At 34.5% G+C, this 144179-nt stretch overlaps 6 protein-coding genes across 11 annotated transcripts; 4 read left to right on the top strand and 2 right to left on the bottom strand.

The window, feature by feature from the left end:
* Positions 1-28140: 28140 nt before the first annotated feature.
* Positions 28141-30041, top strand: LOC101900990 (stress-activated protein kinase JNK). The gene has a single exon (XM_005191342.4). The coding sequence runs from the start codon at positions 28857-28859 to the stop codon at positions 29997-29999; it is 1143 nt and encodes a 380-aa protein (XP_005191399.1). The 5' UTR covers positions 28141-28856; the 3' UTR covers positions 30000-30041.
* Positions 30042-32245: 2204 nt separating this feature from the next.
* On the bottom strand, positions 32246-33627 carry LOC105262504 (uncharacterized). The gene is made up of 3 exons (XM_059121502.1): positions 33492-33627; positions 32832-32962; positions 32246-32775 (listed from the first exon to the last, which is right to left on the bottom strand). Exons 1-3 carry the CDS (start codon positions 33567-33569, stop codon positions 32415-32417), a joined length of 570 nt encoding a protein of 189 aa, XP_058977485.1. The 5' UTR covers positions 33570-33627; the 3' UTR covers positions 32246-32414.
* Positions 33628-35458: 1831 nt separating this feature from the next.
* Positions 35459-52605, top strand: LOC101897836 (WW domain-containing adapter protein with coiled-coil homolog). 4 transcript variants are annotated; one of them, XM_059122160.1, is made up of 13 exons: positions 35459-36297; positions 40714-40747; positions 42349-42625; positions 42696-43106; positions 43174-43249; positions 44322-44407; positions 44476-44568; positions 44635-45176; positions 45245-45450; positions 45826-46427; positions 46502-46671; positions 48935-49062; positions 49137-49704. In XM_059122160.1, the coding sequence occupies exons 1-13, from the start codon at positions 36257-36259 to the stop codon at positions 49213-49215; spliced, it is 2745 nt and encodes a 914-aa protein (XP_058978143.1). In that variant the 5' UTR covers positions 35459-36256; the 3' UTR covers positions 49216-49704. The 4 variants fall into 4 exon arrangements, 2 of the variants coding, with proteins under 2 accessions (XP_058978143.1, XP_019895272.2); XR_009342117.1 differs by lacking the exons at positions 35459-36297; positions 40714-40747 and adding exons at positions 41602-41766; positions 52312-52605 and having other exon boundaries at positions 49137-49359; XR_009342118.1 differs by lacking the exons at positions 35459-36297; positions 40714-40747 and adding exons at positions 41602-41766; positions 52293-52605 and having other exon boundaries at positions 49137-49359.
* Positions 52606-55982: 3377 nt separating this feature from the next.
* On the bottom strand, positions 55983-81128 carry LOC101897996 (protein PFC0760c). The gene is made up of 8 exons (XM_059121932.1): positions 77317-81128; positions 75934-76800; positions 70976-73299; positions 64204-64600; positions 61404-61951; positions 56577-56938; positions 56321-56510; positions 55983-56251 (listed from the first exon to the last, which is right to left on the bottom strand). The coding sequence occupies exons 1-8, from the start codon at positions 81096-81098 to the stop codon at positions 56088-56090; spliced, it is 8634 nt and encodes a 2877-aa protein (XP_058977915.1). The 5' UTR covers positions 81099-81128; the 3' UTR covers positions 55983-56087.
* LOC109614302 (uncharacterized) lies at positions 56974-82682 on the top strand. 2 transcript variants are annotated; one of them, XR_009342116.1, is made up of 5 exons: positions 56974-57303; positions 57360-57446; positions 57531-58012; positions 82319-82489; positions 82581-82682. XR_009342116.1 is itself a non-coding variant. In XM_020039712.2 (3 exons), the coding sequence occupies exons 1-3, from the start codon at positions 57056-57058 to the stop codon at positions 58003-58005; spliced, it is 810 nt and encodes a 269-aa protein (XP_019895271.2). In that variant the 5' UTR covers positions 56974-57055; the 3' UTR covers positions 58006-58062. The 2 variants fall into 2 exon arrangements, 1 of the variants encoding a protein (XP_019895271.2); XM_020039712.2 differs by lacking the exons at positions 82319-82489; positions 82581-82682 and having other exon boundaries at positions 57531-58062.
* Positions 82683-96633: 13951 nt separating this feature from the next.
* On the top strand, positions 96634-138852 carry LOC101891684 (proton-coupled amino acid transporter 1). Of its 2 annotated transcripts, none has more exons than XM_059122159.1 (7): positions 96634-97126; positions 134761-134843; positions 134939-135299; positions 135373-135729; positions 137804-137898; positions 137970-138142; positions 138221-138852. In XM_059122159.1, exons 1-7 carry the CDS (start codon positions 97091-97093, stop codon positions 138505-138507), a joined length of 1392 nt encoding a protein of 463 aa, XP_058978142.1. In that variant the 5' UTR covers positions 96634-97090; the 3' UTR covers positions 138508-138852. The 2 variants fall into 2 exon arrangements, with proteins under 2 accessions (XP_058978142.1, XP_005176190.2); XM_005176133.4 differs by lacking the exon at positions 96634-97126 and adding an exon at positions 131309-131476.
* The last annotated feature ends 5327 nt before the right edge of the window (positions 138853-144179 follow it).

Raw genomic sequence — 144179 nt, 5'->3', positions numbered from 1 at the left:
ATAAGTTGTTTATTCTGACGCTTACTGAGGGAGATTTTAGTAAAACCATTGTACAATAGGCCCACAGCAAATTTTTCTGTCCAAAACAGAAAAAAACACCAGTGACCTCAATATGAAATTTTGAAAGAAGGGAAGAGATATATACGCATATCCAAAACAATTTACATCTCTCCATCCTAGACACCACATGTGATCAAAAATTAGTACCATTTAGTAGTTTTTGAACAATTATAGTACGCCTTTGCAAAATCACCACCAGATCTCAATATGCATATCTCAAACCCAGATGCCAACAGTGACCTTAATATCGAATTTCAGGATTTCAGCTCTTTAATTTCCAACATTACCAAATTCGGTATCATATAGTACAATTATAGTAAGCATATTCAAAACCAGTTCCTTCTCTCAACCACAGACACCAACAGTTGCATCCATATTAAATTTCAGGACATCAGCTCTATTCCTTATGCCAATACCAAATATAGTTCCTTTCAGTACTTCTCGTGCAATTATATTATACATATCCGAACAGAGACCCTAATACCAAATTTGAGATTTTAAACGCTATCTGTTCGTCCAATACCATATATAGTACTATATAGTACGTTTCGTGCACTTTAAGTACACATTTCCAAAATCACATCTATATCACAATCCTACTACCAACAGGGATCCCAATACAATTCTTCAAAATTCCACCTTCCACTGCCACCTTCATATTTACTACCATTTAATACACACTTAGTATACATTTTAAACCAACCTCCATCTATCAGTTCCAGATACCAACAGAGACCTTAATATCAATATAGAGGATTCCAATCCTATCCATTCACCCAATACCAAATTTAGTACCATTCAGTACTTTTGCTACACATTTCCAAAAGCACATCTATATCAAATGTCATTATTTCAGATGTATTCCAATTTAGTACCATTTGTACTTTTCGTACAAATATAGAACCCATTTCAAACACAGATACTATCAGTTGTCTAAATATTTAATTTCAGAATTTTATCTGTGCCCCTTCACCCAATACCAAATATAGTACCATCCAGTACTTTTCGTACAATTTTAGTAAATATTTACATGAACAGCGACTCTAATACCAAATTTCAGATTTCAAGCACTATTTGTTCACCCAATACCAATTTGTACCAAATATATAACTATTTAGAAATTTTCGTGCACTTGAAATACACATTTCCAAAATCCCCACTTACTTAGTATACATTTCAAAACCACCACCATCTCTCAATTCCAGATACTAACAAAGACCTCAATATTAAATTCGAGGATTGCAGTCCTATTCCTATACCCAAAACCAAATTTAGAACCATTTAGTAATTTTCGTGTCAATGTAGTACACATTTGCAAAACCACCTCTTTATCACAAAAACCAACCATCCGATCATCCGAAACCATACTGTTCCCAATTTAGTATTATTTAGTACAATTCGCGCACTTAGTACACATTTCCATGCCGTATTTCAAATTTATAGCTCTATCTGTTGACGTTATACCAAATGGTACCATTATAGAACTAAAGTCAAAGTTCCAATTTCCAAAAACCCTTACGTCCATCGCTTACGCTTGAGAGCCAATGGTGGAGAGCAAAATATCTCCACCATTGGCTCTCAAGCCAAATTTCAGAATTTTAGCTCATTCCGTTTGTTTAATACGAAGTATTTAATTTTTAGTACAGTTTAGTACTTTTCGTAACAATTTCCAAAAACCCAGGCTTATCACAGGTCTACGTGCAAAATTTCAAAATTCTATCTTCAGCCATTTCATCTGGGAGTTGAAGTCAGTCAGTCAGTTATTTGTCTACTCTTTTATGTATATAGATAAGAAATTAGGCTTTGGCCAAGAAAATCGATTTTTGAAAGACTGTGCACCCTTCTTGGTAATATTTTGTACATATATTTTTGTACGCATCCTTTTGCTTTCTATAATAAGCTTAATCTCGCCTTATCTCTAATCTCGTTCTTTAAAAAAAATATCAAAATTGTTTAATTTTGCTGACAAACATTTTTTCGCATATTTCAGGGTGAAGCGTTGAATTTAATTTACTTGGCAAATTTTAATAAGGTTTCAGTTCTTTTACCCTGCCGTCATTTATGGAACGAACATTTCTTTATTAGAATTTTTATACTACGGGCAGGCAATCATTAAAATGCTTAAAATTCTTTGAAAAAAATATGCCGACACTCTTTCAAGGCCAGGGGAGTGCAAATTCAATTTGCCCTGCCTGCCAAAGCCGCGTTGGATGAATTGCTATAAAATTTGTGGCAGCTCAGAATGTATTCTACTGTTTTATTATAAGCCTCTTTTATGTTGCTTTCCGGCAATGGAATATGAATAGCGAGTTGGTCTTTTATATATTTTTTGTAATGAATAATTTTATTTGTTCTGTCTTAGCTGGATGGTCACTTTCTAAAAAAGAGCAATGAAAGGGGCTCATTATTTACTTATTTTCAGAACATAAAATAATTTAATTTTAATTAAAAAATCTAAATTTTCCTCATAAATTTAAGGAATTTCATTTATTTATGATAAATGTATTTTCATCCATTCTCCACTGAAATGTCATCAAATGTCTTAAAATAACACTTATTTCTATGTGATTTTCTTGTATCCCCGACGAAGTCATTTATTTTCCTTAGTTTTCATTCACATCCACAACATTTCTCTTCACAACACTTTCTTTCTTTCTTTTTTTCACTTTTCGATTTATATTCTCTGAACAATATTTCATTTTCAATAAATTCTTTGACGCGAAAAAACTCATCTCCTCTATCCTGCTGGGAGACAATATCGTATTCCAACATTCCAACATTATGGCTAACGCCCAGCAACACACATAGCTGGAAGGAATAAATGGGAGGATGGAAGAATGTCGCAATGGGGCATAGACACTTCTCATGGCAGTGGGTGTTCTGTGAGGGAATCTCATAAAAAGTAACTAGGCTATAAAAATTGCAAGGCTATGGTTAAAGGATAAAATAATACATATAAACTGAAATATATTTGTATGAAAAGGATTGAAAAATTATGTGAAATAAGAAAGAAAATAAAAAAAGCAATACATGTGTTTGATGTTGATGAATTAGATGGTGGGATCAAAATAAAAAAATACCTTCAGTAGATGGAAGAGTTTTCATACCGTATCTTACGTAGGATGGAAATCTTTCAAAACTTTTATTATAGACAGAAAAAAATAATTACATCGTTTATATACAGAGTGTTTTTATACCCTACAACACTATGTCTTGAAATTTACATGGAGTTAGAGTTTAGGACTGGGAAGAAGCCTGCCATCGGACAATATTTAACGGGTAAAATATACCCTAACTTTTATGTAAGAAAATAGGAAAATTTCCACTAAACCGCCAATGTTTTTAACCCCAGCCAAATCACAAATACATTAAAAGGTGACTTCTGACCATTAAAGTGATGGTGATAGCCAAGAAATCGGATATATAGAAAAATAGGAAAAATATATATGTTAGGAAATATATATTATTTATTCTGGTCGGCCCGCACGACTATAGCCTTTGCTTACTTGTTTCTAAATGTATTCGATGTGCAGAAACGCCTTCCATTAGGTCTCACATATTAAAGGACGTCTTTCAGAAAAGTCTTCTCACAAATAAAAACGTATAAGTCGATTTGGACTCAACTCTACTTTTGATTGATTAAACTCGATGTCGACTTTAGCCAGTTGTGAAAATCGAATCTTAAAAAAAATCTTAAAAAATATTTTAAATAAAAATATCAGGATTCAAACGAGTTCTAGTTTAATCTGCAAATATCATTGAGATCGGCTGAAGAATGCAGTTACATTTTAAAATACAAACTGAACTATAAATCAAAACTATTTTACAGATTCCATATATGAATCCTAGAAACCAATCAACATCAAATTTCTACCGCTTCATCCAATGCCAATTTTTTATAACCTCCACCTTGAAAAGGAGGGTATATTAACTTTGTCATTCCGTTTGGACCCCATAAAGTATATATATATATATTCATAATCAGCATAAAATTCTAAACGATGTCCGTCTGTCTGTCTGTTGAAATCACGATACAGCCCACATTATTTGACGTAGAGCGCCAATTTGTGTCTAGGATGGTTGGTATTGAAAATGAGATATATCGGTCCACGTTCTGGTATAGTCCCCATATAACGGTACCTCCCGATATTCGGTATTTTGATGATTTATGCCAAATTTTTTCAAAGGATTTGTCTGAAAATTGGTATCTGTAGGTCATAACGGGTCCCTGTGCGTGTGACAAAACATTGCATGTATAGGTCCACGTTTTGGTATTGCCCCCATATAAAGGTACCTCCCGATATTCGGTATTTTATTTTTTTTTTGTCACATTTTTTCACGGATTTGTCTAAAAATTGGTATTTGTTGGTCATAATGGGTTCCAGCTCCGGTTGCGAAACATTGCATGTATGGGTCCATGATTTGGTATAGCCCCCATATAACGGTACCTCCCGATATTTGGTATTTTGATGGTTTTTACCACCTTTTTTCACTGATTTGTCTAAAAATTGGTATTTGTAGGTCTTAATAGGTCTAATTTGTGTGGCGAAACATTGTATGTATAGGTCCACGTTTTGATATAGTTCCCATATAACGGTAACTCCCAATATCCGGTATATTCATGATTTTTGCCACATTTCATTTAACGTTTCCTTTACCCTAAGGTGGAGGGTATTAAAAGTTTTGCCCGGACGAACTTAATGTTTTTTTACTTGTTTAAAATTAAGTACGCATATCCAAAATTAGTACAATTTAGTACTTTTCAAGAATTATGGTACAATTTTTCAAAACCACCAACAGATCCCAACACCAGATATCAACAGAGATCTCAATTACACATGTCGAAATTCCAGCTCTATCCCTTTTCCTTATACCTGATTTAGTACCACTTAGACACCAACAGTGATCCAACTTTTCGTATAATTTTAGTACTCATTAGTACTCAAACCGTTCCTTACCTCAATCCTAGATATCAATAGATATCGCAATATAAGATTTCACGGTTTCAGCTCACCCTATACCAAATCTAGTTCAATTTAGTACTTTTCGAATAACTATAATACGCATCCTCCAAATCTCAAACGCACATACCATCAGTAATATAAATATTAAATTTCAGAATTTTATCGCTATTCCTCCACCCAATACCAAATATAGTACACATTCAGTACTTTTTGTAAAATTATAGTACACATTTCCAAAACCACCTCCATATCTCAATTCCAGATACCAACAGAGACCTCGATATCAAATTTGAGAATTCCAGCCCTAACCCTTCACCCAATATAAAATGTTGTACTATTTTGTACTTTTCAAACAATTATGATACACATTTCTAAAACCACCTCCATATCTTAACCACAGACACCAAAAGTGACATCTATTCAAAATTTCAGAATTTCTATTTCACCCAATATCAAATCTAGTACCATTCACAACTTTTCGTACAATTATAGTAGACATTTCCAAAATCACCTCCAGATACCAACAGAGACCTGAATATCAAATTTGCTACCATTTAGTAATTTTCATATAATTATGGTATATATTTCCAAAATCACCTCCATATCACAATACCAGATACCAAAAGAGATCTCAGTATCAAATTTCAGGATTTTAGCTCTTTTCTGCCACCCAATACCAAATATAGTACCATTTAGTATTTTTCGTGCAAATATTGGACTCATTTCCATACCACCACCAAATCTCAAACACAGATACCCTCGTTTATCCAAATATCAAAATTCAGGAATTCAGCTCTATTCTTTTACCTAATGCCAAACTTAGTACTATTTAGTACTTTTCATCCAAAACCATCTCAATATTTCAATTCTAGATACCAATTTTGTGGATGCCAGCCCTTTCCCTACACCCAATATCAAATATAATACATTTAGTACTTTTCCTACAATTATAGTACATATTTCCAAAATCACCTCCATTTTTAGCTCTATTCCTGCACCCAATCCCGAATTTAGTACTATTTAGTAATTTTTGTACAATTATAGTACACATTTCTAAAATCACCTCCATATCTCAATCTCAGATACCGAAAGAGGTCTCAGTATCAAATTTCAGGATTTTAGCTCTTTTCTTCCATCCAATACCAAATATAGTACCATTTTGTACTTTTCGTACAAATGTAGGGCGGATTTCTAAACCACCGGCAAATCTCAAACTCAGATACCAAAAGTTGTCTAAATAGCAAATTTCAGAACTTTATCTTTTTATATTAAAGATACCAAATTTAGTACAATTCAGTACTTTTCGTACACATATGGTCATATGGAGGTGCCGAAACCGCCTTCTTATGTCCAGGCTATACATGAACAGTATCCTAAATACCAAATTGCAGATTTCAAACACTATCTGTTTACCCAATACCAGATTGTACAAAAAATAGTACCACTTAGTAATTTTTGTGTACTTGTAGTACACGTTTCCAAAACCACCTGATTATCCTAAAAACCTACTGTTAACAGGCACTCCAATACAAAATTTCAAAATTCCAGCTTCATCCGTTCACCCTTAACCACACTGTTTTAAATTTGATACAATTTAGTACAATTCACACACTTAGTACACATTTTCAAAACCCCCTTCATATATCAAACTTACTTTTCAACCATGATTCTCATACAAAAATTTTCCAGCTCTACCTAATACCAAATAGTACCATTTTAAAACTTTCCGTAACCTAAATGTTCGAATTTCCAAAACCACTTCGGTACATTTATCCTGCACTCTATCAGTGATTCTCATTCTAAATATCAAAATTCTAGCTCATGTCCAATCATTGAATTTTTAGTTCATTTTAGTACTTTTCGTACCCTCTTTTGACGAATTTCCCAAAACGCAGCCTTATCACACGCCTAAGCACCAGCACTGACCCTCAAGCAAAATTTCAAGATTCTACCTTCAGCCGTTTCGCCTGGGCATTGATTTTCAGTCAGTCAGTTCACTACTCTTTTATATATATAGAAGATGGATGACTACTATATGCAAAAACTTTTAGAAGGTCTTCCAAAGAATATATTCGTAATGATCTTCTTTCAACAAGTGCTCTCGCCTCTTTCTCTCTCTCTCTATCTTTCATAGAAAGATTATCTATTTATTTAAAATTATAGAAAGATAATCTAAACTTTCAAACTATGTCCCTACGCCTTTTAAAAATTATCTATATATAAAATGCCTCTCACCCCACCATATCTCTGTGTCTCTTAGAAAGCAAAATCTTTCAAAACGTATTTATAAAAAGACCAATGGATGGAAAACTCTTCCATTTAAGGGAAACCAGTTCAATAGGCCTTCAATAGCCAAGTGGTCTCTCAATATTCATTGCTCTCTCTGTCTCTCTCTTTCTTTTATATACAGGTCTCAGAGGACTTTAAAAATGCGTTCTACAGTTAGAATACTTCTCGTGTCATTGTAAAAAATAATATATATTTAAAGATCTCTCTGTCAGACTCTCTCTCTCATTCTCTATTCATTTTATAGGCAAGTCTTCCATGCTAATATAACTTTAAAATGTATGTCTGCAAATAGAATACTTCTAAACTATTCTGCAGACAAATGGTATATCTAAAGGTTTCGAGAAATAAGGAACCAAACGCTTTCTAAAAACAGTAATAAATTGGTAATAATTTCTGGTAATTATATCCACTACAATGTAAACTACTATTCCATTTCATCTGCCTTTTCCCTTGTCCTCCATCTTGTTTCCATTTTATAGCCTTTTCACAATCTAGTTTCCTGTTCTACTCAATTTCCTTCCTTATGATGGCTAATATTTTAAATGTGGCAGCAACAATAACTACTTAGCCATAAATCACGCCATTCTTTCATTCATTACAGAATTATTTTCGGTTTATTGATACTTTATGGCCACGCTAACACAATGGTTTGACACTAACGATGATGCTGGTGCTGACAATATTGCCCATGGCCAATGTTGTGTTTAATTTTCACTTTGGAAAAGTTTCAAATGGCCAAGTCGTCGTCGATGTCGTCGTTAAGCTAAATTTAATGGTGCTCCAAGGAAAATGTTACTCCTTTGTTTGATGATTGCCTGGCAAAGGAAATTGGAATGGGAGAAAAGTGTTCGAATAAATTGCGATAAACACAATAGTTTGTGGGGGAAAATTGACATTAATTTTGAGGATATTTAATGACAATGGTTAAAAAATTAAGGACATTCAAATCATGATCGTGGATTTAAAATCGTATTTTCTGAAGTACTGTCAAACTATGTAAACACGGATTTTTATTGAGCTATATCGTTGAACTTTAAATTAGATGTTTTGAAGCTATAATCATGGATTTTAGACTAGTTTTTTAAAGACTAGCAGAGGTGTAATCTTGGACTTTTAACTAAATTTTTGAAAGGACTATCAGAGCTATAATCCCGGATTTTTAAATTAAATGTCTTAAAGTGCTATCAGTTCTATAATCATGGATTTCTAGGACCGATCTTTTTACTGTCAGTCCTAATTTTGTTTAGGACTGCCAAAGGCATTTTTTTTTGAAGGACTATACGAGCTATAGTCGAGGATTTTTAAACTAGATTTTTTATAGACTAACACAACTGTAGTCTTGGATTTTTAACTAGATTTTTGGAAGGACTATCAGAGCCATAATCGAGGATTTTTAATTCAATTTCTTGAAGTACTATCAGGTCTATAATCATGCCTTTCTAGGCTCGCTCTTTTAAGGACTTTCAGGGCCATAATCGTGGATTTTAACTATTTTTTAAGACTGCCAAAGGAAAATTTTGGATTATTTTGAAGAACAATCCGAGCTATAATCGAGGATTTTTAGACTAGAACTTTTTTTTAAAACAGAGTTGTAATCTTGGATTTATAACTAGATTTTTGGAAGGACTATCAGAGCCACAATCGAGGATTTTTAAATTCATTTTCTTGAAGTACTATCAGGTCTATAATCATGGCTTTCTAGGCTCGCTCTTTTTAAGGACTTTCAGGGCCATAATCGTGGATTTTTTAACTAAACATTTTATTACTGCCAAAGGTAAATTGTGGATTTTAAAACCAAAATTGTTTTAGAACGATAATTGTGGACTCTTAATACTTTTTTAAGAATCATCATAACTATAGTCGAGGATTTTTTTTAAAAAATAATTCTGACATACACCCAGTTGTGCGTGAATTTTTAAAGGACCAAGAGAACTATAAACTTGAACAACAGAGTTTTAAACGTAGATTTTTAAAGAACTAAGAGGACTATAAACATGAACAACAGAGCTTCAAACGTGGATTTTTTAGGGACCAACAGAGCTAAAAGTATGCCATTTTAAAGGACATTTTTAAGGATCAACAGAGCTATAAGCATGGATGTTTAAATGACATTTTTGAAGGATCAACAGAGCTATAAACGTGGATTTTTAAAGACCATCAGAGCTATAAGCATGGATGTTTAAAGGAAATTTTTGAAGGATCAACAGAGCTATAAACGTGGATTTTTAAAGACCAACAAAGCTATAAGCATGTATTTGTAAAGGATCCACAGATCTATAGGTTTTGATTTTTAAAGGGCCAACAGAGCTATAAGCATGGATTTGTGAGGAATCAACTGAGCTATAGCGTGGATTTTTCAAGGACCAACAGTGCTATAAGCATGGATTTTTAAAGAATAAATGGAGCTATAAGCGTGGATTTTTCAAGGACCAAGAGAGGTATTAGCAAGAATTTGTAAAGAATAAACGTGGAAGCGTGGATTTTTCAAGGACCAACAGAGCTATGAGGACATTTTTTAAGGATCAACAGGGCTATTAACGTGGATTTTTAAAGGGCCAAAAGAGTTAACAGCATGGATTTTAAAGGGACATTTCTGAAGGATCAATAGAGCTATAAACGTGAATTTTAAAGACCTTTAGAGCTATAAGCATGGATTTTTAAAGGAAAATTTTTTAGGATCTGCAGACTTTTATATCCATAATCATGGATTTTTATGAATATTGTTTCTAAACATATTATTTTCGAACTGATATAAGAATACTAGCAAATGCCCTCTACTTCATCAGCGGAAACAGTTGGTGTTAGGCCATTTTAGTATTCAAAAATGCACCGTATATTCTGTTTGACAAAGTTTATTTAAGTTTTTTCTTTTTCGGAAGGAATAGTAGGAAAATCTGTACCTTTTACACCAGAAAGAATTCGAAATCTTTCAATCGAAGTTAGAAAAAAATTCTGTGAAAATCCATTTTAACGTCTCCCTAGAAAGCAACAGTGACCTTTATATCAGCTCAACTCTATCCCTTCACCCAATACCCAATTTAGTACTTTTCGAGAAATTATATCTTTACATTTCCAAAACCACCACCAGATCTCAATTCCAGATACACACAGAGACCTCAATATCAAATTTAGGTTTCCATTCCTTCACCCAATACCAAATTTAGTATTTTTCGTACAATTACAATACTCACTTCCAAAATCATCTCCCTAATGCAAAATTTCAAACTGCAAGCACTATCGGTTCACGCAATACCAAATTGAACCAAATTTAGTACCTTTTAGTAATTTTCGTACACATTTCCTAAACCAAATTTTATTCCCAAACCTTCCATCAAATACCAAATCTTCGAAATTTCAGCATCATCCGTTTACCCTAAACCAACTGTTCCAAATGGAGAATCATTTAGTACAGTTCGCACACTTAGTACGCGTTTCCAACCTTGATTCTCGCACACATTTCCAAATAGTGTAATTTTAGAAGTTTAGTACCATTTCTCTTTGGACCAAATCCGTTTCAGGATATTTGGAGTGGATCTAGCGATGTCCGTCCGCCCGTCTGTCTATCTGGCTGGTGCGCACGATAACTCTCGAAGGGAGTATCCGATTTGATCCAAACTTGCTACATCGTAATATTATTGTCAAACTTAGATCGAGTTCGGAGATGGGCAATATCGCTCCAATCCTTCTGGTACCTCCCACGCAAAATGTCAAAATTTTTCAAAGAAAATAATTTACTGCTCAGAGAGAGAAAGGATAATCCGATTTTGCTCCAACTTTGTGAATCCTAATATTTCCATAAGTACTAGGTCAGGTGTGAAAATGGTCCACTCCATCAGGTACCTTTGTGAGGTTCAAACTTTTGAATAATTACATCTCTTATAAAATGTGATGTAAGCATCCGATTGTCTTAAAATTTCACACATTCCAATATTTTTATGAACCCAAGATCTTGTGTTAAGATGGTATATTTCGGTCCACACCTTCTGATACCTCCCCCACAAAATGACAACATTTTGAATATCCATTGATCTCATGAAACGCGAAATTAATATCTGATTCCGTTTAGACTTGACACATCTGAATATTTCTATTTTTTTTTCTATTTCTATTTTTTTTTTCTATTTCTGTTATAAAAACGGTAGAGATCGGACCACTTCTTCTGGTACCTTCCCCACAAAGGGTCAAAGTTGTGAATATATAGGAACGTTTATAAAATCCGAAATAAGCATCAGATTCTCTTTATATTTCACATATGCAATTATTTCCACTAACAAAAGATCTGTTGTAAAGATGGGATATATCGGTCCACTCCTTCTATCGACTATATCTGGTATCTCACGGACATGTTAAATTATCGTACATTGCTTGAGGGTATACATCTGTCGCCAAAACCGACAGATACTTTTTAACTTGTCTTTGTTAAATTTGAGCTAGATTTTCACATCTTCTAAAAATGTCCCTCTTTTTTCTTGGTTCCAACAATAACGAAACAAATATCGCACAAATCAACGACGCCACTTCACATTTGAAGCAATTAAATTTTTTCATGTTCCTTTTATTGGAATTTTTTGTAGAAAAGGAAAAAACACGAGAAAAATGTCATTAAAATACATGACAGACGTTGGATGAATCAAAAGATGTCAAGATTAACAAGTGTGTTTTGAATTTTTAATGTCCCTCTCACCAAAAGAGCATCAACAGTTCTTTTTTAATAAATCTACGAACATGAGACACATCCAAAAAAAAAGCAATGAAAAATAACAAGGCATTTTCCACGAAAGTTTAGAAAAATTTACCGACACTTTAATTAAACTGAACTTCCGTCTTTGTTATTGTTACATCGCTATGCTGTTGCATGTCCTGTGAAGAGCAAAAATGGAAAAAAAAAACACAATTTACGCTGACTGGAGGCAAAATACACAAATCCAATTTTATGCTATGGCCAGTATGAGAGAAACAACGTAGAAGAGAGTGTTCTTTATTGTTTTCTCAAAATTACATATAAAAGAGACAACATCTGCAAGTCATCATCTGCCAAGAGTCAAAGTGAGGCATACCACTTTCTTAAAAAGAGAGGAGAGATAAAACCAAAGTAGGCATATGTGAGATTATTACAGGATATCGAGTAACAGTGAGATATGTAAACATTCGGAACAATTTCGTTGAATTGTTGTTTGGAATGGAAGAGAATTCTCTTAACAAAAATGAAATATTTTCCAACATACATTTTGGGACAACGAAACCAGCTATAGGGAAACAGAGATAATATATTTCATTTTAAAAATTGAAATGTTAACTTATCTGGACTTAGTTTTGTGAATATGTAATATATAGATGGCATTAAAATCAGTTGGTTTTGGGGGTTCTTTATTTTTGACGTCTACCGTATTCATAGACTAATGAATTTATAGACGAAGGGATGCTCCGACCTTTATGTCTCCTATGTCACTCAATTCTAAAATGTGAAGAATATCAACAACTGAAGAATATTTGAGAGCTGAAAACTATTCCATAATAAGATTTAGATATGACATCGAAAAATTAGGTAGTAATCAATTGAAGTTCTTCAACAAAATGTATTTTAAATTTTGTTATGATTATTCAAATGCTTGACCCTCCAACATAATATTGCGACGTGCCAGGTTTGGACTATATGGGTTAATTTCTTCGCATTTTATGAGATATGTGATAATTTTTAAGAAAAATGTTAAAATGTGCGTAAGGTACCAGATATAGCAGACCGAAGTATCCAATTTCCATACTTCATCTAATATTGATAAAAAATATTAATATAAATTTTATTCGAAATCATAAATTCCATATTCATCTCAGGTTTCTGGTTGAGATAATTATTAAGATACACCAGTTTTAAAGAATCGCTGACTTGTTTAGCAAGTTACGACAAATAAAAGTATTGAAAATTGTGAAAAATGGGTGAGCAAATACACAGGATGAGATGAAAAAACTGCAGCCAACTTCAGACTGCTGTCATTTCTAAGCCACTTGTCCGACAGCTGTTAAAATTATTCCAGTTACATCTCGTTATATAGTTTACAAGCGTACAAAAGCATTTTGGTGAGAATTTTCCAGAAAAAAATCATACGTGATGGAATTCAATGGTGATAGTGTGATTTCTTTATATTTGGCTGGAAAACCACAAGTGGCTATCGTTAGAGCACTGCAGCATTTAAATGTAAATAAATCTTTTATGTCTCGTACCATAGCTCGTTACTGTGATACTGGTAGCATAGCCCTGCGTCAAAGAAGTGGACGGAAGAAAACAGCAGAAATGGTTCGAAAAGTAAAGAAGCGACTTGATCGAAAGTCGCGTAGAAGTGGCCGAAAAATGACTCATGAGCTGAATATATCGCAGTACTCCATTCGGCAAATATTAAAAAAATGGGCTCAGGTTAAAGCCACTGAAATTCCAAAAAGTCCATGAACTTACACCGCAACAGAAAGAAAATAGACTCAAAAGAGCTAAGAGTTGCTTCGCTTGATCGAAAGTGGTGAACTGCCGAATTTGGTTTTCTCTTTGTCCAGCAGTTTGTAGACAAATAAAATGATCGTGTTACTTACCAAAGAGGTCAGCTGAAAATGTGCACCTTCGGTTGGCCACCAGAACTCAAGCGCCGGCCATGGTCGCTCTCCGCTCATATTAATCGACCTTGGCACCAGAATAAATGCCGAATATTGTCGCAAAAATATTGTAGAGGGTGTATAGAAGCCTTGAGCACGCAAACATATTGGCCGCAGACCTTGGACATTCCAACAGGACTCAGCACGCGCCACCCAAGAATGGTTACAAAATGAGGTTCCTCGTTTCATTTTCAGCGCACAATGGCCACCAAAATCTCCGGATACCAATCCGTTGGAGTATTGTGTCTGGAGTATTTTGGAAAGCAAGGTTGATACTAAAAAATACCAAAGTGTCGATCACCTCAAGAAAGCGCTTCGTCGGGAATGGGCCAAAATACCGCAGCGTGTTGGATGCTTATTTCAGTTTTTTAATCGTATTGACCCTTTGTAGGGGGAGGTACCAAACATCATTATAACACATATTATGCTGATAGAAATATTGAGAGGTGCCAAATCTGAATGGAATCGGATGTTAATTTCGCGTTTTCTGAACTTCATGGATATTCAAAAAGTGGACCGATATATTTCATCTTCACACCAGACCTTGGGTTTATAAAAATACAGTGATGTGTGTAATTTGAAGACAATCGGGCTCTTACATCATATTTTATAAGATATAGAATTATTCCAAATGTTGACCCTTTGATGGGGAAGTATTTAATGGAGAGGACAAATAGTGCCAATTTTATCAAGTTCGAGCAAAATCGGATAAATCTTTCTCTTTCTGTGCAGTAAATTATTTCCTTTGAAAATGTTGACATTTTGTATGGGAGGTACCAGAAGGAGTGGACCGATATTGCCCATCTCCGATGTCAAGCAATAATATTACGATGTACCAAGTTTGAATAAACTTCCTTCGAGAGTTATCGTGAGCACCAGCCAACCAAACAGAGAGACGGACGGACATCGCTAGATCGACTCCAAATGTCCTGAAACGGATTTGGTCCAAAGAGACCTAGGGTCAAAAATCGTTATTTCGATGAGGCACATTTTGGGCGTATCAAATGAAGTCGAGTAGTTCGACTGGTTCGACTCAATCAGCTTTTTGACAATGCAAAAGCTTACCGAGAGCCATCTGGATAAAAAGACATATGAACTTCAAATCAAATGAACCTTAATATTTATTCGGTGTGCCGAATAATATCAGTGCAAAATTATGACGTTAACTTTGGATGGAAACACACATTTTAAATTAATGTATCATAACATAATATGACATTTTTAAACTAAAACCTGGAGATTTTTTGCTCTATATATGTTTTATAATTAAAACTTGTAGAATATATCAGCCGTTTCGTCGACATAAATACTCAAAGAATATGGTGCGACCTTAGTTTCCTTTCTGTCAGTCACCTGTTGCTTATTCTGTTATCAAACTATGAAACACAAATACACACACACCAACAAGTTCTTGTAATTTTTAGATGATTATCTTTGCAGAACAAAACAGAGCTCACATTCAATGTCTGCAAACTATATCTCTTATACTGTGTTAAATAACTAAAAAAACATTTTCTTTCTATTTTAGGTCCATAAATATAAACTGACATCGAAAAACGGCTTTTGGTCGACTGGTATGTACACTATACCGAGATGCAACCACAAAATGAAATAATTTGTTTTCTATGGTAAATTCCTTGTTATTTCTTTTTGATGACATATATATCCCATATATATCTCCAGAAAATATATTAAACGTATAACGGTATTATAAATATAACTGTCGAACATTTTGAATAGTCCAGCCATCGAGGACTATTCAAAATGTTCGACTTTTTTGTGCTTTATTTCGGGTAAGTAGACTTTATTCGCTTTGTATAAGATTTCAGAATTTTTCAAAGTAGTAAGAAAATAGTATCAACCGGTTTTGCCGACAGATGTATACCCCTAGCCTTGAGTTATGATTATTCAAGCTCATGACCCTTTTATAGGGGAGGTTTCGTAGTTCCGAGGTTGATCAATATTGACCAATTCGTATTTATACTATATCGACTACTTCCTACACTTTATATGAGATATGTGCAAATTTTTTATAGTCGATCGAAGTATGTCATTTTCATTCTTCATCTAATACATATCAAACAAGTAAGCAAAGGCTATAGCCGTGCGGGGCGACCATGTGATACCCTACAACACTACAATATGTTAGAGGCCCCTTATGTCCAAATCCATTTTGGAAGATTTCGCTTTGAAATTATGTCCCGGAGCACTGCCTAGATATTAGCCTTAGCTTTTTGACCGTTGTGCTGTTAGTTTCCATTTTACAGTTAAATATAATCCAATGGTCATCAAAAATGCTAGAATTCTTCCCTGTCCCTAATTCTCTTCTCAGGCGTGTCGATTGGCTTCAATTGTGGGATCAGGAAATTTTGTCTGTTTTTTGTTCATTTGAACACTCTGTATCTCTAAATTTAGACTAATCTATATGGTTTGCTTGTCTACGATATTTGGCTATATTCGTCAACGAAATCAGCATAAAAAGCCAGAAGTTCGCCTTTGGTGTATTTCGAATATCGCCTGTAAGTAATGTTGGTATTTTTTCACACAAAAGTAGTGGTCCATTCTACCCGCTGTCATAAACTCTAACTTTATGCGAGATTTTGGGTCCTTGGTTTCTATTTGTGACCTTTATGAGGCTGCAAATTCATGAAGATTTTTAGTACTTGGTCCATTTCAACCCCCAATTATATTACGGACATCTTTGAAAACAATAGACCTAGCCCTTCTGGTCCTAACCCTACCCTTGTGAAAATTTTCGTGATGATCGTACGATAATTGCAATCTGTATATAATAACCCCAACCTGTGTTGTAAGGTGAAAAAATATTACAAAATATACACTTCAATATTAAGTCGAATTGAAAAAAAAACCGAATGCGATAAAAAAGATGAAAAAATAAAAAATGTCACAAAATACTACAAAAACTATATTAACACTATTATTGGCATTTTTTATGCGATTTTTTTAGATTTTATACTTTTATGCCAAGAGGGCATTCTGAATTGACAAAAATTGTCAAAATCTTTCCAGCCATTCTTGAGACATAAGCATTCTAGCTAACAGCCCCTTCCTTTGTATATATACATTGTATATATCTCGCTATATATATTCGATATGTTTACTATCGGCATCTAGGTAACGGTCAGAATTTACCTGGTCGTCTATTTGTGATTTCGCCGGGATTAAAAATATTCGCGATTTGATGGAAAATTTTATCTTTATTTAACACAAATGTTATGGTCTATTTCACCCAATAAATATTACCCGATGGCCACCAAAATCGGAAGGCTTCTGCCCACCCCTAAGCTCTAGTCCCATGCTAACTTCCGCTTCGATTCAGAAAATTTCAAAATGAGGAAATTTTTCAGTTTTCGGTCCATTTCAACTAAATATTGTGCAATCATCTGCAAAAGAAATAGGCTTCTATTCTGGCCCTAGCCCCACCTCCATTCTAAATTTCGTGAAGATCGGGCCATAATTGCGACCTGTAGAGTGATAACAAATTACAATGGACAGACGGACGGACATACATAACTAGATCGCCTCAGCTCGGCGAGATAGGAAGATCCATATATACTTTCCTATGTCGGAAACCAATATTTCGAGGTGTTACATAATTTTTGGCCCAACCAAACTTATAATACTCCCAACACATGGTGTTGTAGGGTATAAATATTGGTATGTGCAAAATTTAAAGGAAATCGAACATTTATATCCAATTTTATGTGAAATCATAATTTTCGATAAATTACATATTCATATCAGATTTCTGCTTAGAAGAAATATTTAGATATAGCAAGTTATAAAGAATCGCTGAATTGTGACTCTTTATGGGTTCGCAGATATATATCATCTTTACAACAGATCCTGCATTAGCAAAATTATTTGGATGTGTGAAATTTGAAGAGAGTTGGATGTTTATTTCGCTTTCTTTGAGCGTTTTGTTTTTCAAAATCTTGAACCCTATGTGGGGGCGGTACCAAAAGAAATGGTTCTATCTCTACCATCTTTACCTTGCGTTGACTAAAATATTGAAATGCACCAACTCTGAATGGAATCGGATTTTAATTTCCCGTTTCATGAGCTTCATGGATACTCAAAATGTGGACCCTTTTTGGGGGAGGTACCAGAAGGGGTGGACCGATATAACCCATCTTCACACCAGATCTTGGGTTAAGAAAGGTTTTGTGATGTATGAAATATGAAAAGAATTTGATGCTTATTTTGGATTTTATGATCGCTTTTGTTATTCAAAACCTTGACCCTTTGTGGGGGAGGTACCAGATGGAATAGTCCGATTTCTACCATCTTTATAACAGATCTTGTGTTGATAGAAATATTGAGATGTGCCAAGTCTGAAACGGATGTTAATTTCATGTTTTATTAGCTTCATGACTAATCAATATTTTGACCCTTTGTGGGGGAGGTACCAAAAGGAGTGGATCGATATATTCCATGTTCACATTAGACCTTGGGTTTATAAAAATATTGTGATGTGTGTAATTTGAAGGCAATCAGACACTTACATCACATTTTGTAAGAGTTATAATTATTCAAAATTTCTGCGAACTCGATCTTAGTTTGACAATAATATTACAATGTACAAAGTTTGGATAAAATCGGATACTCCCTTCGAAAGTTATCGTGCGCACCATGCAGCCGGACAGACGGACGGACGAAGATCGTTAGATCGACTCCAAATGTCCTGAAACGGATTTGGTCCAAAGAAACCTAGGGTCTAAAGGCGCTATTTCGATGAAGCACGTTTTGGCCGTATCAAATGATATATGCCCTCTCTTGCCATTTGGCTGAGGGTACAAAAATTGATGTTTAAAATTATACCAATTTTTACTTATTTTCGAAATTTTAACATCAAGTTTTATCCTTTAATGCCCAGACGCTTTTCTTTGCCCAAATTCAAAGACAACTACTTTTAAGAATAGACGTGTTTTTCTGTCATTAAACATTTCGATTTTCCTCCCCAAATGTTTCAATATGGGTTTCTATGTCGACGCAATCCAAGACCGTTTTTAGAATTAAAGCCGCATTAACCATCGAAATGACCGGAAGTAGAAAGCTTCCCATTAAAGACCAAATAAGTCTTAATAAAGCCATAAAGACATTCTATAAAAATAACAAGATAATAACTATCAGATCTTTTTGTCATTTAATTTGCCCATCATGACCATATTATCATTACCTTTCACCTCAAGACAAAAGAAAATATATTAAAATAGTTCCTATCCATGATCCGATACTAATTACATTAAGTCTACTTCCAACCCCATGCTCTTTGTGAGGATTATTTCCTTATTCTCTCTTTCTCGAGTACTTGCCGGCCTGCCTGGCCATTCAATGTAAATTTCTTGTAATTCCGTTGTTGCTGCTTTTGTTTGTAAATCTATGTGTGTCGTAGTGTTTGTTCGGCCATACCATGTAAGTTATCATGCTAAGTAGTTCGGTCGGTATCATGAAAATCCATAGATTATAATGTTCTTACATTACCATGGCCCATTTGATTGATAGGCAAAGTCATCACTGTGACATGGTTAATACGGTTGCAATGGATAAAGTCAACTTGTGGCATCCTGGTGGGGTGGGAGGAAGGGTGATATTTCCAGTGGTTTGGTTGTATGAGAGCCTCAACATTTTAAAGTGTTTAATTTAATTGAAAAATATCGAGGACTAAGGTCGAAGATAGACAGTGGACTTGGTATATGGCCACTAGCTATTGTTTAATATTATGTTATCCTTCTGACTTGATTGTAATCAGATACTTGGAGTTTGTAATGTCATGTAAGTTGAAAAGTTATTCATTTTGAGTGATTTTTACGAGAAAAGATTATTTAATTTTGTACAATATAACGACATTTGAGAAGTTAGATGGAAAAGGAGCAACATGAAGTTGTATGACAAACTGATAGTATCATAAAAATCCTTGCCTGTTTTACAATAATTTAATTTAAAAGACATGTATCTACAATGTTCGAAATTTCATCCAAATGGGAAACTCGCTGAAAATCGATAGAAGTGTAATAGGTCTTCACATATAGGTTCTCATATAGAATGCCATGTACATCTCTTGATGGACTAAAGGACCTGCAACTATTTTTTTTTTTTTTTTTTTTTTTTTTTTTGTCTAATATTTGTTGATAACAATAAAGAGATAGAAAAGCTTCGAATTTGTCCACTCTATTTGGGTTACTTTGCGGTGTAAACTTTAACAAGTAAAAAAACCGGCCGGGCCGAACTTTGATTACCCTCCACCATTTGGAACGAATTTTGCAATTTTCAAAAAAAAAATGCCATTTAAAATTCTGTTAGGGTCTATACGACGACGTGGACCTGCATAGACAACTTTTGTCATAAGCCATTGCAATATTCAAATATAAAACTTGGAAAAAAATCGGTGAATAATGAGAATGCCGAATATAGCAGATACCATTATATGGGGGCTACACCAAAACGTGGACATGCAGACAATTTTCTGTCATAGGCTGTAGTATCCACTACGAACATCAAATATCAAATTTAAAAGAATTCCGGTGAATAATGTCGCTAAAATCAACAAAGTACCGAGTATCGGGAGAAACAGTTATATGGGGGCTATACCAAAACATGGACCTGCGCAGATAATTTTCTGCGATAGGCTGTAGTATTCATTAGCAATTTAAAATATCAAATTTGAACAATTTCGGTGAATAATATCGCTAAAATCAAAATACCAAATATCGGGAGGTACAATTATATGGGGGCTATACGAAGACGTAGACCTTCACAAACAATTTTTTGTCTTAGACTGTAGTATCCATTACGAACTTCAAATGCCATATTTCAAAAAATTCCGGTGAATAAAATCATCAAAAATTCGATGTGGCTCTACTTTCTACTGTTTAGCTCTACTTTCATAATCTGCTGGATTATTTTCAACATTTTTTATACCCTATATCATCATTTGATACGACGAAAACGTGCCTCATCGACATAACGGATTTAGACATTAGGTTTTTTGGACCAAATCTATTTTAGAACATTTGGAGTAGATCTAGCGATGTCCGTCGCTGGTAGGTGTGCACGATAACTCTCGAAGGGAGTATCCGATTTGGTGGAAACTTGGTACATTTTCAATACTATCCTCTAACTTAGATCGAGTTCGAAGATGGACAACATCGGTCCACTCCTTTTTTCAAAGAAAATATTTTACTGCACAAAGATAGAAAGGATAATCCGATTTTGCTTCAACTTTTGCAAATCCTAATATTTGCATCAGTGCTAGATCAGTTGCGAAAATGGACAATATCGGTCCACTCCATCAAGTACCTCCCCCACAAAGGGTCAAAATTTGGAATAATTATAACTCTTATAAAATGTGATGTGAGAGTTCGATTGTCTTCAAATTTCACACATCCCAATTTTTTTATAAACTCAAGATCTGGTGTTGGGATGGAATATATTGGTCCACTCCTTCTGGTATCTCCCCCACAAAAGGTCAAAATTTTGAATACCAATTAAGCCGACAAAACGCGAAATTAACACCCGATTCCATTTAGACTTTGTACATCTGAATATTTCCATCAACATAGGATCTGTTATAAAAACGGTAGAGGTCGGACCATTCCTTCTGGTACCTTCCCTACCAAGGGTCAAAATTTTTAATATCCATGAAGGTCATAAAACGCGAAATAAGCATCAGGTTCTATTTATATTTCACACATCCTATTATTTCTACTAATACAAGATGTGTTCTGAAAATGGGATATATCGGTCGACTCCTTCTGGTACCTCCCCACAAAGGGTCAACATTTTGAATATTCACGAAGTTCGACGCGAAATTAACATCCGATTCCATTCAGACATGGCACATCTCAATATTTCCATCAACACAAGAGCTGTTATAAAAATGGTAGAGATCGGACCATTCCTTCTGGACCTCCTCTACAAAGGGTCAAAATTTTCAATATCTTCTCTTTATATTTCACACATCCCACTATTTCTACTAACACAAGATCTGTTCAGAAAATGGGATATATCGGTCCACTCCTTCTGGTACATCCCCGCAAAGGAGCTCATAAAAAGCGAAATTAACATCCGATTGTATTCCAGACTTTATACATCTCAATATTTCAATCGACTCAAGATATGTGGTAAAGATGGTAGAGATCGATCCATCTCTTCTGGTACCTCCTCCACATAGGGTTCAAGATTTTGAAAAACAAAATGTTCAATGAAAGCGAAATAAGCATCTAACTCTCTTCAAATGTCAAACATACTAACCAAAGATCTGTTGTTAAGATGATATGTATCTGCGAACCCCTTCAGGTACCTCTCCCACAAAGGATCACAGTTTCCAATACTTTTATCTGTCATAGCTTGTCAGCGAAACATGTCAGCGATTCTTTACAACTTGCTACTAAATATTTCTCTCAACCAGAAACCTGAGATGAATATGGAATTTATGATTTCGCATAAAATTGGGATATAAATGTTTGATTTTCTTGTAATTTTGCCAATACCAATATTTTTACCTGTATTAGATGAAGTATAGAAATGGAATACTTGCTCGACTATATTTGTAACTCACACACATTTTTTAAAAATTATCACATATCTTATACAAAGTGAAGAAGGTAACGAAACCTGCTACCTCGCAATATTATATCATATTTATTTAGGTCCGATACGAAATGGACAATATTGACCCACTTTTTCAGAACCAACGCCATAGAGGGTTAACAATTTGATAAATCATAAGAGAAGTCAAAATATATACATGTATATATAAATAATCGAACATTGGCAGGTATACATCTGTTGGCTAAACCGATTGAGATTTTTTAACTTGTTATAATTTTTATAACTTTATGCAGGTGATTTTTAAAAATATATTATGATGAATATATTATCGTAAATTTTTCCAATATTTTTCCCTATTTCAGTCATTTTTTTTAACCAGCTTTTTTAACTTACCCTAGATTTTTGGATGGTTCTTTTTTAATGGATTTTTTTTTTTTTTTTTTGATTAAAATATAATTTTTCAGAAGACCATATTTAATATATTTTAAATGGCTGTTTGATCTTCTACTGATATTTTGTGTAGGGAGCCTTCTTCTTTGAGGACAACATGGTGGTCTTGTCATACAGAACCAAAAAGGAAAACATGCGAGGTATTTATAAAAAAAGGATGATTTCCTCTTTAAGATATTGTTTGTGTTTTGGAAAACCCAGACAATTTTTAATTGAAATATTTATTTAATTTTTTTTGTTTCTAAAGATTTCTCTCAATTATCTCTGAATCCTTTTCAAAATAATTGGTTTTAAATTTAAAAAAATAACAAACAAAAAAATTCCCCGACCGCACTTTCCCCTTCCATTTCATGAGCATACATTGTTCCATCGATTGCAAATCTTTCCATCAGTCCATTTGCCGGACATGTACAAACAACAGCATCTGTAATCACATCGGAACATGATTACAAACATTGCTCTCCGTGCAAAAACTATTAATAATTTACATGGAACGCAAAAAAAATCCTATCCTTTCATCCGAAACATTTTTCACCATAATTCCATTTTGTATTTTATGCAAATTTTCCAATTACACAAAGGTAGCGGTTTAGTGGTTGTGGCAACTATCTCCTGCACTGTACTCTCGTTCTCTCTCTCCTTCTTCGTGTCCCTTTTAAACTCCTGGACTCCTAGTATTGTAAATGGCATGCTTGTCGGTAGAGTGGAGGTCAAAGAGCAATGTGCCAATACCCCCCATCGACATCAACACGTTCGTAACACGTGATGCAATTCACTCGAACGCTGCCAACGTTGTGGTTCAATATGGCCCACAAGTTCTCACGTAGCATTGGCAACTATCGATCTATGTCGAAACAATGGTTTTTCCAATAATATCTACAGCACGTACATTTTAAGTAAATCCATTTGCCTGGCAGTTACACCTTAGTTTGTCATAATAACACTGATGCTTGGCGAGGAGTAGATTATCATCAACACTTGGTTAGTGCAAGGAGTAAGGATATTATTAAGATAAGTGAAAGTTAACACACAAAAAATCAGAATAAAAGTGAACGGTTGTTGATTTGATAATCCTCTAAAGGATACTTAATATCACACAAGTATAACTCAGTAGGTCTTTCAATTTTTTTTTTTCTAAATTCACGCTTTTAGCTCAGTTGGTCCTTAAAAAAATATAATTTTAAAAATCCACGGATGGTACCTCAAAAAATATTCTTTAAAAATCAAAGCTTATGATTCGGATGGTACCTCAAAAAATTTTCTTTAAATATCAAAGCTTATAATTCGGATGGTACCTCAAAAAATATTCTTTAAAAATCAAAGCTTATAATTCGGATGGTACCTCAAAAAATATTCTTTAAATATCAAAGCTTATAATTCGGATGGTACCTCAAAAAATATTCTTTAAAAATCAAAGCTTATAATTCGGATGGTCCCTCAAAAAATATTCTTTAAATATTAAAGCTTATAATTCGGATGGTACCTCACAAAATATTCTTTAAAAATCAAAGCTTTTAATTCGGATCGTACCTCCAAAAATATTCTTTAAAAATCCACGCTTATAATTCGGATGGTACCTCAAAAATATATTTTTTAAAAATCCACGCTTATAATTCGAAACATGCGAACAAAAAATATTTTTTAAAATCCACGCTTATAATTCCGACCATCCGAACAAAAAATATTCTTTAAAAATCCACACTTATAATTCGGATTGTTTGTATTGTTTTAAAATCCACGCTTATAGCTCAGTTGGTCCTTCAGTTATTCCTTCAAAAATTATTGTTTTAAAATCCACGCTTATAGCTCAGTTGGTCTTTCAAATGTTATTGTTTAAAAATCCACGCTTATAGCTCACTTGGTCCTTTAAAAATTATTGTTTTAAAATCCCCGCTTATAGCTCATTTGGTCCTTTAAAAATTGTAGTTTAAAAATCCACGCTTATAGCTCAGTTATTCCTTCAAAAAATATAGTTTAAAAAATCCACACTTATAGCTCAGTTGGTCTTTCAAATGTTATTGTTTAAAAATCCACGCTTATAGCTCAGTTATTCCTTTAAAAATTATTGTTTTAAAATCCACGCTTATAGCTCAGTTATTCCTTCAAAAATTATAGTATAAAAATCCTCGCTTATAGCTCAGTTATTCTTTCAAAAATTATTGTTTTAAAATCCCCGCTTATAGCTCAGTTGGTCCTTTAAAAATTATAGTTTAAAAAATCCACGCTTATAGCTCAGTTGGTCCTTCAAAATTATTGTTTAAAAATCCAAGCTTATAGCTCAGTTGGTCCTTCAAAAATTATAGTTTAAAAATCCACGCTTATAGCTCAGTTATTCCTTCAAAATTATTGTTTTAAAATCCATGCTTATAGCTCAGATGGTCCTTCAAAAATATTTTTTAAAAATCCGCACTTTTAGCTCAGTTCAAAAATTTTTTTTTAATCCACGCTTTTAGCTCAGTTGGTCCTTCAAAAATATTTTTTAAAAATCCACGGATGGTCCTTCAAAAAATATTCTTTAAAAATCCATGCTTATAGTTCAAATGATCCTTCAAAAATTAGTCTTTAAAAATCCACCCTTGGTTGGTTCTTCGAAAAATTAATAAATTTAATATTTTAAAAATCTACGCTTATAGCTCAGTTGGTCCTTCAAAATTATTGTTTAAAAATCCAAGCTTATAGCTCAGTTGGTCCTTCAAAAATTATAGTTTAAAAATCCACGCTTATAGCTCAGTTATTCCTTCAAAATTATTGTTTTAAAATCCATGCTTATAGCTCAGATGGTCCTTCAAAAATATTTTTTTAAAAATCCGCACTTTTAGCTCAGTTCAAAAATTTTTTTTAATCCACGCTTTTAGCTCAGTTGGTCCTTCAAAAATATTTTTTAAAAATCCACGGATGGTCCTTCAAAAAATATTCTTTAAAAATCCATGCTTATAGTTCAAATGATCCTTCAAAAATTAGTCTTTAAAAATCCACCCTTGGTTGGTTCTTCGAAAAATTAATAAATTTAATATTTTAAAAATCTACTGGTCTGATCGAAAAATATTCCAAAAAATAAAATTTTTTTTATTATAAATGTTAAACATTTATTTTATTTTTAATTTTAAAAACAAGCATTCCTTTTTTCTCTCATTTGCTATGTAACTGCATTCTAAACAATTATCCATTTTAAACAATTCTTACTGCACCACCCTCGATTATAGCTTCTCACTCACTCTCTCTCTATCTATCTGCAGGTAGAGAGTATACTATAAACGTTTTACGTAAAACAACAAAAACGTTTAGTACACTGCCTTTGTACATATATATTTTAGCACTAAATACATAAGAGTTTTAACGATTTAGTACAACTTTTTGCCACACAAATAATATGTAAACAATATGTAATGGTCATACAACCCCTATTTCCTGTTACAGTATTGTTATTTGTAACATCAGTGTGGCCACATTGTTTTCCTACTATAACTTCCCCAGTTATGATTGCCACATTATATTTCAATGAATGTGGAATATTAATTAACCCGTTAGGGTTAGATTATTAATATATTTATTTTTCAGATTTTCTCAGACTTTAGTTTTTACTTGGTGGACGACAAAATATAAGTATGATACATATTGGTGCCGGAATTACATAGATAGCGATATGATGTAGAAAACAATATATGATGTATTGATGATTTTTTAAAATATCCGCCAAAAATATATTCTGTAAAGTTTGTATTAAAATCCATTTAATTTGGGTCTATATTTAATATTTGATGCACAATAAACTTCAAATCGGATAAAGATATATATGGAAGCTATATCCAAATCTGAACCGATCTCGATAAAATTTGACAAAGGTATTTCGGAGCTGTATCTGATACATTTGCCTGAATATCGTTGTTATGGAGTCCATATTACAAATTGGATGAACAATATATGTGGGAGATATAACTATATCTGAACCGATTTTCAACAACATATTTGACATATTTGATTTTAACTTGATTCTCACATATTTGACTTAACTCAAATCCCATCCTTTTTGGACTATATTTTGACCGATTATCTCCAATTTCAATAAGGTTGGTCCTAGAGTCAAACAAATAACCAGAGTAAAATTTTATTTTATTTTTTTTTTTTTTTCAAAAAAATACATGGACAGATAGACGGACGTCCATAAATCCTCAAAAGTTTACGAAATACGTTTTCTTCTGCATGCACAAAGAAATGATAGCCTGCACCCCACTGTGGTGTAGAGTATACAAATGCAAATTTGTCCATAAATCCTCAAAAGTTTACGAAATACGTTTTCTTCTGCATGCACAAAGAAATGATAGCCTGCACCCCACTGTGGTGTAGAGTATACAAATGAAAATTTGTTTCCGATTCTATTCAAACTTCACACATATTCACTTCTTCCCCACAAAAATGGTACAAAATTTTAGTCCAGCCCGTCTAGTATTAATCCAAGTATGCCGGTACTCAAATTTAAATTTACCTCCTAATTTTCGGTGTTTAGGCCGAAATTTCCATGAAATTAGCCTTTCTTGGGTTTCGCCTGATTTTCAGCATTTTTGTAAGCTAGATGACATTTTGACGTTTAATTTACTTTAAGAGTGTTTATTTGAAGTATAAGTAATGAACATGACAATTTTAATCAAAACTCCGTGGGTTAACCCAATTATATGTGAACGTACTTTAATTTCATATTCCGGGTCATCAGTTATTTGACATATAATTAAAGAAATCTAAATAACGAGATTGAAATAATGCAATTTCGTTAATTATTTTCATCTACTTTTCATTCAAAAAAAAAATGTTTTTTCCAAATACCAAGCTCATAATTTTCCATTTTAATTTTTCATATATATTCAAGTATAATTATTGTTGCTGGTTTTTATAACTACATACTATTCCTTAAAGTCTTTCAATATCATTCCACCCTTCCCCTTTATATAATTATAAATCTCATAAAGAACCCCAACGCAAACAACAAACTTCTAGCGGGTTAATGTTTATAAAATACCCACAATCCAATCTTATAATTCCCTCATAAAACTCAACAAATGGGCAACACTACAAATCTTAAGTGCTACCACATTTTATACTAAAACATAATAATATAGCGGTCATGCGCCGTTACATTTTTGCAAATATATACTAAATTTTCACCACAAAGTTTTGGTTTCCATTGCACAGCACAAACGTAACGAAGTGTTATATCCGTGTCCGAAGATTTCAAGCAGAAACAATGAAAAATTCAATAAAATAATTGCAAATCCCTAAAGAAATCCAAGGGGATCTGGCATCATTGCCACCACCGTTTCTTTTTTGTGTATTTGTGCAAGCAAATCAGTTGGTAAAGTGGCGCTGAGTGTCTGCTGCATAAAACAAGAACAAGAATAACAACAAGAAGAAGCAAAGCAGTCGCAGTAGCAGCAGCAGCCGCAGTAGTTCCGAGTTACTTTTTTATCGGCTTCTTCTCGTACTCTGGCTCTGAAGTATTTCTCTAGTTTTTCGTTCGCTCGTTGGTGTACTAATAAAATATCGATTGATTCTGTGTGGATTGTGGTGTGGAAAAACAAAATTTGAGACTTTTTGCAAACGCCTTGCAAGGACTGATATAATATAAAGGGCGTTTATGGCAGAAAACACCTTGCGTCATCGAAAATACAATTAAAAGTTGCAGAAAATCAATTCTCACACACAAAAATTACACGAGCAAAAAAATATACAATGTCAATGTAATAGAGAAGAAAAATAAAAATATCTGTCGTTGTTGTTGTCGTCGTCGCCGCAGTCGTTGTTGTCCCCACTAATCTGCTGAGGCAATATAGCGTTGAAAGGAGGTGAAGCAGATACCAACCAACTTACCAAAAAACAAACACCAACAAAATGAGTTCCCATCCTTCCCGTCGCGACTTCTATACGGTTGAAGTGGGTGACACCAATTTTACAATACTCACCCGTTACCAGAATCTACGGCCCATTGGTTCCGGAGCGCAGGGAATTGTTTGTGCTGCCTATGACACTGTGACCGAACAGAATGTTGCCATAAAAAAGTTGTCTCGTCCATTCCAAAATGTAACACATACCAAAAGAGCTTATCGCGAGTTTAAGCTCATGAAATTAGTAAATCATAAGAATATCATTGGATTACTTAATGCATTTACGCCCCAGCGCAGCTTGGAAGAGTTCCAAGATGTCTATCTGGTCATGGAGCTGATGGATGCGAATCTGTGTCAGGTCATTCAAATGGATTTGGATCATGACCGTATGTCCTATCTGCTGTATCAAATGCTGTGCGGCATCAAGCATTTGCATTCGGCCGGTATCATACACAGGGATCTGAAGCCGTCAAACATTGTCGTCAAGGCAGATTGTACATTGAAGATATTGGATTTTGGTTTGGCAAGAACAGCGGGCACAACATTCATGATGACCCCATATGTTGTGACGCGCTACTATCGTGCACCCGAAGTCATTTTGGGCATGGGCTACAAAGAGAATGTCGATATATGGTCTGTTGGCTGCATCATGGGCGAGATGATACGTGGTGGTGTCTTGTTCCCCGGTACCGATCACATTGATCAGTGGAATAAGATCATTGAGCAGCTGGGTACACCATCGACCAGTTTTATGCAGCGTTTGCAACCAACTGTGCGCAACTATGTCGAGAACAGGCCACGATATTCAGGATATTCATTTGACCGTCTATTTCCGGATGTATTGTTTCCTAGCGACAACAATGAACAGAGTCGACGAAAGGCAGCTGAGGCCCGTGATTTGCTAAGCAAGATGTTGGTAATTGATCCGGAGCAACGTATATCGGTGGAGAAGGCTTTGCTACACAGCTACATTCATGTTTGGTATGACAATGAGGAGGTGAATGCCCCAGCACCCGAACCCTATGATCACAGCGTCGATGAGAGGGAACACAATGTTGAGCAATGGAAGGAACTGATCTATGAAGAAGTCATGGACTACGAGGCCCATACAAGTAATAATACCAATGCTGGTTCCAATAATACCCGGTAGAAATATTAATTATAATAAACAAAATAAGAATAAAAAACAAAACAACCACAATAATAATAATAATAAACAAAATAATAATTACAATATCTCATTCAATTTAATTCAAAAAAGCTTTTAATATACGATAATGTATATAAAATATTAAATAACTAATAAAAATAAATAAAACAAAATATCATCGTAACCCGAAGTAAGGTACGTGATTTAGTAAAGCCCCTTAAACAAAAAGAAAAAACACCAACAACACGCATTTTCATTTCGGCACTTTATCGTGATGGTTGGCTGGTTGGTTGGTGGTAGTGTTCGAAAGGAAGAAGGTCGTTCGGCGGTCGCTCGGTCGTTTGTTTATTTGATGGAAAGGTGGTTGGTTGTGTGTTTGGGCGGTGTGAGTGTGTGTGCCTCAGGTGTAGTTAGTGGGGTCCTGGGATGAAAGAGGTTGGAGGATAAAATTAAATTTCTTAAATTAAAAACTATTTTGTATTTTTAGTAAAGGAGAGTAAAATATTGTTACAAAAAGGGAAAAGACCGCATACAAGGTTTTAAAATGGACAATTTACTAGAACATTGTTATAATGAAATTTGTATCTCGGCTCACATACCCCCTAACACTTCCTGCCGGCCTGCCTGCCCACACAATGTATGCTGCTGTTTCATTTGTCAAGGTTTTCTAAACAACACCTTACCGTACTGTGTTACTTTATTTTCGTTTCGTTTGCATTGCAGAATGTGCTGTGCTAAAGCTATTTACCAAAACAAATGTATACCACCATTTCATGCCCCCTCTTTTTCATTTCTCACCCTCATTTCGGGGTGGTTTGTTATGTGAACACTTTTTTTTAGAAAAAACCCCAATAGCATTGTTAGTTAAAAGTGTTGTTGGTAAGGAAGCTGGCACTTGTGTGCCAATGTAATTTCCGAAAAAAAGTTTTAATGACCATTGTAGTTGGGGAAATGTTGTTAACGTTGAAAAAGCTCTGCTGCTTTTGCAGCGAATTATTTTAAGAAGTGATATGGCATAGCAATGGTGTTTAATCGATGATTTGCCGGTTACCAGATAAAATCGTTTATTAATTGAAAGCAGAAAAATCGGAAATATCATCAAATTTTAGAATAAGTTTAGATTTGTTCGAATTGGTCATCTTTGGCAAGAAATAGGGCCTTCAAAGGGCCAATGAAACTGTCACACACTGTCTGAATGTTGCTCTGCTGTATTTTGGCCCATTCCAGGGGAAGCGCTTGCTTGAGGTGATCGACACTTTGTTATTTTTTAGTGCCAACCTTTCTTTCCCAATTCCTCCAGACACAATTGCCCAACGGATTGGTATCCGGAGATTTTGGTGGCCATTGTGCGCTGGAAATGAAGCGAGGAACATCATTTTGTAACCATTCTTGGGTGGCGTGTGCTAAGTGCGGTGGTACTGAGTTCTGTTGGAATGTCCAAAGTCTGCGGCCAAAATGTTTGCGTGCCCAAGGCTTGAATGCACCCTCCAAAATATTTTCGCGATAATATTCGGTGTTTATTCTGGTGCCACGGTAGATTAATATTTACGTTTTCTCATCGGAGAAAACCAAGTTCGGCAGTTCACCACTTTGAGTCCATTTTCTTTCTGTTGCGGTGTAAGTTCTTACACTTTTTGGAATTTCATTGGCTTTACCCCGAGCTCATTTTTCAATATTTGCCGAATGGAATATTGCGATATGTTCAGCTCACGTTCCACTGCGACGCGGCTTTTTGAACCATGTGATGTTGCTGTTTTCTTCCGTCCACTTCCTTGACGTCGTGCTACGCTACCAGTATCAAAGTAACGAGCGATGGTACCAGACACAAAAGATTTATTCACATTAAAATGCTGGAGTGCTCTAACGATAGCCACTTCTGGTTTTCCAGCTAAATATAATAGAAATATTACTATGTGCTAGATTTAAAATGCATCGATCGTTTTCAAAATGTAGACATTTTTGGGGAAGGTACTACTAGAAGTAGTGGATATTCCATACCCTCTACGAAGAAAAAATATGCTTATACAATTTTGAATTTTGTGGAGGAGGTCCCTTCTTTTAACTCCTCCTGAGTTTGATAAAAAAATATTGCGGATATTGCATTGGAGAATTATGCCGCGCCTCAGCCGGCGGTAATATAAGAAATATTTATAATTAGGAGGCTAATATGGTCCATTTTGCACCGGTACTACAATGATATTTTCGTTATTAATACAGTATATATAGTGTTTTATTTGGTATTTTTTTAAGCTGCAAGGAATCAGTATATGTTTAACACTACAATAGAAAGAATCTAGAATTACATCAATACTAATATTAAAAAATAAATAATAATTATTAACTTAAACTTAATATTACTTCATGTAGTTTGTGTTGCTTATTCGAAATGTACATTCGAATCCCTATACATTCAATCTAAATTTCACTCCCTAGAAAATCTTCAATATCTAAAATACTCTCCACCACAACATCTCGATAAAAATATAGACTTCTTAACATTTCCAAATGCAATTCATTGAAATATTCCTTTTCTTTTCTCACTATAAAAATGCCATATACAGGTAAGGTGAATGTAATATTTTTGCATCTGTTTTCTCTTTGTATTACAATCGAATGCAAGTAATCCCAAAATGAAGCTGCACAAAGGGAAATGGTTTTTAAATGCATTGTGGATGCTAAGGCACCAGCTAAGTCGACCACAACTAAGGCGGGTAACAGCGACCATTCGTGTAAATCTAATAACTTTTGTGTTATTTCATCAATGGATTTATAATATCTATAAGATGAAAAATTGTTATAAAAATGTTTTCTTACTATACACAGCATACGTACATTACTATTAAACTCTTCATTTGTTCTTTCGATATTCGCATTTCCTTTATTGGCGACAGACGAGAAATATCGAATTTTTGGCATGTTAATATTACTACCAATGAGCCAGTTTGCACTTTCCTCAAGCAAATCTAAAAAATAAAGAATATTATTTATAAATTTGCATTATATAATAGTTATTAAGGAAATAAAACAAAACAAATGAACCCGGTTTCTGCGTCAAAAGTCCACACTTCCAGTTTATTTCGCCCGATTACGTTACCCACAAAGGTATCTTTTGAATCCCAAGTGTTTTGCCCAACATGGTATTCTAATCTCTAAAAGAGAGATGATCACTCCTAAACTAGGGAGAATTTTGGATAGATAGCTTTGAAATTTTTTGTTCGAATCCTGTTTTTTAACTTTGCAGATCATTTATTAAGCTAATTTGCAATTCCCAAAATATACTCAAACAGCTATATGAGCAGAAGAATATAATATTCTAATACGCTGATCAGTTTGATTTCGGCTATTCACTATTTTGATTACAAATGTAATGTAGTTCGTCGAATATCATAACCGTGTTCCACTGTACTACATAGCTAAAAGGACTTTTTAATATTCTGGAAGAAACAAAGTGACGCCGGAATTATCGTAATCGTATTAAATTATTTAGCCTACCTTATACAGATCCGCCAAATATGCATCAGGTTCAACAATAGTGAGTATTTTTTTAATATTTTCATTTATACAATTCATTTTTTGTTTTTGTATGACTATCCCCCGCTTTTAAATTCCAGTTAGTGGAAATAGTATCGTAAGAAACATGAATAATCTCGTAGTTAGTGGAGTATGTATAGTAGGTAACGTTACGTATGGTGCACATTAACGTTGGCAATTTGAGGCTGACAACATTACGTGCTATGTCACATAAATTTATTTTAGATATATATTAAATAATCCCTGTTTATATCCTTGCAAACTTTTCAATATTTTAAAATGCTGCCTTACCTTTTGTTTACAAGGGAAAAATTGTCTTGAATCAAATTTTTACTACTTCAATTTAAAAATGTTAATATTCTATTCATTCCTTGTGTATTTTCCCCAATTTAAAAAATGTAAAATATTCAAAGCCAATTGTCAAAGGCTTTACACATGGTTGAAGAATATAGGTAGATGCATCGACACAGCTGCTGGGACAATGAACTGTCAAAACAATTTTGGAATTGAAAATGTGGAATGAAAAATTATTTAAATTTGTAAAAATTGATTAAATACGCGAATTATAATAACCTCCGAATGACGTCGTATAAGAAAACATTTAAAAATCTACTTATATTTGAAAAAAACATTTATTTGTTTTTTTGACATATCATTGCTCCCAAGCGTTGATGCATCTACCTGTATTCTTCTGCCATGTCTTTACAACTTTACCCAAAATTCGACATACTTAGACGACGTATTTCACCACACAAGTAAAACACATGTATTTATATGAGAGTTGACCAAATTCGTCGGACGTAAAAATTTAAGAGTCGGAGGTTTTTACCTTTGAGGACTGAAAAATTCCTTTTTTTGTGTGTTGAAAATAGGAATAAAACAAAGAGAAATGCTCCGTTCCAGTACCTTCAAGTACCTACTAGTTTTGCAATTTTTTAAATATTATAAAGGGAAAATCGGCTATCGTAGTCAAAACTTCAAAATTCTTGCAGCTCTGGAACAGTTCAAAAACGTTAATGTTTGTAAGTCTTTTCCAGAACTGCAAGAATGTAAAAATGTTTACTACGATAACCGATTGAATGAATGTTAAATATATAACAATTGAATGAATGTTAAAAACTATAAATATTTATTTAATTTAAAGATATGGTCCTGGTGTATTTGCGTAATACAGACGTTTCAAACATTTTATTATCATGGGGATGTTGAATATTTGTGTACGCTACGTTGAATATTAGGCAACGCTGGTAAAAGTTGATGGATTAGAATTGGACGCTGTTACAGAGTTGCATTTTTCATATTTCTTTCGAAGTTAAACTACCTTTCTGGTTTTATCACGGAAATAAATTCGTTTACAATCTGTAAACAATTTTTAAAATATCCTTGTTAAGGCTAAAAAAATATACATTTGGCATGTCATTGTCAAAATGTATATTCATAAATCTTGTTTTCTATGCTACCAAACTTGACAAGGTAAATTACATCGTTTGATATATGTATTTAACCTAGAAATGGTTTAACCATTAGCAAAATCCCACCAGATTTGACAATACCATAATATTATTGTCAAATTCGATGTGATTTTGTGTTTTAATGTTATATTTTGATTTATATTAAAAAAACGATACATTTTCATACACGTCCACTGAAAAAAAAAACAATTTTGCCTCTCATAACTTTAGTATGTTTTACATAATTCTGCTTAAAATATTTGCAATTTAATTTTCATTTGAAAAGCGAATTTTCCAAATTTTTATTTTTTAAAATTGACAAAATATACGCCGCGTAATGTCAGCAATTGTCATACTATTTAGATACACTCCCTTTGCAGTTAAGTTGGCTGCAGTTGCGACGCAACAGTTATCGATTACCAATTACATATAACTCACTGATTGGCAGTGTAGGAACCATTTTCCCGAGTAACCGCATAATTTTTTTCAGTCAAGTGAGTTGTAGAGGAACCAAAAAATAAAAGGAAATAAAATCTATTTAATTCTTAAACAATTTTTTACACAATTTTTTCACAATAATTTGGTAAAAATTACGTATACTCTATAACGCAAATTCATTGCAATTCGTTGCGTTTATTATTTGCCTGTTTTTGGCCACTTAATTTGGGTTAAAGAAGATATGGCCAGCTACTGCTAGAAGTGATAGACGTCGTCGTTGTCGTCGTCTCTACGTACTAAAATCTCTCAATTGACGTGAAAATTCAGTACAGCGCTTTGAAAGTAGAGAAAACACGTTCCAGAGTATTGGGGGCCCAAAATAATAATTCCTATATTAGAACTACACAACAGACGTTGTTGGTGTAGTGCAGTCGTCGGCAATAGATTCTATGAATGATCTTTTTTAATTACAATTGAGATTGTTTAGAATTTCGTGCGGACGTGCGGCGGGGAATGATTTATAAGGTGTAACCTCTTTTTACGCTGCAAAGAAGAAGAAAACTTACAAATATTATAACATTTGCAAAATTTCCGGGCCTCAAGGAAACTCGCAGAGAAAAAGGGCGGCACTAAGATATCTTGTCGCAACACGGCCTCTAGAGAAATTTTGCATTGAAAAGTCGGAGGAAAAAAATCTTATTGAATTGAAATTGGAGAAAAAAAAGGCCCAGCAGAAACAGCAGCAGCCGCAGCAACACAGAACAATTTTTCGGTCCGCAGCATTGATCGTGAGACGTCGTTAGTCGGAAAAAGGAAACTGGCGTAAACTTTGCATTGATGGTAATGCATGCTAGAAAACCGCAACGCATGAACGATGGGTAAATAATCTATTTTTCTAAACATTTTCTTTACATATTTTTCTTATTTCCATTAGCGAAGCGAGCAGCAGCATAATCGGCATTTTCCCCATTAACTAGCGTTTTTATTTTGCTTTGTTCTTCTTATTTCACCTCGAACTACTGCTGCTTCTGCTGTCATTTCTTTTCAGTTTTTTTCGTATACACCATCACATTTGGGCAGCTCGGCTGCTGAGCTGCCAGCTGAGTGGAAAATACGAAAAAGAAGAAGACAAATAATAGCAGTTGTAGCAGCAGCAACAGCAGGTATTAATATTAGGCAGAAGGAGGAAATATGCAAGAAATGTAACAAATTAAACGTTTTTAAGTGATTTTCCACTGAAGAAAAGTGAATTTCAATGAAAATTGTCGTGTCACAGATTGTGCTGCATCGGCATCCACAAGAGCGAAGAAAAAGGCAAAACTTCTTCAGCCAAACGCAGTTGCTGCGGTTAGTGTGGGGTTTCCTTCGTTTTGCCCCCACCAACAGTGCAAAAGAAGCAGTAGAACATATATTTTGTATCTTTTGCTGGTCGAGTGCCGTCGTCTGTCTCCCCCCACTCACCTTATTTTTTTGCTTCATGTTTTTTTTTTTTTTTTTTAAATTCTCCGTTCATCACATACAATTCGACGACTACGACGTCGACGTCGTTATACGTATAGAAAGTCTGTGTGTGGAGTCTGTGTATATCTATAATAATTTTGATTACTTCTTCCTTTGTGCTCCCGTGCTGTAATTTAAGTTATCTTTAAAGACGGCCAACAATGTACGACGTGTGAGTTTGTTAATGTGCTGCGTGCGGTTCGAAATAATAATAATAATGCAGAAAAAAGGAACAAACTCTGCTGCCACATACGTGACATCGTCGTTGACGCTTCTGTCTCTGACTTTTCGTAGTGCGTCCGTCCGTCCATCAATTGATTCTTTTGCTATTACAAGTGAAATAGTTTGGATTTGGTGTTGAAATTGATTCTTACATCTGTATGTTAATATTCTGAAAGGTTTTTTTTGAAGAAGCTTGTGAAATGTATAGAAACTGGAGATATACGTTAGGATTCATCGGCAAACATTTTGCAAAATTTAATTGAGTGTTGGCACATTGACTTTAGCAGCATAATTGGATAGTGGAATCTTGGAATCTGGCTCCATGTTTCCATGTATATCGTGTCTATTGGTTTGTAGTACATTGTAATCGGCCTCTAAAGGAAAATTCTATAAATTAAAGAACGAAAAAAGGCGTTTGTAGTTTAGTAATGCAGATGTGTCGGAGGCATTAGAAGCAGTTTTCCAGGAAATCAAAGTTTTACTTCGGTGTCCTTACCAGTAAACCACTTGAATGTATAATAGCGGGATTAATGTTATAGGAAGTGTTTTCCTCATTCTCACGCAGCCTGGTGTAATCGACATTTGTCCCATTTGTTAAACTCTTCATAATCGAACGGTGGAATTTCTTATTCCCAGTCTTGATTTGTACCATGTTTGTGGATGTCCAAATTAATTCTAATATGGTGTACCTTTGTTCACGTTGTACCGATGTGTATTGGATCCTTATACTTCGAATCTTCTCTTCCCTTAGAAAACAGGTCTGTGGCTCAAAAGAAGTGGTAGAAATTTGTGTGAAGACAGAAATTTTTTCTCGGATGCGGTGTGTTATTTTCACGGGTTATTCTGTTCCTCCTCAGATTCACTTTTAATTGCTAGTTGTTTGGGTATAATTAATTTTTATTTGTACATTTTTGTCCATATTTTCCAATGATTTTGGATGTTTCGACAAATGTAACAGCCTCTGTAGCGATTTCGATATCCAGATTTCTAATCTTTTTAGCTGTTTTATCAAGTGACAAGTGTAAAGTTTTTAATCCCTTAAACCGATTACTTTTCGATTGAAATTATTTTTGTATTTCTTGCCTTCTGCGCGGAAATATATCTTTAAGGATTTAGACTTCATTGCAGCTAATAATTACTTTTATTATTGATGTATAGGTCAATTCTGATTGTTTTCTATTTCTTCATGTCTTCCAACCTGACTTAAATATATTTCCGAACCCCTTTTTTATTTAAGTATTAAGCATTGGGTTCTATTTATATACGCATTTGGTATGTTTCGAGTTAAGGAGTCCCTTTACTCTACACTTAGATTGTCATCGGTTCAATGATCTCAAGCATATGGTTTATTCACCCAAATTTGGTCCTTTTCGACTAAATAACTCGATGACATAATTGAATGGCATTTGGTTAAACCATTTTCGATTCAACGCTGGTTCAGCGGCCTAAGAATACTAAATTCTAACATAAGGTGGCCACAACAACGTTTAAATATACCTACAATCCAACTATGGACTACCAAATCCTCATGTATATTCTACTATTTAGACTTGGCGTAGTATCCGTACTCTGTACGTTAGCTTTTCAAAGTTTTATCTATGTATATTCGAAAAATAGAACACTGAATAGGTTGAAGAAGTACTTATCATGTTTCCGATGGCCGATCCTGTGCTCTCTTCTGTCCCGTGGAATTGTTTTCAATATATTTTGTGGCGTTTCTTTCATATTGGTTCAAAAGGATTTTAGATTTACTTAAGTGTAGAGTTAATCAAGTGTTTTAAATGAATAATACATCATCAATTCACGATTAAAAACTTTGGCACAAACATGGGATACCCAATAGATACCTAATAGAGAAAGAAACTTGTCCTGCGATCAAACAGTTTGTAGAGATGGAATGGAGGAAATCAGTTGTCCGGGAATCCATTGCGAAAATACACTAGATTAGGAGTTATTCAGACAGATCTTCCAGCTATCAGGATTCGTGGTCTTTTCTTGAAATATATGGCATACATTAAACTATGTTGGGTTTCTTAAAATTAATTCGAAAGAAATATCACATACTAGCATATTTTTGTTCTCCAGACATTGGTCTTGTATATCTCATGGCACTCAGTATCGTATAAGTGATAGTCCTGTCAGTTTCAGAGTTTTCATACCACCTTTACTATTAGGCGTTAGTTATCCATGGTGCTAGGACGTGAAAAAGTATACAAACCAACCAGAATGCCGCCCTGAGAACAACTAATCCTCATGACATGGATAGAACTTTCCCACATGGGCTTGTCAGGAAAGACCAAGTTGAAAAGCAAAAAAGACAGAACATCCGAATGAAGAAGCCTATCCGGCAGGTGTGAGTAGTATTCATATTGATGAGTTCACGGATTTTATCAACACCGCCCTTAGAACCGCAAAAGGTTGGCCTTCATTACACCTGTCGACCATCGGAGTGACAGCAGAATTAAATATTGCCGATGCAATACTTGCAATACTGCCATCCTAATCACCTTGGATAGGTAATCTTCACCCAGACATGCCTATCAACAGGCCTTTTAAGGCTAGCCCTAGTAGTATTGTCTCAATACGTTTTGGGCGAAAATTGAGGAATGTCTGCCAAGAGTGGTATACCGTCTCGTATACTACTAAAGGCTACAGCCTTTAAAGTAGCTGAATTTTTGAATCTGGTGTTAGAAGTGCAATCTGATTAGCAGAGTATGGAACATCAATTGTATAACTGGAATAAGCTAAATGTCCTTTAGTATGGAGTCCCTCTTGGTACTAGTTTCCTATTAGCAAGAGGAGCCGTGTTTCAATAGCTCCGGTGTTACCTAGCCCTATATCGAGGCTTCAGTAAAAACTTGGTTGTATGTGAAACATCGAGACAGGAATATCATCTGCCTTGGTGCTGTCTGAGCAGTGGAGCTTTTTCAAAAAGATTGTCGGAGTTCTCTTTTTGTCTAAATTGATTTGCTCCAATACGACTTAACACACTTCCCCTTCGATTTGCAACTATAGTTCTATTTTCTAAACAAAACACCTCTTCCTTGTTATAAAGATCGTTCGAACAATTGCAAAGCTTCATGTGATCTAGTCAATTCCTCTGTTAACATAAATGACAGGTCTTTGAGCAGGATTAGAGACAATGCCGAGTACATGCCCAGCGTCTGGGGTTTCTCACCCAAAAGCTGTCTCAAAATCAATGGCTTTTATGAACGTCTTCGGCACATTTATCCCTTTTTGGTTGCCAATAGCATGGTCTTTTTTTAAATAATAAAGAGGAAAAATCTTCAGGATAGACACAAGGACGATTATATGTCTAGATGTTTTTTTTTATTAATAGTCGCATTTAAATTATTGGTGTTTATAACCGCTTTTGTAATGTATTTTTTTGTTTTTTGGGACGATCGTAATGCTTGTAAATAGACCTCTTAAATAATCTACAATAGATTCCGTTTTTTTATTTCAATTCATACCTCTTGGTCTATTGTGGTCTTCTGCTGCTCCCTTCGCATAATTTTTCTTTTCATTGACTATTAATTATTAACATCTATTCTCTCCTTTTTTAATTCCAGCTACTTTGAGAAGCATCAATCTCATTCGTATCAGGTGAGTTTACATTTTGATTTATAATTTTAGCTTGCTTAATTTTTATGTTATACCCAGAAAGCTATAATTATGTTGTAATTCGATATCATTTACATTAATTGGATCATACATATACTGTTTCTTTCATTATTATATATTTAGATTAAAAAAGAAGCAATTTGAAAAGCAATCATGTGTTTAGAACAGCAAGACTCTGCTGACAGAACATTTGAAGATATTTTAAATAACCCATGAAGATTTTCAAAATTTATTATTTTCCCATATTGATGGGAAATTATAAATATTTTAAATTTCAAACTTTAAAAATATCAGTATTTTTAACGAAAAAATTAATTAAAAAAAATTCTTCAGGATATGACCCAAAACGCCTTTTCAAATATTTCTTTTTTTCTAACCCTCTTTAATATATTCTTTCATAATTTCATCACAAAAAGATACATTTAGAAAATTTGCAATGTTTTGTTCTTATGTTATCTGTAAATATCCACTATTTTATCCTGAGTCATTAATAATTTCAATATATTTCTTTCTAATCATTCATGTCATTTGTTTATTTTTTCTTTCACCTTTCTCTGTGATGATATGGCATCATCGAAAGAAGTTGTTTTTGTTACATATAAAATGTATACGAATTTCAAAATAAATAGATATAGAAATATCCAATATTTTACTCTTTTACTCACTCATTTATGTTAGTCATCAAAAAACATTTTCATTTGAGTCAAAACGCGCGATAAGAAACCGATAAAGCCAGCAAATTGAAAGTCAAAGTCAAATTGATCATCCCAAAAAAAAAAAAAAAGAATATTCACCATATTGTGCAGCTGAAAAGTAAAACAAAAAAGATCTCATACAAAACTTCAAAATAATCAAGGAGGGGATTTGAAACTCCTCTTTTACTCTGCCACACACAGTTGTTTATGTCTGCCACAAATAGTATTGCACTCGATATCACAACAACACTGGCAGCTGAATGTAATAAAAATGCTGCTGCTGTCGGACTGTGTCGCATCGTAGATGTAAGTAGTAGTGGTCATTCTTGCAGGATAACAGATTGAACCTTACACTGCTTACAACACATTTGTTTATACTTTCAAACTATCTTTTTTTTTTCTCTCTCTCTCCTAATTTATCCCCATTTTGTGTTGCTTTATTTTCTGTTTATTTTAGCCTGCGAAAAAATTCTTTGATATAATTTTGTAGAAAACAAAATTCTCAGTTTTCAATTACATTCGAACAAGGGTCTAGCAGTTATTTGCCCGAAATATCTATTTATATGTTTGCGACATTGTTCGTTTTGAACCCTAGCTATTGTTTGTTCGATTGTAAAGGATTTTTTCATTTGGATTCATTTAGATTTAATTATGTTGTCTTCACTAGTTTTCAAATTACACCATACTCAGCCCACCAATCACCCTCACTTAGACATATTTGAAATCATTTGAAAATATTGGCGCCTCTTTTTTGTCTTTCATTTCGTTAATCTCACCCAAAACTGAAAATGTGATATAATATTAGAATCATTTTCAAACTCTATAAAAAATTTAATGATAACTGATTTATACGTTTTTTCCGCCCTTTCGTTTTCTATATCATTTCAGAGTTCCAAATACAGTTCAAAACGAGACTATGAACGCGATCGCTCCTCAAACTATCGCGATCGCGACCTTTCCCCGGCTGGAGGTGGACCATTAAACAATGGCAATAGTTCATCGTATCGGTCACAATCACCTGAAATAGATTCGCCATCATCGAGGGGACACGGTGGTTCACACGATATACGTGATCGTGGCGACCATCGACGTAGCGATCCTTTCAGTTATATGCAAAAGATGAGAGATCGGGATCGTGATATCTATAAAAAGGATAAATATTCAGGTTAGTTGTCACATAATCTGATTGAGTTGAATTTTTTAATACTTTTATATCTTTCCTTTACTTTTTGCAGATAAACGTGACCGTCGAGGTGATCGAGATTCTGAGTCGCATCGCACCAATCATGATAGGCTTGATCGTCGTGGTGGCGGAAGTGTAAGTGGAGCCAAGCTCTGTTCTTCCGGCGACAAACGTTCGGGTTCAGACGATCGTGATCGGGATCGTGGTGACCGAGATCGCGATCGTGACAGAGATCGTGATTTAAGAGACAGTAAACGTGACCGAGATTCTCTGAGGGATCGTGAACGTGACCGTGATCGCGATCGGGACAGAGATCGTGATCGCGATCGCAGTGCACGAGGCGGTGATGATCGTGACCGCGATCGAGGTGGCGGTGGTGGAGGCGGCGGCAGTGGCGATCGTAATGATCGTGGTGAACGTATCGCCCGATGCGGTGATTGGAGTGAACATGTTAGTTCTTCGGGTATGTTCTTGGTGGAATTCATGGAATATTTTTGTTTGTAATATATTTTCAAATTTTCGCATTTTAGGAAAAATGTATTATTATAATTGTAAAACAGAAGTCTCACAATGGGAAAAACCAAAGGAATGGATTGAACGTGAGCGGTAAGTTGAAGTCGTAATCGATTTCGTATTTCATTTAGAGATAATATGGAGAAGTAAAACATGTAGGGCAAGACTGAAGATAGGTACGGAATGTACATTCTTTATTGGAAAATGCGATGATAAAGTCTTTTGAATGATACCAACTTCTATCGGCTGATTAAGTACTCTTTGACATCAGTAACTTATTTTAAACCTACTTAAGTACACCTTATTTCATGATGAACTAGAAAGAGTATCATCCATGAATAAAATCATGAAAGTGTTTCTTCTTCATTGTTATCTGATATCATGGATAAAACGGTCTAGAAATGATAAAAATAACGCTAGAAATGTTTGACGAGATTACCCGGGACTTCATTACTAAGTGCCACCCAGTGAAGAAATGTGCAAACCTCGTAAACTAATGCAACCGGTTGAGCTCAAATGACCAGTTTTGATCACTTCCATGGGGAGAACAGGATGATGTCCACCAGGCAGCGTAATTTGTTGTTGACTAGACACTTCCTGGTGGTAAAGGTATCTGCCGTGTCATTTCAGTCATCACACAGTGATGGAAGATCCACCTTCGTGACACATCTATCACGGAAGGCATCCAAGACGTCAATCAAGTTACATTCTAGCACAACTTTCGTCAGGGTGTTGTTGCATTCATACAAAGAACTAATTGTGTCATTTTCTTGTCCTTTTCTAACTTTATTAGACCAATTCTAAGTTATTTAAATGTCAAGTAATTAATATGAAAAAAATACCTTCAGTGCCGTATGGTACTCCCATAATACAAATATTTGTCCAAACTTATTCTAATCCTAGGATATTTTCTATATTTTACTCTTGGCAAAATATCCTTGATAATTCAACTTGAATGGGCAAGAGATATATACATTACACTATATACTTTTGGTCATTTTGGGTTTCAACCATCATACAGCACTGACTTCAGATCCTTGCCCTACATTTAATTTATTTTTTTTTTGTCCAAATAGGTCCGATTCTCACCTTATAATAAAAGACTATATACAAGAAATAAGTATTTTAAAAATTTAAATAAATTTTGTTCCCATTTGTCTTTTAGTAATCTGGCGCGAGACCAACATCGCGAAAAGGACTATCGCGATAAGGAACGCGATAGGGATCGTGAAGAACGTTTTTCTAGATCATGTATGTACAACACAAACTTTGCTTACCGCATACATTGTTAATTATGATTTTCTTTTTTTTTTGGACAGCATATAAACATTCCAGTTCTCGAGGCAATTCCCGACTGAGGTGGAACTATGATAATGATAGTGGGCCACCGAATCATCGAAGACGCATTGATGGTATGGCAACAATTTTCCAAATTCATCAATATTTTTAAATAATTCATTTTTAATTCTTATTTTCAGGGCGCATGGCTGACAATCCAGACATGGATATTAGTCCCGGTGACTCGACACCGACTTCGGAAGCTAGTTATTCATTAACGGGTACTCCAACAATATATGTCGGTGGCAATCAACACAACGACGAAGCATTGCCATCAACGACGGTGGTATTACCAAATGCATTGCCTCGTTTAGCTTCACATCCCAATGCCTCTAGTAGTAATATGACATCTTCCTCTGTTAATGCCAGCAGTTTAGCATCATCTTCAGGTGGCGCTGCCGCATCAATGCATTATCCGGCCACATGTCCGAGTACAGCAACAGGTGCTGGATCTGTCGGCGGCAGCGGCGGCGGAGGAGGCAGCGGCAGTTCTGGCATTGTGGTTGGTGGAGCTACTATGTTACCCGCAACTGGTCTTGCTACAACAAATGTAGCGGGCACGATACCATCGGCCGCCAATACATTGTCTAGTAGTGGCAATAGCAACAACAGCAATCATAGAAAATTGGATGCTGTAACAGCATTACATCAATCACATATGGGAGCTGTTGGATCACCTAATGTAAGTACTTGGAATTTATTCGTATATGTTGGAATCTAACCAAAATTGTTGGCTATTTTGTTTTGCAGACCCCTGTTCCATCATCTTCGAGTCAAGTGGATCATCATTTGAACTCAAATGCTCCGGGCCCACCAAAGCTAGGCTCCAAGGATCCGGCTTTACTAATGCGTCAACAACAGATTCATCATCATATAAATAACCCTGACGGTCATCTCATATCGCCTAGTCCGGGTGATAATAACCATGCATCAGCACAGCAGGTTATGAATTTAAGGTAGGTTTTTGGGAAAAAAATTCATATAATGCAATTCTTTCGAGCTATTTTCAATATATTTGCTGTTGCAAAATGATCAGGCTTAATCCCGTTGTTATTGCTTTAAAAAAAAACAAAGTTTGTTTATTAGTGGAGAACGATGGTGATGTTTACCAGGGGATAATCTAGGTATTCCCTGCCTTAACCCCTGGTAAACATTACCATCGTTCTCCACTAATAAACAAAGGTTGTTTTTTATAAAAAACAACAATAATGGGATTAAGCCTGACCATTTTGCAACAACAAAATACTATGGTATCCCAAACAAACATGCCAAACATTGTCCTATTTTTAATAATAATTTTTATAATAATATTGTTCATTTTTATTTTGCAGGGAGAACGCTTTAAATTCACCCTTATACAATTTAACACATCCCCATGGTATGTCACCCATGGGCTATAGTAAAAGTCCTATAACATCGTCAACATCTGCAGTTTCGGGCAGTGCGGTGCCCACGGCTGTGGGTCCCGGTTCCCTGCATACAACAGCGTCTGTGGCACATGCGAATAATGTGAATAGTGGCGGAATGCCCATAACAAGCCTTGCTGCTGCCACCTCATCATATTCCTGCACTAATCCCTATGGACTAAAGACTGTTGATGGCAACGTCGTTTTAAATAGTAATAACGTTGTTGGCATGAATCCACTGAGTGTTGCCACAAATGTGGCCGTAGGAGTGGCAGGCGGCGCTGTTAATGTTGGCAACAACAATACACTGTGTTCCACATCAATGTTATCAGCTAATCCCAATATGGCCGGTGCAATTGTTGGTGGCGGTGGTAGTGGTGGCGTAGGCGTTATGTGTGCAGGTGTTAGTGGAGTTGGCAGTAGCAATGTTGTTAATATGAATGTTATACCGGGTGAGGGACCACCGACACCAACACAGGAATTAGATTTAAGTGGTAGTTCGTCAATAGATCCACAACAAAGAAAGTGTAAGTAATTAATTGACAGAGTTTTGCAATTAAAAATACTCTAATGTTTTTCAATTCTCTATGTGTGTTTACAGTGGATGGTACGACATCAGCTTCTTTAAGTACTTTACAAAGTTGTGTTTCCAATTCAATACAGGCTGGTCGTTCACAAGGACCTGAAATCTCGACAAAGCTAAGCAAATACTTCAGAGCCGATCTAATAACACATGTTACCAATTGGGCAGCAGATCAATTAGAAAAACAGGTGAGTGAATTGGCATTATCTAAATACGGTTTTATTTTTTCTTTGGTTTGCCTTTTGAAACTGCTAATTAAAATTAGCACAAAATCTGTAATTGTTGGCTATTCAATATCCTTGACATATGTTCTGATATTTCGAAGACAAATTTGGATTAGTTGACATATCTGGCTTGCAATAGCTGCTCTAGAATATGTTCACCTAATTTGCTGATAAAAGGGTCAAACCTTCGAATTTAAAATATTATTAATTGGTTAATTAGTTGATTGGTGTTTCTTCATATATTTTGTAATTTAATAGAATTACATATACCCCATAAAACACGAACACTCCTGCTGTCAAAAGAGATCTATGAAGAACTTTTCTGTTCTTAATGAGACTGCTGCTATGCATGGTCTTTTCATGGCGATGTGATTGTACAATATTAACTCAAAATGCGTGGATAGAATATTTTCGAATTTTACCTTATGAAGCTCACATTTTCCATATTTTGATCTTAATCGATGATTTTAGCGACATTCTTTACCGGAATTTTTTCAAATTTCGTATTTAAAGTTCGTAATAGTACTACAGCCTATGAGAAAAAATCGCATATGCAGGTCCACGTCTTCGTATAGACCCCATATAACGATACCTCCCTATATTCGGTATTTTGATTATTTTAGCGACACTTTTTTGCGGAATTGTTTCAAATTTCGTAGTTGAAGTTCGTAATGGATGTTATTACCGTATGGCGAAAAAATTATTTTTTAAATTTCGTATTTGAAGTTCGCAATGGATAACACAGCCTATGACAGAAAATTGCCTATGAGGGTCCACGTTTTCGTATAGCCCCATATAATGGTACCTCCCGATATTCGGTATTTTGGTGATTTTAGCGGCATTACCGAAATTGTTTCAAAATTCGTATTCGTAATCGGAATCGGCAAAACAAAAATTACTTATAATAGACTACGTCTTCGTATAGTCTCCATAAAAAAGGTTTCTTTTGGGAGGTCCTTTTCTACGAGTTTTTTTACCCTACAGGGTATTATGTCTTTGTGAATTAGTTTGTAACATGGAGAAGGAACCGAGATAGACCCATAGTTACTTTTAAGTAGGTCGCATTTATTATCCGATTGTGATGAAATTTTGCAAACAATTTTTGTTTGGCCCAAAGACGAACCCTATTGAAATTGATGATAATCGGATCAGATTTAGATAGAGCTTCCACATATATCCGACCGATTTCGAGCTAATTGTGCACCAAAGGGCCAACATAAATCCAAATAACCTGACTTTTGGCACATCCAACCGAATTTAGTCTAGAAGCAAGTAGATCAAATTTGGTGAAAATCGGTCCGATTTGGTTTTTAAGTCCCCACATTCGTAATATGCAGCCCACACTAATGATGTTTGGCATCAGATATCAGACATAGCCCAGAAATACCTCTGCCAGATCGTACCAAGATCGATTCAGATTTGGATATAGTTTCCACATATATATCTTCAACTGATTTCGGGTTACTTGTGCACCAAGTGGCCAATATCAATCCAAATGACCTGAATTTTGGCACATCCGATGAATTTAGTCTAGAAGTAAGTACATACAATTTGGTGAAAATCGGTTCAGATATAGCTATAGCTCCCGTATATATGTTTCATCCAAATTGCTGTTTAAGTCCCTCGCATTCGTAATATGCATTCGACAACAATGATATATGGTACCATATATATGTCTTATAGAGCTCGAAAATACATTTGCCAAATTTTATGGAGATCGGCTTAGATTTGGATGTAGCTTCCATATATATCCTAAAACCGATTTCAGGTTTATTGTGCCATTATTTGGCTAATGGAGTAAATTTCGGGACGTTTGTTTCCATGTTTCGGCTCCGATATATGAATTTTTTAGTATAATCCTTCTTGAATGATATCATGCACTCTTTAGCAATGTTATTTGGTATAAAAGATTTAAATGCTTCCTTCCAATTTAGTGAAAATTGATTCAGAATTAGATATGCCTCTCACATATACGTTCCCTCTGGAACTAAATTATAACCGGTCTAAAGCCAAAGGTTTATAGGATTTATGATCTACTTCAAATGAATCCTTTTGTTATGGGAGCTCTATTAAATATGCATACTGATGCAGGGTATCATATAGTCGCTCCAGCCCAACTATTGCTGTTTTACTTCTTTATAATTAATAATACCTTAATTAAATATTTATAATTTTAATATTTGAAAAAAATGTTACTGACATACGAATCTTACATTTTATGTTACAGGCGCAAAAATGTTCAGAGGAAGCACATTTATATGGAGATTTGCAGTGTACAAAGGTATCGGCCGAGTTGAAATGTGCGAGAAGTTTAGTTAGAATAACTGAAATTACAGCCACATTGCAAGAACAAAAGTAAGTTGAACATATTCAATAAGGCAAACCCCAAATGGAGATTTAATAAATCTTCTTTTATATGCTTTTCCTAGGATTATGTATTTACGCCAGCAAATACGTCGAATAGAAGAATCAAAATCACAAAATTCATTTATGTCCGATGATCTATAGCCAATTTTCAAACTGGATAAATAAGTCAGAGCTGAGAATAGCAACTATTCGCCGCCAGCAGACACTACAGAGACTTCAAAATTTTTAAAACAACCACAATAATAACAACAAACACTGTTCGGTAAATGAATCATGATGAGGAAGGTAATCTAACAAAATAAAATAATGAAAACAAAACAAAAAAAAAAATAGTTAAACAAAAAAATAAAAGAAATTAAACTCCGCATATTTTGAATGATGAATGAAAATGCATTAAACAAAATAAGTAAAAAAACCAACAACAACAACTGCAACAAGAAAAAGGAAAATAAATATAATATAATAAAAAAACACAACACAACAAACAAGAATAAATAAAATTGATGAATAATTATAGTACTATTATTATAATTCGTAATTATAAAAGAAACTATAAAAAAAAACAACAAAACAAAAATAAAATAATAAAATAAAAACAAAAAATCGTAAAATTACTAAAATTAAAAAACATGGCAAAACCAATTTGTTTGAGTTCGGAAACAGTTTTCGTTGGATACGCAGACACGACTATAAGGGAGTGTTTTTCTCTAAAGCCGTTAACTTTAAATGAAAACAATTTTAAATGTAAATGAATAAATTTCATCAAACGCAGTCTTCATGGAAGAAACGATTTGGGATTCTTTGCTTGAATGAAAAGTTGAAAGGCCGATGAAATAGTGGAAAGTTTCTCGTTTCTACCTCTGTTATTTGCTGGATGCTATCAAGAAGAGTGTTTTGTCTTCCCCAACTATTTAGTGAGTAAGTGTTTGGTATGATATTTTAACTCAAGTCAAATTTGAAAATAATGGGCACTGCTATGGGAAAATATGATCCATGTTTTAACAGTAAAAGTTCCAATTATATGGCAAGGAATTTAGAACACAAGCTATTCGAAGACGAAATTAATTCAAGTCCACATTTTAATAACAATAATTAAAGTGAAATGTCTATAAAAATGTGATTTAAATTATCCGTGGGAGAAAAACTTCGATTGGAAATTACTTAATTGAGATAGAAGCCTATGTGTCTTTCCCAGTTAGGTATGAAAACCGGCCCTTTATTTTACAAAAAAAAAAAAAAAAAAAAAAAATTGTATTGGTTTGTTAAATTAAAAATATTCTTCATTGGAAAAACATCCCAGTCTCATAACCATAAATGAACTTTGAAAAACTTTAGGTTTAGGTCTGCATAGACGAATACAATTTTATGACTGTACGTAACTAGATCCTCAAATGAAAACATCTTTATTTTGTAAATTTATTGGCAATTGCTGAAATGATTCGTCGTCATATGTTCAACTAAGTTCTGTGCTACTTCTTCAAATCAAAAACCTGATTATCTTTCGGAACAGTTTCTTGAAGAACCACTTCAATATATTTGAAAATTATTGAAAATGTTGAAAGAACTGCAGATTTTCAGTTGTAATTTTACTATTTGGTTTTTGGTAGAAAACTTTTCTTTATTCCCTACACCACATACAAGGTTGTCAGTGTATAATGTCTTTGTGCATTTGTTTGTAACAGGTAAAATGAAACGAGATAGACCCATAGTTCCTTTTGATGATCTGCATAGAATCACATGCTGAGTCGATTTATGCATATCGGCCCGTCCGTCTGTCCATTTATTTCTGTAAACAAAGTACAGGCTGCATTTACTGCCCGATTCAGATGAAATTTTGCAAAAGTCATTTGTTTGACCCAAGGACGAACCCTACTGAAACTGGAGATAATCGGTCATAATTTAGATGCAGCTCCCATACACCAAATGTTATATCAGCCCAAATAGGCAATTGGATATAGCTCCCATATATATCTTCGTCCGATTTGCCTTTTATTATTAGCCCAAATGGGATGGAATTTGGGACTTATCATCAAATTGAGCATAGAAACAAGTATGTAAAACGAAAATGAAAATCGGTTCAGATATACCCATAGCTCCCATTTATATTGTTCATCCGATTTGTAATATTTTTTATTTGTTTTATTATGAAGCTCTTCTAGATATGCTCTTCTACATATGCAAAGACTTTTAACTGGTTTACATTTAAAATATCAAAATCGAAGTCGTCTAGGCATCAAAATATTTCGGAGAAGTGTTCTGAAGTAAAGTAAAGTGCTTAAGGGTTTTCTTTATGTACAAAACTTTTGAGAAGCCTGTGGAGAAGTCTTTTATACACAGAATTTTACTAACCAAAAATTATCAATGGAATAATTCGAAATCCAAGTGAGGCTCTAAAATTACAAATTTATATATTTGGATTTCTATTCGTATTTTTCGATTTCAATTCTTTATCGCTTGTATAAATAAAGGGAGTCAAAAGTAAAAAAGGTATTTGTATAAAACGCACAGCAAAATTTCAATAACATCTTGGTTTTTAAAGATAATAAGTCATATAACATTTAAAATATGTAATTCAAATCCCTGCAATATCAAAGAAGCTCTTCGATTAAAATAGCGATATGAATTCCATGTAGAATAGTTCTTTGTATGGAATAAATCATAAAGTCTTCTATGCATATCTGATTTTCTATGAGACCTATAGATCAGCGGGCCATTATTTATCCTTCAATAATAAAAAAATCATTTTTTCGATCTTATTGAAAAGAATTTAATTTAATAAATTGGTGGAGATTAGCCATCTCGTCGGTTTCAATTATTGCTATATAATATTATGAGGTTCATTCGGGCAAGCATTATTCGTGTTAAATCATTGATGGCTCCAGATGTTAAAGGACACTTTAATTTGATTTAGGATTCCATGATGTTGAATCGATAGCATTCAGTCATTAAGAATCGACTTTAAACAATCTCGTCACTTCAAGTTTTCATCATTATGTTGCTCTTTTTTTATGATTTTTGTACATTTAATTCTCATGCTAATAAATTTAAGAAATATGAACTACTATTTATTTTCCTTTTTTAAGCAGTTTTTTTATTTTATTTCCAACTTTTTTTGTTATTTTATTTTTTCTTTTTTTTTAACTAAGTTTCTTTTATTTTTTAAATTAGTTAGAATTCTTCATTTTAATTTTGTTTTAATTACAAATTTATTATGTTAGATTTTTACACATTTTGTAGATACAGCAACAACAGCATAATACGTATACAAAAATAAGTAAAAACCGATACAAGAACACATAAACAAAAAATGAAAATAGCATTGTAAGTAAACACACATTTATTTACATAATATACTAATTTTATTATCATTGTATGCTAAGTAAGTGTTACTACTATACTATATATAATAACATTAAAAAATATATATAGATATATGATTTTTTTATATATAATAACTATATATATCAAAAATTAATGCAAAAGAAAATCAAAAATTATAAAACAAATTCAATAGAAACCTGTGTAAACATACATATATTTTATTTGTTGTTTTTATTTTTCATTTTATTTTGTGATGATTTACTAATGTTTCTTTTATTAACCTTCATTTTATATACATATTTCTTTCATTTAGAGGCTGCACTTTTGTTACTTCTCAAGTTCGGAATACTCGTTTGTGTTTATTAAACAAATTTTGTTAATATGATTGTTTGACTTTTCTGGAAGTTGTTTTAATTATGTGCTATGCTATGTGGCATAATAAAATTAAAAATTCTGTGGTAATTTCCCTCAAGTTTCGATCTTCTATTTCTATTTAAACATATGTAAGAATAGGTCGTCAGAGTGAAAACATTTCGAAATTTAATTTTAGAAAATTATTCTATAGAAAAATTCGTATGGGTTTCTAAGTTGGCGATGATTCGTGATATGCTTGATTAGTATTGTGTGTTACGTTTTTACGGTAAGTATGTGGGTAGAATTAAGAAAAAAGTAATAACAAAATCAAGATTTTTGTTTCGATTTCTACTTGTGTTAAAACAAGTGTGTATTATCACCATCGCAATTCATCATAATTCTGGACTGGGTAATGGAAGAAACAAATTCACAAGTACCTGATGGTATACGATGGATCTTAACAAATGTTCTTGGTGATATTGTTTACGCGGATGTCATCTGTCTATTGGCACAACAACTTCTCCGTTATGTATGTAAAACTTATGAAATTTATACGAATACGCAAATAAGGTCGGATTACGAAAAATTTCAACAAAACTATCTCAAGACCAATGAAAATCAATGGAACAACTATTGAAGATATAACATCGTACAATTACCTTGCATGCACAATATCTAAAAATGGTTCAGCGAACGACATAAATGATCATGCCACTAAGGCGTGGTCAGCCTTTTATGAAGTTATATAAATATGATTGCTTAAGTCTGCAGTGTTAATCGATTGGCTTATCTTCGTATTACTCTCTATTAAAGGGAGCAATGTTTTTCAAATCAAATTTGACAGCTTTGTAATATTTCCTTATTCCAAGATTTCATATCCAATTCCAAGATCTCATCTCCAATTCCAATTGGAGTCGATATACCGATGTCCACTTGTCTGTCTGTGTGGCATTCTGGTGCGCACGATAACTGTCGAAGGGAGTATCCGATTTGGTACATCGTAATAATATTATCCAACTTAGATCGAGTCCGAGTTTGCTCCAACTTTGCAAATTCTAATATTTACATCATTGCTAGGTCAGTTGGGAAATGGAAAATATCAAATAATCAAATGTCAAAGTTTTGAATAACCAAAACGGTTATAAAATCATTAAATCCCATTATTTCTACTAACACAAGATCTGCTGTGTAAATGAATTATATCGGACCACTCCTTCTGGTACCTCTTCCACAAAGGGTCAAAATTTTGAATGTCCATTCAGATTTATTTCCATCAACACAAGATCTGTTATGAAGATGGTAGAGATCGGAATATTTCTTCTGGTACCTCCCCCATATTGGGTTCAAGATTTTGGAAAGCTCTTTTCAGATTTCACACATACAACCATTTTTGCTAAAACAAAATCTGTTGTGAAGATGATCCTGCGAACCCTTTCTAGTACCTCACCCACAAAGGGTCTCAATTTTCAACAACTTTATATGTCATAACTTGCGAAATAAGTCAGCGATTCTTTACAAGTTGATATATCTTAATATTTCTCTCAACCAGAAATCTAAGATTAATGTGGAATTTATGATTTCGCATAAATTTGTATATAAATGTTCGATTTTCTTGTACTTTGCCCATACCAATATTTTGTCTGTATTAGATGAAGTGTGAAAATGGAATACTTAGGTCGACTATTATCACATAGCTCATATAAAGTGAAGCAAGTAACCAATATAGTCAAAACCTGGCACGTTGCAATATTTATATCATATTTATTTATATCCGATACGAAATGGATAATATTGGCCATATTATAATAATATAATATATTCCTCCGGAACCTACCCCACACATTGTCAATGATTTGAATAATCAATACAGAAGTCAAAATATTTTTAAATAATCGAAAATTGGCTGAGGGTATACGTCTGTCGGCAAAACCGACTGATACTTTTTAACTTGTATATTTGTATGTTCGACGAGTTGACAACGCACAGACATAAACATATATTTTCGGTTGCTCATTCGGCTAAAACGAAAGTCAGAGCTATTACTTATTATGTGTGCTGAATTGTTGCTTCATTGCCGGTTAGGCCGAAACACTATAAGGCCAGGTGTAGTTTCAATGGGTTCTGGCTTTTAAACCTTGCATATAAGCCTATGAAGTTAAATTGAAAAATATAAAGCATTTTACAAACAGCGCCTTAAAGTATGCTTTATTTACTGTGTCAAAAGATCATGTTTCACATCGTATAACTTTTTAATTGTACGCCCCAAAAGGATGATAATGTATCCTAGGAAATCTACAACGGGCCTCTGTAAACTGAACAAAAAATATGAAATATAAGAGCAAATATAATGTTATCTGTTTGAAATAAATATAATATACATTATTTACCACATCTTGGCTTTTAATTTTTTATTTACCCGAATTTTCTGCTTTCATATAAAATAATACCGTTCAAACATATGTCAATTTCGAGAATGATGTTATACTTATTTATCACCAAACTTTTTTCCTTTCATTTTTTTCATAAACTAATGAATATACAGATAACGTCGTAGAGTTTATTTCAGTCAGTTTAAAACTTGGTCTATGTGTTGTTACGTTAATGAATGTATATATAGAAAGTTAGTTTTGCCTTTTATGCAGGTGGCTCTCAGCAACCTCTTGTATGGTCAACGGGCTGATTGAGAAATTCGATCTGAGCGTCTCCGAAAACACATTTCATCGTATTTCCAGAAATTTCACTTGATGGTTCCTGTGTGTTTTTTTCGATGTCATCACGTAATGTGGACTTATATTTAATTATGGAACATTTTTTAAATATCAAATAACCACAGTTGTTTATATTTTTTAATATTTTATATTTGAATGACTTAATATTTTCACCCATTAGTCTATGATTTTATATTTAATATTACCATTTATTCTCGATGTAGATTGATTGATTTATGGTATATTTATTTCATATTACAATTTAATACATACGGTCATTAAATTCTATATTTTATGTTTCAATAAATAATTTAATAAATATTTCTAAACCCTAAGACTAAAACTAATTTAAAATATATCAAAACTATTTTTATCTTTTTCCCCAAACATCCTGTGAATAGTTAAAAGCGAGGTTTTTGAAGAATATTATGAAGGAAAAAAAACGAAAAATGTTCGAAATTCCATCCAAGACCATATAACGTCCGTTTGAAAAAAAAAAATATATATTAAGTACTAAATACAGTTTCTTAAAAATACCATTGACTAACTATAAATAAAAAAATAAATAAATTACATAATAAAATAAATAGAAATAAATTAAACACAATAAATTATGAGTAAGAATATATTTTATATATAATCCAACATTGCCAATATAATTTCAAAGGCATCCCGCGATGTGGACTCTATAGCAGCACTGGGTAACAAATAACCATGTACACCATTATCGGCCAATTGCATTGTATAGCTAAATGGTATTCCCACATCATAGGCCACAAAAGCATCGGAACAACCTGTAGAATTATAAATTATTTTTTGAATAATACGAGATAAAAATTTTCTCAATTTATAAAGAAATATACCTGATCGATTCTCCACCAAATCATTGGTAGAATCAATTTTATATCGCGTCTTACTGCCTTTTTTTCGCAGGCCATCTGTGCCCACCATTGCCACATCCAAAAAGTCATCCAAACGCTCAGCATCATAGGTGGTATTCGCCTTATAGGGATAACTGATTATTTGCCCATATGCTTGCATAGATATGTAGAGCTAAAAAAGATATAGATATATAAAAGTTTGGTTACAACAAAGAAAGAATAGCGAAGGCTATCTTACCTTTATATGTGATCGATAGTCCATTAAAAATTCCGATAAGGCTTTTGTTTCCGGCTCTGAAAATGGTCCAGGGCCAGCAAAGAATTCACTGCATGGCGAACGTGAGCTACCACGCTTCCCCCATTGATAATTCCAATTACGATCCAAATCGACACCATAGCACACCCTGTCGCGAACCCGTTTCTTTTGCAGCCATGTCATGGCGGAATTGATGAGACCCGATGGCCGTGATATATGACGTGAACGTGACTTTTTCCAAAAACGATCATACTCATGGCTATAGACATAGCCATCGGGATTCAGTACCGGCATTATATACCACGTTGTGTTGCGTATGAGACTCTGTTCATCGGATATGGATTCTGAAAAATAATAACAAAAACGATTTAATAAAGAAATGAAATAAATGTCAAAAAAAAAATTTTAAAAAATTAATAATTTTTTAAAATTCGATTTCAATAGCAAAATTTCCAGTTAAAATGTATTCAAATACAGCTCCTTGCAGACCATCATTATTACTACGTTGCAAGTCGCCTCCGTGCAGTTGTGAAAAGTGCCAGGATATTCGCAGAAGAAAAACCAATGATATTTGTTTAGAAAACTGTATAAGCTGTCCCGATCTCTTGGATTCTGAGTCGAGTTGTGACAGTTTGGGAGCTAGATCGGCTTCTAAATCTCCTCCAGTCAATATCTATTCAGCCTTATTTGATGTTTTTGGAATAACTGCGTAGGTGCAAGGTATGGAAAATGTTTTCCAAATTATTAAGAAATTTCCCTTTGCAGATTTGTTATAATGACGGCCCTGACATTTTGGGCAACGGTCTGCTATTATTTGTGGAACTTTGCGGTGTATATTTATCAATCGGGAAGGTAATACCACGGGCATGAAAAATCAATAGCCCGAAAATTTGAAAAATCAAAATCCAGGATTTTTATTAGAAATTCTTTTTCCAGAAAGGCCCAAATAATCACCCTGGCTCTACTATCGATTATTCTCATTGGCATTGTATACCATGGCATTAAGGGTCATAATAAGCGAGTAACTCATCTGGAAATACCAAACAATGCGACCACCGACATAAACTCTTCCGAAAGCTTTGTGAGTTTTATGGGTCAAGAAAATCCCAGGCAAAAAGGTGGCGCCGAATTGCCACTCTGTAAACATGGCAAGAAATCTCCAACGGATTGTGGCAGTAACAAATCATCCACTTCCTTGTGTGACCTCTGCTCAAAATATTACAAAAAATCTTCGGTGGAGAAGAAAAGTTCAATGTCCGATGCACAAGCTCGTCAAATGTTTGAGAAATTCAAATTTTATAGCATTCCAAGTGAATGGAAATCCCCACCAGCATTTGTGGTTTTCCTTGTGGACTATTTGGCCAGTCTGTTTGGCAATCCTTCTGGGGGAAGTGATAATCATGTGAATTGAAATTTTTGTGAGTAAAAATTCTGCTGAACAAATTAAATAATGTTTATTATGGGTTTAACAAGTCGGTGCCTGTAGAGCGTGGGAGCGTTCTTCGAATATTGTTTTGATTGTTGGACATTTTCTTATATGACTTAAGACTCGATTACACATGATGTTATAGTCATATGTAAAGTGGCTTTTCTCACAACTATCAGTATAATTTTTATAGCATACTTTTAGACGCTCCCCAGATTTTTTAATCTTGAAAAAACGCTTTATAGTATAAATTAATATAACTATACTAGCAAGTGCGGTCACTTCGCACTACTTCGTCAGTGAAAAGTCCACCTTAGATTCGTCCCAACAGTTCGTGTTTAGGCCTTTTTTTGTACTCAAAATACAAAATTTGTTCAGTTTGACAAAATTTGTTAATCAAAACTTCAAATGTAGTACTAAATTTCCAGACTTTCTACATTTTTCCTTTTTTTCGGAAAAAAATAATAGGTAAATATGTACCATTTACGCCAAAAAGTTTTCAAAATCTTTAATTTTGTAGTTGACCAAGGAGGATATTTGTAAAACTATTACACAATGGACCCACATTCAATTTTTCGGTCGAAAAATATTTCAAAGTCTCCATATTTTGACTCCAGAAACCAAAAATGACATATCTCCTTCCTGGACACCAACAATTATCCATGATCAGTACCACTTAGTATTTTTCGAACAAAAGTATGTACTATCATTTCCAAAATCACCTCCATATCTCAATCCCAGATACCAACCAGCAGACCTCGATATCAAATCTAGAATTCCTGCACTACCGTTCACCCAATACCAAATTTGGTACCATTTAGTACTTTTTGTACAAATGTAGTGTACACATTTCCAAAACTACCAAATTTAATACCTTACTTTTCGTGCAAACATAGGACGCATTTCTAAAATCCCGCCAAATCTCAAACAAAGATACCATCAGTGATCTAAATATCGAATTTCAGAATTTTAACTCTATCCCCTCACCCAATACCAAGTGTAGTACCATTCTGTACTTTTCGTATAATTAAAGCACACATATCCGTTATCACTTCCATATGTCGAGGCTATACATGAACAACGACCTCAATGCGAAATTTCTGATTTCAAGCACTATCTTTTCATTCAATACCAAATTGTACCAAATTTAGTACTATTTGGCACTTTTCGTACGTTCATAGTACCCTTTCCCCACCACCACCAAATCTCAATCTCAGATACAAGCAGAGACCTCAATATCAAATTTCGGGGTTCCAGATCCATCACTTCACCCAATACCAAATTTAGTACTTTTCGTACAATTGTAGTGCACAATTCCAAAACCTCCTCCATATCCTAACCAGAGGCACCAACTGTGACAACTCTATCAAATTTAAGGATTTTAGCCCTATACCAAATTTAGTACACCAACAGAGCTCTGTCCCTTCATTCAATACCAAATCTGGTACCATTTTGTAAAAATATATAACGCATTTCAAACACATATGCCATCAGTAATCTAAATATTAAATTTCAGAATTTTATATCTATTCCCTTACCCAATAGCAATTATAGTAACATTTAGTACGTCTGTACAATTATAGTACACATAAACCAAACCGTATGTCCAGGCTAAACATGCAGAAAGTCTACACTACATTTTCAGATTTCAAGCGCTATATATTTACCCAATTCCAAATTTTTCCAAATATAGTACTATTTAGTACTTTTCGTCGCTAATAGTATTCATTTCCAAAACCACCTCTTAATCACAAGTCTACTACCAGCAGGAACCCCAATACAAAATTTCCCACATGATACCAAATGGTACCGTTTTAAAAGTTTAGTAAAATTTTAGAACATTTCCTAAATTTAAAGTTCGAATTTCCAATAACCCTCTGGTGCATCTATCCGGCACTCCATCTCCGGCACAGTGCCTCTCATTACAAATTTCAGAATTCCATCTCCATTACAATTCCAATTTGTACCAAATTTAGTATCATTTACTGCACATAAGTACGAATTTTCAAAGCTTCTTATATACCCCAATTCTTTTCTCCTACAGTAATCCCAATTCCAATTTTTTTTAGTTTCCACCCCTGTTGGTTTGCCGAAATACAAATTGTACCAAATTTGGTACATTTAAGTTCAAATTTCCAAACCTACCTACTTATCCTAATCCTACACTCCGACAATAATCTTATTTCCAATTTTTAGGATGCCAGCTTCAATGGATCACCCAAATCTAAAATGTACCAAATTTACTACCATTTAGTACATTTAAGTACATAATTTCATAACTACATACATCATACTGTCCAATAGAAACCTTATTTTATATTTTCAGGATTCAAATTCTATTGATTATCCCAAAAATTAAATTGTACCAAACTAAGTACCATTTATTACACATAAGTACGGATTTTCAACACTACCTACATTCCTCAGTCCTAGAATGCAATAGTAATCTTATTTTCAAATTTCAGGATTCCAACTCTACCGGTTCACCCAAAATTTTAAATTGTACCAAATTTAGTGTCATTCAGTACACATAAGTACGAATTTTCAAAACTACCTACATTATACAGTTCAATAGATATTTTATTTTTAAATTTCAGAATTCCAGCTCTATCGGTTCACCCAAATTGTACCAAATTTAGTACCATTTAGTATACATAAGTACGAATCTCAAAACTATCTGCATCATTCAGTCCAATAAAAATCTTATATCCAAACTTCAGAATTCTAACACTACCGGTTTTCATAAAGTTTAAATTGTACCAAATTTATGTACCATTTAGTACACATAAGTACAAATTTCCAAAACATCCAACCAAGCCTACATTCCTCAGTCCTAAAAAGCAATAGTAATCTTATTGCTAAATTTCAGAATTCCAGCTCTATCGGTTCACCGAAATTGTGCCAAATTTATTACAATTTAATATTTTTCGTGCACATAAGTACGAATTTCGAAAACCTACAATGTTAAGTGTTAATTTCAAATTTCTGAATTCCTATTGCAAAACTGCCTCCTTAAATCGACTCTACTCCCCAACCTTGATTTCCATTCCAAATTTCAAGTTTTAAGCTCTAATTGTTCACATGATATGAAATGGTATCAAATGTAGTACTTTTCGTACACTTATAGTACGAATTTAAAAAAAAAAAAACATTTATTACATCTATCATACACTCCATCAGTGACCCTCATTCCAAATTTTCTAGCTCTACTGCTTCCTCAAATACAATGGGTACCATATAGTACCACTTAAAACTACACCCAAAATTTCAAGAGTCTAGTTTCAGCCGTTTCGCCTGGGCGTCGATGAATCGTTAAGTCAGTCATTCAGTCAAATAGTCAGTAAATTCCACTTCAACAACTTTCATCGACTTTTAATACTCACTATTCGTTTTCATGGTCTTCAATAGTTCATTGATAATCCAAGTCGCCGTGGCCGGTGCAATCCATTCGGCCCCGTGTGTTCCGCCCTCAATAAACACCGCATTGGCAATTCCGATTTTCTTCTTATTCCTCAACTTGGCCTTTTCGTGCGTTTGAAGATTTGCCGAATTCGCCGCGGCGGCTTCTTTACTTTCAATTTTCATAACAATCAGGGGCCGACCTTCATACGAACGACCAATGTGTATCAGCTCGACCAGCTGCGGGTAACGCATTCGCATATTTTCCAAATATGTAACAATATCATCGAATTCATAGTAACGCATCCAGGTCATGGCCAATGGTTTGTTGTTGTTGTTGGCAAAACGATTGGTATTATGGCGCTTCTTGGGACTCTGTGTCGTCGTAAGGAGATAATCTTCTTTGGACTTCTCATAGGCAATGGCTTTGCCAACATCAAAAATTAAAACTTCATGATCTATCGATTCGAAGGAGAGGGAAGTCTGGAAATCGTTTAGCATGCGGGGTGGAACCAAAACGTCGGTGAGGCCTCTGGAAATAGAAATCAAATATTATTTTTTAAAAATTGAATAAATTATTAACATTTATGAGGTGCCTAAAGTGGTGCCGTGTCATAATCCCTACGGACATAATACCCATTACTATTATGACGATCATGAATTATGTCGTGGAAAATCGATCATAATCGAAAAGAAAGTAGCGGACATAAACCCCATTATGAGGAGGTATTTTTAACCTGATTAAAGCAAAGTAATTTTTTCTTGGGGAAATTCCTGGTTAACCGGTTATTCGACCCGAAGGTTTTGATGCAAAATCTGGGTTCTATCCGGGTACAAAATGGGTATCATTTGGAAGCATATGGGAATACCTGTCCAAAAAAGAAGCGAACATAAATCCCATACTGGGATAGGTATTTTTAACCTGATTAAAGCAAAGTAATTTTTTCTTGGGGAAAATACCTGGTTACCCGGTTATTCGACCCGAACGTTCGGATACAAAATCATATGAAAGCATATGGGAATACCTGTCCAATAAGTTGTCATATGATGGATGTTTGAACCGGTTCCGGAGTAATACAAGAAAATTGGTAATTTTGTAGCGGAACTTTTTGAAAAATCCCTCGAAAATGTATCCATTTAAAAACAACATTATAGCTTCTTGCCCTTCCAAAATGTTGGCAAATGGGCTGCGATCTCCTGTAGTTCCGAATATATTAGTAATAACAAATTAAGAAGCACCTAAGATCGGCCGGGCCGAAATTTTAATACCCACCACCAATTTGAAGGATCTTGAAAAATTTCATAAAAATTTCGTCGACAAATACCGCTTAAAGGGAAATCGTAATATGGAGGCTATATTATCATAGGCTAAAGGAATCCATTACGAACTTTAAATACGAAGTTTGAAAGAATTCTGGTAGATAATATCCCTAAAATCGTCAACATACCGAATATCGGGAGGTACCGTTATATGGGGCTATAAGAGTACGTGGAGCTGCATAGACAATTTTCAGTCGTAGGTTGTAGTTCCCCTTTCCAACATCGGAAAGAATTCCGATGAATAATATGGCTAAAATCATTAAAAACTTGAATACAGGAAGGTACCGATATATGGGGGTTATGCGAAGACCTGGACCTGTATAGACAATTTTCTGTCACAGACTGTAGTACCTAATAGGAACTTCAAATACGAAATATGAAACAATTCCGATGAATAGTGTCGCTAAAATTATCAAAATACCGAATATAGGACGGTGCCGATATATGGGGACTATACGAGAACGTGGACCTGCACAGACAATTTTCTGGCATAGGCTGAAGTATTCAGCCTAAAATCACCAAAATACCGAATATCGGGAGGTACCGTTATATGGGGGCTATACGAAGACCTGGACCTGCATTGACAATTTTGTGTCATAGACTGAAGTACCCATTAGGAATACGAAATATGAAATAATTCCAATGAATAATGTCGCTAAAATCCTCAAAATACCGAATATCGGGAGGTACCGTTATATGGGGGCCATACGAAGGCCATACGAAGACATGGACCTAAATAGCTAATTTTCTGTCACATGATGTAATACCCATTACGAACTATCAGTAAGAAATTTGAAATGAATCTGGTAAACAGTGTCGCTAAAATCATAAAAATACCGAATATATGGAGGTACAGTTATGTGGGGACTGTAACTAAACGTAGACCTATATAGCCCATTTTCAATACCGAAAGTCCTGCCGACAAAACACACATTTGAGTAACATTTCATCAACCTACTTTAATTCGTTCGGAAGTTAGAGTGATTTCCACAGAAAGACGGATGGACAGACAGGTAGGCGTACGGTCATCGTTAATTCGACATAGAATTTTATGCTGATCAAAGGGGTATAAAATGTATATTTCGAGGTGTTACAAGGGTATATTAATCATGATTTTCTACACTTAAATGTATCTAAACTCCAGAGTATTTCTAAGTTCGCCCGTGGCTTGAGATTTTCTCCTCTGGAGTATGCCCAACACTGGCTACGCGATCCATAGTTTTTCTAAACTATGACATTTCTAAGTTGTTGGCTTTTTGCCGGGGCTTGAGCTTTTCTGCTCTGGGGTATGTCTAACGCCGTCTACGTTTTTCTAAGCTTTATAATTTTTGAGAGCATACTCCCCATGGTGGTTATGGCCAAAAAATCTGACATAATCTCCATTACAATTATGGGGAATATGCCCGGGGCACCGCATAAATTATCTATAAATTTATTTTCAACATCAATTATCATCCCACTCACCTCAAACTCGGTCCCTTCAGCCATTGCAGTTTATTGCCCTCATCGCTATTCTTGTAATCCTCCAGGGCCTGGACCTGTGAATCATCCTGAGGCTTGAGACGCCATATTTGATATTTATTATAGGATATTTTCCTTGGAATATCAGGATTTTCAGTTGTTGTTGTGGTTGCGGGAGATGTTACCCTCGACCAAATCTCTTTCAAGGGACTCTGGGTTGTGGTCGAAGTTTGATTGATGATATGATGGGCCAAAATACCAATCCAATTTTGGGGATTTCTCATCGGATCGACAATTGTCAGTATGGGTACCTGTGGCAGCTGTGTCGTTGTGGTGGTTGTAGTCGTTGTCCGCTTGCGAGCTTTTGGTTTGATGTCACCAAACCAACTGGAAAACCATTCTAATTGTTGGAAAATTAAAAAAAAAAAACAAAAATAATAAAAAACCAGTAAAGAAAGTCTTAAAGTCGGGCGGGCCGACTTTATGATACTCTACACCACTTTGCTAATTTAGTAGAGCTCCACATAACATATGGGAGAATTCAATCATACACGCTATGATTTAATTATAATTTATAGTTCAAAGGACTAAATATGCCGAAGCATTTGTATCTTTTAAATTCGGAATTGTATTGCCCATTTGGTGCACAATTAATTTGAAATCGGATAAAGATATATATGGGAGCTATATCCAAATCTGAACCGATCTCGATAAAATCTTACAAAGATATTTCTGAACTGTATTTGATATATTTCCCTGAATATCGTTGTTACGGAGTGCATATTACGGTTGTGGGTAACAAATATAACAAATCGGATGAATAATATATATGGAAGCTATATCTATATCTGAACCGATCTTCACCAAATTTGACATACTAGCTTCTAGATTCAATTCGGTCGTAAGTGCCAAATTCCATCCCATTTGGACAAATATTAGAAGTTTGGTGCACAATAAAAGGTAAATCGGACGAAGTTATATATGGGAGCTATATCCAAATCTGAACCGATCTCGATTAAATTTAGCAAATGTATTTCTGAGCTGTATTTGATATATTTCCCCAAATATTGTTGTTGAAGAGTGCATATTACGGCGGCGGTGGACAAAAAATCAAATCTGATGAACAATATATATGGGAGCTATATCTGAACCGATTTCGATCAAATTTGGCATACATATTTCCAGGCCTAATTTGGGTGTATATGCAAAATTCCATACAATTCGAGCTGATATTACACGTTTGGTGCACAATAAAAGGCAAATCGGAAGAAGATATATATGGGAGCTATATCTAAATTTTGACCGATTATCTCCAATTTCAATAGGGTTCGTCCTTGGGCCAAACAAATGATCTGTGCAAAATTTCAACTGGATCGGGCAATAAGTGCGACCTGTACTTTGTTTACAAAAATACATGGGCAGACGGACGGACATGCATAAATCGACTCAGAAAGTGATTCTATGCAGATCATCAAAAGGAACTATGGGTCTATCTCGTTTCCCTCTGCCTGTTACAAACAAATGCACAAAGACATAATACCCTGACCCCCCTGACCTTGTGGTGTAGGGTATAATCATAAGTTGTTGTTAAACAAGCCAGAACATTAAATATTTAAGCGTTTGGAGAAAGCGTAACCTTTGTAACCCAAAACCCGAGAATCTAAGTGCGCTCTGGAGTGGAGTGCTTGTAAATTTTATTGGTGTGTGACCAAGTTCTATGATGTCTTCGCCATTAAGCGTTTATTTTATGCTTGACATGCCATCACAGCTACTGTCAATGGTTGAAAAGGAGGAGCAGGGGCAGGGGATGGTATTTAGCTACCAGTTTGGATATGCATACTACTTGTTGCTTCTCAAAAAAAAAAAAAAAAAAAAAAGTGGTTCTAGCCCAATTCAGGCTAACAACTTTACACTGTGGCCAAATCGCGACTTGTTAGCACCGTCGTGTGGCATACATGTTATAATAAATAATTATATAAGACGACTCGTGTTGTCATAGAATTTTCAACCAAGTCTCGCCCAAATGGAAAGTGAGAGAATCGTAACTGTTATTTACACAAAAAGAATAAGGTAAACTATGTCACTTCTTGGAGTTCCACTAAAAAATGCAATTAGAATAATTTAAACTGTCTAGGGATAAGAAACAATTATGTTAGGCTAAGTAGAATGTTGTTAGTATTAAAATTAACGCTGTACGACAAAATTAATTTTTTTATGATTACTGGAAAGTGGAGCTAAAAATAGAAGACACGTGTAACGGCGTATTGAAATATTACAACGCAAATTAACCAAAATAGAGGGGGCAAGTTCTTCTCTCTTCTCACACTTTTGGATTTTGCGGATTAAGATACCTCCGGATAGGTTTAATTTTAAGTATATAGTGTATTTTGGAATATTACAGATAATAATACGAGGATTATTTTGGGTCAACTATGGTAACTCCCAAGCGAGTCAACAAAAGGGGCCTTTTTGGTACGTCAAAATTTGGTTAGAACTCCCTATAAACAAGGACGTACGCAGCCTGTCAAAATATTCTACAAAATTATTTTCATAAAATTCTACTATGGCTTCCAGAAGACAGGACAAAAGTCTAAAACTTATCTAAGCTCAAGGAATCCATATACTCTGCCAGTAAAGAAGGCCAAATGTTGGGCGGAGTCGATTTTATGACCCCTTTTGTATATTTAGTAGTGCTGCCCATAACAAATAAACATTGTTACCAACATTGATTATAGTTATAATTTATATTAGAAAGAAACTAATATATCGGAGGCAATCCTCTTCTGAATCGATTTCTACTAAATTTGCGGAGTCATTTTTATCGAAACCTGATATTAATAAAAATCCATTCTATTTGAGCTAATATTTCACTTTTTAGGCACCATAAACATGAAATCGAATGAAGAAGATATATACGGAAGCTATATCTAAATTTGAATCGATCTCTGTAAAATTTAGCATAGGTATTTCTGTGCTGTATCTGATAGCTGACATCAAATATCGTTGATGTGGAGAGCATTTTACAGGTGTGAAGGACTTAAATACAAAAACGGATGAAACATATATATGGGACATATGCCTATGTCTTAACCGATTTTCACCAAATTTGATACACTTTCTTCTAGGCCGAATTGGTTCGTATGTGTAAAAATTCATTCCATTCCGACTTGCATTAACCACAAAAACTTGAAATCGTTTAAAGATATAAATGGTAGCTGCATCCAAACCTGAATCGATTTGGATAAAATTTGGCAAAGGTATCTCTGAGCTGTATTTCTCCGAATATCTTTGTTACAGAGTGCATATTACGGCTGTGAAAAAGAAAAATAACAAATCGGATGAACAATATATATGAGAGATATAGCTATATCTGAACCGATTTCGATTTTACATATTCTATGCTCAATTTGGTCGTATGTGCCAAATTCCATCCTATTGGGACTATATATGGGAGCTATATCTAATTTTTGACCGATTATCTGCAATGTCAATGGCTTTCGTCCTTGGGCCCAACAAATGATTTGTGAAAAAATTAATCTCGATCGGGCAATTAATGCGACCTGTACTTTGCTTACAAAAACACCTGGGCAGACGGACGAAATTAGTGGTCATTTTTAGACAAGGGTTGTACCAAAACGGGGACCAATATTGATATCTTTTCTAGTAGCGTGCTGACATAATAAGAACATAATTTACCAAAATTTAGAAAATATGATGAAAACGTAAAAAAATGAAATTGGAGTTAACCTTAAATAGGGACTAAGGCAAAAAGTCGACCGACTTGACACATTTTTTTAGCCAATGATTCTTGATGTTATCCAAAGTTCTCTATGTTCAAGGCTTTATCATAAATAATGCAAAACATATCTCAAAATATTGGGATTTGTAAATGGTCAAGGCTTTATAAAAAACCTTATAAATTTTTGCCCTTAGGACCTCAAACTTTATTGGCATTTAGATCTACAAACCGAGCACTATCAAACCTACCACCAAAGTTTGTTATAAAGAGATGATTTTGGAAATGTGTACATATGTAGGTAGTTTCGGAAATGTATACTATAATTGTAGCGAAAGTACGAAATAGTACTAGTATTTGGTATAGGGTGAAGGAATGGATATAAAATTCTGAAATTTGATATTTAGATTACTGATGGTATGGTTTCGTTTGAAATTTGGTGGTGGCGGGAGTTTGGAAACGCATCCTATATTTATACGAAAAGTACTAAACGGTACTAAATTTGGTATTGGTTGAAGGATTAGGGCTGGAACCTTGAAATTTGATATTGTGGTCTATGTTGTGTCTGAAATTGAGATGTGATGTCTGGAGGTGATTTTGGAAATGCTATAATAACTTAAAAAGTACTAATTGGTACTAAATTGGGTATCGGATAAAGATATAAAGCTGGTATCCCGAAATTTGACATTTAGGTCTCTGTTGGTGTCTGTGGTTGAGAAAAGGAGCTGGTTTTGGAAATGTGTACTACAATAGTACGAAAACAATTTAATAGTACTAAATTTAGTATTGGATGAAGGGATATAAACAAAATTCTGAAATTTGACATTTAGTTTACTGATGGTATTTGTGTTTGAGGTTTGGCGGTGGTTTGGAAATGCATCCTATATTTGTACGGAAAGTACTAAATAGTACTAAATTTGAAACACTGTTGGTGACTAGGATGGAGATATAGATGTATATTGTTTTGAATATCAGTTCTAAATGTTAATAAATTTGGCATTGCGTAAAGGGAAATGTTGGTTTCTGAGTTTACATATGGAGACGTTGAAAAAGTTTTGTATAGAAAAATTGGATATTGTTCCGAAGGAGTTGCCCAATATCTTACATAAGGCTGGTACGAATATTACAACGTGTCACCTTTGTGCTATATCGATTACTTTCTTCAGATTTTATGAGATGTGTGATAGTTTTTTTTATAGGGAACCGAAGTATTTCACTCCATCTGATACTGAAAATCGAACATTTATATTCAATTTTATGCAGGTAAATGGTAATCAAAATGTTGAACTTTTGTGGGAAAGTAATATTGGAATGTGTGAAGTTTAGCATGTCTCTTTGGATCAAATCCGTTTCAGGACATTTAGAGTCGATCTAGCGACGTCCGTCCGTTCGTCTGTCTGGCTGGTGTGCTCGAAAACTCTCGAAGAGAGTATCCGATTTGGTCGAAACTTGGTACATCGTAATATTATTATCAAATTCAATCGAGTTCGGAGATGGGCAATCTCGGACCACTCCTTCTGGTACCTCTCCTACAAAAGGTCGAAATTTTCAAAAACAAAAAATCGAAAATTTAAATAATTACAACTCTTATAAAATATGATGTAAAAGTCCGATTGTTTTTAAATTACACACAATATTTTTATTAATCCAAGGTCTCATGTAAGATAGATGTATATACCTCCCTCATAAATGGGAAAGATTTTGAATAACCATGAATCTCATAAAACCCCAAATTAATATCCGATTACATTCAGACTTGGCACATCTCAATATTTCTATCAACACAAGATCTGTTATAAAGATGGTAGAGATCGGACCATTCCTTCTGGTACCTCTCCCACAAAGGGTCAAAATTTTGAATAACCTAAACGATCAAAAATCCGAAATAAGCATCCGGTTCTCTTGAAATTTCACATAACCAAACGCAAGATCTGTTGTGAAGATGATAGATATCTTCCAACTCTCAACCACAAAGGGTCACAAATTATGTTTGGAATTTCACGCATATTTTAACATTTTCTAAAAATGATAAAATAAAAACCAAAATAGTCGAAAACTGGCATGTCGCAGTACGAAGTGGACAATATTGGTCAATTTCTTCGGAACATATTTAAATAATCGTAGCAGAAGTCAAAATATAGTTAAATAATCGATCATTGGCTGAGGGTATATATCTGTCGGCCAAACCGACGGATACTTTTTAACTTGTTTTTTGAACAACTTTCCTAAAGCTCTTAAAAAATCACCCTTTATAAAAGGATTCACAAATTTTCTAAAAACGATATGAAAATTGTCATTAAATGACGATCTATAGATCTTCTATAAAAAGGTTTAGACATTTGATATGAGAAGATCTATAGAACGACTTTAAGTGGATATATGGGTTTTCTAAAAGATGGTCTTTCGACGTTCTACAGAAATTCATATTTACAGATCTTCTTTAAAAAGTTAAAATTAATTATTGATCCTCTATTCTTGATATATGGTCATGTCCAGGTCAACTATAAATTCAAGAGTATAAACTCGATGAAATGTTTGAATTTTTTAATGTGACACACATTGTGCTTCTATAAATAAAAGCGACGTTTAAGCCATTAAACTCTGCTCCAGTTTTGCGGACCAGAATTTTCTTTGTCACATCAATAAAGCGAGAGTGTTTTAATTTTTCCTTCAGCGATTTCCTGTCACCGAGAGAGTCAATGCAATGTAACTCATGCATCCATACCAGTATGGGGCAATACCAAACAGGTTCCAGCCGTATCCAGTTGATTGGCTGGAAACTATTTCCCCATTCAATAAAAATGAAAACAATCCAATAACTTGATATTTAATGCGACACACGTTCAATAAACTAAATGGCTAAATCTGACAATGACAACTAACTGGAAATGGGGAATTAGTGTCACTTTGAGGCAAGATATGGAAAAAAACTGTGACAACTTTGATGTGCAATATTATTATGACTGGGCAATTATTTAGATACAATGTTGGGTGCCACAGGATGTATTAGGAACGAAAACAACAACAACAAATACTTACTATCATATTCACTCTCATCTTCATAGACAATGGAATCGGTTTTATCCACACCATCAGAATTGCCAAAACCAAACCACGACTGAAACCAGTTGCCTGATGTCTTGCCGGGTTTATTATGTGAAGATGCAGCAGCAGCAGCCGGCGAAATTGTGGTACTGGTAATTTTCTTGTTGCGTCTATTGAAACCAAACAGAGAACTAAACCAACCGGTAAGTGAGGATTCACCGGAGTCACCGTCATAGTCATCGATGTCATCATCTTCATCATCGTAGACATAATCATCATTGGAATGTTGTTTCAAAGTGTTATGATATGAGGTGTATTGGGGATATGGGTAGGCAGAACCGATGGCTGGTTTTCGGTTATCTAAATCACTGCCACCTGCACCAAATGTGTCCATGATGCTGGAAAACACCATTTGCACGGGATAGAAGATCATGCGAAAAAATCCACCCAAATTACTGCTCAAACCGGAAACACCATCATCATCATCTCCCTCCTCATCGTCGTCCTCGTAATCATTGTCCGAGGGTCGTTTGGTGCCGGGACGTCTTCGTATGCGTTTCCGAAAATCCACTTTGGGTGGATCATATTTGGTTTGACTTGTGGACTCTTCATAGGAATTTGTAATGGGTTTTAGTTCAGGTTCATAGCTAGTAGTTTGCTGCTGCTCCGCTTCTTCAGGTAGGGCGCCAAAATCAGCTTCCGGTTCAGCGGAGCTAACATTTTCCTCTATGGGGGTTGTTTCCTCCAGGGACTCATAGGAATCTCCATAATCATCCTCATCGTCGTCATCCTCTTCTTCACTATCATCCTCCTCCTCATCGTCGTCATCATCATCAGCTGGTACTCCTCCTCCGGCATCGAAAAAATCATAATCCTCATCTTCATCCTTGCTGAGTTTACTTCTCTTGCCACCCGTCTCTTTTGTGGACCTCGATGTTGTGGTTTCAGTCTGAGTTGTATTCGAATTAGTAGAGTTGTTGATTTTTAGGTTAGGTATCTTCGAGGGTTTTGGTTTTTGAGATTTACGTTTTTTTTTGGATTTTGTTGCGGATTTTCTCCGTTTGGAAGTGGAATTTGATTTTCGATTTTTATGGTCCTTTATTTTGGTGATATTCAATGGGGTTTTGAATTTACTGCGTTTGGCATTGGCTGTGGATCTGTTATTTGCGGTTATGGGAAGTTTGTTAGTTGAGTAATTTGGATTTTGAGTTGAATTGTTGAGAGAATTTCCAGGGATCGCTGTTGAATTTTGAATTCCAGTTGAATTCATCGAGGATTTTTTAACAAATTTCGGTAAACTGGCATTGGGTTTGAGGTTGCTTGCATTGGGTTTGAGGTGGTTTGCATTGGGTTTGAGGTTGCTTGCACTTGGTTTGAGCTTACTTGCATTGGGTTTAAGGGTGTTTGAGTTGGGCTTTGCTTGAAGGCTGCTAGAGTTGGGGTAACTTGCCGATCTCTTATGCAAGTAACGAACACTCTTTTGGCTATCTTTATTCGAAATTATGATTTCATTTCGATTTTGATTCAATTTCTTTAAAACTGGATAATTTTCACTTTGGATACGTTTTGGTAAATTTGAATACATTTTATTTTCAATTTTATTTTTCAGCAAATTTTTCCTTAAATTCAAAATATTTTTCCCAAGCAGTAACTTGAGTTTTTCCTTCAGTTCACTTTGAAAATCCGGATTTAAACTTCTTTCAATGGAGACTTTTAATATTTCACTTGGATTTATTTTCAATTTTGGGTTCAATTCGGAAAGGGTCTTCTTTAAATTTGTTATTATTTGAGCCATTAAGGGTTTATTTCTTTCGAAATTCTTAAAATTTTTGCATTCAAATTTTGGCGTTTTAAAAATGTTATTTGAATTTTCTTGTCTTGATTTTATACTGGACCGCACTTCATTATTTGGAGCTTTGTTTTCATGGGGAGAAGTAATTTGGAAGTTTTCAATACTTTTCAAAATTTTGTCTGGTTTCCTTAAATTTTCCGTTTTGTTCGCCTTTTCCAATTTGTTATTCGTTTCACTATCAAAACCTTGGATCTTCCGATTTTTATTTTCCAATTTATTTTGAAAAACAATTGAAAATTCGTTTTTAGTACTCGACTTAGGATCGATTTCCGATTCCATCCCAACTGATTGCTTGAAATTTGTTTCCACTCCATTTTTATTTTCTCCAATTTCATCATTCACATTTGTCATTTTTAAATTTTTAGTACTCGATTTGAACTTAAATTTATTTTTCAATTCTTTACCTTGGCTATCGTCTTCAGCATTTAAACTTATTAAAAAATCTTTGCCTATTGGGCTCTCCAAACTTGTTTCCATTTCATTATGGAAAAGTTCGAAATTTTTATTTTTAGTACTTGGTTCTAAAATTTTAGTACTTGATTTAATTTGCATTTTATCTTCATTTCTTTTTAAATTATTTAATTTGACGGGCGTTTTTACTGAATTTTCAATACCACTTTTCTTTTTTCCCGTTGCCATATTTTTAGTATCTGCCATAGGCATTTTAATACTGGGTTCTAAAATCAATATATTCTCTCTAACACCCATATTTTCGATATTAGATAGCATTGTGAGAGGTTTTTCTATTTCACTTGTATCTCTTAACGAATTTTCATTTTTAGTACTTGGTTCTAAAATTTTACTACTGGGTTCCAAATATACCCCACTCTTTTTCGAGACACCATTTTGCAATTTTTGTTCCATGTTTTGAAGAAAGAATTCTAAATTTTTATTTTTAGTACCATATTTGGGGATTTTAGTACCAAACACATCCAGAGTTATAGAAACATCGTTGAACGGAATATTATTCTTTAAGTTTTTATATTTTGTACTAAGTATTAGATTTTCAGTATTTGGTGTAAAATGTATTAAATTTTCATTTTTAGTACTAAATTTGATCTTTTTAGTACTTGACTTCATATGCCTTTCACTTTCACTTGTTCTTTCATTTTTTAAATTCTTATTAATATTCCATGACTCATTTTTTATATTTGGAGAATTAGGATTTTTAGTACTTGGTATCGAGCTTTTAGTACTAGGTTCTAAAAACCATACATTTTCTTTAGAAACCACATTTTCGGAATAAAGCAATGGATTGAAGATGTTTTCTATGTAATTTATTTCCTTCGGAGATTTTTGATTTTTAGTACTTGGTACTACAATTTTAGTACTCGGCTCCAAAAATACAGCAGACTTTTCGATGATGATATCATTCAATTTTTGGTCGATGTTTCCGGTGGAAACCACATTTTTGGTATTGAATAACGGATTGCCGAAAATCACTGAATTTTCATAGTTCGCATTTTTAGTACTTGGAATTAATATATTTGGTAAGGAATCCGCCAGATAGATAGTCTTCTGCAAATTTTCATTTTCTAAATTTTTGAAAATTTCCGAATTTTCTTTTTTAGTACTTGGCTGAAAGTCCATGTCCACAGTCATTAATATTTCACTTTCAGTAGGTTTGTAAAAATTAGTTTTGATTTGCTTTTGGTGTAGTTTTAAATTTTTAGTTTTAGTACTCGCTGCTTGTATTTTAGTACTTGGTTGGAAACTCTCCAAATTGTACAAATTTGTATTTTCAGGTATTATAACCAATATTTCATTAGATTGTGAATTGAAATTGTTGTTACGAGCCTTTAGATTTTTTGCTCCAAAACTGGGTTCGACTTCCAAAACGTCAATATTTTCAAATATTCTGTTTTCCTTGGGAAGTTTTAAGTTTATTTTTTCTTTCTCTGGGTCGAAATTATTGTAACGAGTTTCCGGACTTTTGGTTCTATAACTTGGTTCGAATTTTACTGTATCAATGTTTTCAAAAATTCCAGTTTCATAAGGAAGTTTTAAATTTATTTCCACTTTACTGGCTCTCTCAAGATTAAAAAGTTCTTTTAGAACAATATTTTCAGTATTAACTTTTGGTACTAAATTTGCATTTTCACTAAATATTTTTAGTGAATTTGAATTAATTGGGTAAGAGTATTCATATTCAGTGACTGTTTTAATATTATCGTCGTTTTCATTTACTTTAGAATTGGCCGATTCCACATTTGCATTTTGTACTAAATTTTCGGTTCGTACGAATTCTTTGTTTTTCAAAATTTTATTAAAGTTATTTTGATTTAAATTGGTTATTGAATCGGAATATACACTTAGGAAGTTTGAATTACTTTTTGGTATTACATTTTCATGATTATTCACATGACGAAAATGCTTTTTCCGTTCTGTACTTGGAAACGAATTTTGTGATTTTATAACATTTTGTGAATTGGCAGGATTTTCAATAAATATTTTGAAATTGTTATCATTTTTGTGTTCCCAAGAATTTAATTCACTTTTAGTACTCTCCGTTTCACTAACATCGTTCTGTACTAAATTATTTATCTGATTTATTAAATTTGAATTTAATTGAAAATTTCTTATTTCTGGGGGTTGATTTAATTTATTGAACATTTGGGATTTTATATTTTTAGTACTCTCTTGATGTTGTACTAAATTGTCATTATTGTATGAATCGGGCCGCAAATTGAGGGATGTGTCACTGAAATAATAATTTTCTAGATTTTCTTGGGGGAAACTTTTACCGATATCCTCATACATTATACCTTTGGTCTTCTCAACATTTTTAGTACTAAAAACTGAGTCTTTATTTTTATTATTTTTCGGAAATTGTTTTTGATTTGTCACTTCACTTTGAGAATTATTTTTGTTGAGGAACGTTTTAAAAATTATTTCATTGTCTGATTTTGCCTTGTTATCGATATTTATTTTATTGGTAATGAAATTGGGAATTTTTAAATTTTTAGTACTTTTAAAATTTTCACCGCTTCTCTGATATGGGTTACTATTATATTCCAAATAAAATTGGTTGTTTTTATTTTTATTCAAAAAATATTTATTTAGATTTTCACTATTGTCAATTATTTCGTTTTCACTAAACTTTTTCTCAAATTCACTTTCGCGTCCAATACCATTTTCACTTTCACCCAAATCATATTCTCCATTTCCCATTGCGTTTCTACTTTCTTTTGAAAACGAAAGCCTCGAAAATTCTTGCTGAGATAATTTATCATCAATTCGTTGTTGATTATTTGCTCTCAGAGAACGTTTTTGTCTCGAAAATTCTTGCTGAGATAATTTATCATCGATTCCTTGTTGGTTATTTACTCTCAGAGAACGTTTTTGTCTCGGAACTGTATTATCCATGCCAACACTTTCAATTTCATTTTTAGTTGTTTCTTTACTATTTTTATTAGAACCGAGTACGTTGTCACTAAAAATTGGTTCACTGGATATATCGATATCGATTAATTGATTATCGATTAATTTTTGGTTTCTAATATTCATCTTAGATTGCAGGTTTTTTATCTCGTTTATAATTTTTTCCCCCGTGTCCACATTTGACTTAGCATCGAAATCGTAGGAGTTAATTGTACTATCACCATATTTATTATCGATAACATATTTTAGATCCACTAATTTCTTATTACTAGTTGGCTTATATTTGCCGAATATCATTTGTTCACTATCGTATGCAGTTCTACTCAAGGATTGTACATTATTCTTGACTTCTTCATTGTTTACCAATTCAGATTTTCCTTCTGTACTAGCACTTTTACTTTTTATGTTATCGATAATTTCACTTTCCATCAAGAGACGGCCGTCGTTTTTCTCCATTTCAGTTTTTTCACTTTCACTGGCAATATTTGCTGTCATTTTTAGATTATCAATGATTTTTTGATTATCGGAAAATGTATGTTCTTCTCTTAAGTTTTCGATATCAGCTCCTCCATTATCGATTATTGTACTTTTTTCCAAAAAATATACGTTATTTTTAATTCGTTCATTTTCGTTTTCTTCATTATAAAAATGTTGTTCTTTTTCGATAATTTTTTCTTCATTGGATATTTCATATTTTTTGTTATCGATAACTGAAACTTTTTCCGAAAATGGTTCCAAAATTGAAATATTGTCACTTTTGGCGTTTCCATGTTTCACGGTGTTTCCGTCATTGTTGTTATTTTGATTATCGAAGATATTAAGTTGTTTATAGAGGTCGTCGATATTATTTTTTTCTTTATCGATAACTGTATTTGTTTTTAAAAATCTTTCAAGTTTTCTGTCTAAAGCACTTTCATTTTGGCTATATAGTACATTTTGTTTAGAGTCGATAAAGTTTTTATCATTTGGCAATTCAGATTTTCCTGGCATGTTATCGAAATCTTTTTCTTCTTTATCGATATTTTTCTTATCGATTTTCACTAAAAACAATTTGTAATTTTTCTCTGTCAAATGTTGTTCATGTTGAAAGTTTTTCATATACGGCCCATTAACATTGAATTGTTGATTTTGAATATCTGGAAGTTTAGACTTTAGACCCACAATATTATCGATATCAGTTTTTTCTTTGTCGATATCGGTATTTTTCACTAAAAAATGTTCATCATTTTGGTATTGTTCAGCTCTTTCTTTAATGTTTCTAACGGTGCGTCCATTTCTATGGGTTTGCCGATTATTTAAAGGGCCAGAATATTCATTCTTGTTATCGTTTTCCCATTTCTTTTTATCGATTATTGTGTTTTTCACTAAAACGGCTGCATTATTTCCCTTCAGCTCACTTTCATGTGGATAATTATTCACACTTTCATCCAAATCGTAAAGTTTTTGATTAACATGGTCTCCAGATTGTTCTTGCATGCCATCGATATCACCACCTACTTTATTATGGACTTCAGATTGTCCTTGCATGTTATCGATTACACCACTTTCTTTATCGATATTTATATTTGCCAGTAAAAACTGCCTTGTCTCAGGTTCATTTTCATGTTGAATTTTCTTCACATGATGTTCATCGATTTTTTGATTATATGAGGGATCCGAATGTCCTTTGTTATTATCGATATCAGGTTCTTCTTTATCGATAATTTTGTCTTTCACTAAAAAACTTTCGAATTTTTCTTCTAACCCAATTTCATTTAGGTTATTTTTCACATTTAGTTCAGAAGCGATTTCATTTTGGATCTTAGAGATTCCTGATGGGATTTGCATGTTATCGATATCTGCTTCTTCTTTATTGGTATTTATATATTTTACCAACAAATTGTCGTAACTAGCCTCTGACTCCCTTCCATGTGTATTATTTTTCATATTTTCCTCAGAATTGATTATTTTTTGTTTATCTGGGAGAGCAGATTTTAATTTCATGTTATCGGTATCTGATTTATCGTTATCGATAGACATATTTTTCACAATAAAACGCACGTTTGTGGATTCTTTTCCAATAGTTCTCATATGCTTTCCGCTATCGTAATTTTTTTCATTATCAGAGCTCCTAGGCTGCCCTTGCGATTTATGGCTTCCAGAGCTTTCTTTCATTGGGCCTGTATCGATTTTATTTTCCAAATACATTGAGTGTCCTTTTAGATCAGGTTGTAACGATTCTTTTGGAAATTCATCATTCTCAGATTTTTCTTCTCGTTTGTCACTAGTTTCCAAATATTTTGAATGTCCTTTCGCATCATCGCCTTCTAATTTCTGTATATCCTGGTCTGAGTGTATCGATTCTCCTGACAACTTATCGTTATCGTTTTTAGGTTCCCTGGGAGTTTTTAATTCCAAGTCTTTTGAATGTGCTTTTAAGTCCTCGTCATCCATTGCATTCCACATATCCTTGCGGATTTTCTCCACTTGCTGTATATTATTATAGATTATTCCCTGTTCCCCATGAATTTTATTATCGAGGTAATTGATTTTATTACCATCTTTGTTGACTTCATATGTATCCTTCCTCTCTCCACTTGTTTCATAATCATCTCCATCGGTGGCATGTCCCTCCCAAGGTTCCTCATCGACTTCATCGCTATCTAAACTAAGAGTTCTTCGTTTCCGCCAAACTGGAAATGCTTCCAAGGAATCCTTGACAATATCCCCTCCTATGTAATCTCCATAAATGTCCTTTTCTTTGAAATCATGTTCCTCTTTGGAATTGTTATCGATATTCTTGATTTCCTCCATTTCCATATTAAAATTGTTGGAATTACTGTCGTCAGAATTGTTATCGACATCTTTGCGTTTAATATTATCGATTGCGTCTTCTTCGATTCTATCTTTGAAAATTTTATGTTTCGAATTTTTATTGTTGCTCTTGCTTTCAATATTATCGGTTGCGTTTCTTTTCATTTCGTCATTAGAATTGATGTCTTTAGAATAAGATTGGTTATCGATATCCTTGCTTTCAATATTATCGATTTCATTATCTTCCATTCTTAGAATCTCTTCCGAATTCCTTTCGTTTCCACTATCCTTTTCACTTTCGTTATAGTTCCAAATCTTATCTTCACTTTTAAATCCCTGATTCAGTTGGGCGCCATTTTCTCCTTCAGAGAATATCAGGGTTTTATTTTCTTCTCCCGGTAAAGTTTTTCGATGCCTTTTAAATTCCATTACCTCCCGTATTTTCTTATTGATTTCTTTTTCTCTATTATTTATAGTTCTCCGATTCCTCTTGGGTTGGTTTTCATCTTTAAAATTAATCCCAATTTCCATCTCATTATTAATATCATTGCCGCCTTCAGTTTCAACATTCATTTGAATTTCATGAACCGATCTCCCTCTTTCCTCCTCATATCCCTGTTTATTCGCTGATCTACGTTTCCTATCCAAATTAATAAATTCCAGTTGTCCTTTTGTTCCTTCTCCTCCTGCTGCCTCCCCCTTACTGGTGGCGGTGGCAGTTATGGGAGCGGTGGAAAAAATCGTAGTACCAAAATTAGGTTTTTCCAATTGGGTTGCCAATTTGTATATGCCCTCATAGGGACGTCTTGTGGTGGTACGTTTACCCACCAGGATGGGCGGACCACCTCCGGGAGCCAACAGACCCTGGGTGGGCCTAGGTTTTGCTGTACTCGATATTCTATGTCCTGGCGGCTTGGATTTTTTATTTTTACGTTTATTTTTCAATTTCAGTCGATGATTTAGTGAAGGCCTTGCTGTGGTGGTGGAAATGCCGGGAGCAATTTTATCCTTTACCGTTAATTCGGTTCTAACAATAACTGGAGAGGGTTTCTTGAGGGGTGTAATTAATTTAGATACCGAAGGTGCTGCTGAGGTATTGGGTTTGGAATTTAATCGTATAATTTGTGGTCTCATGGTGGTCACCGAGGTTTGATTATTTTTCTGAGGCCTGGAGAACGAGGAGGGTATTTGAAATTTGGTATTGATTTTATTCGTATCCTTATCATCCGCGGGGGGTGTTTTACATTGTTGTTCATATTCCTGTTTGAGCTGTTGGATATCGCGTTCATATTGTTCTTTGGTTATGAAAATGGGTATGCTACCATTCGTCCGCGGCAGGGTATTGTTGGGCGATTTACCCATTTCGGTAATGGCATAGACAATGCCCGTCGAGGGATTGGTAAAATATATGGGGAAATGGGCCCGGGTATTATTTTTATAGAGATTATTGAGTGAATATTTTTCCAATTCATTGGGGTGTATGGGTTTCAAATTGATTTCGGGGAAATTTGCAGGTTTCGTTTGAAATGGCACCACCGCATTGTCCTTCATGTCCACCTCACCTTCGTAGATTTGATTTCCCACCTCGTCGTCGTCGTCATTATTGCCATTATTCCCAAAGATATTGTCGTTCAAATGGAAATCCATATTGGAGGCAAAGTGATAACGATTATTGTTGGCGGATTCTTGTAGATCCTGATAACGATTATTGGTGGCAGATTCTTGAAGATCTTGGCTAAAAATGTGGGGTTTGGGCCTACTCGTCGTTGTTGATGTTGGTGTGGTAGTGGGAATATTATTAAAATTATTGAAATATTTATTCAAATGATGATTTTCATATTGAAATTTTGGCACAAAGGTATTGACTTGATTCTCCGCTTGGTGGCGATATAATTCTCTGTCGGATTGCTTTTTCAAAATATCATGGGTCCAGGTTCGATGGGTTTCTCTTAGGAGATTATCAAATTCCTCGGCACTAGGATGATAACCATATTCATAATTTGGGCTGGCCCCGACCTCACTTAGACCGGATATGCTGGCCAGTAGTAGCTTTAACATTAACACTTTTATGACAATGAAAAACCAACACATTTTGTTTCTTTTTTCAGATTTTTCCAAATTTTCTTTGATTTTCAGATTTTTCAAAATTTCCTTTGATTTTCAGTTTTTTTAAATTTTCTTTGAATTTCAGATTTTTTCAAAATTTACTTTGATTTTCAGATTTTTCAAAAATTTCCTTTGATTTTCAGTTTTTTTTTTAAATTTTCTTTGATTTTCAGATTTTTTTAATTTTTTTTTTTGAATTTTCAAATTTTTCCAAATTTCCTTTGATTTTCAGATTTTTCCAAATTTTCTTTGATTTTCAGGTTTTTTCAAACTTTTTTTTTTATTTTCAGATTTTTTAAAATTTTATTTGATTTTCAGATTTTTTTTTGATTTTCAGATTTTTCCAATTTTTCTTTGATTTTCAAATTTTTTTATTCGAACACTAAAATTAACTTTTTTCTCTCTTTATTTTTCTTTGCGTTTTTCTAACACCGTTTATCTCTAATCCTTAGACGACCGGCATATTTCCAAACATTCGCGCTTCACAATACAACAACCAACCGTTGCGTTTAACAGTTCCGACACAAATGATTTTAATAGATTTGAGTGAAATTTTCATATCTCTTGGAACGTCGGTATGGTTTTCTTTCATGGCTCGGCTGCGTTAGTGTTTCAATTGTTGGCTCAGCTACACACTTGGACCTCATTCTCCTCTGGGTCATATGCCAGGCAAGAAGTCAATTCATTCAACAAAAATCCAAAGAAAAACAAATAAAACTCCACCTCTTGCCATGAAAACGCCAGGTTCTTGTGCGGTACTTTAATGGTTCGGTGAGAATATGTCACAATTTCGGTTATAACTACATATGCCACAATTGACACAGATAAATAACATCGTTGTTGTTGTTGTCGTTACTATTTGTTTCTTCCACTCGCTATCACAAATATCCATCGAAGCGTAGCCGAGCTTTAAAACATTATTTATCTGGACTAATCAAAAGGTATCTATTATCGTTTTGATGATCGAGAAAAAAACGCACAGCACCACAGAGAGAGTTAGTTACTTGGCTAGGGTTCAACCCCTTTTATTTGCTTTTCCTTGGCAAACTTTTACTTTTTTCCCCAATGCTTTTCTTTCATATATTTATATATTTCACAACGAAAACAATTTCTTTCTTTCGCGCTCTAAATATTCAAAATTGTTAATATTTTTCTGATGCTGATCTATTTTTAAGCTTCTCTTTATTTGTTTATATTTTTTCTAGTAATTTCCCGTTGTTGCTTGGCTTTTTTTCGAATCTAACGTTGTGTTCACATCCAGCTCCATTGTCTAACTGACCATATTTTCCACAAAACAGCAACTAACTCTCAATTAGCCACTAACCGTTATGTTGCATGCAACATGCTTCTTCCTCTTTGGTGAAATTCAAGTTTCTGTAAGTTTGTTGCAAGACGCCAGGAAAAGTATCAAAACACTCCAAAGAACAGGAATCTGATCTTTTGTTTTTTTTTTTGTTTTAATTACAGGTGGCTAATCTTGTTCTTGGTGGCCGTATATAAAATTAGATGTGATTTTCCCATAGAGAATACTCTATAATGGGTAATAGAAGACTAAGAGAAAAATTAAACTTAAATTCGGAAAAAATATTCCAAATTTTCAATAACTCGAGATTACAATAGATCTGTGTAATTCTTGAAAAAATGTGACAAAAATCACTATTTTTGCTTAAATTTTGATAGGAAGTCATAAAAAAATTATTATAAAATCCACAATTTGTATTAAAAACAAGTGAGAAAACATTAAGTTCGGCCGGGCCAAACTTTAATACCCTCCACCTTAGGGTAAAGGAAACATTAGAGCCCATTATGACCCACATATACCAATTTTCAGACATATTCATGGGAAAATGTGCCAAAAATCATGAAAATTCCGAATATCGGGAAATACGGCTATATGAGGTTATACCAAAACGTGGACCTATACATACAGTGTTTCGCCAAAAGAGCTAGAAACCATTAAGACCAACAAATACCAATTTTCAGACAAATCCGTGAAAAAAATGTGACAAAAATCAAAAAAATACCGAATATCGGGAGGTACCGTTATATGGGGACTATACCAAAACGTGGACCTATACATACAATGTTTTGACACACGAACTAGGACCCATTATGACCTACAAATACCAATTTTCAAACAAATCCGTGAAAAAAATGTGGCATAAATCATCAAAATACCGAATATCGGGAGGTACCATTATATGCGGACTATACCAAAACGTGAACCGATATCCTTGACACAATACAAATTGCTCTGCTAAGTTTTGGCGCTCTACGTCAAATAATGTGGGCTGTATCGTAATTTCAACAGACAGACATACAGACGGACAGACAGACAGAAAGACGGACAGACAGACGGACATAGTTAAATCGACTTAGAATTTTATGCTGATTATAAATATATTTACTTTATGGGGTCTACGACGAATATTTAAGGATGTTACAAACGTAATTACAAAGTTAATATACCCTCGTTTCCAAGGTGGAGGGTATAAAAATACAAATATTTTTTAAAACCCTAATTTTTGTCAGAAAGCTTTTGTAAAAAGTGCTAATAAAAAATCTACGATTTCCGGCTGGAAATTTTAAAAATATGATTCTAGATAGAAGTGCTTAAAATTTCTCTACAAAACTTTATTAAATTTAACCGCGAAATCCTTGAAGATTTTAAACAAAAATCATGATTTTCGATTTTATTGGGTCAGGAGATGTCAAAAAAAAGTTGTTAAGAATCCAAAAACTTCATCCAGCACGAACTCGTAAAGATATTAAAATATCATCGATTCTTGGCAAGAAAGTTTTGTCAAATAGTCTTAAAGAATTATTGGTTTTAGTCCGAAAAATCCGAGAAAAACTTATTTACAAAATATTAGAATCTGGTCAGATAATTTTTCCAAATTTTGCATATTTTACGGATGCAGAAACAAAATAAATGGCCGAAGCAAAAGACCTTCTTCCTTATTATACAACAGAAGTTTCGAGTTCGAGTCCGGTAAAATTGGACCTTAATTTTTAAAAAACAAATGTTTTTAAATACCTGTCGATTTTTAACAGAGCACAAATTTGCCCGATTTCACTCGGAAGCCAAACTTACTCGCGAGCAGGATTGCTCGAAGAGTGTAAGTTTTTAACGGAGTCTACTCTTCACTCTCTTTTTTTTGGGAGCACTCCCGAGTCACTTCTGTGTAGGTGAAAGCAGAGTCGCTCAAAATAGAGTAAGAGTCTTCTCGATTTTGAACAAATTTTGCTCCCACTCAAAAACGAGGAAAATTTACTCACTCTTATTCGAGTGAAATCGAAAAATTGGGATAGATCGATTTGTTTTTCTGTTCCCAGGAGCGCTCCCTCTTTCTGATGGCTATACGAAGATGTGAACATGTATAGGCAATTTCCTATAATAGCAGGCAATATCCATTACGAACTCTAAATACCAAAATTGAAACAATTCCGATGAAAAGTGTTTCATAAATTACCAAAGCATCAAATATCTGGAGGTGCAGTTCAAAACTTGGATATATATAAAAACAGCTATTTGCAAGGATATATCCGACATACTGCGAACTCAAACTGCTAATTGACAGCAAATTCGGGTTGAAATTGTGAGTAGGACATCGAAAAGACTTTAAATCCACCGTTGCTATGCCAGAACGTAAACCTATATAAACCTATATTATCAAAAATTTTGCAGATCTAATATGAGCAACATTTTATCTACCTACTTTGTTTCGTTCCGAAGCTAAATCGATTTCTACAGACGGACGGACTTTGACATAGCATATTACGCTTATCAATTATATATATACTTTATAGGTTCTATAATGTATTATAATGAAAACATTGTTCTCATTGCCTTTGTATTTTTTATACTCTCAGCCATGTGGTTCCAGAGGTCCACTGCATCAAGTACCTCTCCCACAATGGGTCAAAATTTTGAATAATTATAACTCTTATAAAATGTAATGTAAGAGTCCGATTGTCTTCCAATAACACACCACAATATTTTTATTAACCCAAGTTCTGGTGTCAATATGGAATATATCGTCCACTCCTTCTGGCACCTTCCATACAAATGGTAAAAATTTTGAATATTCACGAAGCTCATAAAACGCGAAATTAATATGCGATTCCTTTCAGACTTGGCACATCTCAGTATTTCCACCAACGCAAGATATGTTATAGAGATGGTATAGATCGGACCACACCTTCTGGTATCCCCGCCACAAATGGCCAAAGTTTTAAATAACCAAAATAATTATAAAAATCGAAATAAGCATCCGGTTTTCTTTATATTTCACACATTACATTATTTCTACTAACACAAGATCTCCTATGAAGGTGGGATGCATCGGTCCTCTCCTTCTGGTACCTCCCCGACAAGGGGTCAAAATTATTACTATCCATGAAGCTCATAAAACGCAAAATAATCATCCGATTCCTTTCGCTCGTAGTACATCTCAATATTTCCAACAACACAAGATTTGTTATAAAGATGGTAGAGATCAGAACACACCTTCTGGTACCTCTCCCCCACTACGGGTCAAAATCTTGAACAATTATATGAAGATCTGGTGTGAAGATGAGGTATATCGATCTACTTCCGCTGGTACCTCCACCACAGAGGGATAACATTTTTAATAACAAAACGCCCTAATAATGCAAAATTATCGTCCGATAATTTTCAAGCTTTACACATCTCAATATTTTGACTAACAAAAGATATGGTGTGTAGATGTTAGATATCGGCCTACCCCTTGTCGTACCTCCCCCTCTCATAACTAGCGAAACAAGTCAGCGATTCCATTCGAATCTGGTATATCTTTATATTTCCCTGAACTTTTCGTAACCTTAAAGTTCCAAAAACGCTTTGGTACATCTATCCTCCATTCCATACATAAATGACTCTCATTCCAAATTTCACCCTCATTACACGACTACGTATCAAGACTGACGGACAAGTTTTCAAGATTCTAGGTTCAGCCGTTTCGTCTGGGCGTTGATTCTTAGTCAGTCAGTTATTTCAATACTCTTTTATGTATAGATTGCTCAGTGGTAACTTCAAATATGAAATTGTCTATTCACATCACATTTTATAGTAATTCCAATACGAACTGCGCAGTCTTAAAATAAAACCCCGATTAAAGAAGTAAAAAAACATTAAGTTCGGTCGGGGCGAACTTATAATACCCTCTATCTTTGGGTAAACAAAATATTTTTATATAAAAGTATCTGAATTCAAACGTCTCACTTTAAACTATAAATACCAGTAAGACCGTTTGAATAATGCTAATAAGTGGGTGAGGCCCTTAAATGGGGCCATACAAGGATTGTCAACTACCAAACCTTTTTAAATACCAAATTTGAAACAATTTCGTATGTAAATTTGACTAGGATTTTTAAAATACAGAGTATCGGTGGGTATCGTTATATTTGCGCTATAGAAAAACATGGACCTACATTTTCAATGCTATGCCGCCGGAGCTAGAACCCATTATGAACTACAATTACCAGTTTTTAGACAAATCCATGGAAAAATATGGCAAAAATTGTCAAAATACTGAATATCCGAAGGTACCATTATTTGGGGGCTATACAAAAACGTGGACCTATACATACTATGTTCCGACACAGGAGCTAGAATCCACTACGAACTATGAATGCCAATTTTTCGAAAAATCCGTAGAAAAAAGTGGCAAAAGTCATCAAAACACCGACTATTGGAAGGTACCGTTATATGGGGACTATACAAAAACGTGGATCTATACATACAATGTTTCCCCAACGGAGCTGGAACCCATTACGAACTACAAATACCAATATTTTTGACAAATCCGTGGAAAAATTCGGCAAAAATCATCAAAATACTAAAAATCCAGAGCTACTATTATGTAGGGGCTATAGGAAAACGTACACCTATATATACTATGTTCCACCACCGAATTTAGAACCCATTGCGAAGTACAAATACCAATTTTTGGACTAATCCGTGGAAAAATGTTGCAAAAATCATCACAATACCGATTATCGGGAGGTTCTGTTACATGGGAGCTATGCAAAAACGTGGACCAATACATACAATATTTTGCCACCAGAGCTAGAACACATTATGACCTACAAATACCAATTTTTAGACAAATCGGCGAAAAAAATTTGGCAAAAGTCATCAAAATACCGAATATCGGGAGATACCGTTATATGGGTACTATATCAAAACGTGGACGGATACCACGTCCAATACCAACCATCCTAGATGCAATACAAATTATTCTGCTAAATTCTGAAGCTTTACGTCAAATAATGTAGGCTGTATCTTGATTTCAACAAACAGACAGACGGACGGACAGACAGACGAACAGACAGACGGACACCTTTAAATCGACTTAGAATTTTAAAATTATTATGAATATATATACTTTATGGGGTCTACGACAAATATTTAGCGATGTTACAAACGGAATGACAAAGTTAATATACCCTCCTTTTCAAGGTGGAGAGTATAAAAATTCCACTATAAGTGGAAAATTTCAAGCATTCCTATGAATAAGATAAATAATTCCAATTTAGAGTCACCACTTTTATTATTATTGCTTCCCCATAAAAGGAATATACATTTCCTTTATCATGGAAACCCCCATATTCCCCCCACAATTTCAATGAAATATTAGTTTTATTTTTTTCTTCGCGACAAGTTATCACTGGTGTAACAATTTCTTGCAAAAAATAAAAAAAAAAACTATTTGACTTAAGAGAGTGCAACATGTTTCTTGTGCTATGCAACTTGTGAAATTGGCGCAACAGGTTGTCTGCCATAAGCTAAGAGAAGAAGGAGGGAATTGGTTTGCGATTGTGCTCGTTTGGATTGGATAGATTGGCTGGCTGGCTGGCTGCAAAAAAAGCTAGGCCAAATGAAATGAAAAGTGGTTTTTGACTCGCTTTTGATTGGCAAGCGTTGTGAAGATGCCCACCGTAAGAGTAATGATGCATCTAACGGTTTGTTGATCACAACAACTGCAGCAGCAGAAGCAAACTAATAAATCAACAGCGAATATAATAACAATATTGAATTTGTCCGTTCAGTGACAAAATACTGCTGTTGCATCTGATTTGATGTGCCTCAATGTGAATATTATTAAAAGATCGTTAAACTCGATGCTTGAAAGGTGGCAGACTTATAGGGTTGTCAGTTGAGATTTTATTCTTTATTTATAAATGTAAAAGAAATTTAAGTACATCAAGTGTTGTGGAGCATTGGCCAACATCAAAGGGTAGGGGTAAAGTAAGCATATTGTTGGTATTGAACCAATTTTTACTATATGAGATATTTTTATTATTTTTTTAAACACTTTCAGAATTTTCTATCAATTTTGTGATATCTGTTTAATTTTTTTTTTCATTTATACGTATATACACTAAATTTACAAAATTTTCGAATTATTAAACGAATAGTTTTTTTTTTCAAATCCTAAAAAATACATTCAAATTTAGTACATCCCAATTTTTCTACCAACTCTAGGTCTGGTAGGAAGATTGGATAGAATGGATTGAAACAGAACGAAAAGGGTCAACATATTGAAAAGCAATAACACTCATAAAATGCGAATCGAGCATCTGAATCTTTTTATAGACTCCACCATTGTATGGAGGGTATATTAAGTTTGTCATTCCGTTTGTAACACCTCGAAATATACATTTTAGACCCCACAAAGTATATATGTTCTTAATCAGCATAAAATTCTATGTCGATTTAGCGATGTCCTTCAGTCTATCTGTCTGCCTATCTGCCCGTCTGTGGAAATCACTCTAGCTGCCGAACAAATTGAAGTACATTGATAAAATTTTACTCAAATGTATATTATGTCTGCAGAACTTTTGTTATTGAAAATGGGCTATGTAGGTCCACACTTTGGTATAGCCCCCCTATATAACAGTACCTCCCGATATTCGGTATTTTGATGACTTTAGCGACATTGTTCATCGGAATTTTTCCAATTTTGCTATTTGAAGTTCGCAATGGATACTACAGCCTAAGACAGAAAATTGTCTGTGCAGGTCCACGTCTTCGTATAGCCCCCATATAACGGTACCTCCCGATATTCGGTATTTTGATGATTCTAGCTTCATTATTCACCGATTTTTTTAAGTTTCGCATTTGAATATTATAATGGCTTATGACAAAAGTCGGTCCATGTCGTCGTATAGACCCTAATATAAAAGCTACATTCGGTATTTTTAAGATTTTTGAGAATTGCCAAATTCATTCCAAATGGTGGAGGGTATTCAAAGTGCAGCACATCATAATAATTCTACTAACCATAGATGTAATGTAAAATATGGGATATATCGATCCACTCCTTCTGGTACCTCACCCACAAAGAGTCAAAATTTTGAATAATTATAACCCTTATAAAATACGAAATAAGTCAGCGATTCTCTTCAAACTAATATGAATATTTGATTTTTCGGCCCACTTCTTCTGAAACTTCTCCCATAAGACCCTAAGGGGTCAAATTTATAAGCAATTATAGAACCATTGCTTAAAAATTTGACTGACTGACTAAGTGAGAATCAACGCCAGAGGAAAGGACTGAAGCTAGAATCTTTAAATTTTGCACGAAAGTCAGTCAGTCAATTCGTACTAAAAAGGTACGGAAAATATTAAAAATATAATAATTTATATTGGGCGAACGTAATGAACTAGAATTCTTATGTGTGGAATGAGAGTAACTGATGGATTGCAGGATAGATGTACCAGAGGGTTTTTGGAAATTCGAGTTTTAAGATTACAAAAAGTTTTAAAATTGTACCCTTTGGTATTATTTGAACAGATAGAGCTAAAAACTTGAAATTTGCTATGAGAATCATGGTTGGAAAGAATTTTTGTTTTGATATATGAAGGTTCTTTTGAAAATGTATACTGTATGTATGTATAATGTATGTGTGTGGTACTATGTACCATTCAATTTGGAACAGTTTGGTTAAGGTGAAGCTAATATTTTGTATTGGGGTCCCTGTTGGTGATGGGTTTGTGATAAAGAGTATAATACGAAAAGTTTTGAAATTCATACCATATTTGTACGAAAAGTACTAAATGGTACTAAATTTGGTATTGGGTGAAGGGATAGCGCTGGAATCTTCAAATTTGGCATGGAGGTTTCTGTTGGTATCTGAAATTGAGATATTGGGTGGTTTCGGAAATGTGTGCTATAATTGTACGAAAAGGTCTAAATCGTACCGAATTTGGTATTGGGTGAAGGGAGAGAGCTTAAATCATGATTTGGTTTCTATGGTTAAAATATGGAGGCGGCTTAGGAGATGTGAACTATAATTGTTCAAAAATTACTGTATGGTACTCATTTTGGAGAGAGAGAGAGATGTAGACTTTTTGAGGACAATAAACACAATTTTTAAACGACTTTGGGTTAAGTTTTCATTTCAGCATCGCAGGTGATAGAAAATCGTTTTAATCTATTAAAGTGGACCCAGTCTGGTAAATATGTTGGCTACACACCATCGAAAATAAAGTTTATTCTTAAATTGTAAGTCTAACTAAGTTTTCTGCAATATATTTTTGTGGTTCACTCCAAACTCTTGATATTTTAAGCCGGTTTAACTTCTACTCAATAATCCAAAAAAAAAAAAAAAAAAAAATAAATAAATAAATAAATAAAATAAAAGATCGTTTCTTGTACCAGAAATTAGCTATGTAACACAAATACGCTGTAGTCAAGGCCATACAAACCTGTCTTCTATTAAAATTTGTTCATACTCCCAAAGTGTTTTTGACCAGCCAACCAAATTATACTTAACACCGAGCAGATGGATCAAATTCACTACCAATTCACGTACAAATAAATGTCTTAATGTACGTCACAATACCCTGTACAATTAAAATGTTTAAATCAACTGCAAATTATATGTACTCTCTCTCTCTCTGTCTCTATTTTTCACATATGCCGGCCGATCTCTTAACAGAATTATCAAAAAACACAGAGGTGATTCTCTCTCTTAATTTGTAATTAAACTTTAATTATTCTCTTTGAATAAACAAAACACAAAAAAAAAAAAAACAACCGTATAAACAATGACATGCCAATTGCGAATATTAACAACACCACCGAGAGCAGCGATGGAATGCAGTTGTTTGATGACGTTCGCGTCAAAGTCCACTTCGACAGCGATGCCAGCGCTGACACATGATTCAATTTGTTGAAGAAACGTGAATAAGTGAATGAATTACACTTGATTTATTGAACAATTAAAATGGTATTCCTTTAATTTGTTTTATTTTTTTTTTTTCAATATTTTTATGTGACCACAAAAAAGTTATTTCCATTATTGGTGCGATGGTATATGTAACAATCTTTGTAAAATCACATGGTTGAAAAAGAGTGTGAGTGTTTTTTTAATTTGAACTTTTAAATAAAACAACTGCCGAGATCGATTGTGTCGAATAATGATGCACTCTACCACCAGGAAATCTCAATAATATATAATATGAAATAAAATGGCTGTCGAAAGTGATAATATACCTATATATAGATCGGTACAATGTAAATTAATAACGGAGTAAAGTAGTTGAATGATTGACTTGAGCTAGAACTTTGAAATTTTGGGTGAGGGTCTTGGTTCGAAGGTGTCAGATTAGGCTGAGGTTATTGCAATTCGTACTAGAACGGTACGAAAAGTGCTACAAGGTACTAACTAAGGTACCTTTTGTATTTGACGAAGAAATCTTAAATTTGGAATGACGGTCACGGATGAAGTGTATAAATGTTTTTTTGAAATTCGCACTATATGTGTACGAAAAGTACTTATTTGGTACAATTTCGTATCTTGATAAAGGTTAGAGCTAAAAACTTTAAATTTGAAATGGGAGTCAGGGTCGATGTATGGAGGTATTTTTTGGAGTGCTTACTAATGTATACGAAACCCTGAAATTTGAAATTAGCATGGCTGGCGGAGTGTGGGATCGGTATATGGAGGTAATTTTCGAAATTTGTTCTTATGTGTATGAAAAGTACTAAATTTGGTACAATTTCGATTTGGGTGAACCGATAAAGCTGGAATTCAGAAATAAGATTACTATTGCATTGTAGGGCTGAGAAATGTAAATATTTATCGCAATTTGTACTTACGTGTACTAAACGGTACTAAATTTGGCACAATTTGAATTTGGGTGAACCAATAGGGCTCGTATCCTGAATGAGCTGGAATTTTGATTTTGAATGAGAGTCACTGATGATGTGCAGGACAGGTCTTTTTGAAAATCCAAAATTAAAAGTTACGAAAAGTTCTAAAATAGTACTTAACGTCTAAAATGTTACCATTTGGTATTATGTGAACGGATATAGCTATAAACTTGAATTTTGGTATGGTTGATTGAATTGGTTGGAAAGAAAGTTGAAGTAAGTTTGAAGTTGGTTTTAAAAATATGTACTAAGTTTGCGAACTGTACTAAATGGTATTAAATTTGGAACAGTTTGGTTTAGCGTGAACGGATGGAGCTGAACATTTTAAACTTTGTATTGGGATCCCTGTTGGTGGTAGATTTGTGCTAAAGAGCTGATTTTGGAAATGTGTAATGCAAGTGTACGAGAGTACTAAATAGTACTATATTTATTACAATTTATTATTGGGAGAACAGATAGTGATTAAAATCTACAATTTGACATTAGGGTTTATGTGTAGCCTTGACATATGGAAGTGGTTTCGAAAATGTGTGCTAGAGGGTCAAGCGATATATATAAAATTCTGAAATTTGTTATTTAGATCACTGATGGTATCTTTGTGTGAGATTTGGCGCCGGATTGGAAATGTGTCCTATATTAACACTAAATGGTACTACCTCTGGTATTGGGTAAAGGGATAGAGATGAAATCACGAAAATTGATATTTGGGTTACTAATGGTAACTGTGTTTGAGATTTGTCGGTGGTTTGACAATTCATTCCATATTTGTACGAAAATTACTAAATTGTACTAAATTTGGTATTGGATGAAGAAATAGAGCTGAAATCCTCAAATTTGACATGTTGGTATCTGAAATTGAGATATGGAGGTGGTTTTTGGAAATGTGTACTATAGTTTTGGAAATGTGTACTATAATTGTACGAAAAGTACTAAATTGTACTAAATTTGGTATTGGGTGAAGAAATAGAGCTGATATTCCGAAACTCAATATTTAGATTACTGATTGTATCTCTGTTTGAGATTTGGCAATTTACCCAATATTTGTACGAAAATTACTAAATGGTACTAAATTTGGTATTGGGTGAAGGTATAGCGCTGGAATCCTCAAATTTGACATAAAGATCTCTGTTGGTATCTGGAATTGTGATATGCAGGTGGTTTCGGAAATGTGTACTACAATTGTACGAAAAGTACAAAATTGAACTCAGTTTGGTATGGGATGAAGGAATAGAGCTGAAGTCCCTAAAATTGGCATTAATGTCACTGTTGGTATCTGTGATTGAGGGAAGTAGCTTTAGATATGCGTACTATACTTGTACTCAATGTTACTGAATTTGGTACTGGGTGAAGGGATAGCGCTGGAATCCCGAAATTTGGCATAGAGGTTGGTATCTAGTGGCGTTTTGCAAATGCGCCGTACTACATTTACATTTTTTCGACCACTAAATAATTATACCCTCAGCCACATGGCTACATTTGTTACGGAAAAACTCCTCATCGAAACCCTTCGAACGGTTTTGGATCTTTAAACCAAACCTGTTTTTTAAGACATTTGGAGTCGATCTAAGGTGTCCGTCCGTCCGTCTGTCTGGCTGGAGCGCGTGATAACTCTCGAAGATAGTATCCAAATTCATTCAAACTTGGTTCATGGTAAAATTATTGTCAAATCTCCCCCACAAAATATGAAAAATCTCGATTTTTAATTAATTCCACAAAACTGGAAATAAGGAATTATTGCAAAATCTCAATATTATCGGTATTTCTATTATCTGTATATATAGGTCCACCATTTTCCTAACTCCTTCACAAAACCTCAACATTTTTCCTCCTCCTCCTTCACAAAACCTCAACCTGGCACGTCGCAACCATTATATCAATGAATAATAAAATCAAAATATATTTTATTATCAGAGGGCATATTATAAGTTGAGGGTATATATCTGTCGATAAAACCGACTGATAATTTTTTGTGAATAATAATGAATGGGAAATTTATGTCCGATTTTCTTGAAAATTTCTCGTGGTCAAACTCTGAGCATATATAACTATAGGAACCACAAACTGCAGCTTTAGAACTTATTCAATTGATTGGTCAGAAGCAATAGGTCTCTTACCACCTTCACAAAACCTCAATATGTACAATTATCCCAAATAAAAGGGAGGATGTAGTCGATATAGTCCAAACCTGGCACGTCGCTGGCGTGAGCTGAGGGTATATATCTGCCGAGAAACCCGATTGATAATTTTATATTTGTGAATAATAATGAATTATAACTCCCTGGGAAATTTATGTTAGATTTTCTTAAAATTTTCTCGTGGTCAAACTCTGAGCATTTATAACTGTAAGAACACAAACTTCAGGTTTCGAACTTCTTTAATGGATTGGTCGGAAGCAATAGGTCTACCTTTCTCTTACCTCCTTCACAAAACCTCAACGTTTTTCCTCCTCCTCCTCCTTCAAAACCTCAATATGTACAACTATCTCAAATAAAGGGAAGGATATAGTCGATATAGTCCAAACCTGGCACGTCGCAACCATTATATCAATGAATAATCAAATCAAAATATATTTTATTATCAGATAAAAGCTGAGGGTATATATCTGTCGATAAAACCGAGTGATAATTTTTATTTGTGAATAATAATAAATTATAACTCCCTGGAAAATTGGTATCTTCCCCACAAAATATAAAAAGTATCGATTTTTAATTAATTCCACAAAACTGGAAATAAGGAATTTTTCTCAATATTTTTTATCACTACTAGTATTATCTGTATATATAGGTCCACCATTTTCCTACCTCCTTCACAAAACCTCAACATTTTTCCAAAAAATACGTACAAATATTTCAAATAAAGGTGAGGAAGGAGTCGATATAGTCCAAACCTGGCACGTCGCAATCAATGAATAATCAAATCAAAATATATTTTATTATCAGATATAAGCTGAGGGTATATATCTGTCGATAAAACCGGGTGTTATTTTTTTGTGAATAATAATGAATTATAGCTCCCTGGGAAATTTATGTCCGATTTTCTTAAAAATTTCTCGTGGTCAAATTTTGAGGATCTATAATTGTTCGAACACCAACTACAGCTTTAGAACTTATTCAATTGATTGGTCGGAAGCAATAGGTCTACCTTTCTCTTACCTCCTTCACAAAACCTCAACATTTTTACTCTTCCTCCTCCTTCAAAACCTCAATATGTACAATTATCCCAAATAAAAGGGAGGATGTCTCTATAAGGCATAAATGTCATGTAAATATTGAATATGTCGGTCCACTCCTTCTGGTAAGTAAGTAATTCCACAAAACTGGAAATAAGGAATTATTGCAAATCTCAATGTTTTTTTTATCGGTACTTATATTATCTTTATGTTTAGGTCCACCATTTTCCTACCTCCTTCACAAAACCTCAACATTTTTCCAAAAAATATGTACAAATATTTCAAATAAAGGGGAGGAGGTAGTCGATATAGTCCAAACCTGGCACGTCGCAATCAATGAATAATCAAATCAAAATATATTTTATTATCAGATATAAGCTGAGGGTATATACCTGCCAAGCAAATCGACTAATATTTTTTATTTGTGAATAATAATGAGCTATAGCTCCCTGGGAAATTTATGTCCGATTTTCTTAAAATTTTCTCTTGGTCAAATTTTGAGGATCTATAATTGTTCGAACAGCTTTTGAACTTATTCAATTGTTTGGTCGGAAGCATAACTATATTTTTAGCTGAACAATGGCCAGCATATGACGGTCATATCTATGGATCTTGATAAATCTTTCAATGGGTTACCTATTTAAATGTTTAATCAGTCAAAAGTATGTCTGAGTGCATCAACAGTCAAAATTAGGACATCTGCCCGATAACATCGTCTGATAGCTTAAAAAAAAAATAATAACGCATGCCATGCTCCATAAACAATCAAAGTTCAATTACATTTAATTGCCTTCTATTTACCGGTTTGGTTTTTGTTGTTGTATTTCTTTCTAACACCTTTATTGCCAATTTTGATTAAAACGATAAAATGAACCCAATAAACCTGTTTCAAGATTATAGTGGAATGTATCATACAAACAAAACCATTTAAAGTTAAACAAATCGGGCGCACCGAGCAGCGCTCACTAGCTGGATGGCTGCCTGTTCGGTGTTGACGTTGCGGTGCCATGCCATGGCGTTCGCTGGCTGGCTCACCGCTCGGCCGCGGCGAACAGAGCTACATGCCTGAAAGCAAATATATGTTCACACACAATTTCGATATTTTTGTGCCACTTGGACGTCCGTCGACTCTTTGAGAGACAATCAGTCTTGAAGATGTCGTTAAGCGATTAACACCCAACAGGAAAGCAAAAAAAAAAAGAAGCAAATTTTGAAAAAAATTCACACGCGGAATTTAAAATATAAATAAACCAAAAAGTCAATAAAAAAAAGTGACAACAACCACACAACACCTACATGGTTTAATAAACAAATTACGATAAAATAGCAACAATAAACATAAACAATTAAAAAAAGAATAAAATAAAGAAATAACACAGAGTGAAAAATTGTTTGCTGGGCAATAAAATAACAAAAATCGAAAGAAGAAAACAACGCACAACGGAAACGCGGGTCTCCATAAGTGACGTATTTGAAAATACCAAAAAAAAAAAAAAAAAAAAAATTAAAAAAATAATTTAAATTGTGGAAACACTTTTTAAGGAATTAAATATTTTAATTAATTAGAACACCTGAAACAAAAGATACAAAAATAAATTGATTGCGAAATTCTGGTGGCAATCATGAAAACCTCCTACAACTTGTCATCAAATGCAGAGGTGTGTAAAAAATGAAAAAAAAAAATTAAAATTTCAAAATATTTTTTTGGTAACGATTTCAGCTAATTTATATGTAAAAAAATTTTAAGCAAAAAAAAATCTCAAAAATGTTGTTCATTGACCCACATCCAAAATTCGAATACATAATAAATTTATAAACAATCAGTGGTGGATTCCTTTTAAAAATTCTTTTACAAAAACAACAACAAAAAAACATTCCATAAATATAAATTTGATCCCCGATATCAAGCAAACCGAAAGAAAAAAAAATCTGCCAACCAACCAAGTTCTTTTTCGGCATCCAAACGAAAGCCAGGCAAAAACGAAACAAGAAGAAGCAGAATAAAAGGAGAATCGAGTGGAAAATTCCCACAACTATAAATAATGTAAAAAAAATGCATACGCACCAAACACTTGTTGACTGACCGTCATCCGCGTCGTGTCTCAATTGTTTGTTTGCCAGTTTGTTTTGTCCCGTCCGTTCGGAAAGATCTAACTCCATATGTTGGGATAAATGAAAACTATTTATGTGTACAAGCAAGGCAGGCCATGAATGGGTTACACACCAGAGGGCTGCAACGAGTATGCAAAAATTCAAGCATACTCGGTTTCTTACATGATTTTTGTTGATGCAGTCGTTTAGTTTGATCTGAATGAAATGATCGTTTTCGTTTCTGATCGAATCGAACGCTCAGTTTGAATCACTTCACTCACAATCAAACATGACCGTTCGAGACGGTTTGATGTGTTCAGCAGCATGAGTTGATCGAACACATGAATGTAAATGAGCAATCACAACCGTAATTGTCTTCTTTGAATCGAGTTCGCTCAGCGTCATTGTTTATTCAACCATTTAATCAAGTTGGGACAGTTTATTTTGACTTTTTTTGATATTTGAAATGGAAGAATATTATGATAGTGCGACCGAAATTGTTGCAAGTAGAAACTACACAGGTGTAGGTAAACGAAAAGGTCGAAGTTTGTGAAAAATCTTGACCAATATTGTAAAATAAAATAAAAATATTTAAACATTTTTAGTTTTCTAAATACCACTGATGTGTTTCTTTATTAAAAAATTTAATTTTTTTTTTCAAATAAGTCACTGAAGTCTAACATACCAAAAACCCAAATAAAATGAAAACATTGTCTGTTTATTAAATATAATTTGCACCAATTTTTTATGGGGACAGCTTTTAGTTATGAAATCCTTTGTAAAATTACAATCATGATTTCGCTCAGTTTCGAACATTTGTGTTTTAATCAAATCAAATCACTCACTTAACTGGGATGAATCAAACCGACAAGACTCCTCATAGATGATCGACCCGTTATGAACAATTCAACACAAGTTCGTAAACAAATAACTCATGTGAGCTGTTTGATTGCGTTCACAAAACTTCGATCAATACATGTTTGATCACAAGTTTTTCGTTTGGCTTGAGTAACTCGAATGAACATGTTGCATCTGACCGACTGATTGAGTTTGATTGTATTTCCACTGTGTGTGATCAAGCCTACTCAATCATACTCATTGCAGCCCTCTGTTACACACACATTGGATATATTGCGAATGGTTTGTCAGATTCTTTAGTTTTTCATTTGCATTTTACCACACATGGACTTAGTCCATTTTATCTTGCATCGCCAAGGATTTTATGTAATTTGTTTGGGGTAAATATTTGGCAAATGCAGTTTCGATTTTACTCGTTCGGATTTTTCTTCACGATATCTCTGTTTTGTAGCAACAATGAAAACAAATGGCACTTAAATGATTTTCGCCAACAGAAAAAAGAAAAATGTTTTGCGCGAAAGTGAGAGTGAAAGAGAAATGCAATTATGAATGGATGGGATTGAATCGAAATGATCGTAGTATTTGAATTTTAATTATCATTAAAATGAGAAATATTTTGGATCCTTTAAAATACCTTTATATATTTTGAGGAAAATTTGGAATATTCCAATGGAAATGTATCCTCAGAAAAAATCTTGTCAACTGTATGAGCCGAATAACCCATTAAAAGGTAATGTGACCATTTTACCTTCTGCATTACCAGTAGGTTGAAAATAATAGGTTATTCTTAAAGATATTTAATACAAAAAAAAAAAAACAACTCATGTAATGAGAAACACTGGTGCAGAAAGTGCCCTTCCAAATAAAAAACCGAAGATTGGGAGTTTAAAACACGAAGATATATAAAAAATTACACGAAAATTAATAAATTTTGACTTTAAACGAATTTTATGGTCTCTCAACACATTGCAGGGTAATGTAAACAAACTAATTTTCGCATTACCGATAGATTACAAGGCGAGATATGTTATTTGACTCATTGTAGAGTAATGAGTAACAGCTGCTCAGAGTGTGAAACTACAAAACAAAAGGTTGATAGTTGGAGACTTGACAATAGCCAATGTTCGATTATATTTAAATATATTTCGACTTCTCTTATGATTATTCAAACTGTTGACCCGAAGGAGTAGGCCAATATTGTCCTTTTCGTATCAGAACTAAATAAATATAATATAAATATTGAGATGGGCCAGATTTGGACTATATCGACAAGTTAAATAGTATCAGTCGGTTTTGTCGACAGATGTATACCCCCAGCCTGGACTTATGATAATTCAAATTTTTTATGGTGGAAGTTCCGAAGCAGTTACCCGATATTGACCAATTCATATCTGAGACTGATATAAATATTACAAAGTGATTGGGGCTATATCTACTACTTCCTGTACTTCATATGAGATATCTGCAAATTCTTAGAAAATGTGGAAAGTATTCCATTTTCATACTTCATAGTTTAAAATATTGGTTTGTGCAAAATTTGAAGGAAATCGAATATTTATATTCAATATATTTAGAAATATTTATATATATGGCAAGTTGTAAAGAATCGCCGACATGTTTCGCAAGTTATGACAGCTATAAGTATTGGAAATAGTGACTCCTTGTGGGTGAGGTACTAGAAGGAGTTCGCAGATATATATCATCTTCACAACACATCTTGTGTTAGCAAAAATGTTTGTGTGTGTGAAATTTGAAGAGAGTTGGATGCTTATTTTGCTTTCTTTTAGCGTTTTGTTTTTACCAGAAGGAATGGCCCGATCTCTACCATCTTTAACAAATCTTGTGTTTATGGAAATATTGAGATGTACGAAGTCGGAATGGAATCGGATGTTAATTCCGCGTTTTATATGATTCTTGGATACTCAAAATGTTGACTCTTTTTTTTTGTGGTGGGGGGAGGGGTTTGGCTGGTGTGATGTACCAGAAGGAGAAGACCGATATATCCCATCTTCATAGCAGATCTTGCGTTAGTAGAAATAATGGGACGTGCGGAATAAGAAGAGAACCGGATGTTTATTTCGGATTTAATGATCGTTTTGGTTATTCAAAACTGTGTCCCTTTGTGGGGAATGTACAAGAAGGAATGGTCGAATCTCTACCATATTTATAACAGATCTTGTGTTGATGGAAATATTGAGATGTGCCAAGTCTGAATGTTTTTCACACCAGACCATGGGCTAACAAAAATATTGTGATGTGTGTAATTTGAAGATAATCGGGCATCTACATCGCATTTTATAAGTGTTATAATTGTTCAAAATTTTGATCGTTTGTGGGGGAGGTACTTGATGGAGTGAACCGATATTGTCCATTTTCGCACCTGACCTAGCACTGATGGAAATATTAGGATTTGCAAAGTTGGTGCAAAATTGGATCATCCTTTCTCTTTCGGTGCAATAAAATTTTTTCTTTGAAAATTACAACATTTTGTGGGGGAGGTACCAGAAGGAGTGGACCAATATTTCCCATCTCCGAACTCGATCTAAGTTTGACAAAAATATTACGATGTACCAAGTTTGAACCAAATCGGATACTTCCTTCGAGAGTTATCGTGCGCACCAGACAGACGGACGGACGGACATCGCTAGATCGACTCCAAATGTTCTGAAACGGATTTGGTCCAAAGAGACTTAGGGTCTAAAACCGTTATTTCCGTTATGGCTACAGAGGGTATATGGCTAAGGGTATAAAAATGGCGTCCTAGTTGGGACGCCCTTTAATATTCGATATTCGGTGGCCAATTTCGGGAAGAGGCCAACCCAATGTTCGCATTTGACCTAAGTTTGGACTTGGTTATTGATTCCGGTCGCTTTTTATGAGATTCATGATTTTAAAAAATTTTCACTGTTAATGAAAGTTGTATCAGAATTATTAATAATTAAAAAAAAATAATATTGAATGTACGAAGCTTGAAGATAACCGGACACCTATTGTTTGTTTCCTTAAATTTTAAACGGGTTAACACATGCACACCAAAGAAAAAGAAAAAACCTGAGAGAAAGTTTTAAAAAAGAGAATTTTAAAATTTTTTACTTATTTTTATATTTTACTTTAAAATCCGCTTAAATGTATTTTTGCAGATGGTTTTTTTTTTCGAATTCCTATGCATTCTGTAGAACAAAACCCCAAAAAAAAAAATATATATATATATATAAAAAGTCGACTTTGATTTTTTTGAAGATGGAGTTTATATTTCAGCGATACTTTTTTTTTGTAAGATCTACAACTTAACTTACGATTTCTTAACGATTTCGAAGTTATGAGCCCGGCAAAAGGATCCCTTTAGACATTTATATTTGTATGCCCTCCGTCTCTATAAAGAAAGATATATTACATTTATCAATCCATTTGTAACACCTCTAAATATTGGTGATAGAATTTTAGAATTTGTTATATTCCTCGGAGCTCCAAAAATTATATATACTCATGATCAGCATAACATTTTAAGTCAATGTAACGATTTCCGTCTATCTGTTAAAACCATGGTACAGTCCGCATTATTTAAAGCAGAGTTTTCAAATTTGGCACAATAGTTGTCAAATCGGTCCACATCTTTGCATAGCCTATAACGGCACTTACCGATATTCGGTATTTTGATGATTTTAGCAAAATTTTCCACGGAATTGTTCCAAATTTTGTATATTGTCTGTAGTGTCCAGATACATTTATTTCAAAATGCTCATTTACCTAATGCTAGAGGGTATTAAACGTTCGGACCGGCCGAACTTTTGGATATTGTAAAATTTATGTTATGACCAAATTTAAAGCTCAATTATTTATTTAGAAAAAATGCTTCACTTACAGTCATTAAAAAATTCTAATATGTTTTTCATATTTTTTCCAACACTTTGCAATTTATTCAATCCAATTACATACTTTTAATTTCCAAGTATATAATTCTTGTAATTCCATGGTGTCAAGTTCATGTTTCCTGGCATTACTTCAAACGAATGTAAACAATTCTCTTGACAACTATAATGGCAAATACATATGTGTGCGTGCAAATGTATGTGCACGTGTTGTGGAATGTAAACACTTCAATGTAAAGCCAATAAGCTAGTATTTATGCATTTCCTATTTTGGTATCAAATTTCAAATAAATTTCTTGCTAAGTGAAATTATTATTAAATATTGGTTTTTGAACAAACGGTATTTGCATTCTAAAAATATTTTTGTTTTGAAATAATAACAGTGGAATAAACATTAGTCAAGAAATACAGGGTGAGTTCAAAAAACTGCAACCAACTTTAGATTATTGTCATTTCTAAGCCACTCGTCCGACAGCTGTTAAAATTATTCCAGTGACAGCTCATTTTATTTTGTTTACAAGCTTACAAAAGCATTTGGGTGAGAATATTTCAGAAGAAAAGTTAATCGTAATGGAATTCGAGCGAGATAGTGTGATTTCTTTATATTTGGCTGGAAAACCACAAGTGGCTATCGTTAGAGCACTGCAGCATTTAAATGTGAATAAATCTTTTGTGTCTCGTACCATCGCTCGTTACCGTGATACTGGTAGCATAGCCCGACGTCAAGGAAGTGGACGGAAGAAAACAGTAACATCGGCAGAAATGGTTCAAAAAGTAAGGAAGCGACTTGATCGAAACCCGCGTTGCAGTGGCCGAAAAATGGCTCGTGAGCTGAACATATCGCAATATTCCATTCGGCAAATATTGAAAAATGAGCACGGGGCAAAACCATTGAAATTCCAAAAAGGGCAAGAACTTACACCGCAACAGAAAGAAAATAGACTCAAAAAAGCTAAATAATTGCTTCGAAAGTGGTGAACTGCCGAATATGGTTTTCTCCGATGAGAAAACATTCGTCGTCCAGCGGTTTGTAAACAAACAAAATGATCGCGTTTACTTGCCAAAGAGGTCAGCTGAAAATGTGCACCTTCCGTTAGCCACCAGAACTCAAGCGCCGGCCATGGTGATGGTGTGAGCCGCTATAACAGCCGATGGTTGCTCACCGCTCGTATTAATCGACTGTGGCATCAGAATAAATGTCGAATATTATCGCGAAAATATTCTGGAGGGTGTATTAAAGCCTTGTACACGCAAACATTTTGGCCGCAGACCTTGGACATTCCAACAGGACTCAGCACCATCGCACTCAGCACGCGCGACCCATGAATGGTAACAAAATAAGGTACCTCACATAACATTTCCAGCGAACAATGGCCACCAAAATCTCCAGATACCAATCCGTTGGACTATTTTGGAAAGCAAGGTTGGCACTAAAAAATACCAAAGTGTCGATCACCTCAAGCAAGCGCTTCGCCGGGAATTGGCCAAAATACCACAGAGCAACATTCGGGCAGCGTGTGACAATTTAATTTGCCGTTTGAAGGCCATAATTCGTGACAAATTCGAACAAATCTAAACTTATTCTAAAATTTGATGCTATTTCCGACATGTTTTGCTTTCATTCAAAAAAAATTTAAAAAAAAATATATAACAATTTATAAAAATTATAGATATTGTAGGGTCTAAAAATGTCGCCAAGTTGCCCGCAGTTGTATAAAATGTAAAAATTATGGCATTTGACTTTGTTGCAGTTTTTTTCATCTCACCCTGTATATATTTGTATGCCTTCAATATACATGTACGTATACCGGAAAATTTTGGATTTTTCTTAAAACGAACTGAAAATACATATTTTTTCGGTCGTTTTAAATTACCTACATGCAGTAATAATCTCGTAAAGTCGTTCAAAACAGAAATATTTTCACATTTACTGTTGATATATTTTAAAGGTTTTCTTGCCCCTGTTTTTGCTTCCGAATTCAAGATTTCCTTTAGTTTGAAAAAATATGGCGTTTGTCTTTGTTGAATTTTTTTGTTATCACCCTGTACCTACATGCTACATGGTAAATATTGTAGGGTATAAAAATGTCGTCAAGTGGCCCACAGTTCACAATTATATAATTAGCAAGGTGTATCTAGTATTTAAAAAAGATTTAAAAAAATATTTAATTAACCCAAACATATTTGTTCACAACACTCATGCTTTATAAACAATAAAAACTGTCAATAACCTTATTTTTTTCTTTCATTCTTTTGGTCTAATCTTATGCGATAACATTTATTCTTTTATGCGGCGATTAAGTGAGAAACTTAATCTGAACAGAGAAAAAAATAATAAACAAATAATAAAAGTGTAATGATAAAAAGGTAAATAACCACAACCTATCCCAGACTATGTATTTTGTCCGTCCGTCCGTCCACCGTGCATTTATTTTTATTAAGAAATAAAATTAGAACATTAAGAAATAAAAACTACGAAACATTTCATTAGACAATATTAATTGTGTAAAGTGCAATTAACAACAAATGCCAGACCATAGATAAGTGTTAGGTTTTAGTTGTTGAAAAAAAAATATTTCAAAAACCCCAAAGAACCCTTCTATCCGTTTACATATCACTCAGTATGCATCTACTGCTTGAAATGTCGACCACTTACTAATAAAAAAACACATTTGGGAAACCTGAGTTTTCACAACAAAAAGCATTTTGTCAACAACAATATCGAATTTTTGTTTTGTTTTTTATTGTCCCTCCCCTTCCTCAAACCCCAGCCGGAAACCAAGTAAATAGCAGCTCCCCACAAATAAGTTTGAGGCCATATTGCCAATAAGTCAAAGACATAGGAAAGAAAAATAAAATCACAACAAAAAGTGTGAAGGTGTTTTGATTCTGTTCTGTTGGTTCAATTCCAAAAATTTGTTGGTAGTCTATCAACTAATTGTTGTTGTTTTGTTATTTTTTGTTGTTTTACAGCCACTTTTATAAAGGGTTTAAATCATACGCGTTGGGTGTGATAGGAAACGTCAATATGTAGGTCATTAGCATATGGTATAAAACTACAGTCTATAGCCATAATATTATGACGTCATGGAAAAAATCAAAGACATGTTTGGGCGATCTCTGTTGTTTTTTGGGGGTAATTTTAAATGACCGGGACATTTTAATACAGTGGAAAGAAAATATAAATTGAATATTTGAATTCGATCATCTATTCATGAAGAAATGTTATAAATCGTATGTATAATCCGATGGCATCCTAAAAACATTTAAAGATATCAATTTGTCATGAAAGGTTTAAGGGTTTTCTATTTAGAACAGTGTTGGCTTGTTTGTTCGGGATACCATAGTATTTTGTTGTTGCAAAATGGTCAAGCTTAATCCCTTTATTGTTGTTTTTATAAAAACAACTTTTTAAGCCGGGAATACCTAGGTTTCGGTAAGAGCCACCAATCCTCATCAGTTCCCTTGTTTTTGTCTGGGATATTCTCCCCAGACGTTATTTTAAAAACCAGTAAAGAAAGTCTTAAAGTCGGGCGGGCCGACTTTATGATACCCTACACCACTTTGCTAATTAAGTAGAGCTCCACATAACAATTAAAAATTTTTATGGGAGAATTTAATCATACACTCTATGATTAGAATTATAATTTAAAGTTCAAAGGACTAAATATGCCGAAGCATTTGTATCTTTTAAATTAGGAATTGTATTGCCCATTTGGTGCACAATTAATTTGAAATCGGATAAAGATATATATGGGAGCTATATCCAAATCTGAACCGATCTCGATAAAATTTGGCAAAGATATTTCTGAGCTGTATTTGATATATTTCCCTGAATATCGTTGTTACGGAGTGCATATTACGGAGTGGGTAATAAATATAAAAATCGGATGAACAATATATATGGGAGCTATAGCTATATCTGAACCGATCTTCACCAAATTTGACATACTAGCTTCAATTCGGTCGTAAGTGCTAAATTTCATCCCATTTGGGCAAATATTAGACGTATGGTGCACAATAAAAGGTAAATCGGACGAAGTTATATATGGGACCTATATCCAAATCTGAACCGATCTCGATAAAATTTAGCAAATGTATTTCTGAGCTGTATTTGATATATTTCCCTGAATATCGTTGTTGCAGAGTGCATATTACGGCGGCGGTGGACAAAAATAACAAATCGGATGAACAATATATATGGGAGCTATAGCTATATCTGAACCGATTTCGATCAAATTTGGCATACATATTTTCAGGCCTAATTTGGGTGTATGTGCAAAATTCCATACAATTCGGGCAGATATTACACGTTTGGTGCACAATAAAATGCAAATCGGATGAAGATATATATGGGAGCTATATCTAAATTTTGACCGATTATCTCCAATTTCAATAGGGTTCGTCCTTGGGTCAAACAAAAGATCTGTGCAAAATTTCAACTGGATCGGGCAATAAATGCGACCTGTACTTTGTTTACAAAAATACATGGACAGACGGACGGACGGACGGACATGCATAAATCGATTCAGAATGTGATTCTATGCAGATCATCAAAAGGAACTATGGGTCTATCTCGTTTCCTTCTGCCTGTTACAAACAAATGCACAAAGACATAATACCCTGACCACCTTGTGGTGTAGGGTATAAAAATACAGGAAACCCCAGTTGATTATGAGAGTCCAGCTAAAACAAGTAAAAAAGTAGTTAAGAGGGCAGAGCTCCACCATTGTAAAGGAACTTCTAAAAAATTCCATCTAAAAATACCGTCTAAATTGAGCCCGTTATGTGAGGCCTATTAGAAGACGTGCATCTGCATAAGTAATTTTTGTCATAGGTTGTAGTATCGATTCTGAACTTAAAACACTAAATTTAAAATAATTCTGGATCAGGAGGTACCGTTATATGGGAGCTATACCAAGACGTGGACCTGCATACACAATTTTTTGTCATAGGCTCTAGAAACAATTCCGGTCTATAATGTCTCTAAAACCATAAAAATGCCGAATATTGGAAGGTCCCGTTATATTGGGAATGTACGAAAACGTGGACCGACATGGCCCATTTACGATTTTTTTGGGTCTGATAGCCTGGTGGAGGGTTTGAAAAAGAAGATAAGCGTATCGGTGTTTTAAAAGTTTACATCGAACATCAACCTAAATAGAGGGGACAAGTACCCCTCTCTTCACCATTTTATGAAATTTTCATATCAAGATTCCTTGGAATCAGTGCATTGCAGACCTATAGTGTATTCAGCAATATTATAACCTCCAATGCGATGGAAATTTTTAACCCTCGAACGAGGCGCCAAATTTATTTTTTTTTGGTCCCTTTTTACAAAATACGGTTAAAACTCGTAGCGTGTCAAAATATTCCACAAAAATCCCTGGATATATCAAAAGTGTAAACTTTACCTAAACCAGAAACACGTTTTTGGGCTAGAGACATGAAGTAGGTCGGGGTGGGTGAATCTATTCAAAATTCTTCAACAACACACCACTTTTGACGATGATATTAGGGACAAAAATATTTTTCATAACCTCAGCCATATGGCTAGAAAGGGTACATATCAGTGGTACGGCCAACACGTGCCTCATAAAAACGGTGTTAGACCCTAGGTCTCTTTTGACCAATTCCGTCTCAGGGCATTTGGAGTCGATCTAGCGAAGTCCATCCGTCCGTCTGTCTGGCTGGCTGGTGCGCACGATAACTCTCGAAGGGAGCATCCGATTTGGTCCAAACTTGATTCATCGTAATATTATTATCAAACTTCGATCGAGTTCGGAGATGGGCAATATCGGTCCACTCCTTCTGGTACCTCCCCCACAAAGGGTCGAACTTTTTTCCAACAAATATTTTACTTCACAGAAAGAGAAAGGATAATCCGATTTTACTCCAACTTTGCAAATACTAACATTTGCATCAGTGCTAGGTGCGAAAGTGGACAATATCGGTCCACTACATCAAGTACCTCACCCAGCAAAGAGTCAAAATTTTGAATAATTATAACTCTTACAAAACGTGGAATACCATTCCGATTGTCTTCATATTTCACACATCACAATATTTTAATTAATCCAAGGGGTGGTGTGAAAGTGGTCCACTCGTTCTAGTACCTCCCCGACAAAGGGTCAAATATCCATGAAGCTCATAAAATACGAATTTAATATCCAATTCCATTTAGACTTGGCACATGTCAATATTTCCATCAATACATAATCTGTTTTAAAGAAGGTAGAAATCGGACCATTCATTCTGGCATCTCCCCCACAAAGTGTCAAAGTTTTGAGTAATCATAACGATCATAAAACCCGAAATAAGCATTCGGTTTACTTCATATTTAACACATTCTATTAACTCTACTTAAACAAGATCTGCTGTGAAGATGGAATATATCGGTCCATTCCTTCCGGTACTTCCTCCACAAAGGGTCAACATTTTGAATATTCATGAAGCTCATAAAACACAAAATTAACATCCAATTCCATTCAGACTTGGTAAATCTTAATATTTCCGTCAACACAATATCTGTTTTTTAAAGATGGTAGAGAGCGGACCATTTCTTCTGGTACCTTCCACACAAAGGGTCAAAGTTTTGAATAACAAAAACGATCATAAAATCCGAAATAAGCATCCGTTTCTCTTTAAATTGCACATATCACAACATTTTTATTAACCTAAGGTGTGGTGAGAAATTTGGATATATCGGTCCACTCCTTCTGGTTCTCTTCACATTTCGAACATTCCATTATTTCTATATACAGACGATCTGCTGTTAAGATGAGTTATATCGGTCCACTCTTTCTGGTATCTCCACCACATAGGATTCAAGATTTTGAAAAGAAAATATTCAACATCCAAATCTCTACAAATTTCACACACACAAACATTTTTGCTATCACAATATCTGTTGTGTAAATGATATATAACTGCGAACCCCTTCTGGTACCTCCCCCACATAGGGTTATGATCTTCAATTCTTTTATCTGTCATAACATCCGAAGCGAGGAATTCATGATTTCGCATAAAATTGTATAAAAATGTTCGATTTGTTTACAATTTTGCCCTTGGCAATATATTCATGTATTACATGAAGTATGTAAATGAAATACTTCGGTCGAATATATCTGGTATCTCACGCACATGTTAACATTTTCTAACAATTATAACAAATCTCATATAAAGTGAAGGAAGCAACCAATAGAGTTCAAATCTGGCACGTCGAAATTTTTTATATTATATTTATATAGGTCCGATACGAAATGGACAATATTGGCCCATTCCTTCGAAACCTACTCCATAGAGGATCAACAATTTAAATAATCATAACAGAAGTCAAAATATATTTAATTAAACGAACATTGGCTGAAGGTATACATCCGTTGGCAAAACTGACTGATACCTTTTAACTTGTTTTTCTGGTAGATCGCTTTATGAGAGATTTGCCATGTTGGCATTTAAAGTGTTTGCAATTCCTCAGTTTTACTTCCCAAATAATTACCATTCTCCGATTATTCTCCTTTCAAGCCACTTCCATATGTTTTGGCATTAATGTAAAACATTTCCCAATCACTCAATTCTTGTGTATCTTAAATGTTTGTTTTGATAAAACAAATACTAATTAGAATGTTTAAAATGATTAAAGAAACCGAATTTATTGTTTTGTTTGTTGTGGATTTGGCGATAAAATGAGAGACGGCAGCACTGGGGGAGGGTGTGATATGTATTTTCTATAAGAATTTAAAATTCCATAGCATAGTTGCGTAAAATAAATAAATAAATAAATGAACGGCTGCCAAGAAAAATGAATGAAATTTATTTTTTCGGTCCATGAAGACGTATTTCCAAATGTCAAATGGAAAATCATAAAAACGAAGATAATTTCGATGACGATATTGGGGCAAGTGTGCTCTAATGGCGTTGACGTTGTGATTTAAACATGTGTCCGATAATATGGGAAAATTTTCCACTTGCGAAAAAGTAAAAAAATAAAATATGTATTTTCAAATCTATGTATATGTTCTTTACATTATGAAAAAATTAAAAATAAACCAATACATTTTCTCATAAAAAAAAAAAAAAAAAATAATTCGAAACTAAAAACAACCAAGGCTTTTTACATACCCTATTTCTAAAAATATCATTAACAAGTTAAGAAGCATCAGTCGGTATTGCCAACATATGTATACCCTCCGCAAATGTTCGGTTATTTAGATATGTTTTGAATCCTGTTATGATTACTCAAATTGTTGGTCCTCTCTGGAGTAGGTTCCGAAGGAATGGATCATTTTTGTCCATTTCGTATCGAACCTATATTGGATGGGAAAAATTACAAAAAAAAAAAAAAAAAACAAGTAAAAAAGCAGTAAGTTCGACCGGGCCGAACTTTGAATACCCTCCACCATTTAGAACGAATTTGAAAATGTTCGAAAAAAATAACATTCGCCAAAAATTAATTTTAAAAATTCCAAATATAACCGTTATATTAGGGCCTGTACGACGTGCACCTACATAGGTGAATAATGTAGCCAAAATCATCAAAATATCGTATGTATGGAGGTACCGTTATATCGAAGCTATACGAAGACCTGGACCTGTATAAACAATTTTCTGTACCGGCTGTAGCTTTCATTGCGAACTTCAAATACGATATCTCAAACAATTTCGGTGAGTATTGTAGCTAAAATCGTCAAAATACCGAATATAAGGAGGTACGTATATATGGGGCCTATACAAAGACCTGGACCTGCATAGGCAATTTTCTGTCTCAGGCTGTAGTATCCATTTCGAACTTCAAATGCCAAATATGAAACAATTCGGGTGAATAATGTCGCTAAAATCATCAAAATACCGAATATCGGGAGGTACCGTTATATGGGGGCTATACGAAGACGTGGACTTGCACAGACAATTTTCTGGCATAGGCTGTAGTATCCATTTCGAACTTCAAATGCCAAATATGAAACAATTCCTGTGAATAATGTCGCTAAAATCATCAAAATACCGAATATCGGGAGGTACCGTTATATGGGGGCCATATGAAAACGTGGACCCACATGGCCCATTCACGAACTTAATCTGTCTACTGGCAAAATAAACATGTGTGCAAAATTTTAGCCTTGATAAAAATATTGAGTTGTACCAAGTCTAAATGGAATCGGATCTTGATTTCGCGTTTTATGAGCTTCATGGCTATTCAAAATTTTGACCCTTTGTGGGGGCCCCAAATCTTGTGTTAGTAGAAATAATGAGATGTGTCAAATATGAAGAGAATCGAATGCTTATTTCAGATTTCATAATCGTTTTGGTTCTTCAAAACTTTGACCCTTTGTGGGGGAATGGAACGATCTCTAACATCTTTATAACAGATCTTGTGTTGATAGAAATATTGAGATGTGCCAAGTTTGAATGGAATCGGATGTTATTAGCTCATTTTATGAGCTTCATAAATATTCAACATTTTGACCCATTGTGGGGAGGTACCAGAAAGAGTGGGCCGATATACCCCATCTTCACACCAGATCTTGTGTTAGTATAAATAATGAGATGTGCCAAATATGAAGAGAATCGAATGCTTATTTCAGATTTTATAGATCGTTTTGGTTATTCAAAACTTTGACCCATTGTGTGGGAGGTACCAGAAGGAATGGTTCGATCTTTACCAACTTTATAACAGATCTTGAGTTGTGAAAATATTGAGATGTGCCAAGTCCGAATGGAATAGGGTGTTAATTTCGAGTTTTCTGGCCTTCAGGGGTATTCAAAATTTTGACCCTTTGTGGGGGAGGTACCAGAAGGAGTGAAGCAATATATCCCATCTTCACAGCAGATCTTGTGTTAATAGAAATATTGTCATGTGTGAAATTTTAAGAGAATCAGGAGCTGATTTCACTTTCCATGAGATATAGAATTATTCAAAATTTTGACCCGGTGTGTGTGAGGTACAAGAACGGGTGGGTGGTTCGATATATATCATCTTCGTACCAGATCTTGTGATGGATAAAAAAAATATTGAGGTGCGGAAAAATTGAAAACAGTGGAATGCTTATTTCAGATTTTATAGGAGTTATAATTATTTAATATTTTGAGTTTTCGTGGGGGAGGTACTTGATAGAGTGGGCCTATATATTCCTTCTTCACAGCAGACCTTAATAAAAATATTGTGATTTGTGTATTTTGAAGACAATCGGACACTAACATAACATTTTATACGAGTTATAATTATTCAAAATTTTGACCCTTTGTGGGGGACCGGCACAGAGCGTTTTTAGGTGCGAACAATAACTCGTGAAGGGTTTAAACTCAATCTGCTTAAATCGTAATATTTCTATCAAAAATATTGAGGTACGCAAAAGTTGAAAACAATGGAATCCTTATTTCAGATTTTATAGGAGTTAAAATTATTTAATTTTTTGAGCCTTTGTGGGTGAGGTACTTGATGGGGTGAACCGACATATTCCGTCTTCGCACCAGACCTTGGGTTAATAAAAACATTGTGATTTGTGTATTTAAAAGACAACCGGTGTATTTAAAAGACACATTTTATAAGAGTTATAATTATTCAAAATTTTGACCCTTTGTGGGGGAGGTGCTTGATGGGCTGGACCGATACTGACCTAGCACCGATGTAAATATTAGGATTTTCAAAGTTAAAGCAAAATCGAATGATCTTGGAAAATGTTGATATTGTGTTAGGGAAGGTACCAGAAGGAGTGGACCTATATTGCCCATCTCCGAACCCAATCTAAGTTTGACAATAATATTACAATGTACCAAGTTTGGATCAAATTAGACACTCCCTTCGAGAGTTATCATGCGCACAAGCCAGACAGGCGGATGGACGGACGGACATCGTTAGATCGACTCCAAATGTACTGGAACGAATTTGGTCCAAAGAGATCTAGGGTCTGAAACCGTTATTTCGATGAGGCACGTTTTGGCCGCATGTAGTGATATATACTCTCTCTAGCCATATGGCTGAGGGTATTAATATTAAAACTTTTAAAAATGTTAATAAAAATAAAGATAATTAAACAAAGCATTTTCCAGATCATAAATCTGAAAAGATATAACAAAAAATTAAAAAAAATAACATAACAATGAAGACCTTACAATTTAGAAAAAAAAAACTATCACCAATATTACTTCCTCCTTTTTTTTTGTATCGTTTTTTTTTTCGCCAATAAAAAATTGCTTTTCCTCTTTTTTTGTCTATTTTCAAAATTCATTGTTCAGAAAGTATTAAAAATATCTCGGAGGCAATATTCACAAACTAGACGATTTTGGCATCAAACAGAGTTTCAATGTTAATGAAATGAACAGAAAAAAAAACTACGCAATGTCTGGCAATGACATTGACTATGTCAAAATAAAGAAAAAAAAAAAAAAAACAAAAAAAAAAACAGAGAAAAACTTTTTGTTCTGTAAACACTTTCACCCACCAACTACAATGAGGAATTTTTCTTTCAATCGAAAGGAAATCTTGAATTCGGAAAAAAAATCAGAGGCAAAAATAAAAACCTTAAAATCAAAAGTAGGGTAAGTGTACCAGTGGTCGGCACTCTTAGGATTTTCGCGTTTTTAATAGCTCACCATTCTGAGTGGAACTTTTCAATTATTACAAAGTTAATTTATTCAGATTCGAAATTTTGTATAGTTTTTACAATAATAAATAAAGTTTTAATAACATTTTATTAAATTTCATAAATTTGTAGTTTTATTAAAACAATGCCTTTTTGCCAGTAGTCGGCACCACTTGCCAGTTGTCGGTATGGCATGTTCCAACAGTCGGCATACCAATTTTTTTTTGTAAGATTAATTAATAATGATAATAAATTAATTCATTAAAATATAATATTTTTGCTTAGTTAAACTGATTCGACGTCTTTATTGTACTTTTCTTAAGAATATGGATAGTTGAGGACCTTCACAGACAAACATTTAATTTTTATTAGAATAAATCATCTTTTCTTAGCGAAATTTTACGCAAAGATAGCTGACAATATATTTGAAGTAAACAAAATACATTTAGTTATAATAGTTTAATTTATTTGGACTTAAAAATAAAAAGTGCCGACTACTGGGACATGCCGAACTTAGGCACTCTTACCCTATATGTGTAAACATTTCTGTTTTGAACGACAGATTATTACTGCATGTAGGTCATTTCGAAAAAAATATGTATATATTTATATATATTTTTAGTGGTATCCAAAAATTTTCCATTGTGCGGTTTATTTTCAAAATATGTATTTTTCCACAATCTTGGTTAAGGGGGCCACCATGGTTCACAATACAGTTCTTTATTTTTAAAAACAAAACTTGAAAAATTATATTGCATTTAATAATTGTTACAATATTGGGTTTTAAAATTATCTCAGATTAATAACGTTTTTATGTAGCGTCCAGATATTGGATTGTCCACGTCTTCGTATAGCCCCAATATAACGGTAACTCCCGATATTCGGTATTTTGATGATTTTAGCGACATTATTCACCGGAATGGTTTCAAATTTCGTATTGAAGTTCGAAAGGGATACTACAGCCTAAGACAGAAAATTGTCTGTGCAGGTCCACGTCTTCAGCCCCCATATAACGGTACCTCCCGATATTCGGTATTTTGATGAATTTAGCGACATTATTCACCGGAATTGTTTCAAATTTGGTATTTGAAGTTCGAAATAGATACTACAGCCTTAGACAGAAAATTGTCTATGCAGGTCCACGTCTTCGTATAGCCCCAATATAACGGTACCTCCCGATATTCGGTATTTTGATGATTTTATCGTCATTGTTCACCGGAATTGTTTAAAATTTGGTATTTGAAGTTCGAAAGGGATACTACAGCCTAAGACAGAAAATTGTCTGTGCAGGTCTACGTCTTCATATAGCCCCTATATAACGGTACCTCCAGATATTTGATGATTTTAGCGACATTATACACCGGAATTGTTTCAAATTTGCTATTAGAAGTTCCAAAGGGATATTACAGCCTAAGACAGAAAATTGTCTGTGCAGGTCCATGTCTTCGTATAGCCCCAATATAACGGTACCTCCCGATATTCAGTATTTTAATGATTTTAGCGACATTATTCACCGGAATTGTTTCAAATTTGGTATTTGAAGTTCGAAAGGGATACTACAGCCTAAGACAGAAAATTTACTGTGCAGGTCCACGTCTTCGTATAGCCCCTATATAACGGTACCACCCTATATTCGCTATTTTGATGATTTTACCGACATTATTAATCGGAATCGTTTCAACTTTGGTATTTAGATTTCGTAATGGGATCTACAGTCTGTGACAGAAAATTGTCTATGCCAGGTCCAGGTTCGGTATTTTGACGAGTTTAGGTACAATACCCACAGAAATTGTTTGAGATGTCGTAGTTGAGCTTCGTAATTGATGCCGCAGCCTATGACAGAAAATTGTCTATGCTGGTCCAGGTCTTCGCACAGCTCCGATATTACGGTACCTCCCTATATACGATATTTTGATGATTTTAGCTATATTATTCACCGTTTATTTCAAGTTTCGAATTTGAATATCGCAATGGCTAATGGCAAACAATGCCTATGTAGGTCCACGTCGTATAGACCCCAATAAAACGGTTATATTCGGTATTTTTAAAATTTAAACAGAATTTTTTAAGGATTTTATTTTTTGAAAATTTCCAAATTCGTTCCAAATGGTGGACTGTATTCAAAGTTCGGCCCGGCCGAACTTACTGCTTTTTAACTTGTTTTTATCTGCTATATTGCCGTACCAAAACTATATACCAAACTATATACCAAAAATCAACGAATTCCAAGGAAACTTAATCCGAAATTTTCCACAAATGGGGAAGTTGGGGGGGGGTCTTGACCTCTCTGTTTTGGTTACTTTTGCGATGTAAACATTCAAAACGCTTTACACGTGACTTCTATTTTTAGCTCTACTTTCATAAGCTGATAGGTCTTTTCCCTTAAATTATTACTTGAGTTATCTTTCGATAAAGATGCTCTCCCCCGGAATTTTCCGCACGGGTATTCAAGATTGAGCTGAATGTGATTTATTCAAAAATTTCGGGAAATACCCTACCTCTAGAACAATGAAAACAAGAATGATATTTCACAACCTCCTTTGGCGCTACGTCACAATGCATGGGAACTCTCAAGCTGTGTCCCTATCGAGGCCTTGAAAATGTTATATGGCTTTGTTTATTAAAAAAAAAATAAACAAAAAAATCCCAAATTGACCTTCAAAAGTAAAAGAATGTGCTTCGTGTAAACAACGATTGTGGGTAAACAATGCAACAAGCCATTGGCCCATGATATAACACGTGGAACCAAAAGGTCCCCAAGTTCTTTTTTTTATTTTTATCTTCTAAAGCGCATTTAAGTTCCCATTTTAAAAATAAACCTTTTGCTTTGTTTTCAAGTCAAAACAGAATTCAAGTTTTGTTGAGAAATATAATTAAGTGGAGGGGAGAAGTAAAAAAAAGCGGACTTTTCCTGGTATTATTTCTGTTTAGCAGAATTTCCATATTTAATCGCACTCACGACTTAGTCATAAAGTATTTATTTATTTTTTTTTTTGCTATTGTTAGTGCTGTAATTTATTGACTTGTGCTTTCTGTCTTTTTTTACAACGATATTTCCAATTCAGTACAGATTTGTCATTATCGCATTAGAAAAGCTTAAAAGAATTTTGCAAGTTTTGTTTTTCTATTTGTTTTCTATTTACAAATAAAACTGGTTCTGACTGTGTTACACTGGTGGACAGGTTTTACATATAGGAAATAGTTAAATTGAAAACGGTTTGAAATTGGAGGCTTTCGAACACCTATAAAAAGCGGTCGATTTATTTTTTATAAGCTCAGTCATATGGCTCATCGCCTCATCGAAATAGCGATTTAAGACCCTAGGTCTCTTTGGACCAAATCCGTTTCAGGATATTTGGAATCGATCTAGCGATGTCCGTTCGTCCGTCTGTCTGTCTGGCTGGTGCGCTCGATAACTGTCGAAGTAAGTATGCGATTCGGTCCAAACATGGTACATCGTAATATCATTATCAAACTTAGATCGATGATGGGCAATATCGACCCACTCCTTCTGGTACATACCCCAAAAAAGGTCAACATTTTCACAGAGTATTTTCCTATCTTATCTCACAGAACAAGAAAGTATCATCCGATTTTGTGCAAATTCTAATTTTTGTATCTGTAGGTGTGCAAATGGACAATATAGACAGACTCCTTCTAGTAACTCCCTCACAAAGGGTCAAAATTTTGAATAATCTCAACGCTTATAAAATGTAAAATAAAAGACCGATTGTCTTCAAATTACACACATCGCAATATTTTTATTAATCCAAAGTCTGGTGTGACATTTCTTCTGGTACCACCCCCACAAAGGGTCAAAATTATGAATAATTATAACTCTTATAAAATGTGGTTTAAGAGCCCGATTTTCTTTAAATTACACATATCGCAAATTTTTATTAACCTACGGTCTGGTATGAAGGTGGAATATATCGGACTACTCCTTCTGGTACCTACCCCCAAAAAAGGGTCAACATTTCGAATATTCATGAAGCCCATAAAACGCGAAATTAACATTCGATTCCATTCAGACTTGGCACATCTCAATATTTCTATCAGCACTCGATCTGTCGTAAAGATGGTAGAGATCGGACCATTCCTTCTGGTTCCTCCCCCACAAGGGGTCAATGTTTTGAAAAACCAAACCGATTATAAAATCCGAAATAAGCATCCGATGCTCTTCATATTTGACACATCCAATTATTCTTCCTAACCCAAGGTCTGGTGTGAAGATGGAACATATCTGTCCACCACTTCTGGTACTTCACCCATAAACGGTTCCAAATATGGAATGTCCATGAAGCTCATAAAACGCGAAGTTAACATCCGATTCCATTCAGACTTGGCACATATCAATAATTCTATCAGCACTCGATTTGCCATAAAGATGGTAGAGATCGAACCATTCCTTTTGGTACCTCCCCCACAAAGGGTAAAAGTTTTGAATAGCCAAAACAATTATAAAATCCGAAATAAGCATCAGATGCTCTTCATATTTCACACATCCCATTATTTTTACTAACCCAAGGCCTGGTGTGAAGATGGAACATATCTGTTCACTCCTTCGGGTACCTCCCCCACAAAAGGGTCAAAATTCCGAATATTCATGAAACTCATAAAACGCGAAATTAACACCCGACTCCATTCAGACTTGGCACATCTCAATATTTCTATCAGCACTCGATCTGTCATAAATATGGTAGAGATCGAACCATTCCTTCTGGTATCTCCCCCACAAAGGGTCAACATTTTGAATAATCAAAACGATTATAAAATCCGAAATAAGCATCAGATGCTCTTCATATTTCGCACATCCCATTATTTTTACTAACCCAAGGTCTGGTGTGAAGATGAAATATATTGGTCTACTCCTTCTGCTACCTCCCCCACAAAGGTCAAAACTTTGAATATCCATGAAGCTCATAAAACGCGAAATTAACATCCTATTCCATTAGGGCTTGGCACATCTCTATATTTCTATCAACACAAGATCCCTTATAAAGATGGTAGAGATCGGACCATTTCTTCTGGAACCTACCCCACATAGGGTTTAAAATTTTGATTAACAAAATTGAAAAAAAAAACAACCAAATTTCACACACACAAACATTTTTGCTAACACAAGATATGTTGTGAAGATGATATATATCTGCAAACCCCTTCTGATACCTCACCCACAAAGAATCACAATTTTCAATCTTTTTATCTGTCATAACTTGCGAAACAGGTCAGCGATTCTTTACAACTTGTTATATCTAAATATTTCTTTAAACCAGAAACCTGAGATGAATATGGAATTTATCGGAACTTATGATTTCGCATAAAATTGGATATAAATGTTCGATTTTCTTATAATTTTGGTCATACCAATATTTCTATCTGCATTAGATGAAGTATGAAAATGGAATACTTCGGTCGAATATATATGTTACCTCACGCACATTTTTACATTTTTTAAAAATTATAAAATAAAAACCGAAATAGTCGAAAAATGGCACGTTGCATTACGAAATGGACAATATTGTTACATTCCTTTGGAACCTACTCCATAGAGGGTCAACAATTTGAATAATCATAGCAGAAGTCAAAATTTTTTTACATCATCGAACATTAGCTGAGGGTATAGATCTGTCGGCAAAACCGACTGATACTTTTTAACTTGTTGTTTTAATAATAACATAATAGTTCTCTACTTATGGGAGATCTGTATAAGGTCTTTTATTTACCAAAGTCCCGTAGAAGTCCTTTTATCTAGAAAATCTCCCTCACATTGTCTTCTCCTAATAAAATACCATTAAAAAAATATTTCTTATTTTTTAATTTTTTCATCTTCTTTTTGTTCCGAATTTAATTTTAAATGACTTCATTGTGCGTAAATTTACATCAGACTTTCCCACATTGAAAATTTTGCAAAAATTAAATTACCAAGTCAAAGACTTTTGCAGACAAGTGTTTTCAAATTAAATTTACAACAAGTTTTGAATCCAGTTTTTTTTTTGCATTTGTATTGTTAATCAATTAAGGGCCATGTGAATAACTTATCTTACATACAAGGCTGGGGAAATAAAATGGAAAGCACCGTCAGAGTCGTATGATGCAAGAATGAATGTGAATTTACGTTCACACGATTAACCATACAGGGTGGGTCAAATATAATGCTCTATACTTTGACATTGATTTTCAATGTAAAACAAAAAAGGCCACCTAAATTGAAATCGATCCTGAAATTTGAACTAGTACATCCTAAATACTTTGGTTCTCTTAAAGCCAGCACTACTCAAAAGAAAAGCCAGGTATGGTTGGACTTGGACATTGCACGTACGATCTATTTTTGTGAAATTTGCCAGGTAGTCATTCACATACTCTTTTTTTGAATCATACTTTTTACTGGAATTGCTTGAACATTTGAGTTTTTTTTTTTTTTTTTTTTGATATGATGTCCTTCAAAATATTCTTTAAAAAATCTAATACCTCGTAGTACTTAAAAAACTACAATTTTTGATCAGAGCTCTTGAAAATATTTGGTCAGAAGTTCCTACATAAATTCTGTAAAAATCCCGAATTTTTATTAAGGGTGCCCTTTAAACCATTGTACGATTTTCAAACATAAACAAGTTAAAAAGAATCAGTCAGTTTTGCCGACGGATGTATACCCTCAGCCAATGTTCGATTTTTTTAATATATTTTGACTTCTCTTATGATTATTCTTTAAAGATTATTCTTTAAAAATTGTTGACCCTCTATGGATTGGGTTCCGAAGGAATGACCCAATATTGTCCATTTCGTATTTGACCTAAATAAATATGATATGGATATTACGGCGTGCCAGGTTTGGACTATATTGGTTTCATCCTTCACTGCATATGAGGTGTGTGATAATTTTTTAAAAATGTTAAAATGCGGGTGAGGCACCAAACAAATATTCAACCGAAATATTCCACTTTCATACTTCATCTAACACAGATGAAAATATTGAAATGGGCAAAATTACAAGAAAATCGAACATTTATATCCAATTTTATATGAAATCATAAATCCCAAATTTGTCTCAGGTTTCTGGTTGAGAGAAATTTTTAGACACAGCAAGTTGTAAAGGATCGCTGACTTGTTTCGCACATTATTACAGATAAAAGTATTTGAAGAGTTGAGAGAGAAGAGAGAATTTGAAGAGTTGGATGCATATTTCGCTTTCTTTGAGCGTTTTGTTTATCAAAAACTTGAAACGCTTTGTGGGGAAGGTATCAGAAGAAATGGTCCGATCTCTACCATCATTATAACAGATCTTGTGTTGATGGAAATGTTGAGATGTACCAAGTCTGAATGGATGCGGATTTTAATTACGCGTTTTATGAGTTTCAGGAATATTCAAAATGTTGACCCTTTGTGGGAGATTACCAGAAGGAATGGCCCGATATATTCCATTTTCACAGCAGATTTAGTGCTAGTAGAAATAATGGGATGTGTGAAATATGAAGAGAACCGAATGCATATTTCGGACTTTATAATCGTTTTGATCATTCGAAACTTTGACCCTTTGTGGGGGAGGTACCAGAAGAAATGGTCCGATGTGTACCATCTTTATAACAGATACTGTGTTGATTGAAATATTTAGATGTCAACTCTGTCAACTCCCGGCAGATCTTGTGTAAGTAGAAATAATGGAATGTGTAAAATATGAAGAGAACCGGATGCTAATTTCGGATTTTATAGTCGTTTTGGTTATTCAACATTTTGAAGGAGTGGTCCGATCTCTACCATCTCAATAAGATATCTTGTGTTGATAGAAATATTTCGATATATCAAGCCTGAATGGAACCGGATGTTAATTTAGCGTTTTATGAGCTTCATGGATATTTTGGAATTTTGACCCTTTTGTGAGGGAGGTACCAGAAGGAGTGCACCGATATATTCCATCTTCACACGAGACCTTGTGTTGATAAAAATACTGAGAATGTGACGAGTTTGACAATTGGATCTTATTTCACACTCTATGAGAGTTATAAGTATAGAAAATGTTTATCCTCTGTGGGAGAGATACATAATGGAGTGGGCTGATTTTTGCACCTGACCTAACACTTATACAAATATTGAGATTGAAAATTGTGTGGCCCTTTCTTGTTCTACAAAGTTCATTACTTTCTATGAAAATGTTGACCTTTATTGGGGTAGGTACCAGAAAGAGTAGACCAAATATTGCCCATCTCCGAACTCGATCTATTATATATTTATTGCTTAATATTACGATATATCAAGTTTGGATCAAATCGGATACGAGAGTTATCGTGCGCACCAGCCAGCCAGACAGACGGGTGGACGGACGGAGGGACATCGCTAGATCGACTCCAAATGTCCTGAAACGGATTTGAAAACGGATACCTAGGGTCTAAAACCGTTATTTCTATGAGGCACATTTTGGCCGTATCTAACCATATGGCTGAGGGTATAAAAAAGACCGAAGTCTAATCTACCAAAAAAGAAAATATTTATGTGTATACAAATATTTTCCTCACATACCATGGAGATAGAGGTTTCTTTCGGCTCGTGGCTTATAGTGAATTTCGATGAAGAATATTTTTGTCTATGACGTCATGTTGGTTTGTAGGAGAATAAATTCTCATGAAGGTCATTTGAAGCGGGTCTTTTAAAATTTTCCTTGTAAAGCACAATGGTCAGAAAGTCCTTCAAAATATTCTCTGAAAATTCATAATTAGATCTCCTTCGAACATGTTTTTAAGAAAGTAGTCATATTTAAAAAGTTTTTTGTCAGGAAGGTCTTTAAAGTATTCTTAAAAAAACACGATTTTTGTCCAGAAAGACTCTATAAAAAGTATTTATAAAATATATCTATGATTATATATTAATTAACAAAGTCACATTTTTTTTTTAATTTTGACAAATATTATCAAATTAAAAAAATCAAGTTTTTGACCTGAAAGTTTCTGACAAAAGGCGTAATCATTAAAGCACTTTCCAAAAATATTGAAAAAATTGAAAATCGCTGTCCATTTGGCTATTAAAAACAATTTTGGATCAGTATGAATCGTAGGAGATATAATATCGGCCAGTTTATTGGTATAACAGCCGGCAATTCAGATCTTTAGCAGAAATCATGTTATTTTTCACAAATTTGAAAATTTCACATTAAAAACAAATTTTGGGCAACTAGTTGAAGGATAACCTTTTCCCCATCCCATCCGATATGAACCCACATATCTTTGTTATACCTATTTGTGCTTTTATTTAGGACCTTACCTTTGGTTATTTTTTATTTTTCATTATTATGGTCTAATAAAAGAATAACCTATTCCCCCTAAACCCCATTTTCTTTCGAAATTATATGTTCTACACTTTTTACTTCGATAGATTATTATAAAGACACCTTCGATTTCACCAATGATTCTTGGATAAAATGAATGCCTTTCTCAACTCTCGGTTTTTAGCATTTCTTTTGTTGGCGTTATGCTCCTGCATTCCTTTCGAAAAGCCAAATATACTTAATTTTCAATATACTGTACGTTCTTCGCGCCATTGACGTAAAACGTAGAACTTTTATCCAAAATTCCTGATGTCATGTACGAACAAACATATAGATTTGGACAATACACGGCTGTCTTCACTTTTTCTTCATTATATTCGTTATTCGTGATACTAGAAGTGGTTCCACATGAAATGCCGCCATGTGCCAAAATATCTGGCGGCAAAAAACGCATTCAACGGAAATAGCTCAATTGCCACAAACAAAATTCCAAAAAGTAAAAAATTAAAACAAATAAAACACCAGATATTTTGCCAAAAATAATTCACGTTTGTATTGATTATTATCTGTAACGATAGGCCAATTGCTTTTATTTTTGAAGGCCAAAATTGTATTTCCCCTTTGACAATAAAGAAAAAACGGGTTTAAATTTTTTCCAGACACTGTCTGAGAGTAATTTAAACACTCAATTGATTTCGAATCAATTATGTAAATTTTTCACTTCCTACTCGATTTATAATGAATTTCTCATAAATGCTATAGCCAACCGATCATTGACTCAAAATCATAAAAAAGCCAACAAAAAATGCAAATTATTTAATTCACCAACATTGGACTTGGTGATGAGAATTTGTTTTTTTGCAGATCTCTTTATTAAATAAAAATACTCAAATATTGCATAAAAGAAGCATCTCGTGATTATATAACGTAGACGGCAATTTGTGCTGCGAATAAAATGGTCTTCCAAAAAATCATTATTCATTCATTAACAATGAATGGCATTGCCGCGTTGAGGCGAAAATAAGCCATCGTTTGACAAGCGTGCGACAAACGCCTGTCCGTCTTAATAAAATTGTTCTTTTCCACTATTCATGCATGTCAACGAGCGAACGAGCGAGCCAGTGATGAATGATGGATGTCTGACAAATGAATAGTTTAATTTTTTCTGATCACTTATGTTTGAATTTTAATTGAAAATTAATGAACAAATGGCAATGATATTTTTAGAATGTGAAACTAAATAGGAATTGTGAACTAAAAAATTTCACAGAAATTTCATATCCAACTACGATGATCGGGAAACAATAAAGGACTAAAATACCTTGGCACAAACGAGGGTGATGACATTGCTCATTGACTGAAATAGTGGTAAGGCTAAATATACGCATTTTTATATCCTCAGCCATATGGCTCCAGAGGGCATATATTATTTGATATGGCCAAACCCTGCCTCATCGGTTTTAGAACCTAGGTCTCTTTGGACTCAATTCGGACTCAATCAGGACATTTGGAATGGATCTAGCGATGTCCGTCCGTCCATCCGTCCTTCTGTTTGTCTGGCTGACTGGTGAGCACGATAAGTCTCGCAGGTGGTATCCGATTTGATCCAAACTTGGTACATCCTAATATTATTATCAATCTTAGATTGAGTTCGGAGATGGGCAATATCGGTCCACACCTTCTGGTACATCCCCCACAAAAGGTCGAAATTTTTAAAAATTTAAAATTTACTGCATAAGTAATAAGAAAGGATAATCCAATTTTGCTCCAACAACAAGTGCGAAAATGGGCAATATCCATCCACTCCATGAAGTACCTCCCCCACAAAGGGTCAACATTTTTAATAATCTTTTATAAAATGTGATGTAATAGCCCATTTGTCTTCACACATCCTAATAATTTTATTAAGCCTAGGTCCCTCTGGAACCTCCCTTTCAAGAGGTCGAAATTTTCAATGTCCACGAGGCTCATAAAAGGCGAAATTAACATCCGATTCCATTCATACTATGCCCGTCTTAATATTTTCATCAACACAAGATCTGTTATAAACATGGTAGATATCGGACCATTCCTTCTGGTACCTCCGCCCCAAAGGGTCAACGTTTTGAATAACCAAAACTATCATAAAATCCGAATAATGCATCAGATTCTCTTCAAATTACTCATGTCACAATATTTTTATAAAATTTAAGGTCTGGAGTGAAGATGGAATATATCGGTCCACTCCTTCTGGTACCTACCCCACAAAATGCCAACATTTTCAAAGAAAATAATTTACTGCACAGAAAAAGAATAGATGATACGATTTTGCTCAAACTTTACAAATTCTAATATTTCCATCAGTGCTCGGTCAGGTGCGAAAATGGACAATATCGGTCCACTACATCGAGTATCTCCTACACATTTTGAGTAATTATAACTCTCATAAAATGTGATGTAAGAGTCCGATTGTCTTCAAATTACATAGATCATAATATTTTTATTAACCCAAGGTCTGGTGTGAAGATGGAATATATCGGTCCACTCCTTCTGGTAGCCCCACCCCACAAAGGGTCAAAATTTTGAATATCCATGAAACTCCTCAAACGCGAAATTTACACCCGATTTCGTTCAGATTTAGTGCATCGCAATGTTTTTATCAACAGAAGATCTGTTACAAATATGGTAGAGGTCAGATCATTTCTTCTGGTACATCCACCACAAAGGTTCTACGTTTTGTGAAGGATTATAAAATCGGAAATAAGCATCCAGTCATCTTCAAATTTCATACGTCTCATTATTTTTACTAACACAAGATCTGGTGTGAAGAAAGGATATATTGGTCTACTCCTTCTAGTGCCTCCCCCACAAAAGGTCGAAATTTTGAATAACCATGATGCTAATAAAAAGCGAAATCAACATTCGATTCCATTCCAGACGAGGCACATCTCAATATTTCTATCAACACTAGATCTTTTATAAAGATGGTAGAGATCGGATCATTCCTTCTAATATCTCACCCCCCCCCCCCCCCCCTCCCAAAAAAAAAAAGGTTCAAAGTTTTGAATAACTAAAACGATTATAAAATCCGAAATAAGCATCCGCTTCTCTTCAAATTTCACACATCCCAATATTTCTACCAATACAAGATGTGCAGTGAAGATGGAATATATCGGTCTGCTTCTTCTGGTACCTCCCCCACAAAGGGGCAAAATGTTGAACATCAATGAATCTCATAAAATGCGAAATTAACATAAGATTCCATTCAGACTTGGCAAAACTCAATATTTCTATCTATGCAAGATCTGTTACAAAAATGGTACAGATCGGACCATTCCTTCTGGTAACTCCCCCACAAAGGATCAACGTTTTGAATAAGGAAAACGACCATAATTTCCGAAATAAGCATGAGGTTGTCTTTATATTTCACACATCTCATTATTTTTACTAACACAAGATCTTCTTTGAAGATGGGATATATCGGTCCACTCCTTCTGGTACCTCTCCCACAAAGGGTCAATTTTTTTAATATTCATGAAGCTTATAAAACACGAAATTAACATCGGATTCCATTCAGACTTGGCACATCTCAATATTTCCATCAATACAATATCTGTTACAAAAGATGGTAAAGATCGGACGATTTCTTCTGGTACCTCCTCCACAAAGCGTCAAAGTTTTAAATAACCAAAACGTTTATAAATCCCGAAATAAGCATCCGGTTCTCTTCAAATTTCTGTTGTTTTGAAGATGATATATATCCGCGAACCCCTTTCTGGTACTTCCCCCACAAAGGGTCGCAATTTTCAGTACTTTTAATTGTCATAACATGCGAAACAATTTAGCAATTCTTTACAACTTCCTATATCGAAATATTTTTCTCAACCAAAAATCTGATAAAAATTTGATTTCGCATACAATTGGATATAAATATTCGATTTTCTTGTAATTTTGCCCATATATACATTTTTGTCGGTATACTTCGGTCAACTATGACTAATGTCTCACGCACCTTTTAACATTTTCTAAAAATGATCACATATCTCATATAAAATGAGGGAATTAGTTGATGTAGTCCAAATCCTGGCACGTCGCAATATTTATATCATATTTATTTTGGCGATCCGATACGAATTAGACAATAATGGGTCCATTCCTTCGGAACCTACTCCATAGAGGTTGAAAAATTTGAATAATCATAACAGAAGTTAAAATATACTTAAATAATCGAACATTGACTGAGGGTATACATCTGTCGGCTAAGCCTTCTGATATTTTGTAAATTGTTTTATTGTGGATTTCTTCAAACCCTCTTAAATCCTAACCATGCGCAACATAAAAAAAATTGTTTCCCGCATTCTCCACTAATTAGATTTATTTGTTTATTTTTTTTTTTAACTCTATAGTTCGAACATCGCTAGATTTATTTTCCATTAGTGCCTTTGTCAACAATAACCCATTATTTTTGTTTATAAATAACATTTTTTGTATGAGTTGAATGTATTTATAGTTCACATAAGTTCAATAATAATAGAATAGTTGACGTAGGTCAAATTTCAAAAAGAAATTATAATGAGTTGCGTTTTTTTTTTACTTATGCCCAAAAGTATGCTTCAACTTTCCCCTTTCAATGACAACAACTAAGTTGGCTGTGGCATAGTCATGCTATAGCCTACATTTTGGCTGCTGAATTTATTACCGGCTTTTATTTGATGGGCACTTACATACGAATATACACATATTTAGTGTGTGTACATTAGTTTTCCATTTTATGGTTCAAAATAAATACATCAGTTGATGGGTAAATATGAGAAAGATTTTTAAATATTTTAGTTTCGTTTCTTTTTTAGGTATTTACCACAATTTGTTCTAAAATGTTTATAGGAAGTGGAATGTGTTTTAGGGTTTTATAAATTCGAAAGAAAGTGTACGTAAAGTTTAGAAGTTATTAAATAGTAATGTGTCCATTTTAAAGCTACGGACATGATTGAATTAAAAATATACATTTTTGGAGAGCTACCATTAGGAGTGGCCAATAAATTCAATTTTTGCAAGTGACCTACACCTGAGAAATGCATTGCGATATAATAGGCCTTATATGTAAACAAGTATATATTTTATACCCTCCATCACTACATTTATTAAAAAATGAAAATAGTAGAAAACATTGACTTTGAATATCAATCCATTTTAAATAAAATAAAATAAAAAAACAAGTTAAAAAGTATCAGTCGGTTTTGGCGATAGATGCATACCCTCAGTCAATGTTTGGTTATTTAAATATATTTTGTCTTGCGTTATGATTATTCAAAATGTTGACCCTGTATAGGAGAGGTTCCGAAGGAGTAGACCAATATTTTCCATTTTGTATCTGATATAAGTCTGATATAAATATTAAAATTTATCAGATTTGGATTTTATATCTACTACTTGCTTCACTTTAAATATATAATAATATTTCAAAAACTTCACGCCTTATTAGAATTATAATTAGTTGAAATTTCGACCCGCAGTAGTCCGATATTATCTATCTTCACAACACATCTTGTGTTGATAGAAGTATTGGTATATGCCGAATTCGAAAGTAATCGGATGCTCATTTCGCGTTTTACGCGCCTTAGGGTTGCTCCAAATTTTGACCCTTTGGGGGGGAGGTACTAGAAGGAGTGGTCTGTTCAGTCCATTCCTCATACCATGCCTTATGTTAGTGGAAATATTGAAATGTATGAAATTTGAAGATAATCGGACCCTTAGTTAAAATTTTTAAAAACGTTATAATTATTCAAAGTTTTGACCCTTTGTGGGGGAGATACCAGAAGGAGTGGTCCGATATCTACCATCTTCACATCAGATGTTGCTTTAGTAAAAGTATTGGGAGGTATGAAATTACAAAAGAATCGGATACTTATTTCGCGTTTTACGAGCTTCATGTTTATTGAAAATTTTGACCCTTTGTAAGGGACCGATATTGTCAATTTTCGGAAGTGACCTAGAACTGACGCAAATATTAGGATATGCAAAGTTAGACTATTTGGAAATAGGACTATCCTTTCTCTTTCTGTGCAGTAAATTAAAATTTTTGAAAATTTTGAACTTTTGTGGGAGAAGTACCAGAAGGAGTTGCCCATGTCCGAACTCCGAAGTTTGGTAATAATATTACGATGTATCAAGTTTGGACCGAATCGGATACTCGCTTCGAGAGTTAAGGGCTAAGTACATAAGAAGCTTGAAGTCATGGCTAGGCATATTAATGTCAAATCATAATGGAAAACGACGGCTGGATTTTAGTGCGGCTCTGTAATCCCTTTGTGAAATGTCACAAAATATGCCTAGCCATGACTTCAAGCTTCTTATGTACTTAGCCCTTTAACCTGCATACAAGGCAGACAGACAGACGGGTCGCTAGATCGACCTCATATGTGCTGAAACGGATTTGGTCCAAAGAGACCGATGAGGCACGTTTTCGCCGTTTCAAATGAAATATATCCTCTTCAGCCATATGGCAGAGGGTATAAAAATAACCCAAATAGCGAAACCCATATTATCTTCTAATTTGTTAGGAAATTGTGGAAAAACCCTTAAAATATCGAAAATCGGGAAGTACCGTTATATGAGGGTTATACCAATTAGTGGCCCCTTTCGCAAGAAGAAAACAGACCTACCGAGAACCCCAATTGTCAACTTTCATTATATTTGGTTGGAAATTGATACCGTTTTATGGGGGCTACAACAATTAGTGGACCTGTAGCGAGTATTTTTTGCAGGGTGAAAACATACCTATCAAGAACCCCAAATGTAAATTTTCAGCTTATTTGGTTGGACATTTTGGCAGGGACTTTCAAAATACCGAAAATCCGAAAAATGGGGGCTATACCTAAACGGGGACCAATATAGCCTATTACCAATCAGCCTGCATGCAATATAAAGCTCTGTGCCAAATTTCAAAGCTCTAGATTAAAAAATGCGGACTCTATCGTGATTTCAACAGACGGACATCGCTAAATCGTCTTATAATTGTATTTTGATATGGCTCCAAGGGCCTAAATCTTCCTCATTGGCCCTAGGTCTTTTTCGACTAAATCAGTTTCAGAAAATTTTGAATCGTTCTAGCGGTGTCCGTTCGTCGGGATGGCTAGTGCACACGGTAACTCTCAAAGAGAGTACCGATGTCGTCTAAAATTGGAATATCGTAATATTGTCGGATCTCTCCTTCTTGTAAATCCCCCACAAAAGGTTTAAACAATCAAAGAAAATAATTTACTTATAGAAGGGGAAAGGATCATCCAGTTTTGTTCAAGCTTGGCAAATCCTAATATTTGTACCAGGTGCGAAAATGGACAATATCGGCCGACTACATCTGGTACCTCCTCCCACAAAAAGTCCAAATATTGAATAACCAAAACGCTCACACAAGATGAAGAAGAATTTTGGTTTACCAAAAATTTTGAGCCATTAATTATTTTTTTCTTTTATTTTAATGACGAAACACCTAATTTAAATATTTTTCCATTTCAATCTACCCCCAACACGTGCTGTTCCAAATACCAATCATGCCAAACTATTATGTGACTTTATTCAGTATTTTGTAATGAGTTATCTAATAAGTCAAGTTTAATTCGTAATAAATTGCGTGCCCTTCAATTAAAAGCCGAGAATCTACATAACGACACGATTTGCCAAGAAAATAGCGACAACGAGAGAAAATTTTCCATTAAATTGTTAATTTTCTATAATTACAGAATTGGTTGAAAAAAAAAAAAAAATAAAGACAAAATAATTACCATCCAATGCCGATGAAGGCCAGGGATGGGGATTATTATTGCGCTTTTCCCCTCGAATCGAATGTAATGACGAGAGGAAACTCTGTTTGTCATTACAATGTCGATCACTCGATTCATATCTCGAATACAGAAGACGACAATCGCATGCCCCCATACTTAAGGGTTCTCAGCGAGAATTATTGTGAAATTAAAAATAATTGTTCTATTTGTACTTAGTTGGAGAAATTCCGATTGCAAAAAAAAACAAAAAAAAAAAAAAACGAAGCAACAACAGATAAAATCGAAAAGATTGATCAGTGATTTTTCGCCTAGATAGCTGGGCTAGTGCGGAGGCTAGAGAAAGTTCCTTATCAGCCATTGTGGTGAACGGATGTTGTGAATTGTTTTATTTTCAAGATAGAAATAATTAAAAAAAATATAAATAATTAAATAAATACTATTGTTGATTATGACCAATCGTAGTGAGATAAAAGATCCCATGGAAGGACAATCGCTGTTAGTGAAGTGGAAATATGCCAGACCCACCTCCCTGGTGGAGGATGAAGCAAATGCCTTCAATAGTAAATCAGGATTACTTGCAACCAAAGAAAAAGTAAGATTGCTGTTGTGTGAATTTCAATGCCTCTGGTGTTTGGGGACATTTATCCTACAACATTGGAGGTCATTCGCTGATAGTTTAAACATGAGGACTTCAAAACCAAATTACTTCAAAGAAAATTAAAAATAATCCTAGTAAAAAAAGACCGGTCCCATTGACAAATTTGGCTAAAATCATGAAAATACCTAATACCGTGTCGTATCGTTATATGAGGGCTATAGCCAAATGTGGACCTTTATTGTCAACTTTAATTATTTTTTTAATCAATGATTCTTGAAGTACTTCAAGGCTCTCCATAACATTTCAAAATTCTATATTACATGTTCGAGGTATTGGAATTCAATTGTGTACGACAAAGGCTAAATATAAAGGCGCCTAAACGAAGTTTGGCTTGAGAGCCCAAAACATTTTTCGGGCTTTGATCTACGAACCGAATACTGTCTTATCCACTTGGAATTTACCACATCCCAGTTGAAGTATTTGGGGAGATATTGACTTGTAGTTCAAACGTGTTAATATGGCAGTTAAAAAAACATAGTAAATAATTTTCACTCGTAGTATATAAATTTCGAATACAATTTTCATAGAAACTGTAATACCTAGATATGTCGTTTATTCAGAGACTTGTAATGAAACTTGGTATAGAATATTCCATTCTTCCATTTACGCTTTCTGTCTAAAACTAGGTTTTATGTAACATCCAAGCATCAAATTGAAAAAAGACAGAAAAATTGTCCATGAAAATAGTAACACAAATTTTCGCGTTTATTTGGCAAAATTGCAACAAAAAATTTCGGAAATAGCAAATTCTTTTCTTTGATGACATACAAATATAGAAATTTCTTAAAAATTGTTTTTATGTTCCAAATAATGTTTTATTGGAGTATTTTGCATAAACTCTAAAGTACAGCTCTAAACCTAAAATTTATTTTTTTTTTTAAGTTCGTGGGGTTTAGAAAAGATTTAGATTCTGGGTGCATTCTGAAACCTATTATATATTTTTTTAACCTATAATAGATTTTTTGACAAACCATTTTATAAAAAATTTGAGCTTTTTTTTTTGATCACTTACTACTAATACCGTACCATTTTTTGAATTTTAGTTTTTATTGCATACTTATATTATAAATTCCCTAGAACTCCACATATTTCTACAGCTCCGCACTTAGGGAGGTTCTTCGCGAAAATTTCACAATACTAGCTCTTTTAGATCGCTCAATAATATGACAGTATGGTTTTGCAACGTTTTGTACTTATTGTACTCTTAAACAAGTAAAAAAACATTAAGTTTGGCTGCCCCGAACTTTAAATACCCTCAGAGTAAAGGAAACTTTAGAACCTATTATGACCCACAAATACCAATTTTTAGATATATTCATGGGAAAATGTGACAAAAATCATCAAAATACCGAATATCGGGAGATACCGTTATATAGGGCTATACAAAAACGTGGACCTATATATACAATGTTTCGCCAACGGAACTAGAACCTATTGTGGCCAACAAATTCTAATTTTTAGACAAATCCGTGAAAAAATGTGACAAAAACCATCAAAATGCCGAATATCGGGAGATACCGTTATATGGGGGCTATACCAAATCGTGGACCTATACATATAATTTTTCGCCACATGAACTAGAACCCATTATGCCCTACAAATACCAATTTTCAGACAAATCCGTGAAAAAGTGTGGCAAAAATTATCAAAATACCGAATATCGGGAGGTACCGTTATATGGGGACTATACTAAAACGTGGACCGATATATCTGATTTTCAATACCAACCATTCTGGACACAATACAAATTATTCTGCTCAATTTTGACGCTCCATGTCAAATAATGTGGCCTGTATCGTGATTTCAACAGACAGACAGACAGACAGACAGAGGGACATCGTTAAATCGACTTAGAATTTTATGCTGATTATGAATATATATACATTATTTAGGGATGTTACAAACGGAAGGACAAAGTTAATATATCCTCCTTTCCAAGGTGGAGGGTATAATAAAGAAAATCCCTAGAATACCACATTTTTTAACACACCCTCAGAATGGCAGATCCTCATACAAAATTGAAAAGTTCCAGCACATGCCGGTCAGTCAATAGTAACTCCGTACCAGGAACGTATCCAGGGTTGGGTCCTGGTCCTTTCTAAAATGGTTAATTTTACAAAATTGTTTGTACATTTTGTAGGAAAAATGTAATTTTTTTCAGCTTCTGGAAATGGGTACTACAAATGCACGAAAGGTACCAAATTGTACTATATTTGGTATAAGTACTAAATAGTACAAAATTTGGTCTTGAGATACAATTTCTGAAATACAATTCTGAAATTCGATACTTAGAGTACTGATGGCATGTGTGTTTGAGATTTGGGTGATGGTTTTGTGAAACTAAATTGGATATTGGGTGAGGAGATCCTAAGCTGAAATCCTAAAATTTAACATTGAAGTGTATGTTGGTCTCTGAAATTGAGATATGGAGGAGGTTTTGGAAATGCGTACTATTATTGTACGAAATGTACTTAATAGTACTAAATTTGGTACTGAGTGGAGGAAAATAGCTGGTATCCGGAGTTTTGTTATCCAAGTCACTGTTGGGATCTGTGGTTGAGAGAGAGCTAGTTTTGAATATGCGTCCTATGGGGTTAAGGGATAGGAATCCTCAGATTTTATATTGAGGTATCTGTTGGTATGTGGAATTGAAATATGCAGGTAGTTTAGGAAATGTGTACAATACTTGTACGAAAAGTACTTAATAATACTAAATTTAGAATGAAGTGCAGGAATAGAGCTGAAATCTTGAAATTTGATATAGTGACATCTATGGTATTGGTATCTGGAATTGAAATATGGAAGTGGTTTTGTGCTACAAATGTACAAAAAGTACTAAATAGTAGTAAATTTAATATTCGGTAAAGGGATAGAGCTGGAATCCTCAAATTTAATATTGAGGTTTTTGTTTGTATATGGAATCTAAAAGTTGTACGAAAATTACTAATTGGTACTAAATTTGGTATTGGCTGAAGGGATAAAGATGGAATCCATTTCAACAGTTCAGACCATAATTTAGGTTTGGTCACCCTAGAGATCCTTGTTCCTTTACAAAAAGGAACAAAAAGGAACTTATGAATTTACCCATATATTTTTAAGTGTAATTTTTTTTTCATTGTCATTAGAACAAAATATTTGAAAAACATATTGTAAACAAATTTTAAAATTCCTTTCATTTTGAAAATCAAAATTAATTGCAAATGTTTTCTTTTTTACAGAAGAAGAAGCCGCCGGCACCGATAACGCACATCACAGAGGCTCCCAATGTCGACGATCACATTAAAAAGGAAATACCCACCAGGTGAGACAGGGAGGGAAGAAATACAATCCGATTTCGAACAATTTCTAATCGTCAATCACAATTGCATGCATTTTCTTTTTCTAAAACATTCTCAGCTATTTTCAGTCTATTATACATCTGTTTAAGGGCAACATTGGACCAGGTCTCTTTGCCATGGGTTTTGCCTTTATGCATGGCGGTCTGGTGCTGGCTCCCATACTCACCGTGCTCATTGCCTTGATTTCCATACACTGTCAACATATGTTGATCAATTCCTCAGTGAAAATGAAGGAGTTGCGGAATTCCGAAAAATATCCCGATTTTGCGGAGACAATTGAACAGTGTTTTGAAACGGGGCCGAAGGCAACACAAAAGCTGGCTAGGACCATGAAGGGTTTGGTGAATCTCTTTATATGTGTTACCCAGCTGGGGTTCTGTTGCATCTACTTTGTGTTTATCAGTACAAATATTAAACAGGTAAGAGTGGGTGAGAGAGGGAGAGAGAAGAAATATTTTCTTATGTCAAATTCACACCTCTCCTTCTTTGCAGATATTGCTGGCCTATGAAATCAACTTGGATGTCCACTATGTTATGCTGATCACCTTTATTCCGATTTGGTTAAGTTCCATGATAACAAATCTCAAGTACCTGACCCCGGTGTCATTTATTGCCAACATTTGCATGATCTGTGGCCTTTCGATAACCATGTATTATGGCCTTAAGGACGGTCTGCCAGATGTGGCTGAGAGAAAGCTGTTCACAAGCCCCATGGAATTGGCGCTGTATTTTGGTACCGCCATCTTTGCTTTTGAAGGAATTGCCTTGGTGTTGCCGCTGAAAAATGCCATGGCCAATCCAAATAATTTTGATCGCCCCATGGGCGTGCTGAATGTCGGCATGTTTTTCGTAAGTATTGTAATCTTTAAATTTTCCCGAAATTCCTTCCACTAGATGGAGCAGTTGATCCAGTCAGCTGAACCTGTCAGCTGATCTAGTAGACCAGTAGATGATAGTAGACCAGCAGAGGATCCAGTCGGCTGATCGCCTCAGCTAGTCTTTATAGATCAGCTGACCCCCTCAGCTAGTCTTTACAGACCAGCTAACCCCCTCAGCTTGTTTTTACAGACCAGCTGACCCCGTCAACTTGTCTTTATAGATCAAATGACCCCATCAGCTTGTCTTTATAGACCAGATGACCCCGTCAGCTAGTCTTTATATACCAGATGACCCCGTCAGCTAGTCTTTATAGACCAGCTGACCTCCTCAGCTAGTCTTTATAGACCAGGAGACCCCCTCAGATAGTCTTTATAGACCAGATGACCTCCTCAGCTAGTTTTTATAGACCAGCTGAGCCCCTCAGCTTGTCTTTATAGACCAGCTGAGCCCCTCAGCTTGTCTTTATAGACCAGCTGAGCCCCACAGCTTGTCTTTATAGACCAGCTGAGCCCCACAGCTTGTCTTTATAGACCAGCTGAGCTCCTCAGCTTGTCTTTATAGACCAGCTGAGCTCCTCAGCTTGTCTTTATAGACCAGCTAAGCCCCTCAGCTTGTCTTTATAGACCTGCTGAGCCCCTCAGCTTGTCTTTATAGACCAGCTGATCCCCTCAGCTTGTCCTTATAGACCAGCTGAGCCCTTCAGCTTGTCGTTATAGACCAGCTGAGCCCCTCAGCTTGTCGTTATAGACCAGCTGAGCCCCTCAGCTTGTCTTTAAAGACCAGATGACCCCCTCAGTTAGCCTTTATAGACCAGCTGAGCCCCTCAGCTAGCCTTTATAGACCAGCTGAGCTCCTCAGGTAGCCTTTATAGACCAGCTAAGTCCCTCAGCTATTCTTTCTAGACCAGCTGAGTCCCTCAGATAGTCTTTATAAACCAGCAGAGCGCCTCAGCTTGTTTTTATAGACCAGCTGACCTCCTCAGCTAGTCTTTATAGACCAGCTGACCTTCTCAGCTAGTCTTTTTAGACCAGCTGACCTCCTCAGCTAGTCTTTATAGACCAGCTGACCCAGCCAGCTAGTCTTTATAGACCAGCTGACCTCCTCAGCTAGTCTTTATAGACCAGCTGACCTCCTCAGCTGACCTCCTCAGCTAGTCTTTATAGACCAGCTGAGCCCCTCAGCTTGTCTTCATAGACCAGCTGAGCCCCTCAGCTTGTCTTCATAGACCAGCTGAGCCCCTCAGCTTGTCTTCATAGACCAGCTGAGCCCCTCAGCTTGTCTTCATAGACCAGCTGAGCCCCCTCAGCTTGTCTTCATAGACCAGCTGAGCCCCTCAGCTTGTCTTCGTAGACCAGCTGAGCCCCTCAGCTTGTCTTCGTAGACCAGCTGAGCCCCTCAGCTTGTCTTCGTAGACCAGCTGAGCCCCTCAGCTTGTCTTCGTAGACCAGCTGAGCCCCTCAGCTTGTCTTCGTAGACCAGCTGAGCCCCTCAGCTTGTCTTTATAGACCAGCTGACCTCCTCAGCTAGTCTTTATAGACCAGCTGACCTCCTCAGCTAGTCTTTATAGACCAGCTGACCTCCTCAGCTAGTCTTTATAGACCAGCTGACCTCCTCAGCCAGTCTTTACAGACCAGCTTGCCACGTCAGCTTGTCTTAATAGACCAGCTGACCACCTTAGCTAGCATTTATAGACCAGCTGACCCCCTCAGCTAGTCTTTATAGATCAGATGACTCCGTCAGCTAGTCTATATGGACCTGCTGGCCTCGTCGCCTAGTCCTTATAGACCCTCTCAGCTAGTCTTTATAAACCAGCTGACACCGTCAGCTAGTCTTAATAGATCAGCTGACCCTAATCTTTATATACCTGCTGGCCCCTCAGCTAGTCTTTACTTCCTAGTCTATCAGCCCCTCCGTTTGCCTGTAGGGATTCCCTGGTCTCTTGCCTCGTCTGTAAAGACCTCCATATCCTCTATATAGACTCCCTGACCATATGTAAAACCACGTCACAAATTTTATTCATATTTTTTCAAATTTTCTTTTTCAGGTCACCCTAATGTTCATGGCTGCCGGTATGGTTGGTTATATTAAATGGGGTGATGATGTGGCCGGTAGTTTAACACTCAATCTTGGAGATACCATGTAGGTGTTTAAGATTCTAAATGAGAATGATTCCGAATCTCTAACATCCAATTTTTCCCTTTCTTCTACAGTGGCGCCCAAATTGTCAAAGTCATGGTCTCAATGGGTGTGCTCTTTGGTTATCCTTTACAATTCCATATTGCCATACAAATTATGTTACCATCTGTGATAGAGACATTCAAATGTTACGAACATACCTTGGCAGCTAATTTGACTTTCCGCAGTGTTATGGTTATTGTGACGTGTAAGTAAAAGAAAAAGGAGTGAAAAAAACGATACAGAAAATGTTTGATATAAATGCATTTTTCTTTTATAATTACAGTGGGCATTGCTGAATTGGTACCGAATTTGGGTCTCTTCATATCTCTAATTGGCTCGTTATGCTCCACAGCCTTGGCCTTGGTATTCCCACCCATCATTGAATTGATTGTCAAACGTGACATTTCCAGTATTTGTGCCCGCTATTCCATGTATTTGAAAAATGCCATCATTTTGATATTGGCCATGGCTGGCTTTGTGGCCGGCACCTATGAAAGTTTATCGGAAATCATCAAAGAATTCAGCAGCAAAGAACCCGAAATGCCAACAACACCAGCCGAGTGGACATAGGGTGGCAGAGTGTGTCAACGCCCAGCATGGACATGCATCGTGATTTTTCAAGCAACACTTAAATAATTTATGTATATTTTTTTTTTTCGTTTCTATTCATTCTTAGTGCCTAAGCTTAAACAAATTAGTTATTAATTATATGATTAATAATAATAATAATGATAATAAAACAAAAAAAAAAGAATTTACCTCAAATAATTAGCTATAAAATTACATTTAAATATATGTATATGAAATGAAATACATACGTATATATTTTTATAATATATTGCAAATGTATTTATATTTTGTAGAGAGAAGAAAAAAAAAACGAATAAAAATAAAAAGAGAGATATAAAAATTGAATATTTGTACACACATGTGTTCACATTATTAAAAGTGAGTAGGCATAATCTGACAACAGGACGTGAAGCGAGTAATGTAATATCTAAAAGCAACGACCCTTAATGGAACTGCGTAAAAGTATCTAAATGTGTAAGCACATCAAGGTAAAAGTCACACTCATTTTTTACAACATAAAATTTTTCTACCAGGGAAGAGGAGTTCTTCACATTTATTTTGAAGCAAAAAAGCTATAGTCAGTCTATCCAACCTATGTACCTCCAATACGACATCGTATTCAAGGACTTACAGTTTCATATTTGTTATAAACAATATCTTTTACGAGCGATCGTTTTGGAAGAGAAATTTCACCTACTACGAATGATCGCTTTTTCCGGAGTATACCCCGCTTGGACTAGAAGATATGTCAATATTATGGATATCATCGTTTCGCCATGAAAACAAACAAATTAAAAATTATCAGTCGGTTTTACCGGCAGATATATATTCTCCCATGTCCATTTATCTGATATAATTGCCAGGTTTGGCTACTTCCTCCACCTTGTATGCGAATAACTAGCGGCTCGTCATCAGCAAAATTAACGCCTTAAAATTTTAGATTCGTTACAACAGTTCGTTCAGTTCAACAAAAAAAAATTGTTCAGTTTGGCAAAAATTCTTCATCAAATTTTAATAAATCCTACTAAATTTTCAGATTTTCAAGGCTCATATATATTAAAGTCTTATCTTTTCGGAAAGAGTAATAGGAAAATGTTTACTTATTACACCTAAAATACCAATTTTAGTGATATTTAGTAACCATATTCAAAACAATCTACATCTCACCAACCTGGACACCAACAGTAATACAAAATTGGTACCATTTAGTACAATTACAGTACGCATTTTAAAAATAATCACCAAATATTTACATCAGATACCAACACAGTCCCCAAATATAAAGTTTTGAGGATTCCAGCCCTACCTCTTCACCCAATACCCAATTTATTACCATTTAGTATTTTGCAAACAAAGATAGGACGCACTTACAAACCACAGCCAAATCACAATCCTATCAAATTTCAGAATTTTATCTCGGACCCTAACTCAATACCAAATATAGTACCATTTAGTACTTTTAATACAATTGTAGTACACATTTCAGAAGCCATCTCCATATGTCAATCCCAGATACCAATGGAGACCTCAATATCAAATTTCGGGATTCCGGAACTCTACATCTCTTCTCTTCTAAATTATTATCTGCACCCAATACCAAATTTAGTACCACTTAGTACTTTTCGTACAAACATAGGACACATTTCCAAAACCATCTCCATATTTTAAACACCTTTCACCTAATACCCAAATCTGTACCGCTTAGTACTGTTCGTACACTTATAGTACACATTTCCAAAACTACCTCCTTATCTCAACCACAGATACCAATAGAGACCTCAATATCAAATTTCGGGATTCCAGCTCTATCCCTTCACACAATACCCCATTTAGTACCACTTAGAACTTTTCGTAGAAATATAGGACGCATTTCCAAACCACAGCCAAATCTCTATTTCTCTAAAGATCAATTATCAGAATTTTATCTATGTCTTTCCACATAATACCGAATTCAGGACTATTTAGTACTTTTCATTCATTATAGTACACATTTCCAAAACCACTTCCATATCTCATTTCCAGATAACAACGAGACCTCTATATCCAATTTTCGAATTTCAACTCTAACCCTTCACCCAAAACCCACTATATTTTCAATAAATACTTTTTGATCAATTACAGTACCATTTTCAAAACCACCTCCATATCTTAACCACAGACACCAACAGTGACATCCATTTGGAATTTCCGTATTTTAGCTCTATTCCTTCTCTGAATACCCAATTTAATACCACTTAGTACTTGACTTTAAAATTCGAATTTCCAAAGTTTCTTTGGTACATATATCCTGTACTCCATTAGTGACTCTCATTTTAAATTTCAGATTACAAGCATTATTTGTTCACGCATTATCAAGGTGTGCCAAATATAGTACTATTTAGTATTTTGCGTGCACTTGTAATACTCATTTCCAAAACTAACTCCTTACACAAACCTACTACCCATAGAGATCCTAATAGAAAGCTCCATACTTTCACCCTTAACCAAACTGCACCAAATTTAGTACCATTTAGTACAGTTCGCACACTTAGTACACATTTGCAAAATCACCTTCAAATATCAAACTTACTTTCCATCCTTGATTCTCATACAGAGTTTCAAGTTTTCAGCTCTATCGCTTCACATAATTCCAAATGGTACCAAATTTAGTGCATTTTAGTACTTTTAGCAAACGTATTGTTAGCATTTTTAAAATCCCTTTAATTTGTCTATCCTACACAACATCAGAGGTTCTCACTCCCAATTTCAGATTTCCAGCTCTACTACTTCAACAAATACCAAGTTTATTACTATTTGGTACTTTTCGTACTTTATAGTACGTACTTTCAAATCCCCTGCCATGTATCATCCTATTACGCAAAAGGTGATCCCTATACCAAATTTTAGACTTCCAACTCAATCCCTTACCCAAACTCCAAATTTAGTACCATTTAGTACATATTTTCAAAACCACCTCCAAATCTTAACGCTACATACTAACAATGATCCTAATGCCAAAATTCAAATTTTGTGCCGTGTTCGTTGCTAAAAGTAATTTCAAAACAACCTTTCAGCCTACCCACCTACCAACATTGACCCACATACAAAATTTCAAGATTCTAGCTTTAGTTTCGCCTGGGCGTTTTTGTCCTTGGCACCATCCTTCAATGTATTTTTAACCCTAAAATGTATTTTATATATTTATGCATTTCTGTTGTTAAGTAAGAGTTAGGTCTTTGTTCTATTCTGGGACTTACAGTAGAATTTTATGATAAATGATGTTTTGAAATATTTTGGATTGTTTCGATTTCGTTTAAAGAGAGTTTTTCCCTGTTTTTAAATAAGGATCAAAAAGACCCTTTTGGTGACTCGCTTGAGACTCAACCTTCTATGCCAAAATAATTGTTATCTGCAATATTGTCGAACACACTATATAACCAAAATGCAAGGATTCCTAGGAATCTAACTCCGAAAATTTCAAAAAATATAGAATAACCCCTATTTGGGTTACTTTGCGAAATTTAAGCTTTCAAAACTCCGATACACGTGTTTTTAATTTTTACTGTTTTCTTTTTATACCCTCAGCCAAATGGCTACAGATATTTCATTTGATATGGTCAAAACGTGCTTCGTCGAAATAACTGTTTTAGACCCTATTCAGAACATTTGGAGTCGATCTAGCGATGTCCGTCCGTCTATCTCAAATTGAGTATCCGATTAGGTCCAAATTTGGTACACCGCAATATTATTATCAAACATAGATCGAGTTCGGAGATGGGCAATCGACTACTTCTGGTAAACTATGATGTAACAGTCCGATTGTCTTCAAATTAAACACATCACAATATTTTTATTAACCCAAGGTCAGGTATGGAAGGGAAGGGAAGGGAAGATGGAAGATAGGGATCTACTCCTTCTGGTATTTCTCCCACAAAAGATCGAAATTTTCAGAAAATATATTTTCTGCACAGAAAGAGGAACTATAATCCGATTGTGATCCAACTTTGCAAATCCTAATATTTGCATAAGTATTAGGTCAGGTGCGAAAATAGACAATATCGATCCACTCCATCAAGTACCTCCCCCACAAAGGGTCGAATTTTTTAATAATTATAACTCTTATAAAATATGATGTGAGAGTCCGCTTCTCTTCAAATTACACACATCACTATATTTTTATTAGCCCAAGGTCAGGTATGAATATGGAATACAGAGGTCTACTCCTTCTGGTATCTCCCCCACAAAGTGTAAACATTTTGAGTAACCAAAATTATTATAAAATCCGAAATAAGTATCCGCTTCCCTTAATATTTCATACATCCCAATATTTCTACTAACACAAGATCTGCTGTGAAGATGAGATATCTATGGGTTCACTCCTTCTGGTACCTCCCCCACAAAGGGTCAAAATATGGAATAGCCATGAATCAGGTAAAACGCGAAATAAGCATCTGATTCCCTTTTAATTTCACAGATCTCAGTATTTCTAGTAACATAAGATTTTCTGTGAAGATGGGAAATATCGGTTCACACCTTCTGGTACCTCCCCCACAAAGGCTCAAAATTTTTAATATCCATTAAGCACATAAATTCCATTCAGACTTGGCACATCTCAATATTTCCATCAACACAAGATCAGTAATAAAAATGGTAAAGATCGGACCATTTTTTCTGGTGCCTCCCCCACATAGGGTTCAAGATTTTGAAAACTAAAACTCTCAAAGAAAGCGAAAGAAGCATCCAACTCTCTTCAGATTTCACACATACAAAAATTTTTGTTAACACAAGATCTGCTGTGAAGATGATAGATATCTGCCAACTCCTTCTGGTACCTCACCCACAAAGGGTCACAATTTCCAATAATTATATCTGTCGAAACTTGCGAAACCTGTCAGCGATTCTCTACAACTTGATATATCTAAATATTTCCCTCAACCAGGAATCTGGAATTTATGATTTCGTATTGATACATATTCGACTTCCTTCAAATTTTGTACATACCAATATTCTGTATTAGATGAAGTATGCAAATGGAATACTTTGATCCGCTATATCTTTTCCTCCACACATATTTATATAGTTTCCAAAAATGGACACATGTCTCATATAAAGTATAGAAAGTAGACCATATAGTCCAAATATGACAAGTTGTAATATTTATATTAGACTTAGGTCAGATACAATATTGGCCAACTGCTTCGGAACCTTCGCCATAAAGGGTCAATATTCAGAATAATGATTAATCAATGTTGGGGGTATAAATCTGCCGCAGAACCGACTGACACTATTTAACTTGTTTTTTCCAAATTTAGACCTTTTTTGGGGGAGCTACAAAAAGGAGTGGACCGATATTGCCCATCTCCGAACTAGATGTATGTTTTATGATAATATTACGTTGGTATAACGTTTGGACCAAATCGGATACTCCCTTCGAGAGTTATCGTGCGCACCACTAAGTCAGTCAGACGGACAGACGGGCGGACTCTTTAGCCATATGTCTGAAGGTATAAAACATCAGTTTTGTCGCACAGTGTAATACAACCATATATAAGCAGTGACCTTCAAAGGATTAATTTTAAATCTCATTCTAAACCGTCCAAGAAGCATTTTTGTGTAAACAAATCGCTGTCAATTAAAAACTTATTTCCTCCTAATTAAAATGAACAAGAATTTCATTCTGATAGGAGGAGTTG

Source organism: Musca domestica, unplaced genomic scaffold (genome assembly GCF_030504385.1).
Source record: "Musca domestica strain aabys unplaced genomic scaffold, Musca_domestica.polishedcontigs.V.1.1 2, whole genome shotgun sequence".
NCBI classification, from domain to species: domain Eukaryota; kingdom Metazoa; phylum Arthropoda; class Insecta; order Diptera; family Muscidae; genus Musca; species Musca domestica.
This window is presented reverse-complemented; position numbering and strand designations above follow the sequence as displayed.

Bases quoted from the DNA above. Each gene is read 5' to 3' on its own strand.
- LOC101900990 (XM_005191342.4), top strand. From the start codon at position 28,857: ATGAGTTCCCATCCTTCCCGTCGCGACTTCTATACGGTTGAAGTGGGT.
- LOC105262504 (XM_059121502.1), bottom strand. From the start codon at position 33,569: ATGAATTGTATAAATGAAAATATTAAAAAAATACTCACTATTGTTGAA. The intron at 32,963-33,491 runs GTAGGCTAAATA...TTTATTTTTTAG, and splicing joins ATTTGGCGGATCTGTATAAG to ATTTGCTTGAGGAAAGTGCA. The intron at 32,776-32,831 runs GTACGTATGCTG...TTCATCTTATAG, and splicing joins ATGAAGAGTTTAATAGTAAT to ATATTATAAATCCATTGATG.
- LOC101897836 (XM_020039713.2), top strand. From the start codon at position 41,668: ATGTCTGCCACAAATAGTATTGCACTCGATATCACAACAACACTGGCA. The intron at 43,250-44,321 runs GTAAGTTGAAGT...TTTGTCTTTTAG, and splicing joins GAATGGATTGAACGTGAGCG to TAATCTGGCGCGAGACCAAC. The intron at 46,428-46,501 runs GTAAGTAATTAA...GTGTGTTTACAG, and splicing joins AGATCCACAACAAAGAAAGT to TGGATGGTACGACATCAGCT.
- LOC109614302 (XM_020039712.2), top strand. From the start codon at position 57,056: ATGTATTCAAATACAGCTCCTTGCAGACCATCATTATTACTACGTTGC. The intron at 57,304-57,359 runs GTAGGTGCAAGG...TTCCCTTTGCAG, and splicing joins GATGTTTTTGGAATAACTGC to ATTTGTTATAATGACGGCCC. The intron at 57,447-57,530 runs GTAATACCACGG...TTCTTTTTCCAG, and splicing joins TATATTTATCAATCGGGAAG to AAAGGCCCAAATAATCACCC.
- LOC101897996 (XM_059121932.1), bottom strand. From the start codon at position 81,098: ATGTGTTGGTTTTTCATTGTCATAAAAGTGTTAATGTTAAAGCTACTA. The intron at 64,601-70,975 runs GTAAGTATTTGT...TCCAACAATTAG, and splicing joins AGATGAGAGTGAATATGATA to AATGGTTTTCCAGTTGGTTT. The intron at 61,952-64,203 runs GTGAGTGGGATG...TTCTATTTCCAG, and splicing joins CTGAAGGGACCGAGTTTGAG to AGGCCTCACCGACGTTTTGG.
- LOC101891684 (XM_005176133.4), top strand. From the start codon at position 131,333: ATGACCAATCGTAGTGAGATAAAAGATCCCATGGAAGGACAATCGCTG. The intron at 131,477-134,760 runs GTAAGATTGCTG...TCTTTTTTACAG, and splicing joins TACTTGCAACCAAAGAAAAA to AAGAAGAAGCCGCCGGCACC. The intron at 137,899-137,969 runs GTAGGTGTTTAA...TTTCTTCTACAG, and splicing joins CTCAATCTTGGAGATACCAT to TGGCGCCCAAATTGTCAAAG.